The 144,179-nt window shown below is 42.0% G+C and overlaps 4 protein-coding genes across 4 annotated transcripts; all 4 read right to left on the minus strand.

The window, feature by feature from the left end:
* Positions 1-2,933: 2,933 nt before the first annotated feature.
* LOC121287595 (mucin-16-like) lies at positions 2,934-64,064 on the minus strand. Its single transcript, XM_041205522.1, has 31 exons — positions 63,973-64,064; positions 57,435-57,604; positions 56,891-56,917; positions 51,491-51,651; positions 51,286-51,353; positions 50,577-50,746; positions 50,403-50,429; positions 48,944-49,104; positions 48,724-48,791; positions 47,640-47,812; positions 47,450-47,476; positions 37,882-38,036; positions 37,708-37,775; positions 36,817-36,986; positions 35,584-35,610; positions 32,207-32,361; positions 32,054-32,121; positions 30,880-31,049; positions 28,803-28,829; positions 25,660-25,811; positions 25,511-25,578; positions 25,239-25,408; positions 25,060-25,086; positions 22,519-22,679; positions 22,346-22,413; positions 19,552-19,721; positions 18,955-19,127; positions 18,679-18,746; positions 12,889-13,049; positions 5,321-5,433; positions 2,934-3,625 (listed from the first exon to the last, which is right to left on the minus strand). Exons 1-31 carry the CDS (start codon positions 64,062-64,064, stop codon positions 3,506-3,508), a joined length of 3,435 nt encoding a protein of 1,144 aa, XP_041061456.1. The 3' UTR covers positions 2,934-3,505.
* Positions 64,065-65,738: 1,674 nt separating this feature from the next.
* On the minus strand, positions 65,739-94,688 carry LOC121287596 (pneumococcal serine-rich repeat protein-like). The gene is made up of 39 exons (XM_041205524.1): positions 94,664-94,688; positions 94,286-94,453; positions 92,952-93,116; positions 92,480-92,641; positions 92,010-92,177; positions 91,523-91,693; positions 91,045-91,209; positions 90,584-90,751; positions 90,115-90,279; positions 89,640-89,804; positions 89,073-89,234; positions 88,587-88,751; positions 88,102-88,266; positions 87,641-87,808; positions 87,186-87,350; positions 86,714-86,872; positions 86,241-86,402; positions 85,755-85,919; positions 85,270-85,434; positions 84,809-84,976; positions 84,354-84,518; positions 83,882-84,040; positions 83,412-83,570; positions 82,927-83,097; positions 82,034-82,177; positions 81,573-81,740; positions 81,101-81,253; positions 79,455-79,598; positions 75,857-76,017; positions 75,704-75,771; positions 72,630-72,793; positions 72,093-72,119; positions 70,216-70,377; positions 68,838-69,002; positions 68,145-68,312; positions 67,672-67,833; positions 66,991-67,155; positions 66,227-66,361; positions 65,739-65,941 (listed from the first exon to the last, which is right to left on the minus strand). The coding sequence occupies exons 1-39, from the start codon at positions 94,686-94,688 to the stop codon at positions 65,739-65,741; spliced, it is 6,009 nt and encodes a 2,002-aa protein (XP_041061458.1).
* A 2,872-nt stretch (positions 94,689-97,560) lies between these two features.
* LOC121287598 (uncharacterized protein PB18E9.04c-like) lies at positions 97,561-103,252 on the minus strand. Its single transcript, XM_041205525.1, has 6 exons — positions 103,202-103,252; positions 101,868-102,032; positions 101,396-101,557; positions 100,926-101,093; positions 98,089-98,256; positions 97,561-97,772 (listed from the first exon to the last, which is right to left on the minus strand). Exons 3-6 carry the CDS (start codon positions 101,412-101,414, stop codon positions 97,561-97,563), a joined length of 567 nt encoding a protein of 188 aa, XP_041061459.1. The 5' UTR covers positions 101,415-101,557; positions 101,868-102,032; positions 103,202-103,252.
* A 3,301-nt stretch (positions 103,253-106,553) lies between these two features.
* On the minus strand, positions 106,554-108,247 carry LOC121287599 (cell wall protein DAN4-like). The gene is made up of 6 exons (XM_041205526.1): positions 108,202-108,247; positions 107,953-108,117; positions 107,481-107,642; positions 107,011-107,178; positions 106,606-106,694; positions 106,554-106,574 (listed from the first exon to the last, which is right to left on the minus strand). Exons 1-6 carry the CDS (start codon positions 108,245-108,247, stop codon positions 106,554-106,556), a joined length of 651 nt encoding a protein of 216 aa, XP_041061460.1.
* Between the last annotated feature and the right edge of the window lie 35,932 nt (positions 108,248-144,179).

A 144,179-nucleotide genomic window follows, 5' to 3' on the forward strand; every position in this document is an offset into this window, starting at 1 on the left:
TGCGGGTTTGTCTTAATTGGATTAAAGCCCACTAGTCTGGGTGCTTTGATATGTACTAGTTTTGATATGTAAGAGTGACAGTGCTTTTGCATTTTTTTGAATAGAGCATTCAAGAAGTGGGGTGAAAATTGACACCTTTCTCGCAGCTACCAAGCAATATATTTATATTACAAATAACATTGGTATTATGAAAGGGGTTTCATTGTTAAAAGGTGAAGTTCAAAGAGATTGTTGATACAATGAGAATTAACGTTCAATGGGGCTGCTGGTAGGTATAACGTCAGTAGTTTTCGGGGATGCAGGCAGAGGCAATGTAAGATCAAAAGGCAGCTGCAAGCCTCCAATTGGGTCCACAGTGAAAATAACCTCATTTTCAATTTGTAAGGTGAAAATGCTTTGCCTGAGGCAACATTTTCTCCCCTTCAGAGGGGATGTGCGGGATTCGGCACGAGCGGACAGCCTTCCGATCGGCGCCCCTGGTTGTGGAGGGGGGAGGCGCCACCATTTTACATGGGCATGCCAATTACGGCCCGCCCGGCATGATGTCCACCAGGAAGCAGGGGGATTCCCTCAGCCAGAGCAAAGTGCTGCCTCACGGAGATCGGCTTCGATTGAAAACTTCAAATAAAGGTGATAAAAAAATTTCCCTGCCATGTCCCCTCATGTGACACTGTCACATGAGTTAGGACATGTCCATAACTTTCATTGAAACATTTCATAAAAATTTAAATACTCTCATGAAACCTCATCCCGCCCGTGGATGAGGTTTCATGTTTTTCAAAAGCCCACCTGGGCTCCCAGCCTGCCCGCCAACCTTAAAGTTGAATGGGCAGGTCCATTAATCATCTTAATTAATTTTTAATGGCCTTAGTAGGCCATTGAAGTTGTTCGGCTGCACGCCCGCTGAACTGCGAATATAAATGACGCGGGGTGACGTCGGGACACAGGCCCCTGCTCGCCAACCGGAAGATGCTGCCCCTGGTGTTTGGTTAAGTCTATGGGTTGCTGTTGCCTTAATGGAGATTAGTTTGGGAATTAGTTAAAAGTTATGATGGTAGTAATTTGTAGCCATGTGTACATATATTTTAACCTGTATAAATTAATAAAATGTTTCATTTAGTTTAATGTAAAACCTTGAGAACTAGTGGTCTGATTTCTGAGTTTAGAGTCGCCTCTCAAACATAACACTTACAATTATTGGTTATGACTATGACGGTTGTTTAAAGTTTCCCTCTGGGATTTTTAAAAATAACACCGATTTACCAACTGCATCGGCCAAAGCACTGGCTCTTAAACATTTTGAGGTATATATCCATCATGGCTGCAATGAAACCCTAGTATATACTGACCATAATCCCTTAGCCTTTGTGGAAAAATCTAAGACTCAGAATGATAAACTGTTCCAATGGAGCTTGCTAATACAGCTTTATAACATAAAACTTCTTCATATTGCTGGGAAGAATAATATAATTGCTCATGCATTATCAAGAATGTAAATTTTGCAAAAAAATAAGGAAAGCAAAAAGGTCAGGAAACTGTACAGCTCCTGTATAAGGAGTGAATGGTTGAGTGAGTGCATGTTTGAATTTTTGGTTTATATGTTGTGCATATCTTTTTCTGTATACTTTGTGATGAAGCACATTTGGAAATGGTGTTTCATCTCTTAAGGGCAGAGGGATGTTAGAATCATATCTCTCAAGACTGAATTTTTCTTTTACAAAGTGGAAGGACATGGCATTATCTGGACATTTAGATGCTAAGCTTGGATTTTTTTAAAAAAAAGAATCGTCATAAGTTCACCATAGAACTGTCAACAAGTAAGCCTCTTACAAGAAATTACTTGACCTTTATGGTACTTGAGGAAGATCTGGCTGTTTGCTTTGAACAGCAATCTCTTTACATAATGGGCAAAAAAACTGAAAAGGCAAAGATTGGTAACTTGCTGGAAATGACATGGGAGAGAGGAAAAAACTAAAGTTGCAAACTTTGGTTTTGAGGACAGTCTTGTTGCAGGACAAGCTGAGGAAGGAAGACTACCCTAACTGGTTCTCTCTCTCTACCTTGCCTAAAATTATGCATGGCTATTAACCTGTAGCCAGAGAAGCTGCATCTGAGTTTAACTGGTCTGCATTTGGACTTGCAAAACTGAAGCTAGTTGGTGAGAACTTCCACTGGGACCAGCGCCTGTCTTCACACCAGAGAACTGTAGATCATCAGTGTCAAGACCCTGCGAACTTTATCCTTTATGGTATAACGCCCATCCCCTAAAGCCCATCTCTGCAGAGAGACTCTTGCTGTTGTCCTTTGTTTGTCTGTGTGTGTTCTGGGGGGAATTCTTTAGGAAGATATAGATAGTTATACTTCCTGATTACAATTATGTGTTAAACAGTACTTGCAACTTGTTAAAAAGAAGTTTCATTTTATAATAAACAACCGTCCTGTGTTTATTGAAAGGAGTCTGGTTGAAGACTCTTTTATCCTGGACAGCAGTAGGAGAAATAGACGATTGGCTATTTGGTGAGAAAATTAAACTTTTACATTAATGGTACAGCCTGTGGAGTAGTGGGTCTAGACCATATGCATACTCCTCCCATCCCCATCGTAACACTTTAAATATTAATTATATATTGATTTTGTAAAAAAGAGTTACAGAGAATGAAATGGATGCCGGAAGCAACATGCAAAAATTTAAAACAGTTTCCTTGACCTTGTTACAGTAAACACAGCATGAAAGCAACTGATTTTTTAAAAAAAATGAATATCCAATCCTACTTACAAAGCCCTTATCAGAGGTGGGCCTACATTGTGAATTATCCTGGGGAGGAAAGTTGGGTTGCTATCTTTATTTTGATTGAAGAAAATAGTAATTTTAATATAGGTTATAATGTTTAGCATATAATGTTGCTGTTAAAAGTTAAATACAAAATAAAAAATTGTTTCATCGAGTAGTTTATTCTTAGTTCTCTTTATATGAAAAGATTTACATAAATCGTTTTGTAAATGTTTATCATCCAGAAAAAAATAATTTTATAAATACTTTGACCAATTTCTTCTGTCATCGAAATTACTTTAAATAGTTTACTATAATTACATCATCAAACTATTTGATCACTACAGTAATGGTACTATCAAAGTTCAGATCTTTGAAGTTTGTGTAAAGTCAATATAGATAAATGTAACATTTAAGATAATACAGAAGTCTGATGGGTGATAATAAGTTATGCAACTGACTGACAAGGGAAACATCCATGGCACAAAAAAAAACAAATATTTGTTACTTTTGACCTTTTTTGGCTTTAATACCTGTACATTCCGTCACCAATATAAAGTTTATTTATTCTTTGAATGCTTTTTTCAAGTAGAATCTTAAAATTATCCTTGAGAAGTGGAGTGAGTTCCAGCATATGATTGTTGTTAGATTAGTTCCATTTAGCTACGCAATTGTCCCAAGCTATTTCTACTTTAATCACTTTGTAATTTGCTTGATTGCTATTTATTACCAAGATTATTTTTTTATTGTCAGTATTTCTTGTGAGTAGAATCTCTGATGTGGAAAGTACAAGCCAGCAGGGTTTTGCATCACGTCGTAGGACCCAAGGTGCTTTCTTTTCAAACATATTGCTATCTGGAAGATTTAAATACTCTTGGTTAGTAAACATACCAGAAATATTATAATGTATTATGTAACTCTATAAATAAAGCACAAATTTTTGTTATATTATCTGAGTGAACCAATGTGCGCAGGTGCTTCTCATCTTCAACTGATTATGGCTAAGCTCTTCTCCATTCAGTTTACTTTGTTAGAGAAAGGTTACCATGTTCTGTTTTACAGCTTGCTTTTTTAAAGTTGAATTGTAGAAGGGCAATTTACTGTGAGAGGCAATCTATGTGTTTTGTTGCTAGTGTTAATGGAGCTGCATTTAATAGCTCTGAAAACAGAAATATCAGTAATCACAGTCAAAGATTTGAAGCTGTTCCAAATTTTCTGCCCACTGAAGACAAAAGTTGTCAGGAATAGTATTCTGACATTAATCAACTCTCCCCTCATTTATACCAATTAAATGCTTAGGAGGTGTGACTAGTGTTGATTACTGTCACTTGCCAATATATTTAGATCTGTAGCAACTATTGCTCTAAAACCAAGTTGGAATTTTCTGTTTGACCAACACTTGAGGAACGTAGCAGGGGAAAAATTCTCGGGCTTCTGGGATTTTCTATGGAAGTGATTAGGAAATAGAATACAACATCTGCTCTAATAGGACTGAAAAAATTGTAAAAATACACATTACCCACATCCTTTGTTATTTACGTCATAGCAACACATGGCAGTTCTGGTATTTAGGTCACTATCTGCATAGACAATCAATTTAAATGGTAGCTTTGGCCATGCAATAATTGCATTGTTCAAAGTGAGATACTTGTAAAAATTTGGCCTCCAACAAGGTTAGGCTACAGTAGGGACTCAAGGCCCATTGTAGCCAAATGTGATGCCTGACCCAGGAAAACCAGCCAGTGTTAGGAGTGCAACCACAAGACAGGTGGAAGGCCCATGCCAAATACACACTAGGATTCTGCTGGAATGGAAAATCCTGTCCATACTCTGTCTAGCAAAATTGCTAATAACAAGCAAAAGGAGGAAGTTTATGCATCCAATGATCAGCAATAATCTTCAATCTAGAGTACTGTATTTCAAGGTATGATCTTTATTTCTACAAGTATGATTATGATTTCAATATAGCTCACTACTACAACTTCCCCTCCTATTCCCATTCTGACCCATGAACTTTTGGTTCCTATTCTGTTCCGGCTAAGTTCAGAAACAGCATTCCATTCCTTTCCTGAGCAATTTGCAGTTAATCTGGTCTGACTATTTCCATTTGTCATTTCAGACCTTCTTTGTAACCTTCAGTTTTTTCACAGTGGGTGGTGCTGGTGTTATGATGAAGTCTGTTGTTGCCTTTCCTCCATTATTTGCTTGTCTTTCTTTCCAGTTCTGAAGAAAGGTTCTACCTGGAACACTGACCACATTTTCTTTCTAGAGATGCTAACTGACCTGCTCTGTGTTTCATGTTAAGAGCAGGCTTTCTTAAAAGAGCATAATTTTCATTAAGAGGAAGTAATAGAATTTATTCTGCATTTAAATTGAAATAATAAAAATGCGCTGCTAAATCTTGGAGAAAAATGATTTTATGACTGATTTAACCAGTGATTTCAGCTGTCATGCCTACATACTGGTCTTGCTCATACAATTTTCCATTATACACTGTACATTTCTAGACTTCAGCACTGTGCACAATATTGAAAAATCCAATGTACATACCAGTAAACACAAGAGGGAGAACAGAAATAGGATGAGAAGTATGCCTAGGACAATGATTATTATTCCCCAATATGGAATTTCTATTTTGCTGGTAAAGATGGGTTCTTTAGCTTCTGCACAAAAAAATACAGGATACAGGACAATTAATAGTGAAATGTAATTGAATAAAATCTTATCATGGCAGTGATGTATAATAATTTACATAAGTGTACAGTGTCCAGTCAATTCAGGTAATGATACGTGGGGGAATTCTGCAATCTTGCATTTCCAGTGGGGCCACTGCAAGGTAAAAGGAACTGAAGTCAGACATAGAGCTACAACATCGTAGTCCTGACTCTCTAAGCAAGGTTCCCACTTGGAGTATAGATTCATGGATTCCTTTGTATGGCCTCATTTGAATGAGGCTAAATATACAGTACATCAGAAAAAGTTTGCTACTCAGTATATCACAAATAATGAGACTGTTTTGAAAAGATTGTTCACTCTGTGACATTGTGTGAAAAGTTAAATTCAACTTTAGCTGAATCCAAGCAGAGTTACCTGTGTTAGATTGCTTTGGTAGCTAGTCCCAGTGCCATAAATCCAACAATGATAGACTGGATAATACAATTCAAATAGTTGCAAACATTGCTATACCGCAGATACTGTCTCAGACCAATGGCTCTATAGCACAAGTACCAACTCATAACAGTGTACCTACACGACATGGACTACAGTGGCTCAAAAAGGTGGCTCACCACCGCTTTCTCAAGGGCAATTAGGGATGGGCAATAAATGTTGGCCTTACCAATGATGCCTACATCCCATGAACAAATAAAAAAGCTAGCTGACTTAAGTTATACTGACATGCTTGTCATGCCTGCCCAGAATTAAAGAAATATTTGGTATGCATGTAAAAAAGGTGCCTAAACTGTGTGGTCACAAGTGCTCCACACAGCCTGTCAATACATTAATGAAACAAGTTTCTTTGGTGTATAAATACTAAATCATGATACCTAGGTTATTGGTGACCGCAGTTTGAAATAGAAACAAATTAATAGAACAGTGATTGACACTTTACGTTACACAAAGACTATTGGATATCTCCTCAGGCAATCTAGAAAACAAAAAGGTTAGCACATGCCTAGCATGTAAGGTTTGGCAATTTAAATTTGACCAGAAAGCTGGCAGGAACAGCTGCTCAGAGTCAGCATTAAATTCATGGGTGGGAAATTGGGATCATTTACATCATTTCTGGGTATTATGAATGCACATCGAGGTCCAACGTGTTCCCTAAAGCATGCATGCATACCTTTGGACTGAAAGGTATTATACGCCAAATTGGTAAGGACATTGGTACACATGCAGTGAAAGGCTGCCGGAAGTATGCACAATAGGCTATCGTGGTGCATGCTGATTTGATGCCAGCAGTGCCATTTTGGAGCTCAACTTTCCAGCTAACACTTCACTTAACCTTGCACAGCTGAACACACATTCAGCAGCAGGAAAGACTCCACATCAGCATTTATTTAAGAGATTATCAGAAACGTACAGGTCAGTTCTTGGTTGATTTTTTTCTGTCAGTTGCTTCGATTCTACACATTTTTGGTGCTTTGTATAGTCCTTTTAAAGTTGCAAAAATCTGCAGTACGGTAGGTGCAAACAGAGTTTCTGCTGAATTCAAGTCTCCTGCACTAGCTAATTGTTCCCAGACAAGGGTGCACAAGTAGACAGCATGAATTGGAGAATGAATTAACAGAAGACAGGCAGAGCAGGACAAGCTGGTGCAAGAGGCAGGAAGAGAAGAGGGAGAAGGGCTCTCAGCAGGAGGCCAGGATGAACAGTATGTGAGACGTCTGCACTTCACTAAGAATGTAATCAACTGCAGCCTTATACCAGGGCAAGGATCACATTGCCAGTGACAGTGAAGGTGACTGTGGTGAAGAACTTTTATGTATCTGGCTCTTTCCAGGCAGGAGCTGGTGATGTTTGCCAAATCTTGTGATTAAGCATCCACTGTTGTGGAAGGGGGTGGCCACTGAGGCACTCTACTCAATCAGAGCTAAGCACATTTCATTCCTTTTTGCCAGGTGAAACAAGTAGGTGGCTTCATTAGGATTGCAGGTTTCCACAAGGTGCAGGGTTCTGTAGACAGTAGGCATGTCGTTTTGCAGGCACTGCATACAAACTCTTCCCTATACTGGAACTGAAAGGGATTTCAGTCCTTCAGAGTCCAATTGGTGTGTGACATAGGCAGTGAATTATGTAGATCTGTGCCCAGTATCTTGGCAACAGTGATGATGCCGTCATTCTGCAGCAGTTTGTTGTGCCGTCTGCTTTTGTGCCACCATGACAAACCAAAGGGTGTGACAAGGTCTCTCCACCGACACACAGGTGATGATCCATGCACAACATGAACACATGCATACGATGAAAGCCTTGCTGCCATATAAAGTGTGCTAGATCAATGCGACTGTTAACATGATGAAGCAACACTTTTGGTGCCTGGACTGCTTGGGAAGTGCCCAATAGTACTCAGCAGAGTAGATGTCATGATTCATTAATGACTCATCTGAAAGACAGCACCTCCGGCAGTGCAGCACCCCCTCAGTACTACACTGGAGTGTTAGCCTAGTTTTAGAAAGGCAAGGTAATCGATACAGCTGCTTCCTGGCTGCGCTAACCACGAAGAACTAATTTGTGTGTGATACTAATAATTGCAAACCCAATTTCCCATTCATATACAATCTCACACCTTATCTTGCCCCTGTCACTGACTATCACAGCGTCTGTCTGGCTATAAAGCAAAACAGAAGTGTAGGTACACCCACAGTGCTGTTAGGGAGGGGTTCCAGGATTTTGACCCGGCGACAGTGAAGGGTTGGCGATATATTTCCAAGTCAGGATGGTGAGTAGCTTGGAAGGGAACTTCCAGTGTTCCCATGTGTCTGCTGCCCTTGTCCTTCTAGATACTAGCGGTCGTGGGTTTGAAAGGTGCTGTCTAAGGATCTTTGGTGAGTTCCTGCAGTGCATCTTGCAGATGGAACACACTGCTGCCACTGTGTGTTGGTGGTGGAGCGAATGAATGTTTGTGGATGGGATGCCAATTAAGTGGGCTGATTTGTCCTGGATGGTGTCAAGCCTCTTGAGTGTTGTTGGAGCTGCACTCATTCAGGCAAGGGGAGAGTATTCCATCATAATCCTGATTTGAGCCTTGTAGATGGTGGACAGGCTTTGGGGGATCAGGACATGAGTTACTCGCCACAGGATCCCTAGCTTCTGACCTGCTCTTGTAGCCACAGTTCAGTTTTTGGTCAATGGTAACTCCCAGGATGTTGATAGTGGAGGATTCAGCGATGGTAAGGCCATTGAATGTCAAGGGCAATTGTTAGATTCTCTCTTGTTGGAGATGGTCATTGCCTGGCACTTGTGCGGTGTGAATGATACTTGCCACTTATCCGTCCAAGTCTGGGTATTGTCCAAGTCTTGTTGCATTTGGACATTGACTGCTTCAGTATCTGAGGAGTTGCAAATGGTGCTTAACATTGTGCAATCATCAGCAAACATCCCCACTTCTGTCCTTTTGATGGAAGAAAGGTCAATGATGAAACAGGTGTAGATGGTTGGGCCTAGGACACTACCCTGAGGAACTCCTGCAGTGATGCCCTGGAACTGAGACGACTGACCTCCAACAATCACAACCGTCTTCCTTTGTGCTAGGTATGACTCCAACCACAAAAGGGTTTTCCCCCGATTCTAATTTTGCTCCTTGGCTCCTTGACGCCACACTCAGTCAGTTGCTGCCTTGATGTCAAGGGAAGTAGCAGAACCCAAACTGGGGGTCAGTGAGAAGATTATTGCTAAGCAAGTGCCACTTGATAGCACTGTTGATGACCCCCTTCCATTACCTTACTGATGATCAAGAGTAGACTGATGGGGCAGTAATTGGCTGGGTTGGATTTATCCTGCTTTTTGTGTACAGGACATACCTGGGCAATTTTCCACTTTGCCGGGTAAATGCCAGTGTTGTAGCTGTACTGGAACAGCTTGGCTCGGGGCACGGCAAGTTCTGGAGCACAAGTATTCAGTACTACTGCTGGAATGTTGTTAGGACCCATAGCCTTTGCAGTATGCAGTGCCTTCAGCCGTTTCTTCATGTCATGTAGAGTGAATCAAATTGGCCGAAGACTGGCATCTATGATGCTGGGGACCTCCAGATGAGGCCAAGATGGATTATCCACTTGAGTACTTTTGGCTGAAGATTGTTGCGAATGCTTCAGCATTATCTTTTGCACTGATGTGCTGGGCATCCCCATTATTGAAAATGGGGATACTTGTGGACCCTTCTCCTTCAGTGAGTTTTTTAATTGTCCACCACTGGATGTGGCAGGACTGCAGAGCTTAGGTCTGATCCGTTGGTTATGGAATCGCTTAGCTCAGTTTACCACTTGCTGCTTATGCTATTTGGCATGCAAATGGTCCTGTGTTGTAGCTTCATATCTCATTTTTAGGTGTGTGCTGCTCCTGGCATTCCCTACTGCACTCTTCATTGAATCAGCGTTGATCCACTGGCTTGATGTAAATGGTAGAGTGGGGGATATGCTGGGTCATGAGGTAACAGATTATGGTCAAGTACAATTCTGCTGCTGCTGATGGCCCACAGAGTCTTATGATTGCCCAGTCTTGAGTTGCTCGATCTATTCAAAATCCATCCCATTTAGCTCAGTGGAAGCAACACGATGGAGGGTATCCTCAAGGTGAGGACTGGACTTTGTCTCCACAAAAACTGTGCATTGGTCACTCCTACCGATAACGTCATGGACAGATACATCTGCGGCAGGCAGGTTGGTGAGGATGAGGTCAAGTATGTTTTTCCCACTTGTTGGTTCCCCCACCACCTGCTGCAGACCCAGTCTTGCAACTATGTCCTTTAGAATTCAACCAACTCAGTCAGTGGTGGTGCTGCCAAGCCACTTTTGGTGATGGACATTGAAGACCCCACCCAGAGCACCCTCACTGTTTCCTCCAAATGCAGTACTGAATTATCAGCTGATGGGGGCAGGCAGAGGTGGGGTGCATTACATGGTAATCAGCAGGAGGTTTCCTTGTTTATGTTTGTCCTGATGCCAAGACACTTCACAGGGTCTGGAGTCAAGGACTGTCAGAGCAACTCCATCCTGACTGTATACTCTATGTCTTAAGGCCACCACCTCTACTGGGTCTGGGTCTGTCTTGCTAGTGGGACAGGACATACCCAGGGAAAGTGATGGTGGTGTGTGGGACATCTCACAGAAACATACCTGACAGACAAGGTGAGGCTGTTGCTTGACTAATCTGTGAGGCAGCTTTCCCACTTTTGGCACTGGTTGTTGGTAAGGATTGCAAGGTTGACATGGCTGAGTTTTCCCTTATCATTTCCAGTGCCTAGGCCTATCCTAGATTTAATTCCATTTAGGCTTTTTAGTGGTATGATACAACTGAGTAGGCCATTTCAGTCACATGTAGATCAGACCAAGTAAAGACCACAACATTAGTGAACTTGATGGGTTTTCCCAACAATCAGCAATGGTTTCATGATCATCATTAAACTTTTAATTCCATTTGTGGAAATGTTTTAAGCTATGCTATTTTTATTGGATTCAAATTTCACCATCTACCATGGCCGGATTTGAACCCAGGTCCCTGAAGCATTACTTTGGGACACTAGATTACTAGTCCAGTGACAATGCCATTATGCCAACACCGCCCCCGATGAAATTAAGAGGTGAATGCTTACACCATCTGCAACCTGGAAACCAGCCGAGAGCTGGAATGAGGGGTGGTGTGATGTGAGAAGAATGATCATGTACGGGTGTACCATCATCTTCAATGTTTCAGCCCAACCATTGCCACTGCCTCAGAAATGGCTGTCTCAATAATGGTCAGCACTGTCTCCTCCATGGGGTTAGAACCTTTCCCCTTTTCCAACTCCTACACTGAGACATCCAGTGCAACATCCAAAAACTATGTTGCTGTTCTCCCTGTTGTGCCACTTTTAATTTTTTCCCGGGTCAGATTCACATTTCGTACCTCCCAGTGACAATGCACCTCCCTACTAAGATGTGCAGGCACCTTTATAAGTGGTACTAGGCTTACTTGTCACCCTCTGGTTAGTTCTTGCGGCTTCTAGTTTGTGCCAACTTGACCTGCAGGAGAGAGGGATGTGTGTCAGTGAATGTCATGTGGCCATCCTGGTTGAATAGCTGGCAGTATGTGCAACCTGTGATATGTGGATGCATGACTTGCAGCAGCAGTGCCAAGTGTGTAAGAGTGTGGTGAAGCGTATCAATGTCAGGTATGACTCCTGATTGTTAGAGATTGTTGGTTGGTGAGTGATGGGGATGTAGTGATTTGAAGAGTGTCTGAGGCTCATTGTGCAATTGGTAGAATATGGCATTTGAAGATGAATTCACTGACCTGGAAGTTCCTGCGGCACTACATCCTGGTGCCTGGGGCTTGTGACCTCTGGCATTAACTTCCAGGATAATCTGCTCCCACTGTCTTCCGGGTGTGTGTATTGAGGACCTGCTGACACCTTGTGGATGCAGCTCACTTCTCCTCCATTTTAACTCCTCCACTGAGACATCCAGTGCAATGTCCAAAAACTGTGTTGCTGTTCTCCCTGTTGTGCCATCTTTAATTTTTTCCCAGGTCAGATTCACATTTCACACCTCCCAGTGACAATGCACTTCCCTACTAAGATGTGCAGGCTACCTTTATAAGTGGTATTAGCCACTCAGGATATTGGTTCCTCGCTGATGCGTCAAGCAAGCCAACAGCATGGTTAGCAATGACTGGATAATAAAATAATTAAAATGATGGTGCAGCACAAAGTTGATGTGTTGCCTGTGCATTGCAATCAATGGACTTGTGTTAAACACGCATTGCCCATATTGTGATGCTATCGAATTTAATCCCCAATTCAATTTGGAAAAAAACTTGCTATGGGTGCTAGGTTGAAACTGTGCTCGCACCAGGTGTGAAACCCAATCAAAGTCCTATAATTCAAAATCTACTTTTCAGCAATCATGTCAGTTCCAACATTATTCTGAAAATTCTTTTTAAGTGTTCTTGTTGATGGGCTTAGCATTTATAACAAATAACTGCCTTTATCAAACAAATGTCTATTGCTAATTCCCTCAAGCCCAAAATCTGAAAAGCTAAAAAAAAAATGCATATTACCAGTAATCGCCGGAAAGCTTTGGTAAACAAATGAATCTTTGTAGAGAATTTATAGCATCACCTTTCTAATAATCTGTATAACTCATTAGTGATTGGAGTATCTCCCTCCACCCACCCCCTCGACTCTCCGGTGACTCTGCCATTACTTCCACCTTTGCTGGGAGATAAAGTAGTTCCTCCACCATCTCCCTACTTGGAGTATATCAAAATGAGAGCCACACTCAACACCATTATTTGACCATTCACCACCCCAAAAAAAATCACTTCAATCCACTTTTTGCACAATAGTGAACTAGCCTTGATTCATATTTAATTACTAATTCAAATGAAATATTTAGAAATGAAGAAAATTAGAGTTGATACTTTACCCACTGTCAAACTGTTATTTCGTAGCTGGTAGACATTTCCTAGCAAGTTTGTTCCATTTGTTCCAATGGCAAATTCTGTTCTGATTTGTGCTGCTATCACTGGTTCATTTGCAGCATTTGGATTGAAGTAACACATGCAGGTACATTTAACTGGTCCAATTCTATTGGGAAAATTCAAAGTTAGAGAAAAATAGATTCCTTTCCCTTCAAAGTGTGCGTAACCTAAATGGATGAGTAACTTAACAACACACAGATGATGCTGTGGTGTAATATTTAGGATTCAGTGATTCAGTATATATCACAAATGTTTACACATCAAGTTTGAATCAAAGTGTCTTATCCTTTCAAGACTATTTCAAAAGTGCAGCAAATATAGTAGCAGCTAAACTATAATTTTCATTGCATCATTATGTAATGTACCATAAAGAAGTTCAGCATTCTGTAACACACTGCATCATAGTTTCAGGACACATTCTCTGACTATGGGTGGAATCGTCCCAGATTTGCACGAAGTACAGTAGCAGGCATGGAAAAAGATGCTTTACCCACTGGCCGCAGCAGCAGGTTTTCACGCCATATCGTTCCCCTTCCCACCTCATAGATTATGCAGTCACGGGAAACACGCCAGATAGCTGGCCCCCAATTTGCCCACCGTGCCATTACATCACCACTTCCTCACCCTAGGCACCATATTTAAACTGCAGCCACACGCACAGTTATCAACGTTTGCAGCCTAGGGCTGCTCCAGTGAAGACATGGCCCCAAAAGCCAAAAAGAGTGCAGCCCTCCAACTCAGTTACCCATCCCTTGGACATCTTTCGGACAGCATGGAAGCCTGCTGTGACATCTTCTACCCCCGCTCTGGCCTCAGGAGGCTTCTCACTCTCACCACTCTAGTTTGGGAGGTGGTGGCAGAGGTGGTCTGTGCCAACGTTGCACACAAGAGGTCAGCCATCCAGTACAGAAAAAGGATGAATGATCTCATCCGTGCTGCCAGGGTAAGTCAACCATCTCATCGCTCTCAACTCACACACTCACAAACCCATCACACATTCACTGGCACCTCACTCACTGCCAGCTCAAGGGACATCACCACTCACTCTCTCACCCACACCCTCACATCTCCATCTGGCCTCTTCTGCTCTGGAGATTGGTTCCTCATCCCCTCCATGGCTCCACTCAGCACACACACACACACACACACCTAGCATCCTTCTCATTTGGCCTGGCATGCGCCTTCCTCACACTCTCTCCATCTGCCTTTATGCAGGATAAGGTTGCGCATTATCAATGGGAGAAGCCCCAGACTGGCTTGGAGTGCTGGACATCAAGGTCCTCTCCTTGTTTGAGAGCTGCATTGTCGGAGAGGACATGGACTGTTCCTACAGTGATGGTGAGGTCGGTGGCAAGCATCCACTTGAGGATCCTGCACCAGATTATCCCACTCCCAACGCTGCTCTGAGTCCACTGTTCTGTGTGTAACGCAGCTGCCAGGCGTTAATAATTTCCACTTTCTCTTCCAGACACATCTACCATGTCGCGCTCAGGGAACCTTGACCCTGGCCCCAGCGCCAAGAGCATGTTGCATGAGAAACTTAGGGCAGCACCGTTGAAGACCCCTCACAGCGCTCACCCACACCCTCCACCTGCGCAGCGACACACGCCTTGGTGGCACCTAGATGTATAGCAGCCTAGGGATCACAATCTGTTCCGCAGCAGGCAGAGGCAGGGACATCTGAGGTCACTGGCACTCAGAGGACTGCTGGAGGCAAGGAATCTGCTGAGCCCGAGTCAAATGATGAGCCTCTGGACTTGGTCCTCAATCAGTTGTTGGAGCTGCAAAGACAAAGACAATGATGGGAACATCAGAAAGGGATGTCAGGTGCACTCCACAGATCGCAAGGGTCGATGGAGGAGTCCATCCGCCTTCATTCGGAGGTGATAGCACCAGCATGCTGACACATCGAGGTCAACACTGGCAGGATGACGGGCGCTATGGAAACCTTGGTCCAGGACATTGGTTCTGCACTGCAGTGCAGGCTGAACTCCATCACTCATGAAATGGTTGGCCTCCAACAGTGTGAATGTGAGAGGGGTGCGGGGCAGCTCGATCTCACTCCAGCTTCCCCTTCTCCTCAAGGAGTCAGTCGGGCTGTCAGGCACCCATAGGGAGGAGGATCAGCAGTTCAACACCCCAGGTGACTCCGGGAATGTCTGTTCAATCCAAATTCTCCTCTTCCTGTGACCCCATCATTTCCAGCTTCACCAGCTGGGAAGGGTGCGCGTGGACCACAGCAGGGTACCCAAAGCAAGCCAGAGCCCTTCAGGACTCGGCCCTCCAGAGCACACCTGCCAATTTTGTCACAGACAGCAGGCTGCCTCCACCTCCACTATGGATGTCGGGGGAGCAGCAAGATGTAGTGGTAGGGTTAGGAAGGTTAAGAAGATGTCGTTGCACAGCCTGGACAGGGGTGCTAATCACTTGTATATAATGTTCACTATTGTAAATAAACCCCCAAGAATGTCTCCTTGTCTTTGGCTCCTATAATGAGCAGTGTTCATGTCATTCAGATGTGAAACCTTGGTTCCTGCGCAAGATAAAGGCAAGTGTTTCAGTTCAGGGCCTCTTCCCTGTGCAGTGTGCAACCTTCAGAGCAAAGTGATGGTCTGGCTTCACATTCACTGGACCCATTATTCATGCCTGCACCTCAATGGTGCTTGTCATTGCTGCCAGAATGTTGTGGGCATGCATCACAGAGTTCTGTCATTCTCTCTGTGTGCTCACAACGCCTTTGAGGTCAGGCTGGCCCCCCCCGATCTCTTCAGCATCTGTGTAAGGTGACGGTCTAGTCCTGAAGGGGACAGGTGCTGAAAGCTGCTAAAGGATCAGGTGCATCTCAATGATATGACCCTGATCACAGAGCACAGGCAAGCTGCTTTCAGCCAGACAGAGTCAGACATTCACAGGTGCAATGTGAGCATGTCAGGACTGTCCTCACTGCATGTCATCATCATCCTTCACAAATCTTGGAGCTATTAGGGCCTCACGAGCGCGCCTGCCTTGGCCAGCGTGATGGCCTCATTGCCGGCATCCTAGCCTTCGAGGGCCTCATCATCCACATCCTCTTCGATGTTCTCCTCATTGGAGGAGATGTGCAGCTCTTCCATCTCCCCTTCAGCCACGTTCACTCCATCACCCCACCCCTGCTCCGTTGCAGTGCCAGGTTCTAGAGTGCACAGCAAGCTATGATGATGTGTGACACCATCAGGGGACTGTATTGCAGTGCTCCAGTAGATATGTTGAGGCACCAGAACCTCATTTTCAACATGCTAATTGTTTGCTCCACCAAAGTCCAAGCTGTGGCATGAGCCTCGTTGTTCCATCTCGGTGCTGCAGTCTGAGGCCACTGCATGGGAGTCTACAGCCACGTCCTCTGTGGGTAGCCCTAGTCCCCGAGGAGCCAACCCTGCAGCCTCTGTGGACCATGGAAGATGTCAGGGATCTGAGACCTGCTAACGATGTAGGAGTCATGGACACTCCCTGGGAATCATACACAGGCCTGTAGGAAGCATTTGTGGTGGTCACCAACCAGCTGAACATTCAGCAAGTGGCAGCCCTTGTGGGTGACGTAGTTGACTGTTTGTTGCCACAGGATCTAAGTGCCATGAGTGCAGTTGATGGCACCCTGCACCTGTAGAAAACCAGAGATCACCACAAATCCCAGCACTATTGCTTCCTGGCTTGCCTGATCATGGGCAAAATGCACAAGGTTCTGTGCCTTCATGAAGATGGTGGACCACCTGGATGCAGTTTTGGGTGGAGGCTTGCAAGATCCTGCAGTGGTCACCTGTGGAACTCTGGAAGGAGCCACTGGCATAAAAATTGAGCACTATGGCCACTGGCAGTGGATGCCCTCCATGTCCCTGTCATGCCAAATCCTGCAGCAGGTGACATACATGACCGACTAGCTCCCTAAACATGCGCAGTCTTCGGTGACACTGGTTCTCAGTCACTTGCAGGAATGACAAGCGGTATCTATAGACCCTGGGCACCTACGAGCAACTGCTCAGCTGTATATCTTCAGCTGCGGGTGCAGCAGGCCCCACCCCTTCATCTTGAGGGAGGTGCTCCTCCCTTTGCCTCTGCCGCCCTCTTCTTCTTCTTCTCTGCTCTCTGTAAGCCATGAGACATACCGCTAAATCACCAGGCTCCATGATCCTGATGTTCTCCTCCTGCAGGATCAAAGAGAGAGATGTGTGGGTTAGCATAGATGCACTAGGAGCAAGTCTGAAAGCCCCTTTACGCATTCAGGAGAGTGCTGGCCATTACTTGGATGGCCAGTGTGTAGTCCGCTCATTGTCTGTCCGAAACCTCCACCCACCTCCGGCCACTCCACTTGACTGATTGACTCTCAGCTCAGGCACAGGCATTCTCCTAATCCACACTGCAAGGCTGCACTGTTAGCTTGAACTATGCTGGATACTGGTCCAAACCCGAATAAAGACATTGCATGGGGCCTTGAGTGCCTCCACCAGTGACTGTGCCATGGCCACCTTTTGCAAGGGAGTTTTATAACTTGCCCAGTCGTTCAAATGTTCTGCAGCCCCTAAAACACACATTAATTTGCAGTCTGCACCCGAGAGGTGAAAAGTTTTGGAGCATTCGGTGGCATATTCATGCTTTTGCATTGCTTCAGTGGGCAGAAATACTTCAGAGGCCCAGCTCCAAGCACGTCGATGGAGCTGCTGCTGAATGGTTTCAGCTATGGAAGATTGTTCACTTTTGACAAGCTTTTCCAAGTGCATGGCCATTTCTCTCATTCCCCCATCATGTGCTTGTGTACTCGCTTCAATCTGTGCTGCCCTGCCACCCGCCCAGCCCACCCCCCACCCCCCCCTGCCCATGAAACCATAGCCACACTGGAGCCCTTGCCTTGGCATCGCAACGAAAGCCAGCCAGGAAAAAGTGACTTGCCTGTGCCCGCCCCCCAAATGCACAGCGCCTCTTCCGTGATGTCCTATGGGTGGTCCACACAAGCACTGTTCCCCTCGAAGTTCAGCTCACCAGGTCTATGCCTTTTAAAGGCAGTCATAAATCACACCGTTCTGAAGACACGCTGAGGTTGGAGGTAATTTTGACGTCGGGGGATGATTCCGGCATGCGGACGCAATGATGAGATCAGATGCATTATAATTAAGTTCCCTATGTTGGATGGGGGCAAACGTGGCCCGCCATTGATGGGCAGAGCAGACGACAACAAACTGATTTCACGACAGTGTAAAATTGATTTTTGGTCTTCTCACCATATTGCCTGCCCGTGCCCGCCAAGACACCTGCCACCAATGGGAGTGGAAATTTCCAGCCTATGTTTCATGTCTTTTACTCTCATATGACATAGTTCCCAGAGCATAGTGAATCAGAAAACTGTTTTAAACACTACAGCTTGGTCGACCACCCTTTTCAGTGCTGCTGGAGGTTGGCGTAGCATCGTTTGAATAAAACATGCAGAAACTGCCCAACACCTGGCCAGATTGACTGCCTGGCTGGCGGATGGAACCAGAAACTCGTGGCAGGAAGAGGTAGCCAGGAACTGCGAGAATGATCACCAGCAATCCATATGGGGTGGGGTACTCTAGTCATGATCAGGTTGGCAGAATGAGTTGGGGGAGGGTACCAGAAAGATTAGGACTGTAATTGGGGCTGGGGCAGCCAAAGCCTTCCTTATCATTAAAGGTCATTCTTTTGCTTAACCTCAAATGGTATCTAACATGCACAATAAACCCACTTACCTCAGTCCTGTAACTTTACAGTTGCGATAGCTGTCCTTTAAAGAGGACTTCTTATACAACGCTGTGAGCTGAAAAATAGATACTATAATAAGAAATGGGAAATAAATCTTACTGAAGATATTGAAATAAAGATCCATGAAGTAGATTTTAAACAAAAAATAAACAAGTTAAGAATTAAATAACAGTCCAGTAAGAAAATTTGCTTGAAAGCAACTGATGCATCTGGTCTTCTGCGCAAGTTTAAATTTTAAACAGTGATTGGAAAATAATCCTTACCATTTTTGTAACATTAGCAACAATGCTTTGATATTCAGGGGAATTGGGGTCATTAAGTGCTTCAGTGAAATTTCTGTTAATTATTGTGAAGTTAAGCTCAAATGACAAGTCTGCTTCTCGGACTGCAGGTAAAGATATAGTTGATGTTGTAGTTGGTTCCAATTCTTGGTAACCTGAAATTAAGATGAGGAATGTAAATATTCTGGCAGGGTTTCAACAAGAATATCACTTATTGCTGAAGGCCTGAAATGTACTAGTTTCAAGATTACAAAAAGCATTTAAATTTCATTTTATTTTTCTGAAAATGGGAAACTGATTCATCTGTTCATTTTTGGGAAGCAATCTATATGGAATCTTTTTTAAAAAATTTCTGATCTCTTGATCTGCGTCTTGATTATTCATATTTTCTGGAAATTCAAGGTCAGCAGGATCAGGGCGGCCACCATGCATTTTTTGTAATGTTCAGGGCTTTAGTGTTTGCATGATCCATAACCACAGGAAACCATTCGGGTTAACGAGTTCTACGTTAAAGCCGTGAATAGATATACAGTATAGTTGCTGTTCAAGTTTTATTATTTAATTTGAATCAGTACATACCATTTACATAGAGGCTGTTTTTGTTCAGTGAATATCTTCCTAATGCAGTGATTTTCTCAGTGTTGTCTCTGAACTCATTATAAACAGTGACTTTATCAACTTCTTTTACAGTGGGATTATTTTTAAAAGAACAGAGTGTTTCAACTATAGTATTGCCTCGATTTCCAGGCCTGTGGAAGGAAATGGAATATTGAATTTGGGAAAATCATTACACCGATTTATTATCAGCATTAACATTTCTGGACATTTAGCATTAACACTACATAGGAATCTTTTTGTAAAGTAACGAAGATCATTTTAATTGTTTTGATATTACAGTAGAATGCTGAAGTATAGCATAGATTGATAGATTAAAAGTGATCTGTTAAGTGGATTACTTCAATATTTAATTAAAATTGAATATAAAATGTAAGTTTTGAACAAATTATGTTTTATTTTACAGAAGCTGTGAGGTAATCTTATTGAAACATATAAGATCCTGAGGGGACTTGACAGGGTGGATGCTAAAAGGATGTTTCCTCTTGTGGGAGAGACTAGAACTAGGGGACACAGTTTAAAAGTTAGGGGTCTCCCATTTAAGATGGAGATAAGGAGAATTTTTATCTCTCTGTGGGCTGTGAGTCTGTGGAACTCTATTCCCCAGAGAGTGGTGGAGACCGGGTCATTGAATATTTTTAAGGCAGAGGTAGATTCTTGACTAACAAGGAAGTCAAAGGGTGTGGGTGCAGGCAGGAAAGTGGTGTTGAGGCCACAATCAATCAGCTATGATCTTATTGAATGGCAGAGCAGTCTCGAGGGGCTGAATAGCCTGCCCCTGCTCCTAATTCATATGTTCGTAAGTTGCTTTTAAAATCTTTTCTTGGCACTGGCTTAAATATTCTCTTTGAAGATTATGGGCTGAATTTTCTGTTCGTTGGGCAGGTGGGCCTGACCCAATAGCGGGTGGGCGTGGAGCCAATTGCCATCAGCAATCGGGGCCGCACCGCCATTTTACGTGGGCAGGCCAATTAAGGCCCGCCCAGCATGACGTCCACCGGGAAACACTATATGCTCCCTGTGCGGGCGGGGGATCCCTAAAATTGCGAGTGTGCTCTTTCACGCATGCACATGAAAGAGAGCACTCATCTTCCTGAGGCTAAAAGAAAAGAAAAATCACTTACATGTCCCCTCATGTGACAATGACACAAGAGTCGGGACATGTTCGTAATTTCCATTACAACTTTATTACAATTTTGAAAACCCTACATGAAACCTCATCCCGCCACTGGATGAGGTTTCATGTTTTTACTAGTTGCTGCCGGGGCTCCTGGCCTCCCCGCCAACCTTAAGGTTGGACGGGCAGGTCCTTTAGTTGCTTAATTGACCCTGTCAATGGCCTCAAGTGGCCATTGACAGATCGGCGGACCTGTAGATGATTTTGCTGTGCCCCCGCCTTCCTGAAAATTAAAATGGGGCGGGGTGACGTCGGGGGTTCCACCCGGCATCATCCCATGTCATTTTACACGTCGGCAAGCGGGCCCCGCCCCCCACTCGCCGACGGTAAAATTCTGCCCTATGTTTCTGAAAACCCATCCATTCCAGTGACATCCTGCCTAAGATCTTCCATTCATCATTCCATGACCATTGATGTGAAGGAGTGTGGTTAAGACAGAGATTCGCTAAATTCAGAGCTCCTGCTTTCAGGCCACATTTGAGACCATCAGCATGGTACACTGGTCTCACCCAGGTCGCTGAAACCAATCCAAATAGTTTTTAAAGCAGTCCCTGATACATGGGACAAGAATCAGCTATTTTCCTGGACAAGTTAGCAACCACTCCTCAGGCGGGTGAACTTCTGCAGTCATATCTAGCATCTTCGGCGGGTTGTTGAGGCCCAACTCATGAGCCCCACCCCCATGAATTTTGACAGGGAAGCTGCAGACTTCAGTGGTGTGTATGATCTAATTTCCAAAGCAGTTATATCTCAGCATGATTTACACTATGTTCTGACAATGAAGGTTGAGTGACCAAGATTCTTTGTCATTATTCCTTTACATAATGGCGGCATCTGATAATAGCCATTATTATCATTAGGAAAACTGAAAGATTAATAAACTGAAATAAGACTTTTCATTGCAGATAATCACTTTGCTGAACACTTCCACTCTGGAATTGCTGTCCCTTCTCACTTCAATTACCCCTTCTGTTCCCACTTAATCCACTCTGCCATTGGCTTTTACACTGTTCCAATGAAGCTCATCCATGTTCCAGGAAAAAGCACCTGGCTCTCCAGACTTAATATTAGCTAAAACAACTTCACACTTTAAATGTACTTCTTGCTTTCATGCTCCTTGTATCTTGATAATGTCTTTAATTTCTTATATTTTTCATCATGTCTCTCATTGTCACATGTTAATGATATGTCAGTCTTTTAACCACCTCCTGTTTTCCACTTAAGCACCTTGCTTCCTTGCATGTGTGTTTGTGTATTTTTTAAAAATACTCTTCACCTGTAATGACAAAAGCTCTTCCTTTCACATTTCTACTCTCTTCAGCTCTGAAGAAGAGTCATACAGACTCGAAATGTTAACTCTGTTTTTCTCTCTCCATAGATGTTGCCAGACCTGCTGAGTTTTTCCAGTATTTTCTGTTTTTATTTCTTTATTTGGCTGACCTGCTGAATATTTCCAGCATTTTCTGTTTTTTGTTTTAAACAAATTAAGTTTTATAATAAAGGCATTACTGTATCCTCAACTGGGCTTCTGTAGAAATATTTTGATGCTGGCAATGAGCAGTCAATGGATATTAGTCTTACCTGAAAGATGTGAGTTTACAATTTAAGAATGCTTTCTTTATCTTGCTCTTTCCATACAGCTTGTTGAGCTATGGAAAAAAAATTCCACAGTAAACGTTTTAGGGAAAGAAGCACACCTTCTATGTATTCGGATTGCTATCGATTAATAATGTATAATTTCAGTATCGACTTACCAAATTGATAATATGGCTTGATGTAGCTTTATATGGAAAGGAATTGAGGTTTTGTAAATCTGGTGTAAATGTCAGATTACTTATAGTGAAAGTGACATTAAAGTCAATGGATCTTGTCCCCTCATTCGGACGTTGTGTCACTATCACAGTGGGCCCTTCAGCTATAAGGAACAAATAATTAAATAGGGAATGGAGCTGAAATAACATTATGCAATAAAACATTTCCCAACTTCACCTATTACAGTTTAAATGAATTGCCACATCTCTAAAATCGGATCTTGCCCATTAACTTCTCAAACTTGGTTTAGAAATCAGGTAGGTCTGGAATCAGGGGCATAGAGTGTAGGCTACTGTTGCTGCTATTGACTCAAGTAGCATGCAGTGCATTTTAATCACACAAGCAGCATGACTGTAATGGGGATGTGAGTGGGTTGGGTGGGTGGTGGCACATGATGGTTTGAGGGTGCAGGAGAATGCATATCAAGCATCTATGACAGCACTGAAATGCAGCCTGAATCTCTCAAAGGGGACATATTGCTGATGCAGATTCAGGTACACAGTTGCAATCATAAGTAGAAAGGAAGTAAGTGCTGAGAGAGCACCAAGGTGTTTAAGAGGCCCTGGTGCAGGCAATAGATATCTGAAGGGAAATCTTCTCCCCCTCCCCCAAATGCAGGAAGTCCTTCAAACATCATTTAGACCAGCAACAGGAAGAAATCACAGGAGGTAGCTGCAATGCCAAAAGAAATTCAATAAACACACTATACCTGTCAAGGTAAGAATTCTATTCTCTTCGTACTTGCAGCTACTTACACTCACTAACATAAGACTCCCCTCTCACAAACTTCCCTTCACTCTTCTACAATCACTGCATCATACTTCTTTCTCCTCACGCTCACATATTGATAAGAAAATAAAAATAGGAGCCTGCTTTTCAATATGATAAAGGCTGATCTTCTCCCCCAGTTTCACTTTCCTACCCACTCCCTAGATCCTTTGAGTCCCTGAGAGTCCAAAAATCTGCTTATCTCAGCCTTAAATCTATTCAACAATGGAGCATCCACAGTTCTTTGGGGTAGAGAATTCCAAAGAAGTTTCTCCTCATCTCAGCCCTAAATGATCACCTGCTTATCCTGAGACAGTGTCTCCATGTTATAGATTCTTCAGCCAGGGATTCTAGTGTGTTTCTAACTTGTCAAGCTCATCAGAATCTTGCTTGTTTCACTGAGATCACCTCTCATTATTTTGACCTCCAGAGAGTATGTGGTGGCGGTTCACTGGGGAGTCTGGGGCAATATGCACTTTTACATGCATGTTGTAATCTGGAGCTATGGATAGTGATGGTAGAGGTTCCAACATAGAGGTTCCATCATATGGCTGACCAGGAATTTCTCCCGCTCTTACCATTTGCCATTGGCGTGTGTTGGCAGTTGATACTCCTCCTGTTTGGTTGCATTATGAATGCAGCTTCCTCAGCCATTAAGTCTTGGGGTGGCACTTGAACCTGGAGCTTCTGGTTCAGAGGCAGGAATGCTACTGCACACAAGACCTGCTCCAGAGACTTAAAGCCCAATTTATTTAGCCTGTCATCCCAGAAACAAATCTAGTGAACCTTTTTCCACCAATATAGGGTACAAGTATATCCTTCCTTAAATTGCCACTATTTCAATTCTCACTTATGTACTATTAGCTATTCTACCACGATGGCCAAATTCTTCAAACGTCTCACAAGACTCATTAACATACTTCCTTCATTTTGGCAGAAGGTTGCACACAACTCAAGACAGCAGGCTTGGAGGATGAAGAAGCAGTCTACACACCCATTTCCCATTTGAAGAAAACATTTTGGCTATTATGGGCTAAGGCGGAGTCAAGGCCATAGCAAATCACAAAGTTGAAGGAGATTTCATGCAAGGTTTCTTCATTCGTAGTTCTCTTTAACCCTTCTGATATCTATCTCACCCCACAAACTCTGCATGACAAGCTGTAGATGCTTTCACCTCCAATTTCTCTCTCATTATTCTCCCATAAGCAAACTCTTCTTCCTCTCTTTCATTGTAGGTACTGAGAATGTGGAACCCCCTGACTAGTGAAGGAAGAAGAGGCACATCTTCCTGAAGAAGCACCTTCCCTTGATCTGACCGTCACAGGATCCAGCTGAGATATTAGCATCAGATATATGCCTCACATAGGATAGGTTAGAGGAGTTGGCTACACATGGTGACGTTTTGGGCACAAGCACACAGGAGCTAGGGTAAGCGGCTATGATGCTAGTGGCAACTCTCTAGATGGGAAGGTTTCACATTAATCACACTCTAGAGGACTTAAGTATAAGTACATGCCCTGATTATGTTTGCGGCTGATTATTAAACAATGAAATATTTCATCAGTAATCCAGTAATCTTGAACAGTAGAACATTCCTCATAAGATGGGTGTATTTTGTTATATATAAATAGTGATTAGTAAAGAATTTACAATGTTGTTGGCCACTATCACAAAAAGAAACATTAATGAAATATATAAGTGGAATCTATACTCACTTGCTGAAGAAATGGTTTCATGGTAAGCTGAAAAATCAAAAACACATATTTTCCATGAAATAAGTCAAATGGAAAGTCTTAATTTAATATGGAACAAAATCAATGTGTGTGGTTGAAATTTCTTTGATTCAATTAGAATTAAATCGAATGGAAGGGTATCTTCTTCAAATGTTAAATACCATTTACATAGAGGCTGTTATTGTCCAGTGAATATGTTCCTAAGGTGGAGATGCTCTTTGTGTTGTCTCTGAACTTGTGATACACAGTAACTTTATTAACCTCCTGAGGAGCAGAATCATTTCTGAAAGAGCAGACTGCATAGACACTGGTAGTACCAACTTTTGCTGCACTGTTAAAACAAAAAGAAAACAGATTGTGTTCATCAACTTAATAATAATTTGAAAATTGCCTTGATTAATAACTGATCATGTTTACTATCAATTTTCCTTACTCGAAAGCGAGAACTTTGCAGCTTGAGAATGTTCTGTTGATGTTGCTGTTAGTAAACAGCTTGTTCAACTGAAGGGAAGGAATAGTCACAGTAAATAATGTATTTAGTTTAAATATATATTTATAACAATTGGTATGTTGTCAACTGACCTGGTAAGCAATAATATTTGATGCAGATTTGTGTAGTAAAGAACTGGAATCTTGTAGATTTGCTGTCAGGGCCAGGTTTATTATAATGAAGGTCACATTGAAATCAAAGGGCTTTGCTTGCAGGTTTGCAGCTGTCACAGTTGGCTGTTTTGCTGTTAAGAAACATTATGTAAAACATCAAAAAGAGAATAGAATAAATGTCAACATTCCTGTAACTGCATTATTTACAGGACATAGAGTGAAGTCAAAAATATGTATAATCATATCAACAACATCAACTTGCATTTATATAGTGTCTTTAACATAGAAAACACCCAAAAGTGCTTCACAGGACATTATCAAACAAAATTTGACTCCGAGCCACATAAGGAGATACTAGGACAGAAGATCAAAAGCTTGTACAAATTAGTAGGTTTCAAGGCACATCTTGAAGGTGGAGAAAAAGTAGAGAAGTGGAGAGGTTTAGAGAGTGAATTTCAAAGCTGATGGCCTAGGCAGCTCAAAACACAGCCACCAATGGTGGTGCAATTAAAATCGGAATTATGCCAAATGCCAGAATTGGAGGCACAGAGATCTTGATATTGTAGGACTGATGGCGGTTACAGAGGTAGGCAGGGGCATGGAAATGGAGGTTTTGAGTATAACAACTTTAAAGTTGAGGCATTGCTAGACCATGAGCCAGTGTAGGCCAGCGAGTAGAAGGATGATGGATCAATAGGACTTGTGGCGCATTAGGATGTAGGCAGCAGAGTTTTGGATAAGCATATGTAAGGGGGAAGATGGGAAGCCAGCTAGGAGATTAATGGGATAGACTTGTTGAAGTGGATAAGTCTAAAGGTAAGAGAGGCATGTATGAGTGTTTTAGCAGCAGGTGAACTGAGGTGGGGGGCGGGGAGAGTTAGGCAATGTTAGGGAGATGGAAATAGATGGTTTTGATGGGGTGGACATGTGGTTGGAATCTCATCCTAGGGTCAAATCCAACACCAATGTGGTGAAGGGTCTGTTTCAGCCTTAGGCAATTACCAGGAAGACAAATGGTGTTGGTGACTAGGGAACAGTGTTTGTGATGGTGACGAAATTGGTTCAGTCTTCCCAATATTTAACTGGAGGAAATTTAAGCCCATCCACTACTGGATGTTAGACAAGCAGCATGACAAATCAGATTCAGTGGAGGGATCTAAAGAGGTGGTTGTGAGATAAAGTTGGGTGTCATTATCGTACAAATGGAACCTGATGTTTTTCACCGATTACATCAGCTTTTGATGAAGATTCTCCTTTCTCCCTTTACACCCCCTTTAGGCCCATCTTTTTATTCATCGCTTACATTATTACCGTTTCTTCTTGCCTTGCACCCTGTTGTCATTTAATCTCTCCTGCCTTCTAACCTGTCACATATATGTTCTTTCTGCCTCCCTCCTTTCCTTTCCTCTCTACTTGCTTAAAACTGATTACATTTCTAACTTTCTCCAATCTGACAAAGGATCATTGACTTGAAACGTTGGGCCAAATCTGGTCCCCGGATCATCGGATTATGACTGAAGATGCATGTCAGGACTCTGTGGAAGTCCTGATGTGCTGACCTCCATGGGAATTGTCCAGAAAGATACAAATTCCAATGGCAATTCCCCTGCTCCCCAGGACTCTATGCAAAAGTCTCTGACTTTGAGCTAGAGTTGGAAACTTCGAACAATTCCATGATAGTTACCCAGTAAATGTTCAACAGATGAAAACCTAGTCTAACATCTGGGTAACTACACAACTGATGTGATCTCTGCCCCCGACCTGACTATCCACCCCGAAAACCTGACTATCCCTCTGACTGACTGCCCCCCCTCACCCCACCCAACTGCACAATTACCCTCTCAGCGCAACCCAACTACCCATCCCCCGGCCTGACAACCCACTCACCCACCTACCCCTCCTACCCACTTACCCATCTCGCCCTTTCACTCACCTACCCATCCTCACCCACTCATCCATTCATCAGCTTACCCATTCACTAACATTCAAATTGGGCTTTTAAATTTACCATACAGCAACTATTGCTGTAAAAAGGGGGCGTGTCTTATGTTTCCCCAACTCTACTCTGCTCTGACAGTGCGCATTTGTGAATGCTGGGGTCAGAAGACCATGGTGGAAATGTGCAGCAGCATCAAGTCGTGGGACATTTTGAACACAGCAACAATCTAACAATCACTGCCGCTGCTCTGAAGATCTGGGCCAATAATTCTATTTCTCTCCTCATGAGTAAGGAATCAAGCCAAAGTATGATTTGTTAATAAGAGCCACAATGCCACCACAATAGTTTGGACAAGGCAAGTGATAGAAGGTATATCTGGGGGGAGGAGAGGCAGGCGTATAGAGAGGGGGGGGGGTGGTGGGGGGTGCGGGGAGACTTCATTTAGGGGGAAGGTGTTATCACCCATCAGTAAAGTTTCTGTCAAAGCCATGATATTGATGTAACCATCCATATTAAGCTCATAGATGACAAGGGCCTTGTTTGCAAATGAAAGGATATTCTGGACAGAGATCTGGAGAATCCTGGTGATAGCTAATCCACTGGTGGGGTCCACAGTGTCAGCACTGGGAAGGGTGAGTGCGACAGGAAAGGGGTTGGTAAGGATAGCCTCCAGTGAGTGGGCTCGATGGGAGAGAGTAGGATGGGGCATTTGTGTTGCTGCTCATTAGGAGGAGGTGATGAATGCTTCAGTGGGCCTTCGAGAGGATGCTGAGAAGCACAGAGGAAAGCTTTATGCTTACCTATGAGGGAGCAAAGCCAGGAAAATTGGATGGTGAGAATGGAACTCTACATTGGAATTGGAGCATCTTGAGCTTGGAAATAACTGCATGATCATAGGATAGAATAGTATCATCTTTTCTCTTATCATGTCAAATGGTACTTAGCCAATCCTGTCCAATTGTCTTGGACCTGATTGTATGCACTCAGGGAACCAATGTACTTGTGTGCTAGATGAGCCCCCTGTGATGTGGTATGATAATAATTTAGTACAAATGCTTTGAACAAAAGTGAACATTAGTATCATTAGGAAAATGATCTACAGCAGATCATACAAAATCTGAAATCTTGTGTTAATACATGTGTTTAATACTGTTAGAAGAAAACCAAACAGAATAATACTTACTGGGCAAAGGAGCTGATTCATGATAATCTGAAAAAAAATAAAACTGTGCTTAAATGACGTAAACCAAACAGAATGGAATTATTTAATCGTGGAATAAAATTCATGAGTGTGTATGAATTGTTTTGAACAATGTCAGATAGATGTACTCACACAGATAGAGTAAAATCTAATGGAAATGGGTTGTTTTGTGTCTTTTCTTACACACTAATTCTAGATTATTTTGGTTTTTGCACTTTAGATAATTCACACAGATGAGCTCAACTTCCCAAACTTTTGACCCAAGATTTAGGCAAACTTTCTGTAACTTTCTCAAATTAATGAACATCAAACCTATTTGACAATTGTTTTTAGTTAGGGGACCGTATATTGGGCCTGGCACTTTATTTTTCAAAGCTGGGAGAGTATTACATTAAAATGCCTTTACAGTTTAAAGTGTAAAAGAAATTTATCAGACAAATTATAAACAAAGGCATTATTTTGTTAGCAAGATTTATTAGCAACATTAATTCCCTTTGGAATTAAAGGAAAAATGGCAGCATGAGCTCAAAATCATCTAAAGGACAGAAAATAGAGAACAGCGGTGAACATATTTTTGCAGGTTGGAGGAAAGTATACTATGGCATTTCCTAGGGGTCAGTATTTGGATAACTGCTCAACGAGTGGCGGGCAATGCAGTCGCCATGTGGGAAACCCAAAAAGCAATACCTGTCCTGTTTGCTTGCGGCCTCACAGGGGGTGGTCCCTTGTTGTCATCACAGTGCTTGATTGTGGGAGGTGTCATTGGGAAGGGGAGGCCCAATGAAAGCCCATTTCTTCCTACACTCCTGCCTTCCCGCAACCCCCAACCTAGCTTCACTCATTGTGGCCTGGGGTCCCTTGCTGACCCCGAGCCTTTTCCTGGGTACATTGCCAGGAGCTGCCACCACTCTCCTGGTGCTGTCTGCAGTGGATAACTGCCAGCCTTTGATTGGCTGGCAGCTTTTAGGAGTCAAGCCACTGGGTTTCCACAAAGGAGGCAATGCTGGGCTCCCGCTTGCTCTCCAGTCAGTGGGATGAGACCCCTGCCGCCTGCATTAAATACCACCCATTACATTTGCAAACGAGGATCTGACAATTCTTTCAGGTGGCCTTTGGAAAATTGGATTGTTCATGTATGTAGCATGTGCCGTGCAAACTGCAGGTCAATTTTTTCTGGAACTTGGCCGCAAATTCAGTTGTCCTTAAAGGGACCTCTGAGGATAAGTAAGATTGAACTGTTTTTGCATATCTAATTTATGGAGCTGGAATTAATTCTCCTTCCATTTTCACGTTTTATACACTGGTTGTTGCCGGACACAGTCATTGCCATTACTTCCACCCCTCACCCATACCCTGCTAACAGTCTTGAGCCAACCAATTTTGCTGCTTCTCGGGACTGGCAGTAAGAATTGAAGAAGGTCTTGCTGTGATCCTGCCACCTGCCTAATTGGGTGCATGTTGCTTGCACTATACTGTCATCCTAGTTTAGTACAATCTAATTTCTAGGTCATTGTTTCTTTTATATCTTACTGAACAGCTGCTTAGACATGGGGGGTTCTGAATATTTGCCTGTTGTATTTATAAGGTAATTGTCATTGAGAAAAAAGAGTCTTTTTTATTATATTGACTTTGAGGCATCAGTTAAAAGACTTTCACTTAACCATTATCACCTGTTGCTTGTTCCTTGCGTATTAACCAGTCTATAACTAATTGAAAATTGTGTACTTGACAATCTTTCATCTTGTTACCAGGATGTCACAAACAATGTTCTCTTTAAAATTTTAGCGTTGTATGTGACCAGTTTTTTCCAGTGTGTGCTACCTTTAATTTTTTGTGTGTGGTCATGCACATGCATTAGTAAGCACAGAACAAGCTGCTGCAACCCCACAGCATAGTGGGAACCTTGGTCATAATAAGAAGCATTGCAACATTTCAATAGGGTGGACCTGATGGAAGGCATTGACTTTTGCTGACTGTTGCACTCCTTAAAGATAATTGCTCAGTTTTGAATACAAAGCTACAAAATAACATATAAATAAAAATATACAATGCTAAATACCATTTACATAGAGGCTGTTATTGTCCAGTGAATACACTCCTAAGGTCAAAATGCCCTTTGTGTTGCATCGAAACTGGTGATAAACAGTAACCTTATTAACCTCCTCAGCAGATGAATCATTTTGGAATGTACAGATTGCGTAGACTCTGGCACTACCAACATTTGCCGGGCTGCAAAATTAACAAATATTTAATTAAATCAATTAGAAAACATTATGCTGATTTAAGCTTAGAAGATGTAAGCTTTTGGGCATGAACATGTAATATTGGGACTAAATGTTTTCGAGCTAATGTGAATGCCAGCTGAAAACTCTTGCCAAATAATACCACCCACTTCAATGCCTAGAGAGTTAAATTGGTTAATCCCTGAAAATGTGCATGGGAATTGTGGTATATGATTAATTGCATTGCTGGTAGCGTGTTAAATTTATACTGTCTGCATTTTGAAATGATTACTGTGTGCAGCCAGCATGAACTATCCGCATTGTTCATCAGCTGCACATATCAGCAAGGGGCTAGCACTGTTTAAATGCAGTTTGCATTCCTGAATGAGGAAGTGCATTCTGTCTGCAAGAAGTGATGGACTTTTTTTGAAAAGTGATCCTGGACTGTAATACTTCGGCATCTTAATTTGCCTTCCCTGCTGGCAATCAAGATGCCATCTGCACACTTGCTGCATCCCAGATTCTGTATCCCAGATTCCATTGTTGAGTATTAAGAAGCTGCACAGAGCCTAAACAAATAGGCATAAGCCCCCCAAATCCATTTCAAGCAGTCCCAGGTCAACTATGGCATTGTTAGATGCAGAGAAAAACTTTTATTCTGTCCCACAAATGTCCCTCAAATCCAACCTCAGAAGACCAAGATACACACTGTCATCAAAAATATACAAGGACCAACTTGCTCAATTATTTTAATGGGGTTTCTATTAAAGAAATTACAAATATTGTGGAAAAATATAAACTTCTATCCTCAGTAGGAATATTGAAGGTGTCAGTGGCTCTTTGATGAGGAATCAGGATCTATGCAGTGATTTAAATCTCAAACCCCAAAGAGGTTGACTGGATTTTGTAGAACACCTGAATTCTTTTTACTATTTCAACATTTTTGCAACATTTAGTAATTTACTAAACTTTTAGATCACCTTGTAAATGTTTAATGTCAACATTCATTACCTGAAAGAGCTAACTTTGCAGCTTGAGAATGTTTTGCTGATATTGCTGTTGGTAAACAGGTTGTTCAACTGAAGGAAAGGAACACAGTTTCAGTGATAAAAATAATATCATTAATTGAAATAGGTATTTGGAGTAGTTAGTTTGTTAACTGACCTGGTAAGCAATAACATTTGATGCAGATTCATACAATGCAGAACTGGAAGATTGTAGTCTTGCTGTCAGGGCCAGGTTAGTAATAATGAAAGTTACGTTAAACTCAAAGGGCTTTCTTAGTACGTTTGGAGTTGCACTTCCAATTGGTGATATCGCTGTCAAGAAACATCAGGAAAGAAACAAATTAAAAATAAAATTATGTCATTTGTATTAAAGACAGTGGGACAAAATAAACCAATAATATACGAATCATCGCATAATATTTCAAGCTGAAGTTAGGGCTTTTTGAGGTTTGGTAATACAATTCATTCAAAGGGCTATTCAGCAATATTTGCTATCATATATGCAATTGACTGAAGTGTTAGATGAGAATCTATCCGTGGATATTATTTATATGGACTGCCAAAAGGATATCAAGAAAGTTTCACACAGGAGACTGTTAACAAAAATAAGACAGGACTGAATTGGAGGTAACCTACTGACCTTGTTAGACAATTGGTTAGGAGATAGGAGGCAGAATATGGATAATACATTTGTACTCATTTTGACAAGATGTGATATCCCCGAGAGCATCGACTGGTGCCTCAGCTTTTCACTAACATTATGATAAATTTGGACAAAGGACTCAAGGCCCTTATATCCAATTTTGCTGATGATACTAGGAGGCACCCTAAAATGCCTCCTCCCTTTGTCTCTGCTTTTTTCCCTTCTCTGGTCTGGTGCCCATTTATATACCTTAATTTTGGAAGCTAGTGGGAGTCTCCTGCCAATCACCCATCAATTACATCTTCCCATTCAATCGCTCATTACCAGGGAATAGGTGTCTAAGGTGGACCTCCCACCCCCCAACCCCCTTCCCATTCCCCCAGCCTAGCTCTCAGCCTTCTAGGATCGACTTTTCTTATCCTTTGTAACGACATTTTGCTACCATCTTCCAGACAGTTTTGAATTAGTTATGTGGACATGGCTTCATATCTCAACTTCTTATCAGGCCTAGCTATGCTTACACAAAGGTCTGTTCCTAGCCTCTGTCCTTTGTTAGATAGCAGTCTGTTGAAAAGACCTTATCCAGGTCAGCAGAAACAGTCTGCTGAGTGACTTTTAACCAGAGAGAAGAGCAATTTCCATAGTATTCATAAAGAATTATGCCTCTGAAAGGATATGTTGGCTCTGGGGGTTGTGCAGTACAATTTCAACAGAATAATACTGGGGCTAAAAGGGTTAAATTATAAAAAGAGGTTGCATTGACTAGGTTAACATTCCCTTGAGTGTACAAGATTAGGAAGTGATCTTGTTGAAATGTTTAAGATGAATGAAAGATTTGATAGGATAGATCGAGAAAATTCACTTCCTCTGGTGGGCGAGTCCAGTACCAGGAGGCATATCCTTAAACTTGGAGCTGGGAATTCAAGGGTAATGCCAGGAATTCTTTACAAATAAAGCAGTTGAGGGTAGGTAAGTTGGGAATTTCAAAAATGAGATTGATAGGTCCTTGTTATTGAGGGTTACAGAACCAAAACTGTTAGGTGGAGTTATGACATAGATCAGCCATGATCTGAAGGAATGGTGGAACAGGCTTGAGGGGTTGAATGGCCTACTTCTGTTCCTCTGTAGGTCATACATAGCACAAATGGAAGGCTGAATTTTCACTGTGGTAGCAGGAAACCAGAGCTGGAACTATATCTGATGTTATGAATGCTGAACTTTACAAGACAGTTCTGGTTTAAAATGTTTACTTTAACTTAAGGTGAAGCAGGATGCTCCGAATAGGGGGATGGTGGTCATACTAACACTTCTAAGGGACAGGCCAATGTGATCTGGTTGTCATGGTGAAAGAAACCCGAACTGAAACCTAATGAAAATCAAGTGATGGTTTTTGTACCTTGACACAGAAAGAGGGTCAGCTGCTTTTTGGACACAGAGACAGAGAGAGAGAGAAAGAGAGAGGAACTACTGATATGTGGAGAAGCAGCAGCTACTGCTGTGAAGAACAGGGTGAACTATTTTTATGTTAAAAACTAAGCAGAACACTTGTAAAAGCTGGTTTTCTGTTCAAAAGGAAGGGAACAGGACTGACGGGACTTGTGGAAATTTCAGGATCAAGGAGCTGCTGAGTTGTGCCTTGCTGGTGCTGGAATACTCTGGTGAAGGGGAACAAATTTTGAAGGGCATTGGAAGATTTGACTGCGTGGCGGGGAGAAGTGAGCCTGTTGGCAGTTATGAGTACCTTGGGAACTAGATTTTGTAATGCCAAACACATGGTGCGCAACAAAAGGAGTTTAAAGAAGAATTTCCATTGAGTTAATTCATTAATGTGGAAGTACCTTTTATTTGGTGTATTAGTTGACTGTTAAGTAATGTTTGATCTATGTTGATTTTAGCTTGTCTGTTACCCTAAACACTAAAAGTCTTAAAACATGAAATCTTGTCCTATGATTCTTTCCTTCGGTCACTGGGAAATTCATCACTTTTTTTAAAATTATCTGTCTCCATGGACACCAGTCCCACATCTGCCCTGACCTTGCGAGGGAACAGTCACTTGTTGGAATTTTGACCCAGGCGCCCACTTTCTTGGCATAGAGACAGGTCGGTGTGCTCTCAAGGCTGGAGGGCCATTCAAAGGCCTTCCAGCTTCAGAGGAGCATCCTGCTCCAGTAAATGGTAATTAACTCAGAGAGTGCTTCAACATGAAGGTGCCCTCTCAGCCACTTTATTAAAAATGTCATTAGAATGTAGAGAGAGCAGCCAGGCCACCACTGTTTGTGAGGCATGTGGGGTCACGGGCGGAGTGGGAAGGGGGAGCCTCTCCACGGAGCACCCTTTGGCTATACCCTCACACAAGCTTGCAGGCAGGGCCTGTAGGCCTGCCTGGAAAGCTAACATCCCAGCTTGCCACTGAGTGCCCAGTGCCCATCTCCAAGCAGTTAAACTGGCCCCCGTCACAATGAGAAACTGGAGACCGACTGTAAAATCCCAGTAGGCCTCCTTAATCTCTAGTTAATAAGGCAGTTAATGAACCAACCTGCCTGGTCACCCTGTGGGGGTGAGCAGCTTTACTGGCCACCAAACATATGTCGGCATCGGGTACAGACTCGAAACCGGAAATGCCAGCTGGCCTCAAAACCTTTGGACATCACATCTACTTCCATTCCTGACCTTATCAAGACTCAAAAATTCAGCCCAAAATCTCTTTTAAAACCTTCCAAACATTCTTTGAAATGTTCCTTAACAGAAATTAAAATGATGCATCATTTTTAACTGGGAAACATTTAAAACCCCAATAAGTTGGTTGTACAATTGTATGGAATTTATTTTGTTACCGTTCACAGTAATAAAAGAAAATTGTAAGGAGAGAAAAAAACAGAAACAATACTCACTCGATGAAGGAGTTGATTCATGGTAACCTGAAAAATCAATAGCATGTGTTTTCTGTGAGATGAGTCCAGTGGAAAGTCATCATTGAAGAATGAGATTCAGATCTTTTGATCTTTCATTCTCAATATGAACCTTGTGAGGGCCTAAGACCTCACCCTATATATTTTTATAAGCTGTATATTGATATCCTCATTACTATTTCATAACTTCTAAAACTGAACAAGATCCTTAAAATGGCTGAACCTGTCTTTCTGTGACCCCTGAACAAAAGAAGCCACACTGCAGTTTCAGGGAAACTCACACCTTGTTATCTGTGAGGAGCCACTGACGACTACCGGTAGACTCCACAGCTCAGCCTCAGCAAGGGCTATCTGCATATAATAACCCAGGCTGGTGAGAAGAAGACTGATGGTCTGCTCAGACAAAAGGCCACACAACCCTTCTTTCAATTTGTAATGCCTGAGACATTTAGCATTCTTCGAAACTCAGTCGCACTCCAAACAATGGGTACACATCCTTTGTTGGAGACTGGGTGGAGAGGTCAGGGTCATGTGACATAGGCCTCTGGCTTGTTGAACAAATTAATATTGCCTTGCTGAGCTGAATAGCTCAGTCTGCTCTTTATCATTGGACTAGCAGCCTCACAGACAAGGAGCTCTGCCCAGGTGGAACACCTGGCCCCATCTACACTGCTTCTGCTGGAAATTCTGTACCATCGCTTACAGGACAGACACACAGAGATGAATTAATCTCATTTTGTGAAACCAGCACCACCAGAAAAGTGAAATATACAGCATTGATTTTCTGCTCGCTGACCTCCGTTGGATTTTGATTCTGGACTCTGGAACCCACGTCAAACAATATTTATATTCTGTATATAGTCTCTGTACGATAAAATCTTCTCTCTATCCCTCTTTTACTGTATGAATGCGAATCTTTTTGAGTCTGTACAAATAAGGTAACCCTTTGAGTTCATCCTATCTCGAGTTTGCTATGGGGTTATTAATAGAAAATTGAATCACGTTAAATCCAAGAGATTGAGAAATACTTATAACTAGGGGAATAAATCAAAACATATTTCTCTTTATGGATGGGTGGTGAAAGGAGAACTTATTGCTGTTTAAATTAACCCCCTTCCTCTCCATGACAATCTAATAACTCATTCACATGGATAAGATAAAATTTAACAGCTCAAAGTATCTAATTCAAGTAAATTCAAAGTAAATGCTAAATACCATTTACATAGAGGCTGTTATTGTCCAGTAAGTATGTTCCCAAGGTGAAAATGCTCTTTGTGTTGTCTCTGAACTCATGGTACACTGTAACTTTATCAACCACCTGAGCAGCAGAATCATTTCTGAAAGTGCAGACCGCATACACACTGGTGTCACCAATATTTGCCGGGCTGTAAAATAAATGGTATACATCTAAGTGAATCAGAAAGCATGATTTGAAATGCAGAGCCCTTATTGGAACAATGTAGGAGGTTGAGGTCAGAGTGGGAGGGAGAACTAAAATGATAGGCAACCTGAATTACAGGATCACACTTTCAGGATAAACAGAAGTGTTCTGCAAAGCGGTCACAAAATCTGCATTTGGCCTTTCTAGTGTAGAGGATTGAAAGCAGCGAATACAGTGTACTAAATTGAAAGTATAAGTTATTGTTGTTTTCCCTGAATGGAATAGGTCAAGGAGATGGTCATGGGACAAGTAAGGAAACATAAGTTGAGTCTGAGGGAGGTTTAAACTTTTAATTTCAAGAAAAACTTTGAATGGATAAGTGACCCATAATAGAACATTTTCTTGAATCTGTGTTCAGAAAAATTTCCCCTATCAGTCTGTGCAACAATTTAACTCTGATCGCCCAAACAAATTGACTGGTGGGCTACAGGAGATCAGTGCTGGCATAGCAGCAAGAGTTTTAAGAGACAAATAGAACTAATAGAAGAACAAATTGCACTTAAATAATACAAATGACTTAAATACAGAAACAACTACTAGAATTCTGGAATGCAATAACTGGAAATTTTAATTAGTTTGACAATTTTTCCTTATTAAGTGCTTTCTTAGACATTTAAACAATCTTGAATTAAACAACTTTGAGGTTTAATATTAACATTCCTCACCTGAAGGAGAGAACCCTGCAGCTTGAAAATGTTGTGCTGATGTTGCTGTTAGTAAACAACGTGTTCAACTAAGGGAAAGGATCAGTCACAGGTTTAGAGAGAAAAATAATGATAGAAATGTAAAATATTGTAATTGATTTAAATACACTTTGTAATTATATGTCACTCTCTAACCTGGTAAACAATTATATCTGATGCAGATTTGTACAGTGCAGTTGTAGAGTCTTGTAGGTTTGCTGTCAGAGCCAGGTTAGTTACAATGAAGGTCACATTAAAATGAAGGGACTTCATTTCTAGGTTTGGAGTTGTGATCACTGTTGGGGATATTGCTATTAAGAAAAATGATGAAAGTATTAAATTGAGCAGAAAACATTTTTAAAACATTCAAAAAATGTACAGAGCATGGAAGCAGAATAAACCCAGAATATGGAAAGCACAGCAAATTATTTCTAGCTGGTTCTAGAATGTTTTGAACTGGGGTGAAACCTCATTCAAAGGACCTCTCATTTCTATTGCATAAGCAATTGCGCTGAAGTGGATTTCACAACTGATCATACAATACATTGATTTTTAATGGAGGAATTTCTGCCAGTGAGTTCATTACTGAGCCAGGCTGTTTTAAAAGTTGTTCTACAGGTCTAATTCTGCTGCTACTCTAAATACTCAAAGATACAGTGGAGAATTGCACCCTGATAAGGTAGACTGGGGTAGCCCTTCAGGATGACTCTGAAACCCCCTTTGCTCACGTAGCCACAGCTATGGCTGCAGGCCGCCCAATAGACAGGCTCCCCCTCGGCAGTGGTGGTTTGGCAGCTGTGGCAATTTTTTTAGTTTAAATCTTTTAAGAGTGCTATGAGGGTGCCTGAAGAACTCTCTCCCTTCCCCGAAACGACAGGCTGCAACTCTTTTGGTGATGGAAGCCCAAATCCAGCTTTGAGAGACCGCCCACTATCCTTAATTGCACACGAGCATACCTTCTGGCCATTGATTGACCAATCAAGGCAAGATCGATGTCGGTGACTGCTCCTGACACTGTGCAGAGGCAGGACCCACACTTGATCTTGACGCAGTGGCCTGACCCAAAAAAAAAGCTCTTGTCCATAGTATCAGTCTACTAACATGCCTCACACAACGTTGAAAGAGTTACATTTTATACACAGAATCTCTGAATAAACCTATATATTCTTAATTTTGAAGTTTCACTAAATATTCCAACAGAACAAGAAATTATGTACCAGCTATAAATGGGAAACGTTGCATTTCAAATACAGTAGGATTGTTTGACAATGGTTTGGATTTTCATCATGGAGGTGGGTAGTGGGAATCAGGAAAGTTCAGCTTGGCCCATCCACCTCGAGACAAATTGCCCACTAGAATGGGATTTTCATTGTGGGGAGGAGCTTGACTACAAACTGGATTGGGCCAGCCAACCTGGGAGAATGTTCGGAGACAGCCACAGAGGCACTCGGTGCGGAGGCGGACTCTTTAAAAGGGCAACTTTGGTGCTGTGGGACTTTGTCCCAGTTAAAATAAAAACAGAAAAAACCTTCAGCCTTTACCTCTCACATGACCTCATCATCCAAACACTCCATCCCCCCACCCCTCCAACACCACCACCCCCCAGTCCTCCTGGACCTCCTACCCCCCTCATCCCCAACCCTACAACCCCAGGGCTCCAACCACACCCCACCCCTACCCCCATGCCCCTGGACCTCTGACCGAACTCCGCCACCCCCACATCCACACCCACTCGACAGTCTTCCGACCGACTCCCACCCTCAGAACCACCGGAACACCCCACCCCTCGGTCCCCCGCTCCAGACATCCCCACCCAACTCCCCAAATCCTATCCACTTACCTTAGAAACTTAACCTCTCCCTGGCCCATCGATTTCACTGGCCCTTTTGAGTGACCTGCTTTATGGCATCAAGTGCCGTAAAAAAGGGGGTGATGCCTCCTTGAATCTGCTGGAGCTACACATTGCTGGGGCCTGCGAGGAGTCTTTCGATGCAGGCACCAAGCAGCTCCAGTGAGCGGAGGGGTCAGTGTAATTTTCAAGACCAAGTTAGTGTGCACTTATTTCTTCCTATTCCTGAGGGCCAGCACTTTCCGACACTAGTTGGAAGTTATGGCCCAGAATTTCTGGTTAAACTCAATATATCTTAATTTTGAAGTTTCACTAAATAGTCCAGCAGAACAAGAAATAATGTACCAGCTATAAAGTGGAAATTTTGCATCTGAAAATGGTCTAGATTTTCATCCTGGAGGCGGTTAATGGGACTCAGGAAGGCTTCAGCTCGGCCCACCCACATCGAGAGAAAGTGCCCACAAGACTGGGATTTTCATTATGTAGGGGGGAGGGGGCTGGATACAAACTGGAGTCAGGTCAGCCTATCTGGGAAAAAGTTTGGATACAGCCACAGGGCTGCTGGGTACAGAGGTGGACTGTTTAGAAGGCTGCTTCGATGCCATGGACTTCATCCCAGTTAAACTAAAAACAGAAAAACTCTTCAGCCCTCACCCTCACCCTCCACACACTCCCCATGCCCCATGCCTGCCACCTCATGCCCCCACTCACCCCCTTTGCCACCTCAAGTATGCCTCCCCATCTACCCCCTGATTCCCCCATGCCGTTTTGCATCTCAAGTCTCCCCTTGCCAAGGTATGTCCCCCAAACAACTGCTATGGCTCCTCATGTCCACCATGCCAGGGTCTGGCACTTCCATGCTCATTCACCCACTACACTGCATAGAACTAATGAACCCGATATTGACAGTGGGATTTGTAAAAGAAAGCTTTTAAAAAGTGTCAAGGAAGTATCATTTTTTCCCTAATATTACTGTGGGATACTATGTTTTTGTGTGTGTGTGTGTCTGGTTTAATTAAACTGCAGTCAGTCTGCAAAGTTTAAATCATTGAAGAGTTTAGGTGTGAAACAGGCATTTGAAATGGAGATGGGTAACTTAGGGATGAAGTCTCAGCAGATAGTGTGATTGGGATTTGCATTTTTAGATAAGCTGAGAAGTTGTTTGATTTTCAAAGGGACATGATACAATGTTTACAACTGGCAAGATAAATAAAGCAAAGTTATTAAGTTTATTTTTCCTGCAAGTGCTGGCCATAATGACACGTGAAAGATTTTTATATTGTGGGAAAAGTAACTTCCAAAGCAAGGATGAAACAATGGGATTTACAGATCAAAAAGGAGAAATATATTTAAAGAAAGATGGAAAGCTGTATGAGGAGTGGCTGTGTGCGGTCTTGGAAGGTGCACTGTGTGAAATAGACCTGTGGAAAAGCCTCTAGCCTGGAGAAGTTTGCTATTCCAGTAATCAAGATTTTGTTAAAAGCCTTTGGAATTTCATTGTTGAGTGAGAGGGAGAGAGGAGCTGTGAAATAACTCCCTTACAGCAACAGTGGGTGCTTGTGGTAATATTGCTGGATATTTTATAGATTAAGAGTCTCTTTGGACTGTTGCCTTAAAGGGGTGTGTAGTTGGGGGTAGTTAAGTAGAAATCTTGTGAGAACTGTTATAAAATTAAAAGTAACTGCATAACTTGTGTGTTTAAGATTTATTTTCTTTTGTTAATGTTTTAATATAATCATTAAAATATTCAAAGGTGGTAGTGGACACATTACTTCTGGCTTCAGTGCACAAACCCTCTTTAAATAAATAGAAATTGCAAAATTGTTGTGATAGTGTGGCCAAGTTTCCCTTTGGGATTTGTTCAGCCTAGCAAATACCACCCCCCACATCATAACAAGAGTAATTGATAGCTTTCCACATTTTTAAAAACACCTTTATACCAGAGCCCAATTAAAGTGTCAATGATCCAGACTTTTTAAAGTTTCAATGGACTTCTCCATCTTGTGTAAATAAATATTGTGAAATTGACTGCATAAATCAGAGAGCCAGAGCTTCAATTAAACAATGTTTTCTCTGAGATTTAGGTGTCTCAACAGGTTTATGGCTTTCTGGGCTCTCAGCCAAGCCTGATAATGTATTCTTGGCTGAGAGCCCAGAAATGTATTAGAGTTCTAGGGCAGAATTTTGCATTTGACAGGCGGGTGGGCCGGACTGACTCGGCGGCGGGTGGACAGGCGATCCCCGCCGCCGAAATGGGCCATGCCACCATTTTGCGTGGGCAGGCCAATTAAGGCCAGACCAGCGCATTTCAGACTCCCGTGTTCATTGGGAAAATTAAATTGGCGGCGGGCACGTGCAGATCGCCAGTTCCAATGGGGAACCGGCAGTCTGTATAAAGAGCGGCCAGGCAGCCTCCTTTAGGCTGTCACATGGCCAGTCACCGGGCAGCTCAAGAGGTGAGGGCAGAGGAGGAGGAGGGGGGCAGGCTGCAGGATAGGCCAGCGGGGGGCCACTGTGCCCATTGGTTCTCAGATGCCTGCCTTGCTGTCCTCGTCGAAGAGGTTTCCAACCATGGGGGGTCTTGTTTCTGGAGGATGGGAGGAGGAGGGTGCCCCACATCACCAGGCAGGCGTGGCAGGGGATAGCTCAGGCTGTTGGCTCTGAAGATGCTGTGTGGCACTTAGGAATGCAGTGCCGCAAGCGCTTCAATGATTTGCTGTGCTCTGGAAGGTGAGTACCATGTCAGCCTTGGTCATTTTACCCAGCAGGTAGCGTTAGCCTTTGAGCCCCCCCCCCAACACCCCAACTCCCCCATCCCCCCCGGCCCCCCCACGTCTTAGTGTCATTACTGCATTGGGCATTTGACATATGTTGGGTGGGCAAACAGATTGGGACCATGCTTACATCAGCCTTAGTGGTTGAGGAGAAGATGGTTTCTCCCCGCAGCATATGTTGGTGTTTGTCGCATTTGAGTAGTCTGGGGGCAACCTACAGGGGAGGCAGGTAGACACGTATTCAGAACTCCAACACATGTCTTATTGATGGTGATGAGATGGTGGAAGGGGAGCCTCAAGGTGTCGTGGCCAAGTGCCATCTGCTGGCCTTGGCGCTGCACCTAGTTGTGTGTCCTTGCCATGGGTGCTAAGACCCGTGTGTTATTCAAAGTGATGGACGCCAAATGTGTTCAAGGTGGCCGTTGGGGGAGAGGGTTGGGAGCAGCCGTACTATCTTCTAGGGACTGATCACCAGTGGCGTGGACAGGAGCCGCTGGAGGCCTCAGCTGGGCACTGTGGTTGGGGTGCGGCATGTGCATGAAGAGTACATGAGCGACCAGCCACAATAATTACTCTTCTATGTTCTGCAGGCAAAAACTGAGAGCAATATCCGGGAGCATCAGCGGACTGGTGGTGCGCACGCCATGCTGCAGCTCCTCACCACGTATGAGGAGCAGGCCATGGAGCTGGGGAGGAGGCAGGTGTCCAGGTCGGCAGGTGGCGGCGAGGCTGGGGTGCAGCGGCCAGGAATTTGAGGGCCACAGTCCCATTCACTCTGTTTCCCCACCATCTAAACCACTGATGGTTGCTGCAATTGTTAATACTGCAACACTGCTCATTCACAGACTGATACATTCAGACATGTGGGTCATATGCAAAGGTCCCTCGGCCCCTTGAGGATGCGTGTCTCTAGCACCTTCCAAAGTCACCTTATCCCATTTATGACCACTATCCCCATGGCCTAACATGCCATGGCATCGCTGCTGCACACCCAAAAACTTATTGCATCCTAGGAAGGTCTGTACCTCCACCACCCTTTCAGCTTGTGCGTCCCACATTACTCTGCCCAGAAGGTCCTCAGCACCTCACCTGTTAACCTCATGGCACTCAACTTAAACAAATGCCATCATGTTAGTCATCCCTGTGCAAAGGGGAAATGTTGCCTTCTGTCCACCCGTTCTATGCCCCTCATAACAGTATGAAGGTCAATAATATGACCTGTCAATCTCCTGTGCTGCACGGCCAATGTGGCAAGTGTATGCAATGTTTCCTCATAACTCCAATTCTCCAGGCCAGCATGCATCCAGGTCAGGAACCTCTGCACTCTCCCCACTCTAATGCCACCCCTCCCATGAAGCGCAGGTCACAACTGAACGCAGAAGTGTAGCTGTGGCCTCGACAGCGTTTTCTGCACTTGCAACATGATCACCCTTTTCCTACATTCTATTCCTCGGCTAATAAAGGCAAGTCTGGCTTCAACCTTGTTAAACGCCTTATGTTCCTGTTCTGCTACCTTAACAAGGTCCCTGTAATCGTCGTGACTTCCCACGGTCCTACCATTACTCATGTATTCCTGTACCTTGCTTGTCTTGGCCAAGTGCTTAACCGCACACTTATCCACATAACGTTCTATATGGCATTCCTTAGGCCATCTGATCAGCCTGTCTGTATGCGCGTGTAATGTTTGGGCCTCTTCTTGACTTTTTACCACCCCACCAATATTCATCTCCTTAGGTTCTTGAAGGGTGAGGGCCACCACCAACATGTCCAAAGCCCCCCCTCCACACTTGAGGGCCAAGGCTTGCAACTTGTGTCACATCCTTTCAGTGAGCCAGGCACCATCGCCGCGACAAACACTTCGGTGGGGATTATGACGTCGGCTAGTGCCCCGGGACACAGTGGAGAGGGCACTTCACAATCACTGGAGGAGATGGCATGGACAGAGAGTGCCGATGGCGCCTGCAGCCAGAGGACTGCAGGGGACCAGGCACATGCTGAGTCGGGCAGTGATGATGTGCCTCTGGAGATGTCAGCCATGCAGCCGCTGCAGGACAAGCGGCAGGGTGCGCAGGATCATCCAGCAGGGTTGTATGAGTGTGTGCTTCACTTGGTCTCTGTGGTGGAAGAATCCAGGCAGAGAGTCAGTGATGGCATGAACCTCAGGAAAGAGCTTCAGGCTTCCTCCATTAAGAGATTGGTGACTCACATGGAGAGAGGCTTCCAGTGGATTGAGAATCTTCTGATTGGGTTACGCTCTGACATGCAAGCCCTCACAGCACTAATGGCCACAGGTGCTCATTTGCAATGTGGGAGATGTTCTGAACACCAAGCGTCGATGTTCAGTGCCCATGCATCTGCGGTGAACAGGGAGGTCCAATGGGACCTCACGTCGGCATAGCAGCTGCCTGTCATTGCTGCGAGCTCCTCTCAGGGAGCTCCGGATGAAGGCAGCAGCTCCTCCGCCCCTCTGCCAGTACCGTTGTATCCGTTGAGGCTGCAACAACTGGGGAGGTGCCAGTTCTGGAATTGGCCACTCCATCCCAGGCGGGGCCATCACAGGCTCCACAGGCCAGAGGACAGCCGCCAAGGTCATTGAGGCCAACAGGACAGCAGAGTCAGCAGGCTGTCTCACAAGCCACTCTGAATGATGGGGCGGCACCTAAATGTAGCACCTGCAAACGTAAGCATAAGGCACGTTAGGCACTCCACGGATTTGTCACTGGTGATATTGTGTTGGTCCTAGATTAGGGAATATATCATTATGTACGTCAGAGCGATGTTTGTGCTTTATTTTGGTGGGAATAAAGTCCACTTTTCTGACAATGGCTGAGGGTGTTTCCTTTGTGCTGCATTTGTATGATTCACAGACATCTCATGAGTGTTTGACTGGACATTGAGGTTTCTGTACTAAACCCTTAGTTGCAGCTGATGAGGTGGAAGATGGAGCACCTAAGTGCCACGGGTGGAAGCGCCAGGCAATGCTGGTCCTGCTGATCCATGTGTGTGATGTCAGCTGAAGGTTCATTGCATTAAAGCCTCCCGGGTGTCCCTGCCTCCTTGGTGTAGTTGCGGGTTGGCGTGCTGCCCCTGATCATTGCCCTGTGCTTCCTCATCCTCTGAGCCATTGCTAGATTCATCATGTGCAACCTCATCCACTGCGTCAAGGAATTCATCGTCAACTGCATCCCCCCTTTCTAGTGCAAGATTGTGCAGAGCGCAATCACCACTATCACAGAGACGCAATCGGGGGGTACTGGAGTGCGCCCCCGGAGCAGTCCAGGCAACAAAAGCGCATCTTGAGAAGATCGATGGCTCTCTCCACCACAGCCCTTGTGTTGCCATGGCTCCTAATGTAGCGGTCCTCAGCTTCTGTTCTTGGATGGCGGAGAGACGTCATGAGCCACCTTCTGAGGGGATGGCCGTTATCACCCACCAGCCAACTATCCAGTCGAGCCGGAACACTGAAGAACACTTGCACCTGGGAGTGTCTAAGGATGTAGGCGTCGTAGGAGCTGCCTGGGAACCTTGCACAAACTTGTAGAATCTGCATCCTGTGATCACACACTATCTGCATGTTCATGGAGTGGAAGCCCTTCCTGTTAGTGAAGGCACCGGGCTCACCTGCTGGCGCCTTGATGGCCACATGTGTACAGTCTATTGCACCCTGGACACGGGGGAAGCCAGCAATGGCCGCGAAGCCTCTGGCCCGCTGTATCTGAATTGCCTGGTCGCAGCAGAAGTGGGTGAAGGTCAATGCCCGTCTGAACAGAACGTCTATAACCTGCTTGACACAAGTGTGGACAGCTGATTGGGAGACACCGCAAAGATCACCCACCGAGCCCTGGAAGGAGCCAGATGCATAGAAGTGGAGGGCAGCTGTGACCTTCAGAGCCGCTGGCATGGGGTGTCCACCCACTCAGTTAGGGGAGATCTCAGGGCAAATCATCTGACAGATATAGTTGACTGTCTCCCTTGACAGACAGAGACTCCTTCGGCACTGTACCTCAGTCATATTGAGGTAGCTGCTTCACCGCCTGTATACCCTGGCAGCAGGATAGTGGTGCCTTCTGCAGCCCCTTCCACCTTGGACAACCTCTTGGCCCTGCGCCCCTTGTGCCAGCACCTGGCCTCCCAAAGGTGACTCCCCTGGAGGCTGATTGTCCAGTCCTGGCCTCCTCCTTATTCTATCCCTCCTTTCCTCCTCAGAGGAGCTGCCTCCAGTGGAGATGTCAGAACCCATACCCAGTCTAAGTAGAAGCCTCTGGAAAGCTGCAGGCCCGAGAAAGATTACTGTCTGCAGCCTGTTGAGCTGAAGCTTTAAAATACAGAGAAAGCTATTGGAAATCGATCTGAACTGCTAATAATCACACAGGCAAGTTTAAAACACTTACTGCATTAAATATTTCAGAAAAAACATTAACAACCCCTCTGAGACCACATATCCCGCCCGTGGATGAGGTTTGTTAAAAAATCAGTTACCCGCCTGCCCATTGGGCCCATGCGCCAAGGCGAAGATCGCACGGGCTCCTCAAAATCGGCATCAATTGCCGAGTTAAGGGCCTTTAATTAATGGTGGGCGCACGTTGCGCTTCATAGCGCCCACCCACCTAAATATCGCGTTGCCGCGCGCTGACATCGGGTCGCTCGTGTGACGTTAGCACACGACATTTTAAGCACTGACATGTGGGCTCCGCCACCCACATGTCAGCCATAAAATTCTGCCCCTAGAAGATCTCCTTATATGGGTTCTAGTTCACGGGACCTCACAGGGCCGTGAACCACAACTCATTGAAAACCTGGCCCAGAAAATGGTGGAGATTTAGCACATTCCTATCTCCACAAATTTGCTGGCCAGGTTGGGAGTGCAAGGTGTGGGCCCACCTCCTTAAAAGGCACTCCTGAAAATTGGAAACCCTGGGAATGGGGTCAAGAATCCCGGAATCTGGTGCTGGCCACCATTTTTAAAGGGCTTCCAAGTCATCCCGGCTCAGTGAAAATCCAGCCCAATATGTCAACAGCTGTTAGTATAGAATTCACTTTGTTGTTACCCACTTTAATCAAAAGAAACATTAATAAAACAAATAAATAGAATCATACTTACTGGATGAAAGAGTTAATTCATGGTAACCTGAAAAATCAATAGCATGTATTTTGTATGAAATGTGCCACGTGAAAATTCATCATTATAGAATGTAATGAAATTTTGTTTTCTTTTGATTAATTAAATTCAATATAAGGAATATATTCAAACAGATAGAATGGAACAGAATATTATTGTAAATGAAAAATACCATTTATTTGGAGGCTGTTATTATCCAGTGAATATATTCCTAAGGTAGAGATGTCCTTTGTGTTGTCTCTGAACTCTTGGTACACAGAAGCTTTATCAACCTCCTGAGGAGTAGTAGAATCATTGCTAAATGTGCAGATTGCATACACATTGGTGTTAGCAACATGTACCAGGCTGTTAAAACAAAATAGGAGGTTAATGAAATATCAAACGCTGTTCTGAAAACATTATTGTCATTGTAATTAACATTGCTAGCCTCATTAATATGCATTTAATTCATTGAAGTTGCAATCATCCTCTTTACCAGTAATTAAATCAAATCTGTATCAATCATTATTTTCAAATGATAGGTTTCAAATAGAAGTGCCTGCTCTCCATCACTGAGTACCAGTGTAAAATAAATGATAAAGAGATTGAAGAGAAAAAGATAAAGGAAACCTATTCCATGCCTGCTACTTCAAAAGCCATTCTGATGCACTAATGATAGTGACTGAAATGCAATAATGTAAAACAAATAAGAAACAACAGCATTGACCAATATTCAACAGTATGCAGAACATTCATTCAGTCACAGAATGTTTCTTTGTGATGGACGCATTGTACAGCTTTAGCAATTTTAAACATTTTTACATGGTTCGATGAATGATTAATTACTCACTCTCCTACAATGCTGATTTATATTTACAATTAATATTGATACACATTTTAATATATGTATTTTTTATTCATTCATGAAATGTGGGTATCACTGGCAAATCCAGCATGTAGTGCCCATCTCTAATTGCACAGGAGACGCTGGTGGTGAGCTGCCTTCTTGAACCACTGCAGTGCACGTGGTGCAGGTACATCTACAGTACTGTAAGGGAGGGAGTTCCAGGATTTTGACTGGTTACAGTGAAGAAACAGTGATATATTTCCAAGCCAGAATAATGTATGACTTGGACTGGAACTTGCAAGCGGTGGTACTCCCATATGCCTGCTGCCCTTGTCCTTTTGGGTGATAGAGCTTGCAGGTTTGGGCAATGTTGCTAAAGGAGCCTTAGCGAGTTACTGCAGTGCATCTTATCATAGTATAATGTCCTCACCTGAGGGAAACAACCTTGCATCTTGAGAATGTTGCATTAATTTTGCTCTTGTTGTACAGGCCAGTGAGCTGCAACAAAGTTACAATCATAATGTCTGAGAAAGATGATCTCAATTGTTATTAAAATAATTTTATTAATAGTTTTCTTTCATCATCATCACAGCACTACTTTATCTGTAAAATGATCCCTTTTTGTATGATAGCATAATCTATATGGTTACCTGCTGAGAAATAATATTTGACACAGAACTGTAGAGCACCGAACTGGAATTTTGTAAACTTTGTGTAAACTCTAAATCAGTGATAACAAAGGTCACATTGAAGTCAATGGGTTTCTCTTCCAGGCTCGGAGTTTGTGTTGTGGTCACGTTTGGTAGTTTTGCTAATGGGAGACAAAAGGAAAACTTTAGACTGAGAATACAGCAACCGTATCAACATCATGTGATGTGAGCCAAAATGCATAAAAATCAAATTAAAAAAGTCCTAACACTAATATTCCAGACAAGTGTCAGAGGTTCTTGAAATGCTGACCGATATGCTTACCCAGTGTTTTCTAATGCATCATTTAAGTAGGTTCAGAACACACAGACATCTTGGAATGTATTACTGCTCTAGTGATGAATTAAGTTCCCCTTAATTCTGATAGGGGGTTAGATTTTACAGGGCGCTGCAGTCTCTGCAGCTAAAAACTCAGGAGGGAGTTGCCCCAGATCTTGACAGCAGCTCCACAGCAATTTAACGCTGGAAACAATCTGATGGCCAACAGCTCTGTAGTCCTAGCAGCATCAGCCGGGAGCGGTAGCCACTTCTGAGACTACAGACAGTCTCACCACGCTGAAGAACCCAGATAACTCCGGGAGTCAGGAGTCTTAGTGAGGTGGGGGGGTGGATGAGGGAGCCAGGTTCAAGAGGCCAGAGACGAGGGTTTGTGTGTGGCGGGACAGTGGGTGTGGGGAATGACTTTTGTTGGGGGGTGGGGTGTGCCTACATAGGCCCAGGAGACCCTGGGAAGATGTCCCACGCCCTCACCTGACACCAGCCTATGCAGTTACATCTGCCGAGTCTTTATGCATGGCATGGGCCTCTCCTTGCCTTCGGTAAAATACCAGCATCAGCAGGATGAGGGCCTTACATGACCATTCACTGGCCACTTAAAGGCCTCAACAGGGCTAAAGGAGGATAGACCATCCTATTCCACCTCCGCCCGTCCCTAAAATTTCAGGCAGGTCAGAGGTGGGCAGCTAGGCTGTGGGAAGGTCACCCACTGAATTTTACAGGCCCCACACCTTCAAACCTGCAAACAGGGGAGTGCAAAAATTGCCCAAGGAATCTCAGATTGGGGCTGCAAGTTTGGTTCCAGGTACTATCTGATGTTCCTGTTCTCATTAGATACACATTTAGCATTGGCATGTTAAATTTCCTCACTTCAACTAGTCAGCATACAAGAGCAAGCACACAACATTTAATTGAACCATCACAGATCTACAGTTCCAGATTTGCAACAAGTGATCAAAGAAGAAAAGGTCTGGTGCACTAAATCTAAATGGGATGTGTTGTATTTCTGATAGTGTGGTATTTTCTGACAATATATAAAGAGGTATCAGTAAAGAATTTGCTTTGTTGTTACTTCTTCAATAGAAAGAAACATTAATGGAACAAAGGAGCATAAAAATTACTTACTGGGTAAAGGAGTCAATTCATGGTAACCTGAAAGATTAATAGCATGTGTTATGTGTGAAATGTGCCATGTGGAAAGCCAAAAATAAAGAATGCAATGCAGGATTAAAATAAAAACTAAACTCAATCTGAATAATAGATAGACTGGAACAAAATATTACTTCAAGTGCAAAATACCATTTATGTAGAGGCTGATATTGTCCAATGAATATGGTCCTAAGGAGGAGATGTTCTTTGTGCTGCCTCTTAACTCATGGTACACAGTAACTTTATTAACCTCCTGAGGAGTGGAATCATTTCTGAATGTGCAAATTGCATACACACGGGTATTATCAAAATCTGCCAGGCTGTTAAAACAAAATGCATTAAGGGGGTTAACTAAATGGCATATGTTGTTCTGAACAGATTATAAGGCACTGTAATTAGCATTTAATTCATTGAAGTTGCAAATATCCTGTGTACCAGTAATTTAAATAAATCCCAATTAATCACTGTTCTAAAAAGACAGGTTTCAAAACAGGTGCCTGCCTTCCATCACTGTGTACCTAGGTAAACCGAACATCAAAATATTGAAACAGAAAAGGTAAAGGAAACGCTTCTATGGCTAATACTTCAGATGTTATTCTGGTGAGCTAATGATGGTGACTGAAACATACCAATGTAAAATAAATATGAAACAATGGCATCAGGGAACATGCAACAATACAAATAACATACAGCCACTGAATATTCCTTTATGAGCTGCACATTATTCAGCGATTAGCAATTTTAAGACTTTTTCACATGATTCAAGGAATTATAATCAACCCACTCATCTATAATGTGGGTTTATATTTGCAATTAATGCTAATGCATATTTTCAAAATACAATAATGAAATACCTCACCTGAAGGAAACAGCTTTACAACCTGAAAATCTTGCATTAATTTTGCTCTTGTTGTACAAATCCGTGAGCTGCAATCAATTCATAATCACATTAAGGAAGAAGTTCTCAATGACAGTTAAAATAATTTCATCAGTCATTTTCTTCAGTTAAAATCACAAAACTAACTTAGTGTGATTTTTTTATGCTAATGTAATATATTGATTACCTGGTGGGAGATATTTGACACTGTGTCTTTGTACAGCAAAGAACTGGGATCCTGTAGACTTCGAATAAACGCTAAGTTAGTGATAACAAAGGTCACATTGAATTCAACAGGCTTCACTTCCAGGCTTGGAGTTTGTGTTGTGGTCACAGTTGGTGGTATTGCTATCATCAGATATAAGGAACATATTAGACTGAGAATGCAGCAAGTTGATTGAACATCATTTAGAGCTAAAATACACAGAAAAAACTTTTAAAATCCTGATATCAATTTTTCAGACAAGTGTCAGAAATTCTTGAAATGCTGACATATGTTTTCCCATTAGAGAGCCCAATGTTTTCTACCACATTCTGTGAGTAGGTACAGAGCATGCAGTCATCTGGTCTTGGAATATATTACTTCTTTAATGATGAATTAAGTCCTCCTTATTTTGCAGAATGACCAGTGATATGGAACCTTATATTTGGGTGGCAAGTCTGGTTCAAAAGACTATCTGCTGTTCTGATTCTAGTTACATACATCATTAGCATCAGTGTCTTAACATTTCCCACATCACAGAGAAAGGACACAATAGCTTACACATAAATTTTAGTTAAACTGCCACACATTCGCAGAACCAGAATTTCAAGAAATTATTAAACAGAAAATGTAAGGATACACTAAATTTAAATGGGAACATTACATCTGTAATAAGGTGTTATCTGACAATATGTAAAAAGTATCAGTAACTTGCTTTCTTATTATAATTTTAATAGAAAGAAACATTAATGGAACAAAAGAATATGAAGAAAACTTGATGGTTGAATGAATTCTGGAGGCTTGTTCATTTGATGTTTGATCTCAAAGCCTAATTTTGCATAAGGTTTTATGCGTGCAGTTTGCGGCATGCAGCCTGAGTACCTCACTTATTACAGGCCTGAGAACAAGCCTCAACTAATTCCTGCCCAAGTGAATTTATTCGAATCTCAGCATATCATTCTCAATGAAACTTAATTTGGTGATTGCCTGGATTTTTTTAAATGTAATTTTTCATTTTTGTCAAGTAGATAGGACAGTCTCATAATTTTTATGCAAAAACAGAATTACCTGGAAAAACTCAGCAGGTTTGGCAGCATCAGCGGAGAAGAAAAGAGTTGACGTTTTGAGTCCTCATGACCCTTCAAAAGAACTGAGTGAATCTAAGGAGAGGGGTGAAATATAAGCTGGTTTAAGGTGGTTGGTGGGGGGGGGGGGGGGGGGGGGGGGGGGGGGGGGGGGGGGGGGGGGGGGGGGGGGTGGGGGGGGAGAGAGAGAGAGAGTGGGGGGGGTGGTGGTGTGGTTGTAGGGACAAGCAAGCAGTGATAGGAGCAGATAATCAAAAGATGTCACAGACAAAAGAACAAAAGAACACAGAGGTGTTGAAGGTGGTGATATTATCTAAACGAATGTGCTAATTAAGAATGGATGGTAGGGCAATCAAAGTACAGCTGTAGTGGGGGTGGGGTGGAAAGACTAGCGGGGCATAAAATATTTAAAAATAATGGAAATAGGTGGGAAAAGAAAAATCTATATAAATTATTGGAAAAAACAAAGGGAAGGGGGAAGAAACTTTAGATCTTGAACTCCCTCCTCCATCCCCACCCCCTTTCTGTTTCTTCCCCCTTCCTTTTGTTTTTCCCAATAATTTATATAGATTTTTCTTTTCCCACCTATTTCCATTATTTTTAAATCTTTTATGCCCCGTTAGCCTTTCCACCCCAACCCCACTAGAGCTGTACCTTGAGTGCCCTACCATCCATTCTTAATTAGCACGTTCGTTTAGATAATATCACCACCTTCAACACCTCTGTGTTCTTTTGTTCTTTTGTCTGTGACATCTTTTGATTATCTGCTCCTATCACTGCTTGCTTGTCCCTACAACCACACCACCCCCCCACCTCTTTCCCCCCCACCCCCCCCCACACCTTAAACCAACTTATATTTCACCCCTCTCCCCCCCCACCCCCCACACCTTAAACCAGCTTATATTTCACCCCTCTCCTTAGATTCACTCAGTTCTGTTGAAGGGTCATGAGGACTCAAAACGTCAACTCTTTCCTTCTCCGCCGATGCTGCCAGACCTGCTGAGTTTTTCCAAGTAATTCTGTTTTTGTTTTGGATTTCCAGCTACCGCAGTTTTTTGTTTTTATCATAATTTTTATGTGCTATAAAGCTGAGAGATTGAGGAACATCAGGGACCACTGGAGACCAGCAATCATCAAACCTGTTTCGTCAAGTATTCTGTTCTCCTAATTTAACATCCAGCTGTATTTTGACCTGTTTTTGTCTCTACTGCCTTGTGTAATAGATTCTTTCTAACATTTATTACTTCTTGAAGCTTTTCCTTTTCTTTCACTTTTTACTAATTTCTAGTCATGTCTAATCTGTTTGGCTTAATTTACTTTGAAGTAATACTCTGCTTTTACCTTACCCATAACATCTCATGTTTTAAATTAAAAGAAGGCTTGTAAAATTAGATAACGATGATTAGAGAATTAATGAAGAGCAGTTTTAATTAGCTTGATATATTCACTTGAAGGTACATGTCAATTAATTCACTTGAGCTGCATTCAAAGGTAATATTGATTGGAGATAGGGATATGATAATAATAATAATAATAATATTGTCGCATCTGTACTGATGATGTCACTTTCAAAAACAATTCCTCTGACATGTCTTCCTTCTTCCTTAACTGAGGTTTTCCACCCACGGTGGTTGACAGGGCCCTCAAACGTGTCTGGCCCATCTCTAGCGCATCCGCCCTCACACCTTCCCCTCCCTCCCAGAACCATGATAGGGTCCCCCTTGTCCTCACTTATCACCCCACCAGCCTCCGCATTCAAAGGGTCATCCTCTGCCATTTCCTCCTACTCCAGCATGATGCCACCACCAAACACATCTTCCCTTCACCTCCTGGCGGGCATTCTGCAGAGATCATTCCCTCCAGGACACCCTGGTCCACTTCTCCATCACCCCCTACACTTCAACCACCTCCCACGGCACCTTCCCATGCAACCGCAGAAAGTGCAACACTTGCCCCTTTACTTTCCCCTCCCCTCACTGTCCAAGGGCCCAAATATTCCTTTCAAGTGAAGCAGCATTTAACTTGCACTTCCCTCAATTTAGTCTACTGCATTCGCTGCTCCCAATGCGGTTTCCTGTACACTGGAGAGACCAAACGCAGACTGGGTGAACGCTTTGCGGAACACCTTCGGTCTGTCTGCAAGAACGACCCAGTCCTCCCTGTCGCTTGCCATTTCAACACTCCACCCTGCTCTCATGCCCACATGTCTGTCCTTGGCCTGCTGCAATGTTCCAGTGAAGCTCAACGCAAACTGGAGGAACAGCACCTCATCTTCCGATTAGGCACTTTACAGCCTTCCGGACTGAATATTGATTTCAACAACTTTAGATCATGAACTCTCTCCTCCATCCCCACCCCCTTTCCGATCCCCCTTTTTTCCAATAATTTATATAGATTTTTCTTTTCCCACCTATTTCCATTATTTTTAAATGTATTTCCATCCATTGTTTTATCTCTACCTTTTAGCCTATTTCGACTCCTTCCCCCCACCCCACTCCCACTAGGGCTATCTGTACCTTGCTCATCCTGCTTTCTACCCTTACTGTCACCTATTAGCACATTTCTTAGCTAACATCACCACCGTCAACACCTCTTTGTCCTTTTGTCTATGACATCTTTTGGTTATCTCCAACTATCACTGGCCCTCTATCCAGCTCTACTTGTCCCACCATCCCCTCGCACCCCCCCGCCCCCTCTTAAACCAGCTTATATTTCACTTCTCTTCTATTTTTCCTTAGTTTTGTTGAAGAGTCATACGGACTCGAAACGTTAACTGTGTTCCTCTCCGCAGATGCTGTCAGACCTGCTGAGTTTTTCCAGGTATTTTTATTTTTGTTTTGGATTTCCAGCTTCCGTAGTTTTTTGCTTTTATAATAATATTGTTACTGGGTTCTGTTTGGTGCAGTGACCATTCAGACCTCACAGATCCAGGAGCATAACAGACAAAAATGCTCCAAATTTTCTGAATTTTTCTTATCCTTTCATTGGGCTTGAAAACGTAGTGGGGAGCCACCTTCTTGACATGCTCAGGTCCATCGGGTGTAACTACACCTACAGTACTGTTTGGCAGAAACTACAGTACTGGCAGGACGAAAAGGTGAGAGGTTTGAGCCATGGAGAATTGTGTGAATTGCCCATATTCAAAAGCTGCTTTGTAAGTAAGCAGGTATTTCACTTGCAGCAATATATCTGATATCTTAGCATTGTGGTGTCACCTACTACTTTGAACTTGAGAGTAAAACAATTGCTGCACACGTTTATATTTGTTGCCAATAACACTAGGCACAGGCTGACTCTCGTGGCAGTGGTGACCATTCAGCTTCAACCAGTCTGAATGTCCACTGTCTTAGCACAGTGCCTTAACTCTGTGGTGGCATTTGATTTTTTTTTTGCTTCTAAATCCCTTTGAGAGCTAATGTTGCTTTTTCACTTAAATATAAGGATTATTATCAAGCCTATGAAGTTGTTACTGTGTTATTTATTTAAAAATGATCACCCTGAAGTGATGTTCTGGAATATTAGTTTATGAATTGTTAATCAATTAAATTACATTGAGGAGACTAAATAGAGTAGTCCCTGACAACAAGCATGGGAGTTGAACTGCTCAGGCAGATTGCTATCTTCATTCTGCCTGCTCATTGACTTGATTTCCACATGCATCCAGTGCTAATTGTGTTATCATTGGCTGTAGGTGTCAAGAGAGGGTCCAAAATCATGACTTGCTAGCACTACTTAAAGTTAGCTTGCGCTGCTTAAACCCAGCCTGAAACTCTTAAAGGTTAATGAATTGTAGCTAAAGCGACTGTTGAGAGTCCTGGAGAGCTGAATCTAACCTGGGAAAGCAAAGGAATGGCTGACACACATGGGACAGCGGGCACACAGGTTTTCTAATGTTGTACTGGAGGATTTGGTGGAGGTGGTGGAAAGGAGGAGAGATGTTCTGTATCCACAGGGGCCAGGAGGTCCTCCAGATACACAGTCAGAAGACAAGGGAATAGATAGCAATGGAGGTTAATGCCAGGAGACTAGCAACTTTCTGGCTCATAGTACTACCAATAGAATCACATCTGGCACAACAGTGAAGGTTGATTCTGTGTATTAGTTCCAGCAGAATCCTAAACAAATTGCTGAAGATGATGCTCATAATTTGACTATGCCTAACACACAGAGGAAGCCTTCCTAATACGATTCTTATTTCAGGTTTGGCTGTTGTAAGATTATATGTGAAACTGATTCAGTGGTACCTTGTGGAAGTATTAAACAGCAATATTAACTGGACAGAGATAGTTATCATACTTACTGGTTAAAACAGCTGATTCATGGTAACCTGAAAAAAACAAATATATTTGGAAAGAATAACTTAAACTGGTTAAAATACTTGCCTTTAAAATTGCAATTAATTACATGAGTTTGTTGTAAATTAAATGAGTCAGAAACGTGATGGCTTGGATAAGATGTTCCACATTTTGTAAGAAATTGAACTTCTGAAATGCTAAATGGAAAGTACAATAATGTATGTTTTGTCTTTGTTATCTCTTTGATTTAACGATGAATAAGCAGAGGCCAGCAGAACAATAGCAAGCTGGAATCAAAAAGCAGGAGTGAATGAGAGTGAGTGAGAGGCAGTAGACCAAGGATGATGAAGCCAACTGATCAAGAGTGGCAGACAGCCTGTAGACTAGAGTAAGGTGAGTCAAGTGATTAGGAAGGACAGACCATCATTTGCGAGGGAGGTGTTGACAGGATGACAGAGCAGCTGGAGACACAATGCCTTTGAAATAAAGTTTTAACTGTTTACAGTGCAAATAATATTAAATAGATATTGGATTAAAATGAGCATTTACCATTGACAAAGAGACTGTTGCTGTCCAGCGAATATGTTCCTAAGGTGGTGATGCCCTTTGCGTTGTCTCGGAATTCATGGTAGAGTAGAACTTTATCAACTTGCTGGGCATTCGCATTCTTTTTGAAAGTGCAGATTGCCTCAACTGTACTGTTTCCATCACTTGCAGGTCTGCCACATACATGTTAATTTGTTTTATTAAAATTTTAAACAAAACATTGAATAGCTGAAATTTGCAGTCAGCAGCAAAGCATGGACGTTAGCCTCTGACCTCAAAGAAAGCCTTGCTGAGGTATCTCGCTATCTTTGTGGAGAGAACTTTAACTCTCAATGTGCAATTGATTGTGGCATTACTTAATGGGGATTCCTAGCATCAGGCTGCAGTGATGTCATCAAGATGTCCAAGTAACCAACAACATTAAAAAATTCTCATAGACAACCAACCAGGAAATGAAAAGCACTGTTAATAAAATAACTTTTAAAACATATTACAGAGAGTGAAATAAAGATTGGGACATATGGGGCAGAATTTTCTGTCTGTCGGGCAGGCGGGCCTGACCCAATCTCCTGCGGGCACGGAGCCGATCCCCGCCAGCGAAGCGGGCCGCACCACCATTTTACATGGGCGGGCCAATTAAGGCCCGCCCAACGTGACCTCCGGCGGGAAGTACTATGCGCTCCCTGTGCGGGCAGGGGGAACCCCTGAAAGCGAGGGAGATCGCCCAGACTTTGAAAAATATTATAAATGGAAAAAAAAATTCCCTTACATGTCCCCCTCATGTGACAATGTCACATGAGTTGGGACATGTTCATAATTTACAGAATAACTTTATTACAATTTTTAAAACCCTGCATGAAACCTCATCCCGCCGGTGGATGAGGTTTCATGTTTTCTCTATTTGCCGCTGGGGCTCCTGGCCTCCCTGCCAACCTTAAGGTTGGACGGGCAGGTCTTTTAGTTGCTTAATTGATCCTGTCAATGGCCTCAAGTGGCCATTGACAGATCAGCGGGCCTGCAGATGATTTTGCTGCGCCCCCGCCTTCCTGAAAATTTAAGTGGGGCGGGGGTGATGTTGGGGGTTCCGCCCAACGTCATCCTGCATCATTTTATGCATCGGCGAGTGGGCCCCGCCCCCTGCTCACCGATGGCAAAATTCTGCACATAATTTCTTAAATAATGGTGCACGATACTTGAAAAGGCAGGCTCTTTTACAGCTCAGTCCATTTTGGTGGCTGTGCACGTTGAGAAGGCTGAGGTTATTCAATAGCAGAAAGCTTAATTACTCAGAACTCAATGCCAGTTTGGTGCATATGTTGCAATTGGCCACTGATCCAACTCAACAGTAGAGGTAGAATAGTCCCAGATTTGCACTAAGTGCAGTAGCGGGCAATTAAAACCATGTTTTACCTGCCGGCCGCAATGGCGGCTTTTCACGCCGTATTGTCCCAAATTAATTACGTATTCCCAGGAAACACGCTGTTTCCACGGCGGACGGGCTCTTATTTGCCTGTCATGCCATCACCTCGCCGCTTCATCATGCCAAGCTCCATATTTAAAATGCAGCCATGCGCACACCTCTCAGTGCTTCCAACCCATGACTGCTGCACGGAAGACAGGATGGTCCCGAAAGGCAAAAAGACTGCAGGCCCCAGGTTTAGTGACGGGTCCCTTGAGCACCTTTTGGATGCCGTCAAGGCCTGCTGTGATGTCCTCTATCCCTTCTCTTGCCACAAGAGAGCCAGTGGCATCACCAATCCAGCATGGGAGGTGGTGGCAGCAGTGGTCAGCACTAATGCCCTGCAAAAGAGGACAGCCACCCAGTGCTACTGCAGGATGAATGGTCTCATACATTCGGCCAGGCTAACTCACTCATCTTGTCACTCTCAATTCACACACTCACAGACCCATCACAGATCCACAGGGATCTCACACCTCAAGGGACACCACTAATTCTCTCACACGCCCTCAAATTTCCATCAGGCTCATATCCTCTTGAGCTCGCATCCTCTTCCCGTCCATGGCTCCACTCACCACACAAACATTCTACGCAGCGCCCTGTGTCCTGATCACACTCTCTCCACTTGTTTCCACTCAGGAGAAGCTGACTCACATCAGCAGGAAGAGATCATGGGTTGGAAGCACTGAGAGGTGTGCGCATGGCTGCATTTTAAATATGGAGCTTGGCATGATGAAGCGGCGAGGTGATGGCATGACAGGCAAATAAGAGCCCGTCCGCCGTGGAAACAGCGTGTTTCCTGGGAATACGTAATTAATTTGGGACAATACGGCGTGAAAAGCCGCCATTGCGGCCGGCAGGTGGAGTGGCCCACATTAGGCCCCTCACTCTCTTTGAGGACTGTGAGGGTGCGGACTGTGCCTGCAGCGACAATGAGGTCGGCAACTTACCCCCTCATGAGGATCCTGCACCATATCACCCCTCTCTCAACACAAATATGAAAGCTCCCTCTCCTGCTTTTGACTCTGCTGCCATGCACTAATTATCTCTACTTTGGTTCACAGGGAGCTCTGCGTAGTGACTGACAGCCTCAGCCAGCCAGTCTCGATCCATCCAGGTCCTCACCTCCAACCAAGAGGACACCTCCTTCATTGAAGAGCTGGAAATAAGCAGCCTGGAAGGCCCGTCATAACGCTAACCCACACCCTCCACCAGTGCAGACACACACACCTAGTTGGACCTAAATCTAGAGCAGAATCAGTTTCACAATCTGGTGGTCACTGCACAGACACCTGCCCGCAGCAGCAGGAGGCAGGGTCATGTGAGCTCCCCGGCACTCGGAGGACTGTTGGGGATCAGGCACCTGTGAGGTCCAAGTCAGATGACAAGCCTCTGGATTTGGCCTTCCAGCTCATCCTGGAGAATCAGCAGAAGGCATGGGAACATCATGCAGAGCTGTTGGAAGCCCTCAACAGAGTGGCACGTGAGTTGGAGGAGTGCATCCGCCTGTTCTCTGATGAAGTGGTGCCCACATGTGCATGTATGAAGATCTCCATGGGGAGGAAGGCGGAGACCATGGAGACCCTGGTCCAGCAGAACACGGAGATGTGTGCAGACCTGCACTCCATCACGGGAGCCACGGGTGAGTTCCTGCAGTGGCAACACGAGAGGGAAATGGGGCAGCTCAATGTCCCTCTAGGTGCTTCTTCCTCTCAAGGAGTCAGGCTGAGGCCCCCGGGCACCCAAAGGGAGGAGGAGCAGCAGCTGGACACTCCTGGATCATCCAGTCAGGAATCTGAGGATGTCCTCGCCCTCCGAGTCCCCTTTGCCTGTGAACCCCTCAAACTCATCCTCTTTCACCGCAGATGGAGCAGCTGGCCAACGAGTGATTCTGGAGGGAGAAGTATGTGTGTGGCAGGGCCTTTCAGAGCCTTGTGCAAGAATTCCCATGCACGCGGATCCTTCACGTTTCACACTCATCTCAATGTCCTGAGCATTTTGAATGCTGCCTGCTGGGGTTCACTTTCAGTTGTCCATCTGAGCTGACCTGCATTCTGCCCACCCAATGGTCACACTCCTATGCAGCACCTGATCTCAACCACCACGACTGTCATTTCACTTTCGGTTTAGACAGCATGGTTTGGATTCACTTTTTCGTCAGCTACCCCATCCTTTCCCCTCCCCAGTCACCCATTTCCTTTCCCCCATTACAGTTTACGCCCCCTGGCATCACCTTCCACCTCCCCTCTGTGACCTACCAGTCACAACCGTTTTCCATCGGGGATATCCAGGTGAATGTGCACATTCCCTTTCTTTCCGCAAATCCCACCCCCATCCACATTCACCTCCCCAACCTCTTCTGTCTCACCCCCAGGGTCCGTGTCTGCCTTTGAGTCCCCATCAACCACCCTCACTGTCCCTTCTACCACTACTGTTGAACCCTCACCCTTCTACCCTACTGTTTCAATCTGCCCTCGGTCATTCTCACCATTCCCACGTACCCCGCCCACCCAGAGTTTGCTCCCCAGGAGGCAGTCATGGACCGATCAGACCCCTCCCTTGCACGTTCACCTGGACATTGCCCCTCCAAACCCCTTCACCCCCCCCACCCTGAAACACCTTCCCCCCTCCAGACCCCTTCCCCCACACCGCCCCCCCCCCCCCCCCCCCCCCCCCACCCCTGAAACGCTACATTCCTCTGGACCCCTTCCCCCCCAGAACACTTTCCCTCCGGAACCCCTTCCCCCCTCTTCATCCCACCCCCCTGGACTCCCTACCCACTTAGTCCCTTCCCCTTCCTGACTCCCTCAGACACCCTCACTTCTTCTTCCAGCTTCACTCCTTCCCCCTTCCCGACTCCTTCCCGCACACTTACTTCTTCCTCCACCCTTACTCCCTCCTTTCTCTGCACTCCTTCCTCCCTTCAGACTCCCTCCCCTGGACTCCTTCCCCTTGCTACACTCCTTCCCCCTCCAAACTCCTTCCATTCCACCCCCTTTACACTTACCTCCCCAGTTGCCATCTTCTCCCCCGTTACCCCCTCCCCACAAAATCACCCCCAAACACCTTCAATCCTCTCCCCAACCTCACACCCCTGACACTTCTTTCTCTCCCAGTTGATCCTAGACCTTCCTCTCCCATCCCCTCAATCATTATCAGTCGTGAGCATCGGGGGTGACTTTCCAACTTCCGTGAGCTGCTTTATAGCAGAGCCATGTCCATGAGAACCCACCCAGCATGTCATGGATGCTCTTCCAGGGTCCCGTTGTTGTCAGGCTCCAGCATCTTCTGCTCCTCGGATGTTGGTGATGTGAGCAAGGCCCTGGCGGTAAGTCCCAAGTCCTGCACGTTAAAGCTGTCAAGACATGTTCTGCACTGGTTTGTGTTCCCGCTGACGTGGGCAGATGATCCAGGCTGGGTTGGGGGGGGGGGGGGGGGGGGGGTGGTTAAGTCCGGTGGGCTGGTCTTATAATGATATACTGATGGATTACAATGAGGTTCCCGACATCCTGCGGTGGGGAACGCGGCCCACCATCGACAGGCTGAGCAGATGATCGCAAATTGGTTTAACGACGGTGTGAAACTGGTTTTTGGCCTTCTTGCCATATTGTCCACCATACCCTTGAACACACTTGACGCCAGTGGGCACGGACAATTTCGCCCTAGGTTGCTGAAGCCTTTCAGTAGAATTAGCTTACCTGGCCACATGTGGATAAGGCATTGTGATTGAATGTGTTCTCCATCATTTTCCAATCATCATAGGACATTCCTCAACAGCATTGGTTAAGGGAAATCCTGTGTACCTGCTACTTTAACATCTGAGGTTCAAAGGAAATACTGTGATTTGTGGGGGAATATTTCTGCATAGGTGGTGGCCCCTCCACATTTTTAAAAGTTTATTATTTCATGGGATGTGGGCATCACTGGCAAGGCCAGCATTTGTTGCCTATCCCTAATGGCCCTTGAACTGAGTGGCTTAATAGGCCATTTCAGAGGGCAGTTAAAGGTCAACTACATCGTTTTGGGTATGGAGTCACATGTAGGCCAGACCAAAGCAAGGATGGCAGATGTCTTTCCTTTAGGGTCTCCACTTGGCTGGGATGGCACAAGTCAATTTAATAACCATCAGCCAGTTCATTGGCTCGGGGTAGGATTTCAGATCTCATAGGCTAGGAAGTTCTTGCCAATCAGATGGCCAACAGCTCTCAAATCCCAGCAATGCCAGAAGGAGCAGTTACCTCAACTGGGACTACAGAGAGTTTGCAATCAGAGGAACCATGAAACTGGGTAAGCCCAAGGTTTTGCTGGGGCTCAACTGGCAGGCTCCAGCGAAGGCAGAAGAGGGCTGGGTTCAGGAGGGCAGTAAGGGAACACAGAATCATGGGAGGAATAACTTGGGGACAGCTGGATCTGTTGGTGATAGGATGGCTGAACAGGAGACAGCCTCCTAGATGGCGCAGACTCACCATGTGCTCTAGGCACTCCTGCCTCTGGTCAAATACAGTGGGAAGAGGCCCTTAAGAAGCTATTAATTGGCCAGGTAAGGCCTTAATTAGCCTACAGACGAGCAGAAGCACTCCTGCCATTGCCAAGGTGCCCTACGTTATGCCCCCCGCTGTTGTCTTGAAGAAGATAATAACTAACAAATATATTGGCTTGGTTCTGTCAAACTCAATATTCTGTGGTTTTCTCTGCCCTAATATTTCAGGATGTTTGTAACCTTATAAAGGGGGAGATTCATTGGCATCACCTGCTTATCTACAGGTAACTTATTCAATTATGTAGAGCCACAATGTAGGAAGAGCATCACAATCCCATATTTATGGTAATTTGAGGTGACTTTCACTTTGTGAGGTGGGTAGTTGGATCAGTTCTGTTAGGTTGAGGAAGCTTGGGTGTGTGGTGATTGAAACAGTGCAGTTAGGAAATTACCTGATTGGACCATGACATTGAAAAAGTCATTTTCTGACACTTTTATATTTTATTTCTGTTTTACTTAATAAATCCAGGTTACTGGGACATTAATATATGTTGTGGATTCAATTTGACTTGGAATATTTGGAGTAATAGTTAATTTCTTACCTGAAAGATACAGACTGACAACTCGAGAATGTTGATGTTATGTTGCTATTGGCATATAGGTTATTGAGCTGTAGAAAATTAAAATGTTGCATTTTAGTATGAAAAATGCAATGGAATATAATATTCTCTTCTCAGTGACACAGCTATCATACTTGCCTCTTCACGAATGTTGCTTGATTTTGCAATGTACAACGGTGAACTGAGATTTTGTAGACTTGGTGTGAATGACAGTGTAAGCACAGTGAAGGTTACATTAAATTCTTTTGCCTGTGTTTCTTGATTTGGATTGACTGTAACAGGTACAATTGAGGGTTCCACTATAAAAGAAAAAGATGTGAAGCAAAGTGAGGTCAAAAAAGCAAAATCTATCCCAGTCAGGATTATAAGTTATTGGCTCAGATTTAGCTGACAGTGGCAACGGAACAGCTTTCACTATTCACCTTTCGAGCCATTGCCGACTGACTTTTAGTGGTCTTGTCAATGGAAATTTTTATTCTCCCACCATCAGTTTGAATATGGCACCCTTCTCCTTTGTGTGCAAGCTGGAAAGCAGCACTAAAGCTATTTAATCAATCAGTTGAAGAGTCCTCATAAAAGAAAAAGCAGGAAATAATAAACAGGAAATATATGTTAAATCTGAATCATTGTACAGAAAGTGAAAGAGCTTGCTTGATACATAGGCTATTAACAGAAAGACATAAAGGAGCAAAACACAAAACCTATATAAAAAATTATTTTAATTATTTTAAAGCCTGTAACATCTATTTTTTTCTGAGGGAATGAGATTCCACATGTGTAAAATTATCCTTTCAGGGCCAAAGAAGTTGTCAGAAGTAATTCTGGCATACGAATGCATTAAAAACCTAGAGCATGATTTTACAATCCCTCGCTGGTGGGTTTGAAGGAGAGGGCCATATAAGATCCAGCAGGTTGGCTTCCTGCCAACCTATCAGAAATTTTACAACACCTCCTCAGTTTATGTCCATCTAAGGGCCTAATTCCAGTGCTGCCTTTTACACGTGGTGGGGAGAGACCCGCACCACGAGGCAACTTTAGCTACTTGACCCGGGGTGGGGGGGCATGGGGGTAACCCAATATGGGTATGGTGAGTCAATTTTTCTGTTACTGCTGATGATAGCAACAAACCTAATCTGCTTGGTTAAACTGAACCCTCCTTTCTTCCTGAAGGTGTCCTGGTCAGCTGCTCAAAAGAGCAGGTTAATATGGGGACACACTGGGAAGGAAGGTCGATCAGTGCGGTTAGCTGACACCCTCTATTTCAACTGGCTTGACTGATTTATGCCAAGTTGTGATCGTTAAAATCAGGACCCTGTTAATAATGCTACAATGTACCCACTTGTTGCTGAAGTGAATGATGTTGTTGAGATTGTTTTTGATTTAGTTGTTGATGCTTGAGTAGAGTTCCCTGTAGTTGCTCGTACAGTTGTACTTGGGGCAGTTCCTGATGTTGAGATCACTGCTGCAGTGGAAGTGTATAATTCTCTTGTTCCTGTGAAGGTAGTTCACGATATTATTGACAAACACAAAATTTGGAATAACATACGAAGAACTGTACATTAAAGACAATTACAACATTTGTTAAAACACTTATATAATGCAAATAAACCTGTGAGTTGACAGCCCTGTTGCAATGGCAAAGAAACAAGTGTTATTTCAACATGATTTTCCTCCACATTATTGCAGCAGACAACATACTAGGCAATGTTTTGTTATTGTTTCATTATTGTTTCTAAATTTGCAGTAGGTTAAATGGAATCAGGAGGACTAGTGGATAAAATCATAGTGTACTCGCCACTTGTTGAAGTGAGTGTTGTGATTGTTGTTGCTTTAGTTATCGATGCTTCAGTAGATTTCATCGTAGTTGTTGGTGCTACAATGCTTGTTGAGGCAGGGGCTGATGTGGAGGTCTGTACTGTAGTAGAAGTCTGTCTATATGCAGCTGAAGTTACTGTTTTAGTTATGAAAATATGATTATGTTATTGAGGAAAACAGAAAACAAGGAACAATGTAGCAAGTTATGTGCATTATAAAAATACTACTATGTTAAAACTCATATACTCAGTGACCTAACATCAGCAAAGAAGCACCAAGTGTCATTTGTACATGATTTTCTCTTACGAATCCTTTGCTGGCTGTATACCACTAAAATAGTTTGTTTCTTTTCTAATCTACTTGCTGTGAATTTAAAGGAATCAGAATTGAACAACTGATAAGGGAGCACTAGTTTACTCACCAGTTGACGATTTTGTGATTGTCGCTGCTTCAGTTATCAATACTTCAGTAGAGCTTGCTGAAGGTGTTGGTGTAATTTTACTTGATGTAGAGTACGGTGTTGCAGTGGAAATCTGTGTACTTGTAGATAATGTTTCTGTTGTTATTAAAAGAGGTGACATAGTTATTCAGGAAAACAGAAAGCAATAATGTAGCACTATATTTGGTTAAAACTCATATATAATGCACATTACTCAGTAACCTAACAAAGGCATATTTTAACAGCAGTAGACCACCAAGGGTGCTAAAACAGATAGCCCGCCCCCCCAAATCAGGCACATGTCCTGTTAAAGGTAAGGTGCATGATGTTGGTGTAGGGAATAGAACTGGCTAAAGAGCTGTTGAAGACAAGGGAGAACCAACAAGAATGGTTAAGATGGATAACTTCCAAAATTGGGCGCAGGGACTGCAACACCCAGTTGTGTCCATTCAATGTAACGCAGGCAGCATGCAAACTTTATGCAGCCTGTTAATTATAATGATTATGATATGCAACACAGTGTTGAATCAATTGTTCAGTGGCTACACGCTTCGCAAGTGGGCATAATTTCCTGTGAGACTACCTCAATAAAGCTAGCCTTCACTTCTTAAAGCCAGACAGGATTTAGGTGCATTCTGGCTGCAGTAGGGAATGGTTAACGAACATTTGAAGACCAGGAGAAACCAATCAGAAAATGGAAAGGAATCAGAACTGTATAACTAACAAGAGAGCACTCATGTTCTCACCACTTGTTGAAAGGAGTGATGGCATAATTGTTGTTGCTTCTGTTGTTGATGCTTCTGTAGAGCTCACTTTACTTATTCGTGCTATTGTACTTGTTGAGGCAGGAGCTGATGTAGAGTTTGTTGCTGCAGCGGATGTCTGTATATTTTCAGTCAAAGTCTCTGTTGCTGTTATTAAAATAGTTGATATCACGGATGAGGTGAACAAAAAGCACGGCACAACATACTAATATTAAAGCACATAAGTTGCTTTGTTAAAACTCATATAGTGCAATTTTTATGGTAACATACACATAGAGATGTTACAATAGCAGTAATTGTCAAATGTCATTTGCACATTATTCTATTCTGCACGTTTGTAGCCAGCATCATTCTATAATTTGTGGTATTTTTCCATCATGTGTTTCTAAACATTGAATTCATTGAAAGGAATCAGAATGGAACGCCTGATAAGAGAGCTGTCATATACTGCCCACTTATTGATGGGAGTGATGTCGCTTCAGTTGCCGATGCATTGGAAGAGTGTGCTGTGGTTGTTGGTACTATTGTACTTGTTCATGTGTAATTTAAGCCAACAACATACTACTAAACCTTTTGATAGTTTTCCAGTGTGTGTTTCTAATATCCAGTAGATTGAAAAGATTCAAAATGGAATAGCTGCAAAGTGTGCTCTCGTACACTCACCAGTTGTTGATGGGAGTGGTGTAGTGCCTGTTGTTGCTTTAGTTGTTGCTGTTACAGTGGAGCTCACTGCAGTTGGTGCTATTGTACTTATTGAGACAGAAGCTGATGTTGAGGTTTGTGCTTCTGTGGATGTATATGTATTTGCAGTTGAAGCTTCTGTTGCTGCTTTCATTAAAAAAAGTGATACACTTAATGACATATATAAAAAGCATGGAATAAAATATGAACAATGTAGCCCAAAAATTATCCTCTTAGATGCATCTGTAATGCAACATACTCAATATCGTAACATAATCCTGCTTAATAGTAGTAGTAATCACCAAATGGCATTTGCACATTATTCTACTCTGTGTAGTTGTAGACAACATCATGTTATAATCTTTTGTTACATTTCCATTATGCACTTCTGAAGTTACAGTCGATTCAAAGGAACCAGAGAGGTAAAACTGAGAAAGGAGCACATGTCTACTCACCATATGTTGAAGGGAGTGATGTTATTGATGCTTCAGTTGAAATCCCTGTAGTCATTGGTGCTATTGTACTTGTTGAGGCAGGAGCTGATGTAGAGGTCGGTGCTGCAATAGAGACCTGTGTATTTGCACTCGAAGATTCTGCCATTGTTATTAAATTTGATGTATATTCTTGAAACAAATGAAAAGCACGAAACAATTTATTAATGTTTTCCACAAATGTTGTGCTATATGTTTTGTTATAATGCGTATATAATGAAAACTACTGAGTAACATAGCATTGCCAGGTTGCAACAACAGTCAAGCACCAAGTGTCATTTGAACATGATTTTCCCATGTGTAATTAGGGCCAACAACATACTCCTATAATCTTTTGTCACTTTTTCAGGATTCTAACTTATATCCAGCAGATTGAAAGGATTCCGAATGGATTCACATTAAGATTATTGCTCAAAAGTTATACTTGATGTTTTGTTGAAACCCATATATAGTGAATTATAAATAACGCAATTTAGCCATGTTGCAGCAGCAACAATGCACAAAATATCACTTGCACATTATTCTCCCATGTATACTTGTAGCCTATAATGTACAATTATAATCCTTTTCTAATTTTCAATTATGTCTTATTAAACTTGAAGATGGTGGAAAGGAATCAGAATTGTACAACTGGTAAGAGAGCACATGTGTACTCACCACTTATTGAAGGGAGTAATGTTGTCATTGTTGTTGCTTCAGTTGTTGATTCCTCAATTGTGGTCGCTGTAGTTGTTGGTGCTATTGTACTTGTTGCAGCAGGAGCTGCTATAGAGGTTTGGGCTGCAGTGGAGATCCGTGTATTTGCTGTTAATGGTTCTGCTGCTGTTATTTTAAAAAGTTGACATTGTTATTTTGGAAAGCAAAAAGGCTTGGAACAACATATTAATAATTTTGAATAAATGTTATGCTCTATGTTACTGAGTTATGTAACATAGCCATGTTACAAAATCAGTAAAGCACCGAGTCATTTGCTCTTGATTCTTCCATTCATAATTATAGCCAACATACTACTGTAATCTTTAGTTACTTTTCTAGTATGAGTTTCTAATTTTCAGTAGATTGAACAGAATCAGAATGGAATGGCTGAACAGAGAGCTTTTGCATTTTCACCATTTGTGGATTAGAGTAGTTTAGTGACTGACATTTCTTCAGTTGTTGATATTTCAGTAGCGTTCACTGTAGTTGTTGGTGCTATTGAAATTGTTGAGGTAGGAGCTAATGTAGAGGTTAGTGCTGTTGTGGAGATCTGTGTACTTGCAGTCAAGTTTACTGTATGTAAAATAGGTGTATATTGTTATTTAGGCAAATGAAAAGCATGAAAAAATATATTAATATTTTGGTACAAATGTCGTGCTCTATATATTTTTATAATGCATTATTAATGAAAATTCCTGAGTAATGTAACATCACCAGGTTGCAACAGTGGTAGAGCACTTAATGTCATTTGCACTTGATTCTCCCATGTGTAATTATGGCCAACAACATACTACCATAACCTTTTGTCACTTCCAGGTTGTGCTTTCAACTTCCCACAGACTGAAAGGATTGTTATTTTTCTGTAATGTGGTCCTAAACTTGCGATACAGTTAAAGGAATTAGAATGGCACAACTGATCAGAGATCACTAGTTCACTCATCACTAGTTGAAGGGAGCGATGATGTGATTGTCGTTACTTCAGTTGTCAGTGCTATAGTTGAGCTCGCTGTAGTTGCTGGTGCTATTGCACTTGTTGAGTACAATGTCGTAATTGTAGAGCTAATGTAGAGGTTGGTGCTGCAGTGGATGGCTGCGTATATGTTTGCAGCCAAAGTTTTTGATGCTGCTGTTATTAAAGTGATTATTGACTAAATGAGGTATACAAAAACTTTGGAATAACATCCAAACATTTAGCACAAAAATCATTTTCTTAGAACTCATACATAATTCAACTTAGTAATAAAACAATAATCATCACATGTTACTTTATGTTTTTGAACTTGCAGTAGATTAAAAGGAATTGGAATAGTATAACTGAAAAGAGAGCACTCGTACTCACCACTTGTTGAAGTGAGTGATGTTATGATTGTGTTTTCTTTAGTTGTCAATGCTTTCATAGAACTCACTGTAGTTGTTGGTGCAACTATACTTGTTGAGGCAGGAGTTGATGCAGAGGTCTGTTCTACCAAGGAGGTCTGTGTATTTGTCAATGTTTCTGTTGCTGTTATTAAAATGGGTGTATATTGTTATTGAGGGTGACAATAAGCTATATGAGTTGCCTGGGGCATTGAGCTCCAAAATGGCAGTGCTGTGGTCGAATCAGTGGTGCATGTTGATTGATCTCACAATCTGCCTCCTCTCTATAATTCCATTTGCCAGACACTGTACACATGCTAACAACTGCACCAAGATGGCATTCGGCAGAATGTATTGCAGACACCATTTTTTATCTCTATGGGCATTTAAAGTGCTCAAATATTGGGTAATATCAAGCTCCATTTCTTGCCCAGAATGTACAGAATAGAAGTAGTCCATTCAGCCTAAGTGGTCTATGCATTTTTTATGCTCCACACAAGTCTCCTGTCATTCTGATTACATCTTCCTCAATACAGTTACCTGAAATCCCACTGTTTGATATTTTAGCAGACATATTAAAACACATTTATTTTGAAGGGTTTGACATTTCCACTAGGATAGCCAAAATAAATTTCAGGTGTAAATGTTAAACATTCATACACTAATATCTCACATATCTCATTCTATAACCAATCTCTTCCTGTTTATGTCATTGAAAACCTGGGGAATATGATTAAAAGGACAGTTGTGTGTGATGTTTAATTTTCTACACAAATTCATTTTTTTATCAAGCTAGAAATAGATTGCGTTTTATTACCTAGCATTTTGACTAAGCGGGAACTCATCAGTCAGCTGAGGTGTAAACTTTTTGGCAACATTAATGGACAGTGCCTTTTTCAATAAAGAAAGGAATGAACGTATAATTGTACTGTTACAATTGTAGCAAATATACAAGCATCTGAGTTAAAAAACTACTTGCTCAGTGTGGTCACTGGCTATACTGACTGAATGATGGTTTATTGAGCACTAGATTTTATTTTTAATTCCTATGTTACCCACTCATCAGACCTTTCAGCAACTGGAATTTCCATTTCTGAATTTTAAAAGTTTAAACCATGGCCAGGATTTTCCAGCCCCACATTGGCAGGATCCACTGTGGGGGATGCAGTGGGCCAGCCAAAAATCCATTGGCTTTTGGAGGAACTGGAAGATCCCAGTGGTGGTCAGGATTGGAAAATCCTGGCCAATATGCTTTCAGGCAATCGTATTTAGCTTTCAGTTTAAGTCCTACAATAAAGTAAAGAGAAAATTCTTACACTTATGTAGCACCTTTTGTGATCATAAGATGTCCCAAAGCACTTTTACAAAGTGTAGTAATTGCTCTAATGCAGGAAACCCATATACAGCAAAGTGATCATGACCAGATAAACTGTTTTTGTGATATTGGCTGAGAGATAACTCACTGCTCTTTTTCAAAATATTGTGTGGAATCTTTTACTTCCAGTAGAGAGGCTGCAACACTGACAGTGCAGCACTGCACAAGAATGCCAGTGTAGATTGTTGCACTTAAGTCCTGAAGTGGGACTTGAACCTGCAAGCTTCTGACGCATAGGTGGCAGTGCTACCAACTGACTGGCACAATAGTGAATGTTTATTTTGTGTATTAGTTCTAGCGTGTTCCTAAACAGACCTCTAGAGAACTTGCTTATAATTTCACTGTGACACAGAAGAAGTCTTCATAATGTGATTTTTGACTCAAGTCAAGCTGTCATAAGATTACATGTGAAACTAATTCAATGGGTACCTGGTGGAGATATTAAACAGCAATATTAACTGGACAGAGATAGTTATCATACTTACTGGTTAAAACAGCTGATTCATGGTAACCTGAAAAATCAAACAATGGAAAGGAAAACTTAAGCTAGTTAAAATACTTGCCTTTAAAATTGCAATTAATTACATGAGTCAGATATAAATTAAACAAGTGTCAGATACATGTAATGGCTTGGATAGGAAGTCACATATTTTGGATTAAAATGAACTACTCAAAATTCTAAAATGGAAGTAACAATGACTGCTTTTGCTCATTTATCTTTTAGCTTCACCAATGAATAAGCAAGAGCCAACACAGCAATAGCAAGATGGGATCAAATCATCAGGAGTGGATAAGAGTGAGTGAGAGGCAGCAGACCCAGGGTGAGGAAGTCAACAGGTCAAGAGTAGCAGAGAATCAGGGCTGAGGTCAGCCAAGTGATTAGTGAGTACAGAGCATTGTTTGCAAGTGAGGTGGTTGCAGGATGAAAGAGCAGCACGAGAAAGAATGCCTCTGAAATAAAGATTCAACCACTTACAGTGTATGCAAAATTAAATAGATATTTAATTAAAATGACCATTTACCATTGATAAAGAGGTTGTTGCTGTCTAGTGAATATATTCCTAAGGTGTCAATGCCCCCTGTGTTGTCTCGGAATTCATGGTAGAGTAGAACTTTATCAACTTGCTGGGCATTAGCACTCAAAGCGCAGATTGCCTCAACCGTACTGTTTCCATCACTTGCAGGTCTGCCACATACAAACACCAGGTGGTTAAATTGTTTTAAAATTTTAAACATTACGCTGAATGATTGAATGGCTGTGGTTTTGTGGTCAGCAGCAAAACAAGAGCACTAGCCATTCAGCTCATAGAAAGCCTCGTTGAGAGATTTCGCAATTTCTCTGGCGAGAAATTTAACTCTTTCAATAAGCAATTGATTGTAACATTACTTTATGGGGATTCCCATCTCCAGGCTGCAGTAACATCAGCCCCAGCTATCCCAGTAGCCTTTTGCATTAAAGAATACTCATAGACAGCCAATCAGGAAATTAATAGCATGTATAACCAAATCACTTTAAAAAAAAATTTACAGAGAGCAAAATAAGGATTGTGACATTCACATGGAGTTAAGTTAGAAATATTGGCCAGGATTTTACATCGGTCGGGCGGGCTCAGCAGGAGCAGGCGGGGGTGATCGTGGAGCCGGCCATGATCGGCTTGGCACAGCGATTTCATGGGGGCAGGCCAATTAAGGCCCACCTAGCATGGATCATGAGTGGTAGCAGACCTGTGCGGGCGGGCAGGGGTGGGGGGTGGTGTGATGGTGGTGGGAAGGAGGGAGAGTTGGGTCCAATGCTCTTTCGCGCATGTGTGCGAAAGGGCATTTCAATCTCCCTGAGGCACGGAGACTGAAGCGTTTTTTAAAGACATTATTAAAAGCATTAAAAATTAAATGAAACATGACCCCCATGTGACTATTTCAGATGAGATGGGACATGTTTTTATTTTTAAAATAAAGTTTTCATATAATCGGTATTAGCTTTAGGAAACCTAAACAACATTCCGGCATGTTGGGCGCGTGCCCGCATGCCGAATGTAAAATTCTGCCCGTTGAGCACTGATATTGACGCCTCATTGAAAACAGCTTAACTTTCTGAGGGTTTCTTACAGTGATATGAGAGTGGAAAAGGGGAGTTTTTGGCAAATCGATTGATTTCACTGATTGCTGGCTATGGATAGATCGGCGGGGGAGGTTGCAGTTGGAGGGTGGATGGGTGGGATGTGTGGGGTCAACATGCATGAGTGGGGAATAGTGTTGGTGGATCCATGGTGCAGCTTCATTTTGCTCCTGACCTGGCAGAGCAATGAATCACACGCTGCAGCTTCAGGATTTCTGCATTAACCTGCCCTGTAATGATGGTGAAAGCTGACCAGTCACCATCAGAAACTCGACAAATTCCAGGTCACTAGTTTTCAACATTAGAAAGCTCCATTCAGAATTTGTTTGCGGATTAGATTTCTGAAGTCAACTAAATAATCATTTTCTTTTGAATGTTGGTACATTATGTGGTGTTTGAAAAGACAGTGAGGATTTTTCACAGTTCTGTACATTTTGGTGGCTGTACACATTGAGAAGGCTGAGGTTATTCAGTGGTAGGAGGATTACTGCAGAACTCAATACCAGTTTAGTGGATGTGTTGCACTTGGTCCTGACCCAGGTCAACAGAAAGTTGCTGAAGCCTTTCAGTACAAGAATCTTAAACTCACTGGACAAAGCATTGTGATTGGATGTGTTCTCTATCACTTTCCTACATCCGAAAGGACATTCCTCAATAACTTTGTTTCATTGCAAATCCTTTGTACTTGCTGCATTAACATCTGAGGCTGAAAGAACATACTATGATTTTTAGTGGGAATTTTACACAGAAACGATAGGCCGGCTTAAAAGTTGGGTCAAACCCACCTCTGATTTTTCAGGTTGTCCCTACCAACATAACAGCTGTCAGCTCGTTAATTTGCTGGGGGCAGAACTTCTTCCCCCATTGGAAAGGGCACGAGTCCTGCCTCCAAGAGCTGCCAGCCAATCAGATGGCCAGTAGCTCTCTCATCCTAACAGTGCCACTGGGACAGACACATCAAGAAGAGTCATGGAGCTGGATATCCAGGTTATACCAGGGTACTGCAGGGGCCAATGGCAATCCCCAGCAAGGGGGCTAAAGGCTGGGTTTGGGTGCGCAGTAAGGCGACTCATGTGGTAGGGGAAGAGTACTTCAGAGAGATTTTCATTTGGCACAGGGTGCCTGAATAGGAACCACCCTTCCCCCTCCCTAGTTTTAACAATGTTGCCAGGTTTTACCAGGTAACCTCGCCAAGTGACTTGGACAACCTGTGCCGCTGGTAAAATATCATTGGCAGGGGCAAGAGGCCTTTAATTGGCTATTAGCTGGGCACTTTAGAGCCTTAGTTGGTCCATAGATAAGCAGGCTGCCCAAGATCTCTCCCACTGTTGGTAAAATACCAGAGGCAACAGGCATGGTGCTGCTAATATGGTGCCCAATTTTATGCCCCCAACCTGCCAGTTCCCCTACCCAACCCCTCCCCCTCTCCTCCTTGGGGTGGGCAGTTGTGGGGGGAGGTGGTGTGGGGGGGACACATAAAATTCTGGCCATATTGTCTGATCTTATTTTTTGTCTCGAATAAGGTAATAATTAGCAAGTATATTGGCGTACCTCTGTCAAACTCAATACTCTGCAGTTTTCTCTGTCCTATTATTTCAGGATTTTGTAATGTTATGTTCTTCTGGCATCCCCTGTTCACCTACAGTACATTATTCAATGTCTGAGGCAAGTGATTCTCACAGAGCCAAGATGGAGGAAGTATTTCACAGTCACACACTTACAGTAATTTGAGGTGACTTTCACTTTGTGAGATGGGTAGTAGGACCAATTCTGTTAGATTGAGGAAGGTTGGATGTGTGGGGATTGAAACAATGCAGTTAGGAAATTACCTGATCAGACCATGACATTGAGAAAGTCATTTTCTAACACTTCTATAATTTTATTTTTGTTTTATGTAATAGGTCCAGGTCACTGGAACATCAATATATGTCGTGGATTCAGATTAACTTGGAGTTTTTGGAGTAATATTTAATTTCTTACCTGAAAGATACAGACTGACAACGCAAGAATGTTGATTTTACTTTGCTATTGGCATACAAGTTTTTGAGCTGTAGAAAATTAAAATGTTGCATTTTAGCTTGAGAAATTCAATGAAATATAAAATTTTCTTTCCAAATGACTTAACTAACATACCTCTTCACGAATGTTGCTTGATTTTGCAATGTACAACGGTGAACTGAGATTTTGTAGACTTGATGTGAATGACAGTGTAAGCACAGTGAAGGTTACATTAAATTCTTTTGCCTGTGTTTCTTGATTTGGATTGACTGTAACAGGTACAATGGGGGGTTCCACTATAAAAGAAAAAGATGCAAAACAATTTATTAGCTCAGATTTGGCTGAGAATGGTAAAGGAACAGCTTTCGCTGTTCACCTCATTTACAGTTGTCCACAGACTGTTAATGGCTTTGCCAGCAGAGATTTCTATTCTTCCACTGTCAGCTTGAATTTGGCACCCTCTCAGTCGAGCAGGAAAGTTGTTAACCAACTAGATTGAAATATCCTCATAGAAGACTAAGCAGGAAATAATAAACAGGAAACATCTATTAAATTTAAGTCATTGCACAGAAACTGAAATAAGGCTTGGTTCATACATTTGACTTAAGGGAAAGACTTAAAGGAGCAAAACACAACAGCTACATAAGAATTATTTTGATTTTTGTTTTTTTAAAGTTCTACAACATAATTTTCTTCTGAGGGAATGTGGTTTCACGCTAATAAAATTTTATTATCAGGGCTAAATTGGGTATTCAGAAGTAATTCTGGCATACTACTCCATTAAAAACTTAATTACATCTAATTGAAAAAGACTTAAATTTTTCATCAGTCTTTAGCATGATTACAGCAGTAACTAAGCTAAGTTCACACCAGTGATTTAGGTGTAGATTTCATTGGCAAAGACTGCTGCAATGCAGCCTGTGGAGGAATAAAGTATAAAAACAAAAATACCTGGAAAAACTCAGCAGGTCTGACAGCATCTGCGGAGAGGGATACAGTGACAGGTCTTTGGGTGACTGAATGGTGCACTCCACCGGCTCACTGCCCAAAGTCTGCATGGGGAGAAATCTACTTCCACCTCTCAATAGTTCAGTGTAAAAATAATAGGGTAGTAATAGTGCGGGATTTCAACTTCTCAACATTAACTGGGTTGGTCATAGTGTGATAGGTTTAGAGGGAGCGGAATTCTTAAAGTGCATCCAGGAGAGCTTTTTAAGCCAGCACGTAGAAGGTCCTACAAGCGAGGGAGTGGTCCTGAACTTTATTTTAGGGAATGAAGCCGGGCAAGTGGTAGAGGTATCAGTGGGGGAGCATTTTGCAGATAGTGATCATGAATCCGTTAGATTCAAGTTTGTTATGGAAGAGGACAAGGATGGGCCAGAAATCAGAGTTCTAAATTTGGAGAAGGCCGATTTTAGTAAGATCAGATATGATTTGGCCAGAGTGGACTGGGAGCAGCTACTTTTAGGTAAATCTGCGTCAGAGCTGTGGGACTCAGTCAAGAAGGAAATAGGGAGAGTACAGGGCCAACATATTCCAGTAAAGACAAAGGGTGGGACCAACAAATCCAGGGAACCCTGGATGTTGAGGGATATACGGGATTGGATAAAGAGAAAAAGGGAGGCTTATGGCAGATACTGAGTGCTCAAAACAGCAGAAGCCCCAGAGGAGTATAGAATGTGTTGGGGGGAACTTAAAAAACAAAATTAGGAGAGCAAAAAGGGAGCATGAAAAATCATTGGCAGGTAAAATAAAGGAAAATCCAAAGTTATTTTACATTAGGAGTAAGAGGATAACTAGGGAAAGTGTAGGGCCCATTAAGGACCATAGTGGTAATTTGTGTGTGGAGCCGGAAGACGTAGGTAGGGTTCTAAATGAATACTTTGTATCAGTGTTCATAAGTGAGAGGGACGACATGGGTATGGAAATCAGGCAGAAGGACTGTAATATAACTAAGGAAATTAGCATAGAAAGGGAAAAAATTCTAAGTGGTCTGGCAGGCTTAAAAGTAAATAAATCTTCAGGCCCGGATGAAATGTATCCCAGGCTGTTGAGTGAGACAAGGGAGGAGATAGCAGGGGCGCTGGCAATAATTTTCAATACCTCTCTGGCCAGAGAAGAGGTGCCAGAGGACTGGAGGACAGCCAACATGGTACCATTATTCAAGAAAGGAGGAAGGGATAAACCAGGGAACAACAGGCCAGTCAGTCCACCCTCAGTGGTGGAGAAAATATTGGAAGCAATTCTGAAGGACAGAATTAATCTACACTTGGAGAGGCAGGGATTAATCAAGGACAGTCAGCATGGTTTTGTTAAGGGGAGGTCATTGTCTGACCAATTTGATTGAATTTTTCGAAGAAGTGACCAGGTGTGTAGATGAGGGTAATGCATTTGACGTAGCCTGCTTAGAATTCAGCAAGGCTTTTGATAAAGTCCCACATGGGAGACTGATAACGAAGGTAAGAGCCCATGGGATCCAAGGCAGTTTGGTAAATTGGATCCAGAATTGGCTGAGTGGCAGGAAGCAGAGGGTGATGGTCGAGGGGTGTTTTTGTGACTGGATGCCTGTGTCCAGTGGGGTTCCACAGGGATCGGTGTTGTGTCCCTTGCTGTTTGTGGTATATATAAATGATTTAGACTTCAATGTAGGAGGGTTGATCAGTAAGTTCGTGGATGGCACAAAAATTGGTGGAGTAGTAAATAGTGAGGAGGATAGCCTTAGATTACTGGAGAATATAGACGGGCTGGTCAGATGGGCTGATCAGTGGCAAATGGAATTTAATCCAGATGAGTGTGAGGTGATGCACCTGGGCTGGACAAACAAGGCACGGGAGTACACGATGAATGGGAGGACCCCGGGAAGTACCGGATCAGAGGGACCTTGGTGTACATGTCCACCGGTCCCTTAAGGTAGCGGGACAGGTAGATAAGGTGGTTAAGAAGGCATATGGGATACTTGCCTTTATTAGCTGAGGCGTAGAATATAAAAGTAGGGAGGTTATGCTGGAACTGTATAAAACGTTGGTTAGGCCACAGCGAGGGTATTGTGTGCAGTTCTGGAAACCACATTAAAGGAAGAATATGATTGCAATAGAGACAGTGCAGGGGAGATTTACCAGGATGTTGCCTGGGCTGGAGGGTTTTAGTTATGAGCAGAGATTGGATAGACTGGGGTTATTTTCCCTGGAGCTCAGGAGATTCAGGGGGCACATGATTGAGGTGTATACAATTATGATGGCATAGATAGGGTAGACAGGAAGGAACTTTTCCCCTTGGTGAAGGGATTAATAACCAGGGGGCATAGATTTAAGGTAAGGGGCAGAAGGTTTAGAGGGGATATGAGGAAGAATGTTTTCACCCAAAGGGTGGTGGGAATCTGGAACTCATTGCCTGAAAGGGTGGTAGAGGCAGAAACCCTCATAACATTTAAGAAGTATTTGGATGTGCACTTGCGATGCCATGGCATACAAGGCTATGGGCCTAATGCTGGAAAATGGGATTAGAATAGTTAGGTACTTGTTTGACCGGCGCAGACTCGATGGGCGGAAGGGCCTTTTTCTGTGCTGTAGACCTCTATGACTCTATGAGTTCAAAATATCAGAGATATTTCAAATTACAAAAATGGAAAACATTTCAAATGATGGTACAAAAACACACTTCTTTGACAAAGATCAAAATAATTGAGAGAACTTTGCTACATAAATATACATCTCAATGTTGTTCCTGCCTGTACCTGTCATTGGGCTGGTTGTTTGTGTTGTGGCTGCTTCACTGGTGGTCACCAACACTGCTGAGCTTGTTGCATGTACATTTGTTGAGATTTGAATGGATGTAGAAGGGGTTTCTCTTCCTGATGGTGTCACAATAGATGATGATTCTGTTGCAGCAAATAGAACATTCAAGACTGTTACACAAATATTCATGTATCCGACAGTCACCCTTTTCTTTTGCCTTCAGATTATGAAATCGCTGCGTGAGGTGAGCAAGGGGTAGAATTCCGCTGTTGACACAATATGAGGTATGGGGATTTAATATTGGAGCATACACCAGCTCTGCCAAACTTGTACTCATTCAATTCACATACCCCAGATTCAAGGTGGATGTTTCTCTGCCCAGTTCCCCATGTCCTGACAGTTAACGCTGTACATGGAGTGGTGGTGGGAGAAAGGGGTTGTTCCTAAACTCTCTAGATATGCTTGATATTCTGCTGTTCAACCCAATGATAGGAAGTAAGCACTGAGCTGCAAGTGCTAGAAGAGATTGAATATATTTAACCTCAGAACTTCTTTAAATTTCTGGTAGCTATTTTCTCATTACATTACAGAGTGGTCTGGCAGGCTGAAAAGTAGATAAATGTCCAGGCCCGGATGAAATGTATCCCAGGCTGTTGAGTGAGACAAGGGAGGAGATAGCAGGGGCACTGGCAATAATTTTCAATACCTCTCTGGCCAGAGAAGAGGTGCCAGCAGACTGGAGGACAGCCAGTGTGGTACCATTACTCCTCCCTCCAGAACTTCCTCCCTTTCTATGCTAATTTCTTTAGTTATATTACAGTCCTTCTGCCTGATTTCCATACCCATGTCGTTCCTCTCACTTGTGAACACTGATACAAAGTATTCATTTAGAACCCTACCTACGTCTTCCGGTTCCACACACAAATTACCACTATGGTCCTTAATGGCCTGACAAGCGCTGGGTTTTCCCTTTCAGAGGGTTGGGGGGGGGGCACTCCAAAAGCATATCCTTTCTGCTGGTGGGTGCCCCTGCAGGACCACTAGTTCTGCAGGCACCTAAACACGTTTACAACAATGACCTTGACCCCATGAGGTATAAAAGCAGAATGTGGAGTATGCGTATCATCAATCTTAATCATGGAATTGTTACTCTCAGATTTTAACTGCTACATTAGCATCAGCCATGATTTATAACTCATAATCATAGCCTCACCTCACCATCACATATGCAGCAATGCTTTAATCTGCATACTTACATCTCACTAACCTCAGGGTGATGTCTAGATCCAACCATCTTCAACTGCTCCATCAATGACCCACCCTCCAAGATACGGCAGAAGTTAGTTTGTTTGTTATCTTCACACACACTTTTTCCTCTTTGGGGAATAGTGGGAAGTGTTAGAAGGATTAGCAGGCTGATTATCAACCTATTGAACTGCAATATGAAAGCTCCATCCAAAGCCAAAAAGTCCTGGAGTTGGACTTGAACCCAGTGCCTCTAGTCAAAGTCAAGGGCATTACAAACATCCTATACCAACATTATACTATAATCTTGTGCTACTTTCCCATTCTATATTTATAAACTTGCAAAATATTGAAAAGAATGAGAAAGATTCAACTAATACGAAAGCACTCGTGAACTCACTACTTGTTGAAAGGAGGGAAGTTGTCATTGTCGTTGATGGTTCAGGTGCAGTTGCTGCAGTTGTTGGTGCTAATCTACTTGTTGACGCAAGAGCTGATGTAGAGGTCGGTGCTGCTGTTGACATTTGTGTATTTATTGTCAATGCTTCTGCAGCTGTGATTAAAAAAAGGATATATTGTCATTGAGGGAAATTAAAAGAATGGAACAATATATTAAGGTTTTTGAATGATAATTGTGCTCTAATTGTTGTCAAAACTCACATATAATGAACAAGATGAGAAAGATAACATGTCCGGGAATTGTGACAGCATTAAAGTACCAAGAGTGTTTTACATCTCATTAACCCGGGAAATTATGGGTAACAAAATACCCCTGTAATTTTTTGATACCTTTTGTGTACATGCCTCTACCTTCCAGCAGTTTGAAAGGGTTCATAATGGAATGGCTGCAAAGCGTGTTTTCATATACTCACCACTTGTTGATGGGAGTGGAGTAGTGCCTGTTGTTGCTGCAGTTGTTGATGCTTCATTGGAACTCACTGTAGTTGTTTGCGCTACTGTATCTGTTGAGACAGAAGCTGATGTTGAGGCTTCTGCTGCTGTGGATGTATGTGTATTTGCAGCTGAAGTTTCTGTTGCTGCTGTTATTAAAAGAAGTAATAGATTTAAGGAAGTACACAAAAAGCATGGAACAAAATACTAAAAGTCTAGCCCAAATATCAACTTCTTAGAACTCTCATACCTTGAAAATTAGTAACATACCTAACCATGTTGAAACAACAGTAATGAGCAAATCTCATCTGCGCATTATTCCACTTAGGCCAGCATCATGCTATAATCATTTGATATATTTTCAATTTCGTCTTTTAAACCTCGGGGTGGGCTGGAATGATTAAAAATGGTCGAAATCTTAAGACAGCACTTATACACTCACCATTTGTCGAAGGGAGTGATGTTGTGATTGATATCACTGCGGTTCTCAATGCTATCGTACTTGTTGAGGCAGGAGCTGATGTAGAGGCTCCGGCTGCAATGGACGTCTGCATATTTGCAGTCAACTGTTCTGCTGCTGCTGTTACTAAAAATAGAAGATAGACTTAATGTGATGTGTAAACATGCCTGGAACAACATTGAAACATTAGAGCTGAAAAGTCACCTTCTTTGCCTGTGATGCAATGCAACCAATTAATGGCCATGTTGGAAAGCACTAATCACAAAATGTCATTTGTAGATTATTCTACTCTGCATATTCATAGCCAACATAATGTTATATTATTTTCTTACATTTCCATTGTTTATTTGTAAAATTGCAGTATGCAAAAGAAATCAGCATGTTACAACTGAGTAGAGAGCACTCAGTACCCATCACTTGTTGAAGGGGGTGAGGTTGTCACAGTTTTTTCCCCAGATGTCGATGCTTCTGTTAAGCTTGCTGTAGATGTTGGTGCTATTGTACTTGTTGAGGCAGGAGCTGATGTAGACGCTCCTGCTGCTGTGGACGTCTGTGTATTTGTATGATGATGCTTTGAATGATGATGCTTTATTTAAGGGAAATTAAAAAGGATGGAACAATATAATAAGGTTTATGCACGTAAATTATGCTCTAAATTTTGAACAAACTCAGAGAGAATGACAATACTGAGAAAGATAACATGGCCTTGAATTGTAACAGCATCAGAGCACCAAGATAGTTTTAAATATAATTAACTCTGGGAAATTATAGGCATCAACATATTCCTGTAATCCTTTGATACTTGTCGTATACCTTCCAGCAGACTGAAAGGATTCATAGTGGAATGGCTGCAAATTGTGCTTTCATACGCTCACCACTTGTTGTTGGGAGTGATGCAGGGATTTTCGATTCTTCAGTTGTTGACCCTTCATTAGAGCCTGCAGTGGATGTTGATGCTGTTCCACTTGTCGAGGCAGGAGCTGATGTAGAGGTCAGTGCTGCAGTGGATGTCTGTTTATTTGTTGGTGATACTGCTGCTGCTGGGACTGAAAAAGGGATATATTCTTATTGAGGGAATTGAAAAGGATGGAACAATATATTAAAGTTTTTTAACAATTTATATGCCCCACTTTTTGTTGGAACTCGCATTTACAGAAACACGCTAAGAAAGATAACGTGGCCGGGAATAGTGACTGCATTTGAGCTCTAACACCATTTCACATAACATGAACACTGGGAAATTCTCACAACAAGATACTCCTGTCATGTGTTAATAGTTTATGTGTATGTGATTCTATCTCCCAGCACAATGAATGAATTCATAATGGAATGGATGCAAAGAGTGCTTTCGTTTTCTCACCACTTGTTGGGAGTGACGTAGTGATTGTCAATTCTTCAGTTGTTGTCCCTTCAGTTGAGCCTGCGGCGGATATTGATGCTGTTCCAGTTGTCGAGGCAGGAGCTGATGTAGAGGTCAGTGCTGCGGTGGATGATTGTTTATTTGTTGGTGATACTGCTGCTGCTGGGACAGAAAAAGGGATTTATTGTTATAGAGGGAATTGAAAAGAATGGAACAATATATTAAAGTTTTTTAACAATTTATATGCCCCACTTTTCGTTGGAATTCGCATTTACTGAAAGACACTAAGAAAGATAACATGACCGGGAATTGTGACTGCATTTGAGCTCCAGGACCGTTTCACATAACATGTACACTGGGAAATTCCCACAACAACATACTCCTGTCATGTTTCAATAGTTTTTGTGTACGTGTTTATATAGAAAGACTTCATAATGGAATGGTTGCAAAGAGCGCTTTCATTTTCTCACCTCTTGTTGGGAGTGACATAGTGATTGTCGATTCCTCAGCTGTTGACCCTTCTGTATAGCCTATGGTGGATGTTAATGCTGTTCCACTTATTGAGGGAGGAGCAGACGAAGAGGTCAGTGCTGCCGTGGACGTCTGTATACTTGAAGATGATGTATCTGCTGCTATCGTCGAAACAGGCAATGTTTTATTGAGGTAAGCATGGGGAGTATATCAAAGCTTTTACACAAAGGTTATGCTCTATGATTTGTTAAAACTGAGAAATAATGGAAGCTCCTGAGTAATGTATCGTAGCCTCATTTTAACTGAGGGTATTTCCCCAAATGTCATGAGTGTATGATTGTCCAATGCATCATTCTAGCCAACAATACACGAGTAGAATAATTTCTCACATTTCTTTAAGTGTTTGTACATTTCTGCATTTTGACTGGACTGAGAATGTAATGTCTGCAAAGCGTGCTTTTGTATACTCACCACTTGTTGATGGGAGTGGAGTGGTGGCTGGTGGTGCTTCAGTTATTGTTGTTTCAGTTGAGCTCACTGGACTTTGTGCTGTTGCAGTCGTTGAGACAGAAGCTGATGTCGAGGTTTCTGCTGCTGTGGATGTCTGTGTATTTGCAGTTGAAATTTCTGTTGCTGCTGTTATTAAAAGAGGTGTTAGGCTTAAGGAAGCACTCAAAAAGCATGGAACAGCATTCTAAAAATCAACTTCTTAGAACTCCCAGATCATGAAAATTAGTAACATAGCTCTCGATGTTGAAATAAAAGTACTGAGCACATCTCAACTGCGCCTTTTTCCATTTGTGGCAATTGTAGCCAGCACCTTGCTAGAATCGTTTGACCGATCTCCAATTTAGTCTTTTAAACCTCAGAGTGGGCTGGAAGGATTATTGATGGTCAAAGTGTTAAGACAGCACTCATATACTCACCACTTGTTGAAGGGAGTGATGTTGTGATTGATGTTACTGCAGTTGTCGATGCTTTTGTAGAGCTCCCGGCAGTTGTCGATGATATCGTACTGCTTGAGGCAGGAGCTGATGTGGTGGCTTGTGCTGTAGTGGATGTCTGTGTACTTGCAGTTGAAATTTCTGCAGTTGCTATAATTAAAATTGAGGATAGACTGAATGGGTATACATAATGCCTGGAAAAACATCGTTATATCATAGCTGAAAAGTTCCCTTCTTCGTCAGATATGCAAAGCAAGTAATGAATGTCCATGTTGCAAAGCATTAATCAATACAATGGCATTTGCACATTATTGCACTCTGCATTTTCATGACCAACTTCACGCTATATTATTTTCTTACAAGTCCATTGTCTGCTTCTCAACATTCGGTAGGTGGAAGAAAACAGAATGTTAAAACTGAATAGATGGCACTGAGCTACTCACCACTTGATGATGGGAGTGAGGTTGTCACTGTCGTTGCCTCAGATGTCGATGTTTCTGTCAAGCTTGCTGTAGATGTTTGTGTTATTGTACTTGTTGTGGCAGGAGCTGATGAAGCGGTCAGTGCTACTGTGGACGTCTGTGTATTTGTTGTTGATGCTTGTGCCGCTGTGATTGAAGAAGGGATACAATGTTATTGAGGCAAAGGAAATGGATGGCACAATATATTAAAGTTTTTGAATGAAATTTGTGCCCCAAATTTTGTTGGAACTCGCATTTGCTGAAAGACACGAAGAAAGATAACGTGGCCGGGAATTGTGGCAGTGTTAGACTACCAAGATAGTTTGACATCACTTTGACTCTGGGAAATTATAACAACAACATACTACTGTAGAGTATCAATAGCTTTTGAATACGTGATTCTATCTCCCAGCACTTTGAATGAATTCATAATGGAATGGATGCAAAGAGTGCTTTTGTTTTCTCACCACTTGTTGTTGGGAGTGACGTAGTGATTGTCGATTCTTCAGTTGTTGACCCTTCAGTAGAGCCTGCGGTGGATGTTGATGCTGTTCCAAATGTCGAAGCAGGAGCTGATGTAGAGGTCAGTGCTGCCGTAGACGTCTGTTTATTTGTTGGTGATACTGCTGCTGCTGGGATTGAAAAAGGGATATATTCTTATTGAGGGAATTGAAAAGAATGGAACAATATATTTAAGTTTTTTTAACAAGTTATATGCACCACTTTTTGTTGGAACTCGCATTTACTGAAAGACACAAAGAAAGATAACGTGGCCGGGAATTGTGACTGCATTTAAGCTCCAAGACCATTTCACATAACATGAACACTGGGAAATTCTCAAAACAACATACTCCTGTCATGTGTTAATAGTTTATGTGTACGTGTTTATATCGTGCAGCAGTTTGAATGAATTCGTAATGAAATGGTAGCAAAGAGTTCTTTCGTTTTCTCACCACTTGTTGTTGGGAGTGACGTAGTGATTGTCGATTCTTCAGTTGTTGACCCTTCAGTGGAGCCTGCAGTGGATTTTGATGCTGTTCCACTTGTCGAGGCAGGAACTGATGTAGAGGTCAGTGCTGCGGTGGATGATTGTTTATTTGTTGGTGATACTGCTGCTGCTGGGACAGAAAAAGGGATTTATTGTTATAGAGGGAATTGAAAAGAATGGAACAATATATTAAAGTTTTTTAACAATTTATATGCCCCACTTTTCGTTGGAATTCGCATTTACTGAAAGACACTAAGAAAGATAACATGACCGGGAATTGTGACTGCATTTGAGCTCCAGGACCGTTTCACATAACATGTACACTGGGAAATTCCCACAACAACATACTCCTGTCATGTTTCAATAGTTTTTGTGTACGTGTTTATATAGAAAGACTTCATAATGGAATGGTTGCAAAGAGCGCTTTCATTTTCTCACCTCTTGTTGGGAGTGACATAGTGATTGTCGATTCCTCAGCTGTTGACCCTTCTGTATAGCCTATGGTGGATGTTAATGCTGTTCCACTTATTGAGGGAGGAGCAGACGTAGAGGTCAGTGCTGCCGTGGACGTCTGTATACTTGAAGATGATGTATCTGCTGCTATCGTCGAAACAGGCAATGTTTTATTGAGGTAAGCATGGGGAGTATATCAAAGCTTTTACACAAAGGTTATGCTCTATGATTTGTTAAAACTGAGAAATAATGGAAGCTCCTGAGTAATGTATCGTAGCCTCATTTTAACTGAGGGTATTTCCCCAAATGTCATGAGTGTATGATTGTCCAATGCATCATTCTAGCCAACAATACACGAGTAGAATAATTTCTCACATTTCTTTAAGTGTTTGTACATTTCTGCATTTTGACTGGACTGAGAATGTAATGTCTGCAAAGCGTGCTTTTGTATACTCACCACTTGTTGATGGGAGTGGAGTGGTGGCTGGTGGTGCTTCAGTTATTGTTGTTTCAGTTGAGCTCACTGGACTTTGTGCTGTTGCAGTCGTTGAGACAGAAGCTGATGTCGAGGTTTCTGCTGCTGTGGATGTCTGTGTATTTGCAGTTGAAATTTCTGTTGCTGCTGTTATTAAAAGAGGTGTTAGGCTTAAGGAAGCACTCAAAAAGCATGGAACAGCATTCTAAAAATCAACTTCTTAGAACTCCCAGATCATGAAAATTAGTAACATAGCTCTCGATGTTGAAATAAAAGTACTGAGCACATCTCAACTGCGCCTTTTTCCATTTGTGGCAATTGTAGCCAGCACCTTGCTAGAATCGTTTGACCGATCTCCAATTTAGTCTTTTAAACCTCAGAGTGGGCTGGAAGGATTATTGATGGTCAAAGTGTTAAGACAGCACTCATATACTCACCACTTGTTGAAGGGAGTGATGTTGTGATTGATGTTACTGCAGTTGTCGATGCTTTTGTAGAGCTCCCGGCAGTTGTCGATGATATCGTACTGCTTGAGGCAGGAGCTGATGTGGTGGCTTGTGCTGTAGTGGATGTCTGTGTACTTGCAGTTGAAATTTCTGCAGTTGCTATAATTAAAATTGAGGATAGACTGAATGGGTATACATAATGCCTGGAACAACATCGTTATATCATAGCTGAAAAGTTCCCTTCTTCGTCAGATATGCAAAGCAAGTAATGAATGTCCATGTTGCAAAGCATTAATCAATACAATGGCATTTGCACATTATTGCACTCTGCATTTTCATGACCAACTTCACGCTATATTATTTTCTTACAAGTCCATTGTCTGCTTCTCAACATTCGGTAGGTGGAAGAAAACAGAATGTTAAAACTGAATAGATGGCACTGAGCTACTCACCACTTGATGATGGGAGTGAGGTTGTCACTGTCGTTGCCTCAGATGTCGATGTTTCTGTCAAGCTTGCTGTAGATGTTTGTGTTATTGTACTTGTTGTGGCAGGAGCTGATGAAGCGGTCAGTGCTACTGTGGACGTCTGTGTATTTGTTGTTGATGCTTGTGCCGCTGTGATTGAAGAAGGGATACAATGTTATTGAGGCAAAGGAAATGGATGGCACCATATATTAAAGTTTTTGAATGAAATTTGTGCCCCAAATTTTGTTGGAACTCGCATTTGCTGAAAGACACGAAGAAAGATAACGTGGCCGGGAATTGTGGCAGTGTTAGACTACCAAGATAGTTTGACATCACATTGACTCTGGGAAATTATAACAACAACATACTACTGTAGAGTATCAATAGCTTTTGAATACGTGATTCTATCTCCCAGCACTTTGAATGAATTCATAATGGAATGGATGCAAAGAGTGCTTTTGTTTTCTCACCACTTGTTGTTGGGAGTGACGTAGTGATTGTCGATTCTTCAGTTGTTGACCCTTCAGTAGAGCCTGCGGTGGATGTTGATGCTGTTCCAAATGTCGAAGCAGGAGCTGATGTAGAGGTCAGTGCTGCCGTAGACGTCTGTTTATTTGTTGGTGATACTGCTGCTGCTGGGATTGAAAAAGGGATATATTCTTATTGAGGGAATTGAAAAGAATGGAACAATATATTTAAGTTTTTTTAACAAGTTACATGCACCGCTTTTTGTTGGAACTCGCATTTACTGAAAGACACAAAGAAAGATAACGTGGCCGGGAATTGTGACTGCATTTAAGCTCCAAGACCATTTCACATAACATGAACACTGGGAAATTCTCAAAACAACATACTCCTGTCATATGTTAATAGTTTATGTGTACGTGTTTATATCGTGCAGCAGTTTGAATGAATTCGTAATGAAATGGTAGCAAAGAGTTCTTTCGTTTTCTCACCACTTGTTGTTGGGAGTGACGTAGTGATTGTCGATTCTTCAGTTGTTGACCCTTCAGTGGAGCGTGCAGTGGATGTTGATGCTGTTCCACTTGTCGAGGCAGGAACTGATGTAGAGGTCAGTGCTGCCGTGGACGTCTGTGTACTTGAAGATGATGTATCTGCTGTTATCGTCGAAACAGGCAATGTTTTATTGAGGTAAGCAGAGAGCATGGGGAGTATATCAAAGCGTTTGCACAAAGGTTATGCTGTATGATTTGTTAAAACTGAGAAATAATGGAAGCTCCTGAGTAACGTATCGTAGTCTAATTTTAACTGAGGGTATTTCACCAAATGTCATGAGTGTATGATTATCCAATGCATCATTCTAGCCAACAATACACGAGAAGAACAATTTCTCACATTTCTTTATGTGTTTGTACATTTCTGTGTAACATGAACACTGGGAAATTCTCAAAACAACATACACCTGTCATATGTTAATAGTTTATGTGTACGTGTTTATATCGTGCAGCAGTTTGAATGAATTCATAATGAAATGGTAGCAAAGAGTTCTTTCGTTTTCTCACCACTTGTTGTTGGGAGTGACATAGTGATTGTCGATTCCTCAGCTGTTGACCCTTCTGTATAGCCTATGGTGGATGTTGATGCTGTTCCACTTATTGAGGGAGGAGCAGACGTAAAGGTCAGTGCTGCCGTGGACGTCTGTGTACTTGAAGATGATGTATCTGCTGCTATCGTCGAAACAGGTAATGTTTTATTGAGGTAAGCATGGGGAGTATATCAAAGCTTTTGCACAAAGGTTATGCTCTATGATTTGTTAAAACTGAGAAATAATGGAAGCTCCTGAGTAATGTATCGTAGCCTCATTTTAACTGAGGTTATTTCCCCAAATGTCATGAGTGTATGATTGTCCAATGCATCATTCTAGCCAACAATACACGAGTAGAATAAATTCTCACATTTCTTTAAGTGTTTGTACATTTCTGCATTTTGACTGGACTGAGAATGTAATGTCTGCAAAGCGTGCTTTTGTATACTCACCACTTGTTGATGGGAGTGGAGTGGTGGCTGTTGTTGCTTCAGTTCTTGTTGTTTCAGTTGAGCTCACTGTAGTTTGTACTGTTGCACCTGTTGAGACAGAAGCTGATGTCGCGGTTTCTGCTGCTGTGGATGTCTGTGTATTTGCAGTTGAAGTTTCTGTTGCTGCTGTTATTAAAAGAGGTGTTAGGCTTAAGGGAGCACTCAAAAAGCCTGGAACAACATTCTAAAAGTGTGGCCCAAGAAATCAACTTCTTAGAACTCCCAGATCATGAAAATTAGTAACATAGCTCTCCATGTTGAAATAAAAGTACCGAGCAAATCTCATCTGCGCATTATTCTATTTGGGGAAATTGTAGCCAGCACCTTGCGAGAATCGTTTGACATATCTCCAATTTAGTCTTTTAAACCTCAGAGTGGGCTGGAAGGATCAGAGATGGTCAAAGTGTTAAGACAGCACTCATATACTCACCACTTGTTGAAGGGATTGATGTTGTGATTGATGTTACTGCAGTTGTCGATGCTTTTGTAGAGCTCCCAGCATTTTTCCATGATATCGTACTGCTTGAGGCAGGAGCTGATGTGGTGACTTGTGCTGTAGTGGATGTCTGTGTATTTGCAGTTGAAATTTCTGCAGTTGCTATAATTAAAATTGAATATAGACTGAATGGGTATACATAATGCCTGGAACAACATCATTATATCATAGCTGAAAAGTTCCCTTATTCGTCAGATATGGAAAGCAAGTAATGAATGTCCATGTTGCACAGCATTAATCAAAATAATGGCATTAGCACGTTATTTTACTCTGCATATTCATGACCAACTTCATGCTGTATTCTTTTCTTACAAGTCCATTGTCTGTTTCTCAACATTCAGTAGGTGAAAGGAATCAGAATATTAGAACTGATTAGAGAACACACAGATACTCACTACTTGATGAAGGGAATGAGGTTGTCACTGTCGTTGCCTCGGATGTCGATGGTTCTGTCGAGCTTGCTGTAGATGTTGGTGCTATTGTACTTGTTGAGGCATAAGCTGATGAAGTGGTCAGTGCTACTGTTGACGACTGTGTATTTGTTGCAGATGCTTGTGCTGCTGTGATTGAAGAAGGGATACATTGTTATTCAGGGAATTGAAATGGATGGAACAATATATTAAAGTCTTTGAATGAAATTTGTGCCCCACTTTTCGTTAGAACTCGCATTTGCTGAAAGACACGAAGAAAGATAACGTGGCCGGGAATTGTGAATTGTACCAAGACTATTTGACATAACATTAACTCTGGGAAATTATAACAACAACATACTACTGTAAAGTTTCAATAGCTTTTGGGTACGTGATTCTATCTCCCAGCAGATTGAATGAATTCATAATGGAATGGTTGCAAAGAGTGCTTTCGTTTTCTCACCACTTATTGTTGGGAGTGACGTAGTGATTGTCAATTCTTCAGTTGTTGTCCCTTCAGTAGAGCCTGCGGTGGATGTTGATGCTGTTCCCCTTGTCGAGGCAGGAACTGATGTGGAGGTCAGTGCTTCGCTGGATGTCTGTTTATTTGTTGGTGATACTGCTGCTGCTGGGACTGAAAAAGGGATATATTGTTATTGAGGGAATATAAAAGAATGGAACAATATATTAAAGTTTTTTTTAACAATTTATATACCCCACTTTTTGTTGGAACTCGCATTTACTGAAAGGCACGAAGAAAGATAACGTGGCCGGGAATTGTGACTGCATTTGAGCTCCAAGACCATTTCACATAACATGAACACTGGGAAATTCTCACAACAAGATACTCCTGTCATGTGTTAATAGTTTATGTGTACGTGATTCTATCTCCCAGCACTTTGAATGAATTCATAATGGAATGGATGCAAAGAGTGCTTTCGTTTTCTCACCACTTGTTGGGAGTGACGTAGTGATTGTCAATTCTTCAGTTGTTGTCCCTTCAGTTGAGCCTGCGGTGGATATTGATGCTGTTCCACTTGTCGAGGCAGGAGCTGATGTAGAGGTCAGTGCTGCGGTGGATGTCTGTTTATTTGTTGGTGATACTGCTGCTGCTGGGACTGAAAAAGGGATTTATTGTTATATAGGGAATTGAAAAGAATGGAACAATATATTAAAGTTTTTTAACAATTTATATGCCCCACTTTTCGTTGGAAGTCGCATTTACTGAAAGACACTAAGAAAGATAACATGACCGGGAATTGTGACTGCATTTGAGCTCCAGGACCGTTTCTCATAACATGTACACTGGGAAATTCCCACAACAACATACTCCTGTCATGTTTCAATAGTTTTTGTGTACGTGTTTATATAGAAAGAATTCATAATGGAATGGTTGCAAAGAGTGCTTTCATTTTCTCACCTCTTGTTGGGAGTGACATAGTGATTGTCGATTCCTCAGCTGTTGACCCTTCTGTATAGCCTATGGTGGATGTTGATGCTGTTCCACTTATTGAGGGAGGAGCAGACGTAGAGGTCAGTGCTGCCGTGGACGTCTGTGTACTTGAAGATGATGTATCTGCTGCTATCGTCGAAACAGGTAATGTTTTATTGAGGTAAGCATGGGGAGTATATCAAAGCTTTTGCACAAAGGTTATGCTCTATGATTTGTTAAAACTGAGAAATAATGGAAGCTCCTGAGTAATGTATCGTAGCCTCATTTTAACTGAGGTTATTTCCCCAAATGTCATGAGTGTATGATTGTCCAATGCATCATTCTAGCCAACAATACACGATTAGAATAAATTCTCACATTTCTTTAAGTGTTTGTACATTTCTGCATTTTGACTGGACTGAGAATGTAATGTCTGCAAAGCGTGCTTTTGTATACTCACCACTTGTTGATGGGAGTGGAGTGGTGGCTGTTGTTGCTTCAGTTCTTGTTGTTTCAGTTGAGCTCACTGGAGTTTGTGCTGTTGCAGTCGTTGAGACAGAAGCTGATGTCGAGGTTTCTGCTGCTGTGGATGTTTGTGTATTTGCAGTTGAAATTTCTGTTGCTGCTGTTATTAAAAGAGGTGTTAGGCTTAAGGAAGCACTCAAAAAGCATGGAACAGCATTCTAAAAGTGTGGCCCTAATAATCAACTTCTTAGAACTCCCAGATCATGAAAACTAGTAACATAGCTTTCCATGTTGAAATAAAAGTACTGAGTACATCTCAACTGCGCCTTATTCCATTTGTGGCAATTGTAGCCAGCAGCTTGCTAGAATCGTTTGACCGATCTCCAGTTTAGTCTTTTAAACCTCAGAGTGGGCTGGAAGGATTATTGATGGTCAAAGTGTTAAGACAGCACCCATATACTCACCTGGAAAAACTCAGCAGGTCTGGCAGCATCGGCGGAGAAGAAAAGAGTTGACGTTTCGAGTCCTCATGACCCTTCGACAGAACTTGCATTCGAGTCCAAGAAAGAGTTGAAATATAAGCTGGTTTAAGGTGTGTGTGTGGGGGGCGGAGAGATAGAGAGACAAAGAGGTGGAGGGGGGAGGGGTGTGGTTGTAGGGACAAACAAGGTGATAGAAGCAGATCATCAAAAGATGTCAACGACAATAGTACAATAGAACACATAGGTGTTAAAATTAAAGTTGGTGATATTATCTAAACAAATGTGCTATGTCTGGCAGCATCGGCGGAGAAGAAAAGAGTTGACGTTTCGAGTCCTCAGGACCATTCGACAGAACTTGCATTCGAGTCCAAGAAAGAGTTGAAATATAAGCTGGTTTAAGGTGTGTGTGTGGGGGGCGGAGAGATAGAGAGACAAAGAGGTGGAGGGGGGGGGGGTGTGGTTGTAGGGACAAACAAGCAGTGATAGAAGCAGATCATCAAAAGATGTCAATTTAACACCTATGTGTTCTATTGTACTATTGTCGTTGACATCTTTTGATGATCTGCTTCTATCACTGCTTGTTTGTCCCTACAACCACACCACCCCCCCTCCACCTCTTTGTCTCTCTATCTCTCCGCCCCCCACACACACACCTTAAACCAGCTTATATTTCAACTCTTTCTTGGACTCGAATGCAAGTTCTGTCGAAGGGTCATGAGGACTCGAAACGTCAACTCTTTTCTTCTCCGCCGATGCTGCCAGACCTGCTGAGTTTTTCCAGGTAATTCTGTTTTTGTTTTGGATTTCCAGCATCCGCAGTTTTTTTGTTTTTATCTCATATACTCACCACTTGTTGAAGGGAGTGGTGTTGTGATTGATGTTACTGCAGTTGTCGATGCTTTTGTAGAGCTCCCGGCATTTGTCGATGATATCGTACTGCTTGAGGCAGGAGCTGATATGGTGGCTTGCGCTGTAGTGGATGTCTGTGTACTTGCAGTTGAAATTTCTGCAGTTGCTATAATTAAAATTGAGGATAGACTGAATGGGTATATATAATGCCTGGAACAACATCGTTATATCATAGCTGAAAAGTTCCCTTCTTCGTCAGATATGCAAAGCAACTAATGAATGTCCATGTTGCAAAGCATTAATCAAAACAATGGCATTTGCACATTATTGCACTCTGCATTTTCATGACCAACTTCACGCTGTATTATTTTCTTACAAGTCCATTGTCTGCTTCTCAACATTCGGTAGGTGGAAGAAAACAGAATGTTAAAACTGAATAAATGGCACTCAGCTACTCACCACTTGATGATGGGAGTGAGGTTGTCTCTGTCGTTGCCTCAGATGTCGATGTTTCTGTCAAGCTTGCTGTAGATGTTTGTGTTATTGTACTTGTTGTGGCAGGAGCTGATGAAGCGGTCAGTGCTACTGTGGACGTCTGTGTATTTGTTGTTGATGCTTGTGCCGCTGTGATTGAAGAAGCGATACAATGTTATTGAGGCAAATGAAATGGATGGCACAATATATTAAAGTTTTTGAACGAAATTGGTGCCCCACATTTTGTTGGAACTGGCATTTGCTGAAAGACACGAAGAAAGATAACGTGGCCAGGAATTGTGGCAGTGTTAGACTACCAAGATAGTTTGACATCACGTTGACTCTGGGAAATTATAACAACAACATACTACTGTAGTGTATCAATAGCTTTTGAATACGTGATTCTATCTCCTAGCACTTTGAATGAATTCATAATGGAATGGATGCAAAGAGTGCTTTCGTTTTCTCACCACTTGTTGTTGGGAGGGACGTAGTAATTGTTGATTCTTCAGTTGTTGACCCTTCAGTAGAGCCTGCGGTGGATGTTGATGCTGTTCCAGTTGTCGAGGCAGGAGCTGATGTAGAGGTTAGTGCTGCGGTGGATGTCTGTTTATTTGTTGGTGATACTGCTGCTGCTGGGATTGAAAAAGGGATATATTCTTATTGAGGGAATATAAAAGAATGGAACAATATATTTTAAGTTTTTTTAAAAAGTTATATGCCCCACTTTTTGTTGGAACTCGCATTTACTGAAAGACACTAAGAAAGATAACGTGGCCGGGAATTGTGACTGCATTTAAGCTCCAAGACCATTTCACATAACATGAACACTGGGAAATTCTGAAAACAACATACTCTTGTCATATGTTAATAGTTTATGTGTACGTGTTTATATCGTGCAGCAGTTTGAATGAATTCGTAATGAAATGGTAGCAAAGAGTTCTTTCGTTTTCTCACCACTTGTTGTTGGGAGTGACGTAGTGATTGTCGATTCCTCAGCTGTTGACCCTTCTGTATAGCCTATGGTGGATGTTGATGCTGTTCCACTTATTGAGGGAGGAGCAGACGTAAAGGTCAGTGCTGCCGTGGACGTCTGTGTACTTGAAGATGATGTATCTGCTGCTATCGTCGAAACAGGTAATGTTTTATTGAGGTAAGCATGGGGAGTATATCAAAGCTTTTGCACAAAGGTTATGCTCTATGATTTGTTAAAACTGAGAAATAATGGAAGCTCCTGAGTAATGTATCGTAGCCTCATTTTAACTGAGGTTATTTCCCCAAATGTCATGAGTGTATGATTGTCCAATGCATCATTCTAGCCAACAATACACGAGTAGAATAAATTCTCACATTTCTTTAAGTGTTTGTACATTTCTGCATTTTGACTGGACTGAGAATGTAATGTCTGCAAAGCGTGCTTTTGTATACTCACCACTTGTTGATGGGAGTGGAGTGGTGGCTGTTGTTGCTTCAGTTCTTGTTGTTTCAGTTGAGCTCACTGTAGTTTGTACTGTTGCACCTGTTGAGACAGAAGCTGATGTCGCGGTTTCTGCTGCTGTGGATGTCTGTGTATTTGCAGTTGAAGTTTCTGTTGCTGCTGTTATTAAAAGAGGTGTTAGGCTTAAGGGAGCACTCAAAAAGCCTGGAACAACATTCTAAAAGTGTGGCCCAAGAAATCAACTTCTTAGAACTCCCAGATCATGAAAATTAGTAACATAGCTCTCCATGTTGAAATAAAAGTACCGAGCAAATCTCATCTGCGCATTATTCTATTTGGGGAAATTGTAGCCAGCACCTTGCGAGAATCGTTTGACATATCTCCAATTTAGTCTTTTAAACCTCAGAGTGGGCTGGAAGGATCAGAGATGGTCAAAGTGTTAAGACAGCACTCATATACTCACCACTTGTTGAAGGGATTGATGTTGTGATTGATGTTACTGCAGTTGTCGATGCTTTTGTAGAGCTCCCAGCATTTTTCCATGATATCGTACTGCTTGAGGCAGGAGCTGATGTGGTGACTTGTGCTGTAGTGGATGTCTGTGTATTTGCAGTTGAAATTTCTGCAGTTGCTATAATTAAAATTGAATATAGACTGAATGGGTATACATAATGCCTGGAACAACATCATTATATCATAGCTGAAAAGTTCCCTTATTCGTCAGATATGGAAAGCAAGTAATGAATGTCCATGTTGCACAGCATTAATCAAAATAATGGCATTAGCACGTTATTTTACTCTGCATATTCATGACCAACTTCATGCTGTATTCTTTTCTTACAAGTCCATTGTCTGTTTCTCAACATTCAGTAGGTGAAAGGAATCAGAATATTAGAACTGATTAGAGAACACACAGATACTCACTACTTGATGAAGGGAATGAGGTTGTCACTGTCGTTGCCTCGGATGTCGATGGTTCTGTCGAGCTTGCTGTAGATGTTGGTGCTATTGTACTTGTTGAGGCATAAGCTGATGAAGTGGTCAGTGCTACTGTTGACGACTGTGTATTTGTTGCAGATGCTTGTGCTGCTGTGATTGAAGAAGGGATACATTGTTATTCAGGGAATTGAAATGGATGGAACAATATATTAAAGTCTTTGAATGAAATTTGTGCCCCACTTTTCGTTAGAACTCGCATTTGCTGAAAGACACGAAGAAAGATAACGTGGCCGGGAATTGTGAATTGTACCAAGACTATTTGACATAACATTAACTCTGGGAAATTATAACAACAACATACTACTGTAAAGTTTCAATAGCTTTTGGGTACGTGATTCTATCTCCCAGCAGATTGAATGAATTCATAATGGAATGGTTGCAAAGAGTGCTTTCGTTTTCTCACCACTTATTGTTGGGAGTGACGTAGTGATTGTCAATTCTTCAGTTGTTGTCCCTTCAGTAGAGCCTGCGGTGGATGTTGATGCTGTTCCCCTTGTCGAGGCAGGAACTGATGTGGAGGTCAGTGCTTCGCTGGATGTCTGTTTATTTGTTGGTGATACTGCTGCTGCTGGGACTGAAAAAGGGATATATTGTTATTGAGGGAATATAAAAGAATGGAACAATATATTAAAGTTTTTTTTAACAATTTATATACCCCACTTTTTGTTGGAACTCGCATTTACTGAAAGGCACGAAGAAAGATAACGTGGCCGGGAATTGTGACTGCATTTGAGCTCCAAGACCATTTCACATAACATGAACACTGGGAAATTCTCACAACAAGATACTCCTGTCATGTGTTAATAGTTTATGTGTACGTGATTCTATCTCCCAGCACTTTGAATGAATTCATAATGGAATGGATGCAAAGAGTGCTTTCGTTTTCTCACCACTTGTTGGGAGTGACGTAGTGATTGTCAATTCTTCAGTTGTTGTCCCTTCAGTTGAGCCTGCGGTGGATATTGATGCTGTTCCACTTGTCGAGGCAGGAGCTGATGTAGAGGTCAGTGCTGCGGTGGATGTCTGTTTATTTGTTGGTGATACTGCTGCTGCTGGGACTGAAAAAGGGATTTATTGTTATATAGGGAATTGAAAAGAATGGAACAATATATTAAAGTTTTTTAACAATTTATATGCCCCACTTTTCGTTGGAAGTCGCATTTACTGAAAGACACTAAGAAAGATAACATGACCGGGAATTGTGACTGCATTTGAGCTCCAGGACCGTTTCTCATAACATGTACACTGGGAAATTCCCACAACAACATACTCCTGTCATGTTTCAATAGTTTTTGTGTACGTGTTTATATAGAAAGAATTCATAATGGAATGGTTGCAAAGAGTGCTTTCATTTTCTCACCTCTTGTTGGGAGTGACATAGTGATTGTCGATTCCTCAGCTGTTGACCCTTCTGTATAGCCTATGGTGGATGTTGATGCTGTTCCACTTATTGAGGGAGGAGCAGACGTAGAGGTCAGTGCTGCCGTGGACGTCTGTGTACTTGAAGATGATGTATCTGCTGCTATCGTCGAAACAGGTAATGTTTTATTGAGGTAAGCATGGGGAGTATATCAAAGCTTTTGCACAAAGGTTATGCTCTATGATTTGTTAAAACTGAGAAATAATGGAAGCTCCTGAGTAATGTATCGTAGCCTCATTTTAACTGAGGTTATTTCCCCAAATGTCATGAGTGTATGATTGTCCAATGCATCATTCTAGCCAACAATACATGAGTAGAATAAATTCTCACATTTCTTTAAGTGTTTGTACATTTCTGCATTTTGACTGGACTGAGAATGTAATGTCTGCAAAGCGTTCTTTTGTATACTCACCACTTGTTGATGGGAGTGGAGTGGTGGCTGTTGTTGCTTCAGTTCTTGTTGTTTCAGTTGAGCTCACTGTAGTTTGTACTGTTGCACCTGTTGAGACAGAAGCTGATGTCGCGGTTTCTGCTGCTGTGGATGTCTGTGTATTTGCAGTTGAAGTTTCTGTTGCTGCTGTTATTAAAAGAGGTGTTAGGCTTAAGGGAGCACTCAAAAAGCCTGGAACAACATTCTAAAAGTGTGGCCCAAGAAATCAACTTCTTAGAACTCCCAGATCATGAAAATTAGTAACATAGCTCTCCATGTTGAAATAAAAGTACTGAGCAAATCTCATCTGCGCATTATTCTCTTTGGGGAAATTGTAGCCAGCACCTTGCGAGAATCGTTTGACATATCTCCAATTTAGTCTTTTAAACCTCAGAGTGGGCTGGAAGGATCAGAGATGGTCAAAGTGTTAAGACAGCACTCATATACTCACCACTTGTCGAAGGGATTGATGTTGTGATTGATGTTACTGCAGTTGTCGATGCTTTTGTAGAGCTCCCAGCATTTTTTGATGATATCGTACTGCTTGAGGCAGGAGCTGATGTGGTGACTTGTGCTGTAGTGGATGTCTGTGTACTTGCAGTTGAAATTTCTGCAGTTGCTATAATTAAAATTGAATATAGACTGAATGGGTATACATAATGCCTGAAACAACATCATTATATTATAGCTGAAAAGTTCCCTTATTCGTCAGATATGGAAAGCAAGTAATGAATGTCCATGTTGCACAGCATTAATCAAAATAATGGCATTAGCACGTTATTTTACTCTGCATATTCATGACCAACTTCATGCTGTATTCTTTTCTTACAAGTCCATTGTCTGTTTCTCAACATTCAGTAGGTGAAAGGAATCAGAATATTAGAACTGATTAGAGAACACACAGATACTCACTACTTGATGAAGGGAATGAGGTTGTCACTGTCGTTGCCTCGGATGTCGATGGTTCTGTCGAGCTTGCTGTAGATGTTGGTGCTATTGTACTTGTTGAGGCATAAGCTGATGAAGTGGTCAGTGCTACTGTGGACGACTGTGTATTTGTTGCAGATGCTTGTGCTGCTGTGATTGAAGAAGGGATACATTGTTATTCAGGGAATTGAAATGGATGGAACAATATATTAAAGTCTTTGAATGAAATTTGTGCCCCACTTTTCGTTAGAACTCGCATTTGCTGAAAGACACGAAGAAAGATAACGTGGCCGGGAATTGTGAATTGTACCAAGACTATTTGACATAACATTAACTCTGGGAAATTATAACAACAACATACTACTGTAAAGTTTCAATAGCTTTTGGGTACGTGATTCTATCTCCCAGCAGATTGAATGAATTCATAATGGAATGGTTGCAAAGAGTGCTTTCGTTTTCTCAGTACTTGTTGTTGGGTGTGACGTAGTGATTGTCAATTCTTCAGTTGTTGTCCCTTCAGTAGAGCCTGCGGTGGATGTTGATGCTGTTCCCCTTGTCGAGGCAGGAACTGATGTGGAGGTCAGTGCTTCGCTGGATGTCTGTTTATTTGTTGGTGATACTGCTGCTGCTGGGACTGAAAAAGGGATATATTGTTATTGAGGGAATATAAAAGAATGGAACAATATATTAAAGTTTTTTTTAACAATTTATATGCCCCACTTTTTGTTGGAACTCGCATTTACTGAAAGGCACGAAGAAAGATAACGTGGCCGGGAATTGTGACTGCATTTGAGCTCCAAGACCATTTCACATAACATGAACACTGGGAAATTCTCACAACAAGATACTCCTGTCATGTGTTAATAGTTTATGTGTACGTGATTCTATCTCCCAGCACTTTGAATGAATTCATAATGGAATGGATGCAAAGAGTGCTTTCGTTTTCTCACCACTTGTTGGGAGTGACGTAGTGATTGTCAATTCTTCAGTTGTTGTCCCTTCAGTTGAGCCTGCGGTGGATATTGATGCTGTTCCACTTGTCGAGGCAGGAGCTGATGTAGAGGTCAGTGCTGCGGTGGATGTCTGTTTATTTGTTGGTGATACTGCTGCTGCTGGGACTGAAAAAGGGATTTATTGTTATATAGGGAATTGAAAAGAATGGAACAATATATTAAAGTTTTTTAACAATTTATATGCCCCACTTTTCGTTGGAAGTCGCATTTACTGAAAGACACTAAGAAAGATAACATGACCGGGAATTGTGACTGCATTTGAGCTCCAGGACCGTTTCTCATAACATGTACACTGGGAAATTCCCACAACAACATACTCCTGTCATGTTTCAATAGTTTTTGTGTACGTGTTTATATAGAAAGAATTCATAATGGAATGGTTGCAAAGAGTGCTTTCATTTTCTCACCTCTTGTTGGGAGTGACATAGTGATTGTCGATTCCTCAGCTGTTGACCCTTCTGTATAGCCTATGGTGGATGTTGATGCTGTTCCACTTATTGAGGGAGGAGCAGACGTAGAGGTCAGTGCTGCCGTGGACGTCTGTGTACTTGAAGATGATGTATCTGCTGCTATCGTCGAAACAGGTAATGTTTTATTGAGGTAAGCATGGGGAGTATATCAAAGCTTTTGCACAAAGGTTATGCTCTATGATTTGTTAAAACTGAGAAATAATGGAAGCTCCTGAGTAATGTATCGTAGCCTCATTTTAACTGAGGTTATTTCCCCAAATGTCATGAGTGTATGATTGTCCAATGCATCATTCTAGCCAACAATACACGATTAGAATAAATTCTCACATTTCTTTAAGTGTTTGTACATTTCTGCATTTTGACTGGACTGAGAATGTAATGTCTGCAAAGCGTGCTTTTGTATACTCACCACTTGTTGATGGGAGTGGAGTGGTGGCTGTTGTTGCTTCAGTTCTTGTTGTTTCAGTTGAGCTCACTGGAGTTTGTGCTGTTGCAGTCGTTGAGACAGAAGCTGATGTCGAGGTTTCTGCTGCTGTGGATGTTTGTGTATTTGCAGTTGAAATTTCTGTTGCTGCTGTTATTAAAAGAGGTGTTAGGCTTAAGGAAGCACTCAAAAAGCATGGAACAGCATTCTAAAAGTGTGGCCCTAATAATCAACTTCTTAGAACTCCCAGATCATGAAAACTAGTAACATAGCTTTCCATGTTGAAATAAAAGTACTGAGTACATCTCAACTGCGCCTTATTCCATTTGTGGCAATTGTAGCCAGCAGCTTGCTAGAATCGTTTGACCGATCTCCAGTTTAGTCTTTTAAACCTCAGAGTGGGCTGGAAGGATTATTGATGGTCAAAGTGTTAAGACAGCACCCATATACTCACCTGGAAAAACTCAGCAGGTCTGGCAGCATCGGCGGAGAAGAAAAGAGTTGACGTTTCGAGTCCTCATGACCCTTCGACAGAACTTGCATTCGAGTCCAAGAAAGAGTTGAAATATAAGCTGGTTTAAGGTGTGTGTGTGGGGGGCGGAGAGATAGAGAGACAAAGAGGTGGAGGGGGGAGGGGTGTGGTTGTAGGGACAAACAAGGTGATAGAAGCAGATCATCAAAAGATGTCAACGACAATAGTACAATAGAACACATAGGTGTTAAAATTAAAGTTGGTGATATTATCTAAACAAATGTGCTATGTCTGGCAGCATCGGCGGAGAAGAAAAGAGTTGACGTTTCGAGTCCTCAGGACCATTCGACAGAACTTGCATTCGAGTCCAAGAAAGAGTTGAAATATAAGCTGGTTTAAGGTGTGTGTGTGGGGGGCGGAGAGATAGAGAGACAAAGAGGTGGAGGGGGGGGGGGTGTGGTTGTAGGGACAAACAAGCAGTGATAGAAGCAGATCATCAAAAGATGTCAATTTAACACCTATGTGTTCTATTGTACTATTGTCGTTGACATCTTTTGATGATCTGCTTCTATCACTGCTTGTTTGTCCCTACAACCACACCACCCCCCCTCCACCTCTTTGTCTCTCTATCTCTCCGCCCCCCACACACACACCTTAAACCAGCTTATATTTCAACTCTTTCTTGGACTCGAATGCAAGTTCTGTCGAAGGGTCATGAGGACTCGAAACGTCAACTCTTTTCTTCTCCGCCGATGCTGCCAGACCTGCTGAGTTTTTCCAGGTAATTCTGTTTTTGTTTTGGATTTCCAGCATCCGCAGTTTTTTTGTTTTTATCTCATATACTCACCACTTGTTGAAGGGAGTGGTGTTGTGATTGATGTTACTGCAGTTGTCGATGCTTTTGTAGAGCTCCCGGCATTTGTCGATGATATCGTACTGCTTGAGGCAGGAGCTGATATGGTGGCTTGCGCTGTAGTGGATGTCTGTGTACTTGCAGTTGAAATTTCTGCAGTTGCTATAATTAAAATTGAGGATAGACTGAATGGGTATATATAATGCCTGGAACAACATCGTTATATCATAGCTGAAAAGTTCCCTTCTTCGTCAGATATGCAAAGCAACTAATGAATGTCCATGTTGCAAAGCATTAATCAAAACAATGGCATTTGCACATTATTGCACTCTGCATTTTCATGACCAACTTCACGCTGTATTATTTTCTTACAAGTCCATTGTCTGCTTCTCAACATTCGGTAGGTGGAAGAAAACAGAATGTTAAAACTGAATAAATGGCACTCAGCTACTCACCACTTGATGATGGGAGTGAGGTTGTCTCTGTCGTTGCCTCAGATGTCGATGTTTCTGTCAAGCTTGCTGTAGATGTTTGTGTTATTGTACTTGTTGTGGCAGGAGCTGATGAAGCGGTCAGTGCTACTGTGGACGTCTGTGTATTTGTTGTTGATGCTTGTGCCGCTGTGATTGAAGAAGCGATACAATGTTATTGAGGCAAATGAAATGGATGGCACAATATATTAAAGTTTTTGAACGAAATTGGTGCCCCACATTTTGTTGGAACTGGCATTTGCTGAAAGACACGAAGAAAGATAACGTGGCCAGGAATTGTGGCAGTGTTAGACTACCAAGATAGTTTGACATCACGTTGACTCTGGGAAATTATAACAACAACATACTACTGTAGTGTATCAATAGCTTTTGAATACGTGATTCTATCTCCTAGCACTTTGAATGAATTCATAATGGAATGGATGCAAAGAGTGCTTTCGTTTTCTCACCACTTGTTGTTGGGAGGGACGTAGTAATTGTTGATTCTTCAGTTGTTGACCCTTCAGTAGAGCCTGCGGTGGATGTTGATGCTGTTCCAGTTGTCGAGGCAGGAGCTGATGTAGAGGTTAGTGCTGCGGTGGATGTCTGTTTATTTGTTGGTGATACTGCTGCTGCTGGGATTGAAAAAGGGATATATTCTTATTGAGGGAATATAAAAGAATGGAACAATATATTTTAAGTTTTTTTAAAAAGTTATATGCCCCACTTTTTGTTGGAACTCGCATTTACTGAAAGACACTAAGAAAGATAACGTGGCCGGGAATTGTGACTGCATTTAAGCTCCAAGACCATTTCACATAACATGAACACTGGGAAATTCTGAAAACAACATACTCTTGTCATATGTTAATAGTTTATGTGTACGTGTTTATATCGTGCAGCAGTTTGAATGAATTCGTAATGAAATGGTAGCAAAGAGTTCTTTCGTTTTCTCACCACTTGTTGTTGGGAGTGACGTAGTGATTGTCGATTCTTCAGTTGTTGACCGTTCAGTGGAGCCTGCAGTGGATGTTGATGCTGTTCCACTTGTCGAGGCAGGAACTGATGTAGAGGTCAGTGCTGCCGTGGACGTCTGTGTACTTGAAGATGATGTATCTGCTGTTATCGTCGAAACAGGCAATGTTTTATTGAGGTAAGCAGAGAGCATGGGGAGTATATCAAAGCTTTTGCACAAAGGTTATGCTGTATGATTTGTTAAAACTGAGAAATAATGGAAGCTCCTGAGTAACGTATCGTAGCCTCATTTTAACTGAGGGTATTTCACCAAATGTCATGAGTGTATGATTATCCAATGCATCATTCTAGCCAACAATACACGAGTAGAACAATTTCTCACATTTCTTTATGTGTTTGTACATTTCTGCGTTTTCACTGGACTGAGAATGTAATGTCTGCAAAGTGTGCTTTCGTATACTCACCACTTGTTGATGGGAGTGGATTGGTGGCTGTTGTTGCTTCAGTTCTTGTTGTTTCAGTTGAGCTCACTGTAGTTTGTACTGTTGCACTTGATGAAACAGAAGCTGATGCTGAGGTTTCTGCTGCTGTGGATGTCTGTGTATTTGCAGTTGAAGTTTCTGTTGCTGCTGTTATTAAAAGAGGTGTTAGGCTTAAGGGAGCACTCAAAAAGCCTGGAACAACATTCTAAATGTGTGGCCCAAGAAATCAACTTCTTAGAACTCCCAGATCATGAAAATTAGTAACATAGCTTTCCATGTTGAAATAAAAGTACTGAGCACATCTCAACTGCGCCTTATTCCATTTGTGGCAATTGTAGCCAGCACCTTGCTAGAATCGTTTGACCGATCTCCAGTTTAGTCTTTTAAACCTCAGAGTGGGCTGGAAGGATTATTGATGGTCAAAGTGTTAAGACAGCACTCATATACTCACCACTTGTTGAAGGGAGTGGTGTTGTGATTGATGTTACTGCAGTTGTCGATGCTTTTGTAGAGCTCCCGGCAGTTGTCGATGATATCGTACTGCTTGAGGCAGGAGCTGATATGGTGGCTTGTGCTGTAGTGGATGTCTGTGTACTTGCAGTTGAAATTTCTGCAGTTGCTATAATTAAAATTGAGGATAGACTGAATGGGTATACATAATGCCTGGAACAACATCGTTATATCATAGCTGAAAAGTTCCCTTATTCGTCAGATATGGAAAGCAAGTAATGAATGTCCATGTTGCACAGCATTAATCAAAATAATGGCATTTGCACGTTATTTTACTCTGCATATTCATGACCAACTTCATGCTGTATTCTTTTCTTACAAGTCCATTGTCTGTTTCTCAACATTCAGTAGTGAAAGGAATCAGAATATTAGAACTGATTAGAGAACACACAGATACTCACAACTTGATGAAGGGAATGAGGTTGTCACTGTCGTTGCCTCGGATGTCGATGGTTCTGTCGAGCTTGCTGTAGATGTTGGTGCTGTTGTACTTGTTGAGGCATAAGCTGATGAAGTGGTCAGTGCTACTGTGGACGACTGTGTATTTGATGCAGATGCTTGTGCTGCTGTGATTGAAGAAGGGATACATTGTTATTCAGGGAATTGAAATGGATGGAACAATATATTAAAGTCTTTGAATGAAATTTGTGCCCCACTTTTCGTTAGAACTCGCAATTGCTGAAAGACACGAAGAAAGATAACGTGGCCGGGAATTGTGAATTGTACCAAGACTATTTGACATAACATTAACTCTGGGAAATTATAACAACAACATACTACTGTAAAGTTTCAATAGCTTTTGGGTACGTGATTCTATCTCCCAGCAGATTGAATGAATTCATAATGGAATGGTTGCAAAGAGTGCTTTCGTTTTCTCACCACTTGTTGTTGGGAGTGACGTAGTGATTGTCAATTCTTCAGTTGTTGTCCCTTCAGTAGAGCCTGCGGTGGATGTTGATGCTGTTCCACTTGTCGAGGCAGGAACTGATGTGGAGGTCAGTGCTTCGCTGGATGTCTGTTTATTTGTTGGTGATACTGCTGCTGCTGGGACTGAAAAAGGGATATATTGTTATTGAGGGAATATAAAAGAATGGAACAATATATTAAAGTTTTTTTTAACAATTTATATGCCCCACTTTTTGTTGGAACTCGCATTTACTGAAAGGCACGAAGAAAGATAACGTGGCCGGGAATTGTGACTGCATTTGAGCTCCAAGACCATTTCACATAACATGAACACTGGGAAATTCTCACAACAAGATACTCCTGTCATGTGTTAATAGTTTATGTGTACGTGATTCTATCTCCCAGCACTTTGAATGAATTCATAATGGAATGGATGCAAAGAGTGCTTTCGTTTTCTCACCACTTGTTGGGAGTGACGTAGTGATTGTCAATTCTTCAGTTGTTGTCCCTTCAGTTGAGCCTGCGGTGGATATTGATGCTGTTCCACTTGTCGAGGCAGGAGCTGATGTAGAGGTCAGTGCTGCGGTGGATGTCTGTTTATTTGTTGGTGATACTGCTGCTGCTGGGACTGAAAAAGGGATTTATTGTTATATAGGGAATTGAAAAGAATGGAACAATATATTAAAGTTTTTTAACAATTTATATGCCCCACTTTTCGTTGGAAGTCGCATTTACTGAAAGACACTAAGAAAGATAACATGACCGGGAATTGTGACTGCATTTGAGCTCCAGGACCGTTTCACATAACATGTACACTGGGAAATTCCCACAACAACATACTCCTGTCATGTTTCAATAGTTTTTGTGTACGTGTTTATATAGAAAGAAGTCATAATGGAATGGTTGCAAAGAGTGCTTTCATTTTCTCACCTCTTGTTGGGAGTGACATAGTGATTGTCGATTCCTCATCTGTTGACCCTTCTGTATAGCCTATGGTGGATGTTGATGCTGTTCCACTTATTGAGGGAGGAGCAGACGTAGAGGTCAGTGCTGCCGTGGACGTCTGTGTACTTGAAGATGATGTATCTGCTGCTATCGTCGAAACAGGCAATGTTTTATTGAGGTAAGCATGGGGAGTATATCAAAGCTTTTGCACAAAGGTTATGCTCTATGATTTGTTAAAACTGAGAAATAATGGAAGCTCCTGAGTAATGTATCGTAGCCTCATTTTAACTGAGGTTATTTCCCCAAATGTCATGAGTGTATGATTGTCCAATGCATCATTCTAGCCAACAATACACGAGTAGAATAAATTCTCACATTTCTTTAAGTGTTTGTACATTTCTGCATTTTGACTGGACTGAGAATATAATGTCTGCAAAGCGTGCTTTTGTATACTCACCACTTGTTGATGGGAGTGGAGTGGTGGCTGTTGTTGCTTCAGTTCTTGTTGTTTCAGTTGAGCTCACTGGATTTTGTGCTGTTGCACCTGTTGAGACAGAAGCTGATGTCGCGGTTTCTGCTGCTGTGGATGTCTGTGTATTTGCAGTTGAAGTTTCTGTTGCTGCTGTTATTAAAAGAGGTGTTAGGCTTAAGGGAGCACTCAAAAAGCCTGGAACAACATTCTAAATGTGTGGCCCAAGAAATCAACTTCTTAGAACTCCCAGATCATGAAAATTAGTAACATAGCTTTCCATGTTGAAATAAAAGTACTGAGCACATCTCAACTGCGCCTTATTCCATTTGTGGCAATTGTAGCCAGCACCTTGCTAGAATCGTTTGACCGATCTCCAGTTTAGTCTTTTAAACCTCAGAGTGGGCTGGAAGGATTATTGATGGTCAAAGTGTTAAGACAGCACTCATATACTCACCACTTGTTGAAGGGAGTGGTGTTGTGATTGATGTTACTGCAGTTGTCGATGCTTTTGTAGAGCTCCCGGCAGTTGTCGATGATATCGTACTGCTTGAGGCAGGAGCTGATATGGTGGCTTGTGCTGTAGTGGATGTCTGTGTACTTGCAGTTGAAATTTCTGCAGTTGCTATAATTAAAATTGAGGATAGACTGAATGGGTATACATAATGCCTGGAACAACATCGTTATATCATAGCTGAAAAGATCCCTTCTTCGTCAGATATGCAAAGCAAGTAATGAATGTCCATGTTGCAAAGCATTAATCAAAACAATGGCATTTGCACATTATTGCACTCTGCATTTTCATGACCAACTTCACGCTGTATTATTTTCTTACAAGTCCATTGTCTGCTTCTCAACATTCGGTAGGTGGAAGAAAACAGAATGTTAAAACTGAATAAATGGCACTCAGCTACTCACCACTTGATGATGGGAGTGAGGTTGTCACTGTCGTTGCCTCAGATGTCGATGTTTCTGTCAAGCTTGCTGTAGATGTTTGTGTTATTGTACTTGTTGTGGCAGGAGCTGATGAAGCAGTCAGTGCTACTGTGGACGTCTGTGTATTTGTTGTTGATGCTTGTGCCGCTGTGATTGAAGAAGGGATACAATGTTATTGAGGCAAATGAAATGGATGGCACAATATATTAAAGTTTTTGAACGAAATTGGTGCCCCACATTTTGTTGGAACTGGCATTTGCTGAAAGACACGAAGAAAGATAACGTGGCCAGGAATTGTGGCAGTTTTAGACTACCAAGATAGTTTGACATCACATTGACTCTGGGAAATTATAACAACAACATACTACTGTAGTGTATCAATAGCTTTTGAATACGTGATTCTATCTCCTAGCACTTTGAATGAATTCATAATGGAATGGATGCAAAGAGTGCTTTCGTTTTCTCACCACTTGTTGTTGGGAGGGACGTAGTAATTGTTGATTCTTCAGTTGTTGACCCTTCAGTAGAGCCTGCGGTGGATGTTGATGCTGTTCCAGTTGTCGAGGCAGGAGCTGATGTAGAGGTTAGTGCTGCGGTGGATGTCTGTTTATTTGTTGGTGATACTGCTGCTGCTGGGATTGAAAAAGGGATATATTCTTATTGAGGGAATTGAAAAGAATGGAACAATATATTTTAAGTTTTTTTTAATTTATATGCCCCACTTTTTGTTGGAACTCGCATTTACTGAAAGACACTAAGAAAGATAACGTGGCCGGGAATTGTGACTGCATTTAAGCTCCAAGACCATTTCACATAACATGAACACTGGGAAATTCTGAAAACAACATACTCTTGTCATATGTTAATAGTTTATGTGTACGTGTTTATATCGTGCAGCAGTTTGAATGAATTCGTAATGAAATGGTAGCAAAGAGTTCTTTCGTTTTCTCACCACTTGTTGTTGGGAGTGACGTAGTGATTGTCGATTCTTCAGTTGTTGACCGTTCAGTGGAGCCTGCAGTGGATGTTGATGCTGTTCCACTTGTCGAGGCAGGAACTGATGTAGAGGCCAGTGCTGCCGTGGACGTCTGTGTACTTGAAGATGATGTATCTGCTGTTATCGTCGAAACAGGCAATGTTTTATTGAGGTAAGCAGAGAGCATGGGGAGTATATCAAAGCGTTTGCACAAAGGTTATGCTGTATGATTTGTTAAAACTGAGAAATAATGGAAGCTCCTGAGTAACGTATCGTAGCCTCATTTTAACTGAGGGTATTTCACCAAATGTCATGAGTGTATAATTATCCAATGCATCATTCTAGCCAACAATACACGAGTAGAACAATTTCTCACATTTCTTTATGTGTTTGTACATTTCTGCGTTTTCACTGGACTGAGAATGTAATGTCTGCAAAGCGTGCTTTCGTATACTCACCACTTGTTGATGGGAGTGGAGTGGTGGCTGTTGTTGCTTCAGTTATTGTTGTTTCAGTTGAGCTCACTGTAGTTTGTACTGTTGCACCTGTTGAGACAGAAGCTGATGTCGCGGTTTCTGCTGCTGTGGATGTCTGTGTATTTGCAGTTGAAGTTTCTGTTGCTGCTGTTATTAAAAGAGGTGTTAGGCTTAAGGGAGCACTCAAAAAGCCTGGAACAACATTCTAAAAGAGTGGCCCAAGAAATCAACTTCTTAGAACTCCCAGATCATGAAAATTAGTAACATAGCTCTCCATGTTGAAATAAAAGTACTGAGCAAATCTCATCTGCACATTATTCTATTTGGGGCAATTGTAGCCAGCACCTTGCGAGAATCGTTTGACAGATCTCCAATTTAGTCTTTTAAACCTCAGAGTGGGCTGGAATGATCAGAGATGGTCAAAGTGTTAAGACAGCACTCATATACTCACCACTTGTTGAAGGGATTGATGTTGTGATTGATGTTACTGCAGTTGTCGATGCTTTTGTAGAGCTCCCAGCATTTTTTGATGATATCGTACTGCTTGAGGCAGGAGCTGATGTGGTGACTTGTGCTGTAGTGGATGTCTGTGTACTTGCAGTTGAAATTTCTGCAGTTGCTATAATTAAAATTGAATATAGACTGAATGGGTATACATAATGCCTGAAACAATATCATTATATTATAGCTGAAAAGTTCCCTTATTCGTCAGATATGGAAAGCAAGTAATGAATGTCCATGTTGCACAGCATTAATCAAAATAATGGCATTAGCACGTTATTTTACTCTGCATATTCATGACCAACTTCATGCTGTATTCTTTTCTTACAAGTCCATTGTCTGTTTCTCAACATTCAGTAGGTGAAAGGAATCAGAGCACACAGATACTCACTACTTGATGAAGAGAGTGAGGTTGTCACTGTCGTTGCCTCGGATGTCGATTTTTCTGTCGAGCTTGCTGTAGATGTTGGTTCTATTGTACTTGTTGAGGCATAAGCTGATGAAGAGTTCAGTGCCACTGTGGACGTCTGTGTATTTGTTGCAGATGCTTGTGCTGCTGCAATTGTAGAAGGGATACAATGTTATTCAGGGAATTGAAATGGATGGAACAATATATTAAAGTCTTTGAATGAAATTTGTGCCCCACTTTTCATTGGACCTCGCATTTGCTGAAAGACACGAAGAAAGATAATGTGGCCGGGAATTGTGAATTTTACCAAGACTATTTGACATAACATTAACTCTGGAAAATTATAACAACAACATACTACTGTAAAGTTTCAATAGCTTTTGAGAATGTGATTCTATCTCCCAGCCCTTTGAATGAATTCATAATGGAATGGATGCAAAGAGTGCTTTCGTTTTCTCACCACTTGTTTTTGGCTGTGACGTAGTGATTGTCAATTCTTCAGTTGTTGTCCCTTCAGTAGAGCCTGCGGTGGATGCTGATGCTGTTCCACTTGTCGAGGCAGGAACTGATGTAGAGGTCAGTGCTTCGCTGGATGTCTTTTTATTTGTTGGTGATACTGCTGCTGCTGGGACTGAAAAAGGGATATATTGTTATTGAGGGAAGATAAAAGAATGGAACAATATATTAAAGTTTTTTTTAACAATTTATATGCCCAACTTTTCGTTGGAAGTCGCATTTACTGAAAGACACTAAGAAAGATAACATGGCCGGGAATTGTGACTGCATTTGAGCTCCAGGACCGTTTCACATAACATGTACACTGGGAAATTCCCACAACAACATACTCCTGTCATGTTTCAATAGTTTTTGTGTACGTGTTTATATAGAAAGAATTCATAATGGAATGGTTGCAAAGAGTGCTTTCGTTTTCTCACCTCTTGTAGGGAGTGACATAGTGATTGTCGGTTCTTCAGCTGTTGACCTTACTATATAGCCTATGGTGGATGTTAATGCTGTTCCTCTTATTGTGGGAGGAGCAGACGTAGAGGTCAGCGTTGCCGTGGACGTCTGTGTACTTGAAGATGATGTATCTGCTGCTATCGTTGAAACAGGCAATGTTTTATTGAGGTAAGCATGGGGAGTATATCAAAGCTTTTGCACAAAGGTTATGCTCTATGATTTGTTAAAACTGAGACATAATGGAAGTTCCTGAGTAACGTATCGTAGCCTCATTTTAACTGAGGGTATTTCACCAAATGTCTTGAGTGTATGATTATCCAACGCATCATTCTAGCCAACAATACACGAGTAGAACAATTTCTCACATTTCTTTATGTGTTTGTACATTTCTGCGTTTTCACTGGACTGAGAATGTAATGTCTGCAAAGCGTGCTTTCGTATACTCACCACTTGTTGATGGGAGTGGAGTGGTGGCTGTTGTTGCTTCAGTTCTTGTTGTTTCAGTTGAGCTCACTGTAGTTTGTACTGTTGCACCTGTTGAGACAGAAGCTGATGTCGCGGTTTCTGCTGCTGTGGATGTCTGTGTATTTGCAGTTGAAGTTTCTGTTGCTGCTGTTATTAAATGAGGTGTTAGGCTTAAGGGAGCACTCAAAAAGCCTGGAACAACATTCTAAAAGTCTGGCCCAAGAAATCAACTTCTTAGAACTCCCAGATCATGAAAATTAGTAACATAGCTCTCCATGTTGAAATAAAAGTACTGAGCAAATCTCATCTGCGCATTATTCTATTTGGGGCAATTGTAGCCAGCACCTTGCGAGAATCGTTTGACATATCTCCAATTTAGTCTTTTAAACCTCAGAGTGGGCTGGAAGGATCAGAGATGGTCAAAGTGTTAAGACAGCACTCATATACTCACCACTTGTTGAAGGGATTGATGTTGTGATTGATGTTACTGCAGTTGTCGATGCTTTTGTAGAGCTCCCAGCATTTTTTGATGATATCGTACTGCTTGAGGCAGGAGCTGATGTGGTGACTTGTGCTGTAGTGGATGTCTGTGTACTTGCAGTTGAAATTTCTGCAGTTGCTATAATTAAAATTGAATATAGACTGAATGGGTATACATAATGCCTGGAACAACATCATTATATCATAGCTGAAAAGTTCCCTTCTTCGTCAGATATGGAAAGCAAGTAATGAATGTCCATGTTGCACAGCATTAATCAAAATAATGGCATTTGCATGTTATTTTACTCTGCATCTTCATGACCAACTTCATGCTGTATTCTTTTCTTACAAGTCCATTGTCTGTTTCTCAACATTCAGTAGGTGAAAGGAATCAGAATATTAGAACTGATTAGAGAACACACAGATACTCACAACTTGATGAAGGGAATGAGGTTGTCACTGTCGTTGCCTCGGATGTCGATGGTTCTGTCGAGCTTGCTGTAGATGTTGGTGCTATTGTACTTGTTGAGGCATAAGCTGATGAAGTGGTCAGTGCTACTGTGGACGACTGTGTATTTGTTGCAGATGCTTGTGCTGCTGTGATTGAAGAAGGGATACATTGTTATTCAGGGAATTGAAATGGATGGAACAATGTATTAAAGTCTTTGAATGAAATTTGTGCCCCACTTTTCGTTGGACCTCGCATTTGCTGAAAGACACGAAGAAAGATAATGTGGCCGGGAATTGTGAATTTTACCAAGACTATTTGACATAACATTAACTCTGGAAAATTATAACAACAACATACTACTCTAATGTATCAATAGCTTTTGAGAACGTGATTCTATCTCCCAGCCCTTTGAATGAATTCATAATGGAATGGATGCAAAGAGTGCTTTCGTTTTCTCACCACTTGTTTTTGGCTGTGACGTAGTGATTGTCAATTCTTCAGTTGTTGTCCCTTCAGTAGAGCCTGCGGTGGATGCTGATGCTGTTCCACTTGTCGAGGCAGGAACTGATGTAGAGGTCAGTGCTTCGCTGGATGTCTGTTTATTTGTTGGTGATACTGCTGCTGCTGGGACTGAAAAAGGGATATATTGTTATTGAGGGAATATAAAAGAATGGAACAATATATTAAAGTTTTTTTTAACAATTTATATGCCCCACTTTTTGTTGGAACTCGCATTTACTGCAAGACACGAAGAAAGATAACGTGGCCGGGAATTGTGACCGCATTTGAGCTCTAAGACCATTTCACATAACATGAACACTGGGAAATTCTCATAACAAGATACTCCTCTCATGTGTTAATAGTTTATGTGTACGTGATTCTATCTCCCAGTACCTTGAATGAATTCATAATGGAATGGATGCAAAGAGTGCTTTCGTTTTCTCACCACTTGTTGGGAGTGACGTAGTGATTGTCAATTCTTCAGTTGTTGTCCTTTCAGTTGAGCCTGCGGTGGATATTGATGCTGTTCCACTTGTTGAGGCAGGAACTGATGTAGAGGTCAGTGCTGCAGTGGATGTCTGTTTATTTGTTGGTGATACTGCTGCTGCTGGGACTTAAAAAGGGATTATTGTTATAGAGGGAATTGAAAAGAATGGAACAATATACTAAAGTTTTTTAACAATTTATATGCCCAACTTTTCGTTGGAAGTCGCATTTACTGAAAGACACTAAGAAAGATAACATGGCCGGGAATTGTGACTGCATTTGAGCTCCAGGACCGTTTCACATAACATGTACACTGGTAAATTCCCACAACAACATACTCCTGTCATGTTTCAATAGTTTTTGTGTACGTGTTTATATAGAAAGAATTCATAATGGAATGATTGCAAAGAGTGCTTTCGTTTTCTCACCTCTTGTAGGGAGTGACATAGTGATTGTCGGTTCTTCAGCTGTTGACCCTACTGTATTGCCTATGGTGGATGTTAATGCTGTTCCTCTTATTGTGGGAGGAGCAGACGTAGAGGTCAGTGTTGCCGTGGACGTCTGTGTACTTGAAGATGATGTATCTGCTGCTATCGTCGAAACAGGCAATGTTTCATTGAGGTAACCATGGGGAGTATATCAAAGCTTTTGCACAAAGGTTATGCTCCATGATTTGTTAAAACTGAGACATAATGGAAGTTCCTGAGTAACGTATCGTAGCCTCATTTTAACTGAGGGTATTTCACCAAATGTCATGAGTGTATGATTATCCAATGCATCATTCTAGCCAACAATACACGAGTAGAACAATTTCTCACATTTCTTTATGTATTTGTACATTTCTGCGTTTTCACTGGACTGAGAATGTAATGTCTGCAAAGCGTGCTTTCGTATACTCACCACTTGTTGATGGGAGTGGAGTGGTGGCTGTTGTTGCTTCAGTTCTTGTTGTTTCAGTTGAGCTCACTGTAGTTTGTACTGTTGCACCTGTTGAGACAGAAGCTGATGTCGCGGTTTCTGCTGCTGTGGATGTCTGTGTATTTGCAGTTGAAGTTTCTGTTGCTGCTGTTATTAAATGAGGTGTTAGGCTTAAGGGAGCACTCAAAAAGCCTGGAACAACATTCTAAAAGTCTGGCCCAAGAAATCAACTTCTTAGAACTCCCAGATCATGAAAATTAGTAACATAGCTCTCCATGTTGAAATAAAAGTACTGAGCAAATCTCATCTGCGCATTATTCTATTTGGGGCAATTGTAGCCAGCACCTTGCGAGAATCGTTTGACATATCTCCAATTTAGTCTTTTAAACCTCAGAGTGGGCTGGAAGGATCAGAGATGGTCAAAGTGTTAAGACAGCACTCATATACTCACCACTTGTTGAAGGGATTGATGTTGTGATTGATGTTACTGCAGTTGTCGATGCTTTTGTAGAGCTCCCAGCATTTTTTGATGATATCGTACTGCTTGAGGCAGGAGCTGATGTGGTGACTTGTGCTGTAGTGGATGTCTGTGTACTTGCAGTTGAAATTTCTGCAGTTGCTATAATTAAAATTGAATATAGACTGAATGGGTATACATAATGCCTGGAACAACATCATTATATCATAGCTGAAAAGTTCCCTTCTTCGTCAGATATGGAAAGCAAGTAATGAATGTCCATGTTGCACAGCATTAATCAAAATAATGGCATTTGCATGTTATTTTACTCTGCATATTCATGACCAACTTCATGCTGTATTCTTTTCTTACAAGTCCATTGTCTGTTTCTCAACATTCAGTAGGTGAAAGGAATCAGAATATTAGAACTGATTAGAGAACACACAGATACTCACAACTTGATGAAGGGAATGAGGTTGTCACTGTCGTTGCCTCGGATGTCGATGGTTCTGTCGAGCTTGCTGTAGATGTTGGTGCTATTGTACTTGTTGAGGCATAAGCTGATGAAGTGGTCAGTGCTACTGTGGACGACTGTGTATTTGTTGCAGATGCTTGTGCTGCTGTGATTGAAGAAGGGATACATTGTTATTCAGGGAATTGAAATGGATGGAACAATATATTAAAGTCTTTGAATGAAATTTGTGCCCCACTTTTCGTTGGACCTCGCATTTGCTGAAAGACACGAAGAAAGATAATGTGGCCGGGAATTGTGAATTGTACCAAGACTATTTGACATAACATTAACTCTGGAAAATTATAACAACAACATACTACTCTAATGTATCAATAGCTTTTGAGAACGTGATTCTATCTCCCAGCCCTTTGAATGAATTCATAATGGAATGGATGCAAAGAGTGCTTTCGTTTTCTCACCACTTGTTTTTGGCTGTGACGTAGTGATTGTCAATTCTTCAGTTGTTGTCCCTTCAGTAGAGCCTGCGGTGGATGCTGATGCTGTTCCACTTGTCGAGGCAGGAACTGATGTAGAGGTCAGTGCTTCGCTGGATGTCTGTTTATTTGTTGGTGATACTGCTGCTGCTGGGACTGAAAAAGGGATATATTGTTATTGAGGGAATATAAAAGAATGGAACAATATATTAAAGTTTTTTTTAACAATTTATATGCCCCACTTTTTGTTGGAACTCGCATTTACTGAAAGACACGAAGAAAGATAACGTGGCCGGGAATTGTGACCGCATTTGAGCTCTAAGACCATTTCACATAACATGAACACTGGGAAATTCTCATAACAAGATACTCCTCTCATGTGTTAATAGTTTATGTGTACGTGATTCTATCTCCCAGTACCTTGAATGAATTCATAATGGAATGGATGCAAAGAGTGCTTTCGTTTTCTCACCACTTGTTGGGAGTGACGTAGTGATTGTCAATTCTTCAGTTGTTGTCCTTTCAGTTGAGCCTGCGGTGGATATTGATGCTGTTCCACTTGTTGAGGCAGGAACTGATGTAGAGGTCAGTGCTTCAGTGGATGTCTGTTTATTTGTTGGTGATACTGCTGCTGCTGGGACTTAAAAAGGGATTTATTGTTATAGAGGGAATTGAAAAGAATGGAACAATATACTAAAGTTTTTTAACAATTTATATGCCCAACTTTTCGTTGGAAGTCGCATTTACTGAAAGACACTAAGAAAGATAACATGGCCGTGAATTGTGACTGCATTTGAGCTCCAGGACCGTTTCACATAACATGTACACTGGTAAATTCCCACAACAACATACTCCTGTCATGTTACAATAGTTGTTGTGTACGTGTTTATATAGAAAGAATTCATAATGGAATGGTTGCAAAGAGTGCTTTCGTTTTCTCACCTCTTGTAGGGAGTGACATAGTGATTGTCGGTTCTTCAGCTGTTGACCCTGCTGTATAGCCTATGGTGGATGTTAATGCTGTTCCTCTTATTGTGGGAGGAGCAGACGTAGAGGTCAGTGTTGCCGTGGACGTCTGTGTACTTGAAGATGATGTATCTGCTGCTATCGTCGAAACAGGCAATGTTTTATTGAGGTAAACATGGGGAGTATATCAAAGCTTTTGCACAAAGGTTATGCTCTATGATTTGTTAAAACTGAGAGATAATGGAAGTTCCTGAGTAACGTATCATAGCCTCATTTTAACTGAGGGTATTTCACCAAATGTCATGAGTGTATGATTATCCAATGCATCATTCTAGCCAACAATACACGAGTAGAACAATTTCTCACATTTCTTTATGTGTTTGTACATTTCTGCGTTTTCACTGGACTGAGAATGTAATGTCTGCAAAGCGTGCTTTCGTATACTCACCACTTGTTGATGGGAGTGGAGTGGTGGCTGTTGTTGCTTCAGTTCTTGTTGTTTCAGTTGAGCTCACTGTAGTTTGTACTGTTGCACCTGTTGAGACAGAAGCTGATGTCGCGGTTTCTGCTGCTGTGGATGTCTGTGTATTTGCAGTTGAAGTTTCTGTTGCTGCTGTTATTAAAAGAGGTGTTAGGCTTAAGGGAGCACTCAAAAAGCCTGGAACAGCATTCTAAAAGTGTGGCCCAAGAAATCAACTTCTTAGAACTCCCAGATCATGAAAATTAGTAACATAGCTTTCCATGTTGAAATAAAAGTACTGAGCACATCTCAACTGCGCCTTATTCCATTTGTGGCAATTGTAGCCAGCACCTTGCTAGAATCGTTTGACCGATCTCCAGTTTCGTCTTTTAAACCTCAGAGTGGGCTGGAAGGATTATTGATGGTCAAAGTGTTAAGACAGCACTCATATACTCACCACTTGTTGAAGGGAGTGGTGTTGTGATTGATGTTACTGCAGTTGTCGATGCTTTTGTAGAGCTCCCGGCAGTTTTCGATGATATCGTACTGCTTGAGGCAGGAGCTGATGTGGTGACTTGTGCTGTAGTGGATGTCTGTGTACTTGCAGTTGAAATTTCTGCAGTTGCTATAATTAAAATTGAATATAGACTGAATGGGTATACATAATGCCTGGAACAACATCATTATATCATAGCTGAAAAGTTCCCTTCTTCGTCAGATATGGAAAGCAAGTAATGAATGTCCATGTTGCACAGCATTAATCAAAATAATGGCATTTGCACGTTATTTTACTCTGCATATTCATGACCAATTTCGTGCTGTATTCTTTTCTTACAAGTCCATTGTCTGTTTCTCAACATTCAGTAGGTGAAAGGAATCAGAATATTAGAACTGATTAGAGAGCACACAGATACTCACTGCTTGATGAAGGGAGTGAGGTTGTCACTGTCGTTGCCTTGGATGTCGATGTTTCTGTTGAGCTTGCTGTAGGTGTTGGTGCTATTGTACTTGTTGAGGCATAAGCTGATGAAGTGGTCAGTGCTACTGTGGACGTTTGTGTATTTGTTGCAGATGCTTGTGCTGCTGTGATTGAAGAAGGCATACACTGTTATTCAGGGAATTGAAATGGATGGAACAATATATTAAAGTCTTTGAATGAAATTTGTGCCCCACTTTTCGTTAGAACTCGCATTTGCTGAAAGACACGATGAAAGATAACGTGGCCGGGAATTGTGAATTGTACCAAGACTATTTGACATAACATTAACTCTGGGAAATTATAACAACAACATACTACTGTAAAGTTTCAATAGCTTTTGAGTACGTGATTCTATCTCCCAGGTGTTTGAATGAATTCATAATGGAATGGTTGCAAAGAGTGCTTTTGTTTTCTCACCACTTGTTGTTGGGAGTGACGTAGCGAATGTCGATTCGTCAGTTGTTGACCCTTCAGTAGAGCCTGCGGTGGATGTTGATGCTGTTCCACGTGTTGAGGGAGGAGTAGACGTAGAGGTCAGTGCTGCCGTGGATGTCTGTGTACTTGAAGACGATGTTTCTGCTGCCAACATTCAAACAGGCAATGTTTTATCGAGGTAAGCAGGGAGCATGGAGAGTATGTCAAAGGTTTTGCACAAACGTTATGCTCTATGATTTGTTAAATCCGATAATTCATGGAAGCTCCTGAGTAATGTATCGGAAAATCGTTTTAATGAGGGTATAACACCAAAAGCCATGAGGGCACAATTGTCCAATGCATCATTCTAGCCAACAATCCACGAGTAGAATAATTTCTCACATTTCTTTATGTGTTTATACATTCCTGCGTTTTGACTGGTCTGAGAAGGTTATAGCTGAAAAGGGTGCTTACGTATACTCACCACTTGGTGATGGGAATGGAGTAGTGGCTGTTGTTGTTTCAGTTATTGATGTTTCAGTGGAGCTCACTGTAGTTTGTGCTATTGTACTTTCAGCTGCTGTGGATGTCTGTGTACTTCCAGTTGAAGTTTCTGTTGCTGCTGTTATTAAAAGAGGTGATAGGCTTAAGGGAGTACACAAAAAGTGTGGAATAATATTCTAGAAGTCTGGCTAAATAATCAACTTCTTAGCAGGCCCAGATGATGAAAATTAGTAACATAGCTTGCCATGTTGAAACAACAGTAGTGAGCAAATCTCATTTGCGCATTATTCTACTTGGGGCAATTGTAGCCAGCACCTTGCTAGAATTGTTTGACCGATCTCCAATTTAGTCTTTTAAACCTCAGAGTGGGCTGGAAGGATTAGTGATGGTCAAAGTGTTAAGAGAGCACTCATATACTCACCACTTGTTGAAGAGAGTGATGTTGTGATTGATGTTACTGCATTTGTCGATGCTTTTGTAGAGCTCCCGGCAGTTGTCGATGATATCGTACTGCTTGAGGCAGGAGCTGATGTGATGGCTTGTGCTGTACTGGATGCCTGTGTACTTGCAGTTGAAATTTCTGCAGTTGCTATAATTAAAAGTGAGGATAGACTGAATGGGTATACATAATGCCTGGAACAACATCGTTATATCATAGCTGAAAAGTTCCCTTCTTCATCAGATATGCAAAGCAAGTAATGAATGTCCATGTTGCAAAGCATTAATCAAAACAATGGCATTTACACGTTATTCTACTCTGCATATTCATGACCAACTTCATGCTATATTATTTTCTTACAAGTCCATTGTCTGTTTCTCAACATTCAGTAGGTGAAAGAAAACAGAATGTTAAAACTGAATAGATGGCACTCAGCTACTCACCACTTGATGAAGGGGGTGAGGTTGTCACTGTTGTTGCCACGGATGTCGATGTTTCTGTCGAGCTTGCTGTAGATGGTTGTGCCATTTTACTTGTTGAGGCAGGAGCTGATGAAGCTGTCAGTGCTACTGTGGACGTCTGTGTATTTGTTGTTGATGCTTGTGCCACTGTGATTGAAGAAAGGATACAATGTTATTGAGGGAAATGAAATGGATGGCACAATATATTAAAGTTTTTGAACGAAATTTGTGCCCCACTTTTTGTTGGAACTCGCATTTGCTGAAAGACACGAAGAAAGATAACGTGGCCGGGAATTGTGGCAGCGTTAGACTACAAAGATAGTTTGACATCACCTTAACTCTGGGAAATTACAACAACAGCATACTACTGTAATGTATCAATAGCTTTTGAGTACGTGATTCTATCTCCCAGAACTTTGAATGAATTCATAATGGAATGGATGCAAAGAGTGCTTTCGTTTTCTCACCACTTGTTGTTGGGAGTGACGTAGTGATTGTCGATTCTTCAGTTGTTGACCCTTTAGTAGAGCCTGCGGTGGCTGTTGACGCTGTTCCACTTGTCGAGGCAGGAGCTGATGTAGAGGTCAGTGCTGCGGTGGATGTCTGTTTATTTGTTGGTGATACTGCTGCTGCTGGGACTGAAAAAGGGATATAATGCTTTTGAGGGAATTGAAAAGAATGGAACAAAATATTAAAGATTTTTTAACAATTTATATGCCACACTTTTTGTTGGAACTCGCATTTACTGAAAGACACTAAGAAAGATAACGTGGCCGGGAATTGTGACTGCATTTGAGCTCCAAGACCATTTCACATAACATGAACACTGGGAAATTCTCACAACAAGATACTCCTGTCATGTGTTAATAGTTTATGTGTACGTGTTTATATCGTGCAGCAGTTTGAATGAATTCGTAATGAAATGGTAGCAAAGAGTGCTTTCGTTTTCTCACCACTTGTTGTTGGGAGTGATGTAGTGATTGTCGATTCTTCAGTTGTTGACCCTTCAGTAGAGCCTGCAGTGAATGTTGATGCTGTTCCACTTGTCGATGCAGGAACTGATGTAGAGGTCAGTGCTGCCGTGGATGTCTGTGTACTTGAAGATGATGTATCTGCTGCTATTGTCGAAACAGGCAATGTTTTATTGAGGTAAGCAGAGAGCATGGGGAGTATATCAAAGCTTTTGCACAAAGGTTATGCTCTATGATTTGTTAAAACTGAGAAATAATGGAAGCTCCTGAGTAACGTATCGTAGCCTCATTTTAACTGAGGGTATTTCACCAAATGTCATGAGTGTATGATTGTGCAATGCATCATTCTAGCCAACAATACACGAGTAGAATAATGTCTCACATTTCTTTATGTGTTTGTACATTGCTGCATTTTGACTGGACTGAGAATGTAATGTCTGCAAAGTGTGATTTCGTATACTCACCACTTGTTGATGGGAGTGGAGTGGTGGCTGTTGTTGCTTTAGTTATTGTTGTTTCAGTTGAGCTCACTGTAGTTTGTACTGTTGCACTTGTTGAGACAGAAGCAGATGTCATGGTTTCTGCTGGTGTGGATGTCTGTGTGTTTGCAGTTGAAGTTTCTGTTGCTGCTGTTATTAAAAGAGGTGATAGGCTTAAGGGAGCACTCAAAAAGCATGGAACAACATTCTAAAAGTCTGGCCCAAATAAGCAACTTCTTAGAACTCCCAGATCACGAAAATTAGTAACATAGCTCTCCATGTTGAAATAAAAGTACTGAGCATATCTCATCTGCACATTATTCTATTTGGGGCAATTGTAACCAGCACCTTGCGAGAATCGTTTGACAGATCTCCAATTTAGTCTTTTAAACCTCAGAGTTGGCTGGAAGGATCAGAGATGGTCAAAGTGTTAAGACAGCACTCATATACTCACCACTTGTTGAAGGGATTGATGTTGTGATTGATGTTACTGCAGTTGTCGATGCTTTTGTAGAGCTCCCGGCAGTTTTCGATGATATCGTACTGCTTGAGGCAGGAGCTGATGTGGTGACTTGTGCTGTAGTGGATGTCTGTGTACTTGCAGTTGAAATTTCTGCAGTTGCTATAATTAAAATTGAATATAGACTGAATGGCTATACATAATGCCTGGAACAACATCATTATATCATAGCTGAAAAGTTCCCTTCTTCGTCAGATATGGAAAGCAAGTAATGAATGTCCATGTTGCACAGCATTAATCAAAGTAATGGCATTTGCACGTTATTTTACTCTGCATATTCATGACCAACTTCATGCTGTATTCTTTTCTTACAAGTCCATTGTCTGTTTCTCAACATTCAGTAGGTGAAAGGAATCAGAATATTAGAACTGATTAGAGAGCACACAGATACTCACTACTTGATGAAGGGAGTGAGGTTGTCACTGTCGTTGCCTCGGATGTCGATGTTTCTCTCGAGCTTGCTGTAGATGATTGTGCTATTTTACTTGTTGAGGCAGGAGCTGATGAAGCGGTCAGTGCTACTGTGGACGTCTGTGTATTTGTTGTTGATGCTTGTGCCACCGTGATTGAAGAAAGGATACAATGTTATTGAGGGAAATGAAATGGTTGGCACAATATATTAAAGTTTTTGAACGAAATTTGTGCCCCACTTTTCGTTGGAACTCGCATTTGCTGAAAGACACGAAGAAAGATAACGTGGCTGGGAATTGTGGCAGCGTTAGACTACCAAGATAGTTTGACATCACCTTAACTCTGGGAAATTATAACAACAGCATACTACTGTAATATATCAATAGCTTTTGAGTACGTGATTCTATCTCCCAGAACTTTGAATGAATTCATAATGGAATGGATGCAAAGAGTGCTTTCGTTTTCTCACCACTTGTTGTTGGGAGTGACGTAGTGATTGTCGATTCTTCAGTTGTTGACCCTTCAGTAGAGCCTGCGGTGGCTGTTGACGCTGTTCCACTTGTCGAGGCAGGAGCTGATGTAGAGGTCAGTGCTGCGGTGGATGTCTGTTTATTTGTTGGTGATACTGCTGCTGCTGGGACTGAAAAAGGGATATAATGCTTTTGAGGGAATTGAAAAGAATGGAACAAAATATTAAAGATTTTTTAACAATTTATATGCCACACTTTTTGTTGGAACTCGCATTTACTGAAAGACGCTAAGAAAGATAACACGGCCGGGAATTGTGACTGCATTTGAGCTCCAAGACCATTTCACATAACATGAACACTGGGAAATTCTCACAACAAGATACTCCTGTCATGTGTTAATAGTTTATGTGTACGTGTTTATATCGTGCAGCAGTTTGAATGAATTCCTAATGAAATGGTAGCAAAGAGTGCTGTCGTTTTCTCACCACTTGTTGTTGGGAGTGATTTAGTGATTGTCGATTCTTCAGTTGTTGACCCTTCAGTAGAGCCTGCGGTGGATGTTGATGCTGTTCCACTTGTCGATGCAGGAACTGATGTAGAGGTCAGTGCTGCCGTGGATGTCTGTGTACTTGAAGATGATGTATCTGCTGCTATTGTCGAAACAGGCAATGTTTTATTGAGGTAAGCAGAGAGCATGGGGAGTATATCAAAGCTTTTGCACAAAGGTTATGCTCTATGATTTGTCAAAACTGAGAAATAATGGAAGCTCCTGAGTAACGTATCGTAGCCTCATTTTAACTGAGGGTATTTCACCAAATGTCATGAGTGTATGATTGTCCAATGCATCATTCTAGCCAACAATACTCGAGTAGAATAATTTCTCACATTTCTTTATGTGTTTGTACGTTGCTGCATTTTGACTGGACTGAGAATGTAATGTCTGCAATGTGTGCTTTCGTATACTCACCACTTGTTGATGGGAGTGGAGTGGTGGCTGTTGTTGCTTTAGTTATTGTTGTTTCAGTTGAGCTCACTGTAGTTTGTACTGTTGCACTTGTTGATGCTGTTCCACGTGTTGAGGGAGGAGTAGACGTAGAGGTCAGTGCTGCCGTGGATGTCTGTGTACTTGAAGACGATGTTTCTGCTGCCAACATTCAAACAGGCAATGTTTTATCGAGGTAAGCAGGGAGCATGGAGAGTATGTCAAAGGTTTTGCACAAACGTTATGCTCTATGATTTGTTAAATCCGATAATTCATGGAAGCTCCTGAGTAATGTATCGGAAAATCGTTTTAATGAGGGTATAACACCAAAAGCCATGAGGGCACAATTGTCCAATGCATCATTCTAGCCAACAATCCACGAGTAGAATAATTTCTCACATTTCTTTATGTGTTTATACATTCCTGCGTTTTGACTGGTAACCTCTGAGAAGGTTATAGCTGAAAAGGGTGCTTACGTATACTCACCACTTGGTGATGGGAATGGAGTAGTGGCTGTTGTTGTTTCAGTTATTGATGTTTCAGTGGAGCTCACTGTAGTTTGTGCTATTGTACTTTCAGCTGCTGTGGATGTCTGTGTACTTCCAGTTGAAGTTTCTGTTGCTGCTGTTATTAAAAGAGGTGATAGGCTTAAGGGAGTACACAAAAAGTGTGGAATAATATTCTAGAAGTCTGGCCAAATAATCAACTTCTTAGCAGGCCCAGATGATGAAAATTAGTAACATAGCTTGCCATGTTGAAACAACAGTAGTGAGCAAATCTCATTTGCGCATTATTCTACTTGGGGCAATTGTAGCCAGCACCTTGCTAGAATTGTTTGACCGATCTCCAATTTAGTCTTTTAAACCTCAGAGTGGGCTGGAAGGATTAGTGATGGTCAAAGTGTTAAGAGAGCACTCATATACTCACCACTTGTTGAAGAGAGTGATGTTGTGATTGATGTTACTGCATTTGTCGATGCTTTTGTAGAGCTCCCGGCAGTTGTCGATGATATCGTACTGCTTGAGGCAGGAGCTGATGTGATGGCTTGTGCTGTACTGGATGCCTGTGTACTTGCAGTTGAAATTTCTGCAGTTGCTATAATTAAAAGTGAGGATAGACTGAATGGGTATACATAATGCCTGGAACAACATCGTTATATCATAGCTGAAAAGTTCCCTTCTTCATCAGATATGCAAAGCAAGTAATGAATGTCCATGTTGCAAAGCATTAATCAAAACAATGGCATTTACACGTTATTCTACTCTGCATATTCATGACCAACTTCATGCTATATTATTTTCTTACAAGTCCATTGTCTGTTTCTCAACATTCAGTAGGTGAAAGAAAACAGAATGTTAAAACTGAATAGATGGCACTCAGCTACTCACCACTTGATGAAGGGGGTGAGGTTGTCACTGTTGTTGCCACGGATGTCGATGTTTCTGTCGAGCTTGCTGTAGATGGTTGTGCTATTTTACTTGTTGAGGCAGGAGCTGATGAAGCTGTCAGTGCTACTGTGGACGTCTGTGTATTTGTTGTTGATGCTTGTGCCACTGTGATTGAAGAAAGGATACAATGTTATTGAGGGAAATGAAATGGATGGCACAATATATTAAAGTTTTTGAACGAAATTTGTGCCCCACTTTTTGTTGGAACTCGCATTTGCTGAAAGACACGAAGAAAGATAACGTGGCTGGGAATTGTGGCAGCGTTAGACTACCAAGATAGTTTGACATCACCTTAACTCTGGGAAATTACAACAACAGCATACTACTGTAATGTATCAATAGCTTTTGAGTACGTGATTCGATCTCCCAGAACTTTGAATGAATTCATAATGGAATGGATGCAAAGAGTGCTTTCGTTTTCTCACCACTTGTTGTTGGGAGTGACGTAGTGATTGTCGATTCTTCAGTTGTTGACCCTTTAGTAGAGCCTGCGGTGGCTGTTGACGCTGTTCCACTTGTCGAGGCAGGAGCTGATGTAGAGGTCAGTGCTGCGGTGGATGTCTGTTTATTTGTTGGTGATACTGCTGCTGCTGGGACTGAAAAAGGGATATAATGCTTTTGAGGGAATTGAAAAGAATGGAACAAAATATTAAAGATTTTTTAACAATTTATATGCCACACTTTTTGTTGGAACTTGCATTTACTGAAAGACACTAAGAAAGATAACGTGGCCGGGAATTGTGACTACATTTGAGCTCCAAGACCATTTCACATAACATGAACACTGGGAAATTCTCACAACAAGATACTCCTGTCATGTGTTAATAGTTTATGTGTACGTGTTTATATCGTGCAGCAGTTTGAATGAATTCGTAATGAAATGGTAGCAAAGAGTGCTTTCGTTTTCTCACCACTTGTTGTTGGGAGTGATGTAGTGATTGTCGATTCTTCAGTTGTTGACCCTTCAGTAGAGCCTGCAGTGGATGTTGATGCTGTTCCACTTGTCGATGCAGGAACTGATGTAGAGGTCAGTGCTGCCGTGGATGTCTGTGTACTTGAAGATGATGTATCTGCTGCTATTGTCGAAACAGGCAATGTTTTATTGAGGTAAGCAGAGAGCATGGGGAGTATATCAAAGCTTTTGCACAAAGGTTATGCTCTATGATTTGTTAAAACTGAGAAATAATGGAAGCTCCTGAGTAACGTATCGTAGCCTCATTTTAACTGAGGGTATTTCACCAAATGTCATGAGTGTATGATTGTGCAATGCATCATTCTAGCCAACAATACACGAGTAGAATAATGTCTCACATTTCTTTATGTGTTTGTACATTGCTGCATTTTGACTGGACTGAGAATGTAATGTCTGCAAAGTGTGCTTTCGTATACTCACCACTTGTTGATGGGAGTGGAGTGGTGGCTGTTGTTGCTTTAGTTATTGTTGTTTCAGTTGAGCTCACTGTAGTTTGTACTGTTGCACTTGTTGAGACAGAAGGAGATGTCATGGTTTCTGCTGGTGTGGATGTCTGTGTATTTGCAGTTGAAGTTTCTGTTGCTGCTGTTATTAAAAGAGGTGATAGGCTTAAGGGAGCACTCAAAAAGCATGGAACAACATTCTAAAAGTCTGGCCCAAATAAGCAACTTCTTAGAACTCCCAGATCACGAAAATTAGTAACATAGCTCTCCATGTTGAAATAAAAGTACTGAGCATATCTCATCTGCACATTATTCTATTTGGGGCAATTGTAGCCAGCACCTTGCGAGAATCGTTTGACAGATCTCCAATTTAGTCTTTTAAACCTCAGAGTTGGCTGGAAGGATCAGAGATGGTCAAAGTGTTAAGACAGCACTCATATACTCACCACTTGTTGAAGGGATTGATGTTGTGATTGATGTTACTGCAGTTGTCGATGCTTTTGTAGAGCTCCCGGCAGTTTTCGATGATATCGTACTGCTTGAGGCAGGAGCTGATGTGGTGACTTGTGCTGTAGTGGATGTCTGTGTACTTGCAGTTGAAATTTCTGCAGTTGCTATAATTAAAACTGAATATAGACTGAATGGCTATACATAATGCCTGGAACAACATCATTATATCATAGCTGAAAAGTTCCCTTCTTCGTCAGATATGGAAAGCAAGTAATGAATGTCCATGTTGCACAGCATTAATCAAAATAATGGCATTTGCACGTTATTTTACTCTGCATATTCATGACCAACTTCATGCTGTATTCTTTTCTTACAAGTCCATTGCCTGTTTCTCAACATTCATTAGGTGAAAGGAATCAGAATATTAGAACTGATTAGAGAGCACACAGATACTCACTACTTGATGAAGGGAGTGAGGTTGTCACTGTCGTTGCCTCGGATGTCGATGTTTCTCTCGAGCTTGCTGTAGATGATTGTGCTATTTTACTTGTTGAGGCAGGAGCTGATGAAGCGGTCAGTGCTACTGTGGACGTCTGTGTATTTGTTGTTGATGCTTGTGCCACCGTGATTGAAGAAAGGATACAATGTTATTGAGGGAAATGAAATGGTTGGCACAATATATTAAAGTTTTTGAACGAAATTTGTGCCCCACTTTTCGTTGGAACTCGCATTTGCTGAAAGACACGAAGAAAGATAACGTGGCTGGGAATTGTGGCAGCGTTAGACTACCAAGATAGTTTGACATCACCTTAACTCTGGGAAATTATAACAACAGCATACTACTGTAATATATCAATAGCTTTTGAGTACGTGATTCTATCTCCCAGAACTTTGAATGAATTCATAATGGAATGGATGCAAAGAGTGCTTTCGTTTTCTCACCACTTTTTGTTGGGAGTGACGTAGTGATTGTCGATTCTTCAGTTGTTGACCCTTCAGTAGAGCCTGCGGTGGCTGTTGACGCTGTTCCACTTGTCGAGGCAGGAGCTGATGTAGAGGTCAGTGCTGCGGTGGATGTCTGTTTATTTGTTGGTGATACTGCTGCTGCTGGGACTGAAAAAGGGATATAATGCTTTTGAGGGAATTGAAAAGAATGGAACAAAATATTAAAGATTTTTTAACAATTTATATGCCACACTTTTTGTTGGAACTCGCATTTACTGAAAGACGCTAAGAAAGATAACATGGCCGGGAATTGTGACTGCATTTGAGCTCCAAGACCATTTCACATAACATGAACACTGGGAAATTCTCACAACAAGATACTCCTGTCATGTGTTAATAGTTTATGTGTACGTGTTTATATCGTGCAGCAGTTTGAATGAATTCGTAATGAAATGGTAGCAAAGAGTGCTTTCGTTTTCTCACCACTTGTTGTTGGGAGTGATGTAGTGATTGTCGATTCTTCAGTTGTTGACCCTTCAGTAGAGCCTGCAGTGGATGTTGATGCTGTTCCACTTGTCGAGGCAGGAAGTGATGTAGAGGTCAGTGCTGCCGTGGATGTCTGTGTACTTGAAGATGATGTATCTGCTGCTATTGTCGAAACAGGCAATGTTTTATTGAGGTAAGCAGAGAGTATGGGGAGTATATCAAAGCTTTTGCACAAAAGTTATGCTCTATGATTTGTTAAAACTGAGAAATAATGGAAGCTCCTGAGTAACGTATCGTAGCCTCATTTTAACTGAGGGTATTTCACCAAATGTCATGAGTGTATGATTGTACAATGCATCATTCTAGCCAACAATACACGAGTAGAATAATTTCTCACATTTCTTTATGTGTTTGTACGTTGCTGCATTTTGACTGGACTGAGAATGTAATGTCTGCAATGTGTGCTTTCGTATACTCACCACTTGTTGATGGGAGTGGAGTGGTGGCTGTTGTTGCTTCAGTTGTTGTTGTTTCGGTTGAGCTCACTGTAGTTTGTACTGTTGCACTTGTTGAGACAGAAGGAGATGTCACGGTTTCTGCTGGTGTGGATGTCTGTGTATTTTCAGTTGAAGTTTCTGTTGCTGCTGTTATTAAAAGAGGCTTAAGTAGCACTCAAAAAGCATGGGACAACATTCTAAAAGTGTGGCCCAAGAAATCAACTTCTTAGAACTCCCAGATCATGAAAATCAGTAACATAGCTCTCCATGTTGAAATAAAAGTACTTAGCAAATCTCATCTGCACATTATTCTATTTGGGGAAATTGTAGCCAGCACCTTGCGCGAATCATTTGACAGATCTCCAATTTAGTCTTTTAAACCTCAGAGTGGACTGGAAGGATCAGAGATGGTCAAAGTGTTAAGACAGCACTCATATACTCACCACTTGTTGAAGGGATTGATGTTGTGATTGATGTTACTGCAGTTGTCGATGCTTTTGTAGAGCTCCCGGCAGTTGTCGATGATATCGTACTGCTTGAGGCAGGAGCTGATGTGGTGACTTGTGCTGTAGTGGATGTCTGTGTACTTGCAGTTGAAATTTCTGCAGTTGCTATAATTAAAATTGAATATAGACTGAATGGCTATACATAATGCCTGGAACAACATCATTATATCATAGCTGAAAAGTTCCCTTCTTCGTCAGATATGGAAAGCAAGTAATGAATGTCCATGTTGCACAGCATTAATCAAAATAATGGCATTTGCACGTTATTTTACTTGCATATTCATGACCAACTTCATGCTGTATTCTTTTCTTACAAGTCCATTGTCTGTTTCTCAACATTCAGTAGGTGAAAGGAATCAGAATATTAGAACTGATTAGAGAACACACAGATACTCACTACTTGATGAAGGGAGTGAGGTTGTCACTGTCGTTGCCTCGGATGTCGATGTTTCTGTTGAGCTTGCTGTAGATGTTGGTGCTATTGTACTTGTTGAGGCGTAAGCTGATGAAGTGGTCAGTGCTACTGTGGACGTCTGTGTATTTGTTGTTGATGCTTGTGCCACTGTGATTGAAGAAAGGATACAATGTTATTGAGGGAAATGAAATGGATGGCACAATATATTAAAGTTTTTGAACGAAATTTGTGCCCCACCTTTTGTTGGAACTCGCATTTGCTGAAAGACACGAAGAAAGATAACGTGGCCGGGAATTGTGGCAGCGTTAGACTACCAAGATAGTTTGACATCACCTTACCTCTGGGAAATTACAACAACAGCATACTACTGTAATGTATCAATAGCTTTTGAGTACGTGATTCTATCTCCCAGAACTTTGAATGAATTCATAATGGAATGGATGCAAAGAGTGCTTTTGTTTTCTCACCACTTGTTGTTGGGAGTGACGTAGTGATTGTCGATTCTTCAGTTGTTGACCCTTCAGTAGGGCCTGCGGTGGCTGTTGACACTGTTCCACTTGTCGAGGCAAGAGCTGATGTAGAGGTCAGTGCTGCGGTGGATGTCTGTTTATTTGTTGGTGATACTGCTGCTGCTGGGACTGAAAAAGGGATATAATGCTTTTGAGGGAATTGAAAAGAATGGAACAAAATATTAAAGATTTTTTAACAATTTATATGCCACACTTTTTGTTGGAACTCGCATTTACTGAAAGACACTAAGAAAGATAACGTGGCCGGGAATTGTGACTGCATTTGAGCTCCACGACCATTTCACATAACATGAACACTGGGAAATTCTCACAACAAGATACTCCTGTCATGTGTTAATAGTTTATGTGTACGTGTTTATATCGTGCAGCAGTTTGAATGAATTCGTAATGAAATGGTAGCAAAGAGTGCTTTCGGTTTCTCACCACTTGTTGTTGGGAGTGATGTAGTGATTGTCGATTCTTCAGTTGTTGACCCTTCAGTAGAGCCTGCGGTGGATGTTGATGCTGTTCCACTTGTCGAGGCAGGAAGTGATGTAGAGGTCAGTGCTGCCGTGGATGTCTGTGTACTTGAAGATGATGTATCTGCTGCTATTGTCGAAACAGGCAATGTTTTATTGAGGTAAGCAGAGAGCATGGGGAGTATATCAAAGCTTTTGCACAAAGGTTATGCTCTATGATTTGTTAAAACTGAGAAATAATGGAAGCTCCTGAGTAACGTATCGTAGCCTCATTTTAACTGAGGGTATTTCACCAAATGTCATGAGTGTATGATTGTACAATGCATCATTCTAGCCAACAATACACGAGTAGAATAATTTCTCACATTTCTTTATGTGTTTGTACATTGCTGCATTTTGACTGGACTGAGAATGTAATGTCTGCAAAGTGTGCTTTCGTATACTCACCACTTGTTGATGGGAGTGGAGTGGTGGCTGTTGTTGCTTTAGTTATTGTTGTTTCAGTTGAGCTTACTTTACTTTGTACTGTTGCACTTGTTGAGACAGAAGCAGATGTCACGGTCTCTGCTGGTGTGGATGTCTGTGTATTTGCAGTTGAAGTTTCTGTTGCTGCTGTTATTAAAAGAGGTGATAGGCTTAAGGGAGCACTCAAAAAGCATGGAACAACATTCTAAAAGTCTGGCCCAAATAAGCAACTTCTTAGAACTCCCAGATCACGAAAATTAGTAACATAGCTCTCCATGTTGAAATAAAAGTACTGAGCATATCTCATCTGCACATTATTCTATTTGGGGCAATTGTAGCCAGCACCTTGCGAGAATCGTTTGACAGATCTCCAATTTAGTCTTTTAAACCTCAGAGTTGGCTGGAAGGATCAGAGATGGTCAAAGTGTTAAGACTGCACTCATATACTCACCACTTGTTGAAGGGATTGATGTTGTGATTGATGTTACTGCAGTTGTCGATGCTTTTGTAGAGCTCCCGGCAGTTTTCGATGATATCGTACTGCTTGAGGCAGGAGCTGATGTGGCGACTTGTGCTGTAGTGAATGTCTGTGTACTTGCAGTTGAAATTTCTGCAGTTGCTATAATTAAAATTGAATATAGACTGAATGGCTATACATAATGCCTGGAACAACATCATTATATCATAGCTGAAAAGTTCCCTTCTTCATCAGATATGGAAAGCTAGTAATGAATGTCCATGTTGCACAGCATTAATTAAAATAATGGCATTTGCACGTTATTTTACTCTGCATATTCATGACCAACTTCATGCTGTATTCTTTTCTCATAAGTCCATTGTCTGTTTCTCAACATTCAGTAGGTGAAAGGAACCAGAATATTAGAACTGATTAGAGAGCACACAGATACTCACTACTTGATGAAGGGAGTGAGGTTATCACTGTCGTTGCCTCGGATGTCGATGTTTCTGTTGAGCTTGCTGTAGATGTTGGTGCTATTGTACTTGTTGAGGCAGAAGCTGATGAAGAGGTCAGTGCTACTGTGGACGTCTGTGTATTTGTTGCAGATGCTTGAGCCGCTGTGATTGAAGAAGGGATACAATGTTATTCAGGGAATTGAAATGGATGGCACAATATATTAAAGTTTTTGAACGCAATTTGTGCCCCACTTTTCGTTGGAACTTGCATTTGCTGAAAGACACGTAGAAAGATAACATGGCCGGGAATTGTGAATTGTACCAAGACTATTTGACATAACATTAACTCTGGGAAATTATAACAACAACATACTACTGTAAATTTTCAATAGCTTTTGGGTACGTGATTCTATCTCCCAGCACTTTGAATGAATTCATAATGGAATGGTTGCAAAGAGTGCTTTTGTTTTCTCACCACTTGTCGTTGGGAGTGACGTAGTGACTGTCGATTCGTCAGTTGTTGACCCTTCAGTAGAGCCTGCGGTGGATGTTGATGCTGTTCCACGTGTTGAGGGAGGAGTAGACGTAGAGGTCAGTGCTGCCGTGGATGTCTGTGTACTTGAAGACGATGTTTCTGCTGCCAACATTCAAACAGGCAATGTTTTATCGAGGTAAGCAGGGAGCATGGAGAGTATATCAAAGGTTTTGCACAAACGTTATGCTCTATGATTTGTTAAATCCGATAATTCATGGAAGCTCCTGAGTAATGTATCGGAAACTCGTTTTAATGAGGGTATAACACCAAAAGCCATGAGGGCACAATTGTCCAATGCATCATTCTAGCCAACAATCCACGAGTAGAATAATTTCTCACATTTCTTTATGTGTTTATACATTCCTGCGTTTTGACTGGTCTGAGAAGGTTCTAGCTGAAAAGGGTGCTTACGTATACTCACCACTTGGTGATGGGAATGGAATAGTGGCTGTTGTTGTTTCAGTTATTGATGTTTCAGTGGAGCTCACTGTAGTTTGTGCTATAGTACTTTCAGCTGCTGTGGATGTCTGTGTACTTCCAGTTGAAGTTTCTGTTGCTGCTGTTATTAAAAGAGGTGATAGGCTTAAGGGAGTACACAAAAAGTGTGGAATAATATTCTAGAAGTCTGGCCAAATAATCAACTTCTTAGCAGGCCCAGATGATGAAAATTAGTAACATAGCTTGCCATGTTGAAACAACAGTAGTGAGCAAATCTCATTTGCGCATTATTCTACTTGGGGCAATTGTAGCCAGCACCTTGCTAGAATTGTTTGACCGATCTCCAATTTAGTCTTTTAAACCTCAGAGTGGGCTGGAAGGATTAGTGATGGTCAAATTGTTAAGACAGCACTCATATACTCACCACTTGTTGAAGAGAGTGATGTTGTGATTGATGTTACTGCATTTGTCGATGCTTTTGTAGAACTCCCGGCAGTTGTCGATGATATCGTACTGCTTGAGGCAGGAGCTGATGTGATGGCTTGTGCTGTACTGGATGCCTGTGTACTTGCAGTTGAAATTTCTGCAGTTGCTATAATTAAAACTGAGGATAGACTGAATGGGTATACATAATGCCTGGAACAACATCGTTATATCAGAGCTGAAAAGTTCCCTTCTTCATCAGATATGCAAAGCAAGTAATGAATGTCCATAACAAAAACAGAATTACTTGGAAAAACTCAGCAGGTCTGGCAGCATCGGCGGAGAAGAAAAGAGTTGACGTTTCGAGTCCTCATGACCCTTCGACAGAACTTGCATTCGAGTCCACGAAAGAGTTGAAATATAAGCTGGTTTAAGGTGTGTGTGTGGGGGGTGGAGAGATAGAGAGACAAAGAGGTGGAGGGGGGGGTGGGGGGGTGTGGTTGTAGGGACAAACAAGCAGTGATAGAAGCAGATCATCAAAAGATGTCAACGACAATAGTACAATAGAACACAGGTGTTAAAATTAAAGTTGGTGATATTATCTAAACGAATGTGCTAATTAAGAATGGATGGTAGGGCACTCAAGGTATAGCTCTAGTGGGTTTTTTTTTATATAATGGAAATAGGTGGGAAAAGGAAAATGTTTATAATTTATTGGAAAAAAAAGGGGGAAGGGGGAAACAGAAAGGGGGTGGGGATGGCGGAGGGAGCTTACGACCTAAAGTTGTTGAATTCAATATTCAGTCCAGAAGGCTGTAAAGTCCCTAGTCGGAAGATGAGGTGTTGTTCCTCCAGTTTGCGTTGGGCTTCACTGGAACAATGCAGCAAGCCAAGGACAGACATGTGGGCAAGAGAGCAGGGTGGAGTGTTGAAATGGCAAGCGACAGGGAGGTTTGGGTCATTCTTGCGGACAGAGCGCAGGTGTTCTGCAAAGCGGTCGCCCAGTTTACGTTTGGTCTCTCCAATGTAGAGGAGACCACATTGGGAGCAACGGATGCAGTAGACTAAGTTGGGGGAAATGCAAGTGAAATGCTGCTTCACTTGAAAGGAGTGTTTGGGTCCTTGGACGGTGAGGAGAGAGGAGGTGAAGGGGCAGGTATTGCATTTTTTGCGTGGGCATGGGGTGGTGCCATAGGAGGGGGTTGAGGAGTAGGGGGTGATGGAGGAGTGGACCAGGGTGTCCCGGAGGGAGCGATCCCTACGGAATGCCGATAAGGGGGGTGAAGGGAAGATGTGTTTGGTGGTGGCATCATGCTGGAGTTGGCGGAAATTATTTTTTTCCAATAAATTATAAAGATTTTCCTTTTCCCACCTATTTCCATTATATAAAAAAAAAACCACTAGAGCTATACCTTGAGTGCCCTACCATCCATTCTTAATTAGCACATTCGTTTAGATAATATCACCAACTTTAATTTTAACACCTATGTGTTCTATTGTACCATTGTCGTTGACATCTTTTGATGATCTGCTTCTATCACTGCTTGTTTGTCCCTACAACCACACCCCCCCAACCCCCCCTCCACCTCTTTGTCTCTCTATCTCTCCGCCCCCCACCCACACACCTTAAACCAGCTTATATTTCAACTCTTTCTTGGACTCGAACGCAAGTTCTGTCGAAGGGTCATGAGGACTCGAAACGTCAACTCATTTCTTCTCCGCCGATGCTGCCAGACCTGCTGAGTTTTTCCAGGTAATTCTGTTTTTGTTTTGGATTTCCAGCATCCGCAGTTTTTTTGTTTTTATCTCTAATGAATGTCCATGTTGCAAAGCATTAATCAAAACAATGGCATTTACACGTTATTCTACTCTGCATATTCATGACCAACTTCATGCTATATTATTTTCTTACAAGTCCATTGTCTGTTTCTCAACATTCAGTAGGTGAAAGAAAACAGAATGTTAAAGCTGAATAGATGGCACTCAGCTACTCACCACTTGATGAAGGGGGTGAGGTTGTCACTGTTGTTGCCACGGATGTTGATGTTTCTGTCGAGCTTGCTGTAGATGGTTGTGCTATTTTACTTGTTGAGGCAGGAGCTGATGAAGCGGTCAGTGCTACTGTGGACGTCTGTGTATTTGTTGTTGATGCTTGTGCCACTGTGATTGAAGAAAGGATACAATGTTACTGAGGGAAATGAAATGGATGGCACAATATATTAAAGTTTTTGAACGAAATTTGTGCCCCACTTTTCTTTGGAACTCGCATTTGCTGAAAGACACGAAGAAAGATAACGTGGCCGGGAATTGGGAATTGTACCAAGACTATTTGACAGAACATTAACTCTGGGAAATTATAACAACAACATACTATTGTAAAGTTTCAATAGCTTTTGGGTACGTGATTCTATCTCCCAGCAGTTTGAATGAATTCATAATGGAATGGATGCAAAGAGTGCTTTTGTTTTCTCACCACTTGTTGTTGGGAGGGACGTAGTGATTGTCGATTCTTCAGTTGTTGACCCTTCAGTAGAGCCTGCGGTGGATGTTGATGCTGTTCCACTTGTTGAGGGACCAGCCGATGGAGAGCTCAGTGCTGCCGTGGATGTCTGTATACTTGAAGACGAGGTTTCTGCTGCCAACATTCAAACAGGCAATGTTTTATCGAGGTAAGCAGAGAGCATGGAGAGTATATCAAAGCTTTTCCACAATGCTCATGCTCTATGGTTTGTTAAAACCGATAATTAATTGAAGATCCTGATTAATATATCGAAACTTCGTTTTAATGAGGGTATTACACCAAAAGCCATGAGCGAACGATTGTCCAATGCATCATTCTAGCCAAAAATACACGAGTAGAATAATTTCTCACATTTCTTTATGTGTTTATACATTCATGCGTTTTGACTGGTCTGAGAAGGTTATAGCTGGAAAGGCTGCCTACATATACTCACCACTTGGTGATCGGAATGGAGTAGTGGCTATTGTTGTTTCAGTTATTGATGTTTCAGTGGAGCTCACTGTAGGTTGTGCTATTGTACTTTCAGCTGCTGTGGATGTCTGTGTGTTTGCAGTTGAAGTTTCTGCAGTTGTTATAATTAAAATTGAGGATAGACTTAATGGGTATACATAATGACTAGAACAACATCGTTATATCATAGCTGTAAAGTTCCCTTCTTTGTCAGATATGGAAAGCAAGTAATGAATGTCCATGCTGCAAAGCATTAATCAAAACAATGGCATTTGCACGTTATTCTACTCTGCATATTCATGACCAACTTAATGCTATATTACTTTCTGACAAGTTCATTGTCTGTTTCTCAACATTCAGTAGGTAAAAGAAAACAGAATGTTAGGCCTGAATAGATGGCACTCAGCTACTCACCACTTGATGAGGGGATTGAGGTTGTCACTGTCATTCCCTCAGATGTCGATGTTTCTGTCGAGCTTGCTGTAGATGTTTGTGTTATTGTACTTGTTGAGGCAGGAGCTGATGTGGTAGCTTGCACTGTAGTGGATGTCTGTCTACTTGCAGTTGAAATTTCTGCAGTTGTTATAATTAAAATTGAGGATAGACTGAATGGGTATACATAATGCCTAGAACAACATCGTTATATCATAGCTGTAAAGTTCCCTTCTTCGTCAGATATGGAAAGCAAGTAATGAATGTCCATGTTGCAAAGCATTAATCAAAACAATGGCATTTGCACGTTATTCTACTCTGCATATTCATGACCAACTTCATGCTATATTACTTTCTGACAAGTTCATTGTCTGTTTCTCAACATTCAGTAGGTGAAAGAAATCAGAATGTTAGAACTGAGTAGAGAGCACTCAGCTACTCACCACTTGATGAAGGGAGTGAGGTTGTCACTGTCGTTGCCTCAGATGTTGATGCTTCCGTCGAGCTTGCTGTAGATGTTGGTGCTATTCTACTTGTTAAGGTAGGAGCTGATGTAGGGGTCGGTTCTACTGTGGACGTCTGTGTATTTGCTGTTGCTGCTTCTGCTGCTGTGATTGAAGAAGGGATATATTGTTATTGAGGGAAATGAAAAAGATGGAACAATATATTAAATTTCTTGAACAATATTTGAGCCCCACTTTTTGTTGGAACTCGCATTTACTGAAAGACACTAAGAAAGACATTGTGGCCGGTAATTCTGGCAGCGTAAGAGTACCAAGACTGTTTGACGTAACATTAACTCTGGGAAACTATAACAGCAACATACTGCTTTAATGTTTCAATAGCTTTTGAGTACATGATTCCATCGCCCTGCAGTTTGAATGAATTCATAATGGAATGGATGCTAAGAGTGCTTTCGTTTTCTCACCACTTGCTGTTGGGAGTGACGTAGTGATTGTCGATTCTTCAGTTGTTGACCCTTCAGCAGAGCCTGCGGTGGATGTTGATGCTGTTCCACCTGTTGAGGGAGAAGCAGACGTAGAGGTCAGTGCTGCCATGGATGTCTGTGTACTTGAAGACGATGTTTCAGCTGCGAACGTTCAAACAGCCAGTGTTTTACTGAGGTAAGCAGAGAGCTTGGAGAGTGTATCAAAGCTTCTGCACAAAGGTTATGCTCTATGATTTGTTAAAACTGATAAAGAATGGAAGCCTCGTTTTAACTGAGGGTATTTCACTAAAAGTCACGAGCGCATGATTGTCCAATGCATCATTCTGGCCTACAATACATCAGTAGAATCATTTCTCACATTTCTTTATGTTCCTGCATTTTGACTGGACTGAGAATGTAATATCTACAAAGCGTGCTTTTGTATACTCACCACTTGTTGATGGGAGTGGGTTAGTGGCTATTGATGCTTCAGTTACTGATGTTTCAGTGGAGCTCACTTTAGTTGGTGCTGTTGCACTTGTTGAGATAGAAGCTGATGTCGAGGTTTCTGCTGCTGTGGATGTCTGTGCAATTGCAGTTGAAGTTCCTGTTGCTGCTGTTATTAAAAGAGGTGATAGACTTAAGGAAGCACTCAAAAAGCATGGAACAATATTCTAAAAGACCGGCCCATATAATTAACCTGTTGAACTCCCAGATCATGAAAATTAGAAACATAGCTTGCCATATTGAAATAAAAGTACTGAGCAAATTTCATCCGTGCATTATTCTACTTGGGACAATTGTAGCCAGCACCTTGCTGTAATCAGTTCATCTCCATTTTAGTCTGGAGTGGGCTGGAAGCATTAGTGATGGGCAAAGAGTTAAGACAGCACTCATATACTCACCAGTTGTTGAAAGGAGTGATGTTGTGATTGATGTTACTGCAGTTGTCGATGCTTTTGTCGATCTCCCGGCAGTTGTCGATGATATCGTACTGCTTGAGGCAGGAGCTGATGTGGTGGCTTCTGATGTAGTGGATGTCTGTGTACTTGCAGTTGAACTTTCTGTTGCTGCTATTATGAAAATTGAAGATATAGTGAATGGGGTATACATAATGCCTGGAACAACATCGTTATATTATAGCCAAAAAGTTGCCTTCTTCGTCAGATATGCAAAGCAAGTAACAAATGGCCTGTTGCAAAGAATTAATCAAAACAATGTCATTTTCACATGATTGTCCTCTGCACATTCATAGCCAACTACATGCTATATTCTTTTCTTACAAGTCTATCGTCTGTTTCTCTACATTCAGTAGGTGAAAGAAATCAGAATGTTAGAATGGAGTAGAGAGCACTCAGCTACTCACCACTTGATGAAGGGAGTGAGGTTGCCACTGTCGTTGCCTCAGATGTTGATGCTTCCGTTGAGCTTGCTGTAAATGTTGGTGCTATTGTACTTGTTGTGGCAGGAGCTGATGTAGAGTTCGGTGCTACTGTGAACGTTTGAGTATTTGTTGTTGATGCTTCTGCCGCTGTGATTGAAGAAGGGATATATTATTATTGATGGAAATGAAAAAGATGGAACAATATATGTTGTTCAATTTTGAGCAACATTTGTGCCCCACCTTTTGTTGGAACTCGCATTTACTTTAAGACACTAAGAAAGATAATGTGGCCGGGAATTGTGGCAGCGTTAGAATACCAAGACAGTTTGACATAACATTAACTCTGGGAAAGTATAACAACATTCTGCTGTAATGTTTCAATAGCTTTTGAGTAAGTAATTCTATCACCCAGCTGTTTGAGTGAATTCATAATAGAATGGTTGCAAAGAGTGCTTTCATTTTCTCACTTGTTGTTGGGAGTGACGTAGTGATTGTCGATCCTTCAGTTGTTGACCCTTCAGTAGAGCCTGTGGTGGATGTTGATGCTGTTTCACTTGTTGAGGGAGGAGCAGACGTAGAAGTCTGTTCTGCCATGGATGACTGTGTACTTGAAGACGATGTTTCAGCTGCTAACGTTCAAACAGCCAATGTTTTATTGAGGTAAGCAGAGAGCATGGAGAGTATATGAAAGCTTCTGCACAAAGGTTATGCTGTATGATTCGTTAAAACCGATAAATTACGGAAGATCCTGAATAACGTAACGTAGCCTCGTTTTAACTGAGGGTATTTCACCAAACGTCATGAGCACATGATTGTCCAATGTATCATTCTAGCCAACAATACACTAGTAGAATCACTTCTCACATTTCTTTGTGTTTCTACCTTCCTGCATTTTGCCTGGACTGAGAATGTAATATCTGCAAAGCGTGCTTTCGTATACTCACCACTTGTTGATGGGAGTGGAGTAGTGGCTGTTGTTGCTTCAGTTGTTGATGTTTCAGTGGAGTTCATATGATTGTCCTCTGCACATTCATAGCCAACTTCATGCTATATTCCTTTCTAACAAGTCTATTGTCTGTTTCTCAATATTCAGTAAGTGAAAGAAATCAGAATGTTTGAAGTGAGTACAGAGCATTCAGTTACTCACCACTTGATGAAGGGAGTGAGGTTGTCAGTATCGTTGCCTCTGATCTCGATGCTTCTGTCGAGCTTGCTGTAGATGTTGGTGCTGTTGTACTTGTTGAGGCAGGTGCTGATGTAGAGATCGGTGCTACTGTGGACATCTCTGTATTTGTTGTTGATGCTTCTGCCGCTGTGATTGAAGAAGGGATATATTGTTATTGAGGGAAATGAAAAAGATGGAACAATATATTAAAGTTTTTGAACAATATTTGTGTCCCACTTTTTGTTGGAATTCGCATTTACTCAAATACACTAAGACAGATAACATGGCCAGTTATTGTGGTAGCGTTATAGTACCAAGACTTTTTGACATCACATTAACTCTGGTAAACTATCACAACAACATACTCCTGTAATATTTCAATAGGTTTTGAGTACGTAATTCTATCGTCCAGCAGTTTGAATGAATTCATAATAGAATGGTAGCAAAGAGTGCTTTCGTTTTCTCACCCCTTGTTGTTAGGAGTGATGTAGTGATTGTCGATTCTTCAGTTATTGATCCTTCAGTAGAGCCTGCGGTGGATGTTGATGCTGTTCCACTTGTTGAGGGCCCAGCAGATGTCGAGGTTACTGTTGCTGTGGAGTTTTGGTAAGTTGAATTTGATACACTGATTCACCCCAGATTTGTGCTATGTGAGGTTGCAGGTTACTGTGCTGGATTTTCGTGCCGTGTTGTCCCCTTCTCCCCTTATAAATGTCATAGTCCTGGCAAACAGGCTGGATCGCTGGCGGCTGGCCTCCTATTTTCCCGCCACTTTGTTGCATTGCCCGTGCCTCACTGTCGGCGCCATATTTTAAACTGCCTCCACATGCATACTTCTCAATGCTTAAATCCTAGGACTGTTCCGCTGACACCATGGTTCCAAAAGCCAAGAAGAATACTGGCGCCGTTTTTGCATCAAATTGCTGGGACACCTTTTCAACACTGTGGAGGCAACCCCCAATGTCTTTTACCCCTGCAATGGCCACAGGAGACGCATCAGTCTGACCAGTCCAGCTTGGAAGGCTGTTGGCAGAGGTGGTCCGTGCAGCCGCTGCACACAAGAGGTCAGCCATCCAGTGCAAAATGATGAACGATCTCATCCATGACACCAGGGTAAGTCAACCATGTCATCACACTAAACTCACAGACTCACAATGCCAATCTACATTCACTGGCATCTCAATCACTGGCAGCACAAGGGACATCACCACTTACCCTCTCACACAAATCCTCACATCTCCATCTGATCTGGCTCCATCTCCTCTGGAGATGGCCGTGTCATCCTGTCCATGGCTCCACTCTGCATACATGCATGCTTGGCATTCTTTTCATTTGACCTGGCATGTGCCTTGCTCACACTCTCTCCAACAGTCTTTATGCAGGGCAAGGTCCTACAGAATCAACGGGAGCTGCCCCAGACTGGGGGTTGAGTGACAGACGGCAAGTCCTCACTCCATTTGAGAGTCGTGCGTTGGAGTTGGCTGCAGAGCACATGGACTGTTCCTGTGGTGACAGTGAAGCCGCAGCAACATACATGTGAGGATCCTGCACTACATTATTCCTCTCTCAACGCTACTCTGAGTCCACTGTTCTGTGTGTACCAGGGCGGCCAAGCACTAATAATCTCCGCTTTCTCTCCTAGGCACATCTGACACACTGCCCTCAAGCAATCTTGGCCCCTCTGGAGCACCTCAGATGAGGACACTGAGGGCAACTCCATTGAAGACCCATCACGGTGCTCACCTACGCCTTCCAACAGCACAGCGACACACCTCGTTGGGACCTAGATATAGAGCAGCTTCAGGATCACAATCAGGTGAGCACTGGACACAATTTGTTCCACAACAGGTGGAGGCAAGCATATTCGAGGTCACCGGCACTCGGGGGACTGCTGAATGCATGGAATCTGCTGAGTCCGAGCCAGATGATGAGCTTCTGGACTCGATCCTCAATCAGTTGGTGGAGCTGCAAAAACAATCACAGGAACATCAGGAAGGGATGTCTGGTTCACTCCTCCGATTTCAAGGGACAATACAGGAGTCTGCCCTCCTTCAGTCTGAGGTGATAGATAGCACCGGCATGTCGATGCAGTGAGGTCAACGTTGGCAGGAACGCAACTGCCATGGAGACCTTTGTCCAGGACATCAGTCCTGCACTGCTTTGCAAACTGTACTCCATTAGTGACAACATATCAGCCTCCAAAAGTGTAAATGAGAGAGGGCTATGGGACAGTGCGATCTCATTCCAACTTCCTATTCTCCTCAAGGAATCAGCCAGGAGCCATTGGGCCCCCCTAGTGAGGAGGACCAGCAGCTTGACACCCCAGGACCATTCACCCATGTGACTCCAGGATTGTCTGGCCAATCCAAATCCCCTCTCTCTGTGATC

Source organism: Carcharodon carcharias, chromosome 14 (genome assembly GCF_017639515.1).
Source record: "Carcharodon carcharias isolate sCarCar2 chromosome 14, sCarCar2.pri, whole genome shotgun sequence".
Taxonomy (NCBI): domain Eukaryota; kingdom Metazoa; phylum Chordata; class Chondrichthyes; order Lamniformes; family Lamnidae; genus Carcharodon; species Carcharodon carcharias.

Coding starts and splice junctions, on each gene's coding strand:
- LOC121287595 (XM_041205522.1), bottom strand. CDS start 64,064: ATGCAACATTTTAATTTTCTACAGCTCAATAACCTATATGCCAATAGC. Junction 51,652..56,890: donor TGAATCAGCTGTTTTAACCA/GTAAGTATGATA, acceptor ATCTGATGATAG/CAATACCACCAACTGTGACC. Junction 31,050..32,053: donor TGCAAAGTTAGCTCTTTCAG/GTAATGAATGTT, acceptor TTAATTTTGCAG/CCCGGCAAATGTTGGTAGTG.
- LOC121287596 (XM_041205524.1), bottom strand. CDS start 94,688: ATGTTGAGAAGCAGACAATGGACTT. Junction 94,454..94,663: donor GAGAAGCAGACAATGGACTT/GTAAGAAAATAA, acceptor TTTTAATTATAG/CAACTGCAGAAATTTCAACT. Junction 82,178..82,926: donor ATCACTCCCAACAACAAGTG/GTGAGCGTATGA, acceptor TTCTATTTTTAG/TAACAGCAGCAGCAGAACAG.
- LOC121287598 (XM_041205525.1), bottom strand. Junction 98,257..100,925: donor TACGTCACTCCCAACAAGTG/GTGAGAAAACGA, acceptor TCCCTTTTTCAG/TCCCAGCAGCAGCAGTATCA. Junction 97,773..98,088: donor TACGTCACTCCCAACAAGTG/GTGAGAAAACGA, acceptor TCCCTTTTTCAG/TCCCAGCAGCAGCAGTATCA.
- LOC121287599 (XM_041205526.1), bottom strand. CDS start 108,247: ATGGAAAGCTATGTTACTAATTTTCATGATCTGGGAGTTCTAAGAA. Junction 107,643..107,952: donor TCCACTCCCATCAACAAGTG/GTGAGTATACAA, acceptor TTTCGACGATAG/CAGCAGATACATCATCTTCA. Junction 106,575..106,605: donor CTGCCTCGACAAGTGGAACA/GCATCAACATCC, acceptor GCTCTACTGAAG/GGACAACAACTGAAGAATTG.